The sequence below is a fragment of the Sus scrofa genome, chromosome X (assembly GCF_000003025.6).
Source record: "Sus scrofa isolate TJ Tabasco breed Duroc chromosome X, Sscrofa11.1, whole genome shotgun sequence".
NCBI lineage: Eukaryota > Metazoa > Chordata > Mammalia > Artiodactyla > Suidae > Sus > Sus scrofa.
In genome coordinates, this window is record NC_010461.5 from 88128822 (window position 1) to 88271847 (window position 143026).

The 143026-nt window shown below is 49.3% G+C and overlaps 1 protein-coding gene, 1 long non-coding RNA gene and 1 pseudogene across 6 annotated transcripts; 2 read left to right on the forward strand and 1 right to left on the reverse strand.

Annotated features, from left to right (window-relative positions):
* On the forward strand, positions 3224 to 35141 carry LOC106508240. Of its 2 annotated transcripts, XR_002340688.1 has the most exons (4): positions 3224 to 3917; positions 33250 to 33418; positions 34435 to 34526; positions 34650 to 35141. It is a non-coding gene; the product is annotated as an uncharacterized LOC106508240 (long non-coding RNA). The 2 variants fall into 2 exon arrangements; XR_001304958.2 differs by having other exon boundaries at positions 3225 to 3917; positions 34435 to 35141.
* TSC22D3 (TSC22 domain family member 3) lies at positions 42504 to 104762 on the reverse strand. Of its 4 annotated transcripts, none has more exons than XR_002340888.1 (4): positions 103761 to 104186; positions 45195 to 45246; positions 44258 to 44483; positions 42504 to 44048 (listed from the first exon to the last, which is right to left on the reverse strand). XR_002340888.1 is itself a non-coding variant. In XM_021080824.1 (4 exons), exons 2-4 carry the CDS (start codon positions 104078 to 104080, stop codon positions 43818 to 43820), a joined length of 603 nt encoding a protein of 200 aa, XP_020936483.1. In that variant the 5' UTR covers positions 104081 to 104186; positions 104451 to 104762; the 3' UTR covers positions 42504 to 43817. The 4 variants fall into 4 exon arrangements, 3 of the variants coding, with proteins under 3 accessions (XP_020936483.1, XP_020936485.1, XP_020936484.1); XM_021080824.1 differs by lacking the exon at positions 44258 to 44483 and adding an exon at positions 104451 to 104762; XM_021080826.1 differs by lacking the exons at positions 44258 to 44483; positions 103761 to 104186 and adding an exon at positions 50681 to 51076.
* LOC102161152 lies at positions 129112 to 130388 on the forward strand (annotated as a pseudogene).

The following is a 143026-nucleotide window of genomic DNA, read 5'->3' on the forward strand; positions in this document are numbered from 1 at the left end:
CTGGGAAAGGCGGTGACAGCCAGTCCCCAAAGAGTGCTGCCTTGCATCCCCCGTAGGCAGTTGCTGGGTGGCTCAGCAAAAAGGTGGCTTCAAAAAGGCATGGGGTGGGAATCGAAGAACCGGCAGTAGAGAGCAGGTGACAGTGCTGGCCTTCTACCCTGGGATGCCTTTAGGGAAGGGGAAGGGGAAGGGGGCGGGTCCATCTCCGAGTCTCCAGGGGCCAGCTGTACAGTAACAGCCTCTGTTTCGATTCCTCCCCTCTTGGTGTCTAAGCTTGTTTTTGTGGCTGGAGAGGAAAGGCATGGGCGGAGCTCCGCTGCACAGCACCGAGAACCACAAACCCGCCCCCGGAGTGAGGGTACAGAATGTACCCAGACTGCAAACCACACCCTTGTGGCTTGGGGAGGCCCCTGGGGCAGGCTGGGGAGCTGTCACACTACATTGTTTGAGCGCCCTGTGCCTAGCAACCGGCCTGGGATTCCACAGCATTCAGACAATGGGATGTCCCAAAGGGGGCCAGGACTGAGTTAAAGGACCTCCCCCCTCCCAAAGGGTCTCCCATTACCTACCGAGGAGCCATCTTATCTAAAGAGAAGTCCACAGACCCCTGGCATCCTCCTGGGGCCAAGTTAGGTCTGGAGCTGGCTTAGGAGAGCTTGCAGCCTAAGGCCACCATGAGGAGACATTCTTAGCCACGGCCAGACCCTCCTCCCCAAACCCCTTTAGGGCAAGAGATTCTATCTCCCTCCACCTGTGTGCACTGGCCCGAGGAAGCCACACTAGGGCTCCCAGAGCAGGGAAAGGAGGGAGACAGATGGGACATTTGGGGAGGGTGGAGACAGTTTCGCAGAGCCTGAAGTGACTTGAAAATGAAAGAAGATTGGGAGGAGGCCAAACCCAAAGGGGATGAGGGAAGGACTTCCTGTCGGATGAGCTGGAGAAAGAAGGTCCTTGGAAACCAGCATGTAATTCAGTGGGGACAAGTGCAAGGGGCTCGTTAGTGACAAAACCTAACAACATAATTTGGCTCAACACAAATAAACAAGAAAAACACCAAGTGAAAAAGGGAGTTGACCACAAGCTGAATATGAATCAGCCTCAAAATAGAGCATGGCTCACTTATGTTGGCCGCATTTTCCAAACCAAAGATCAGGACGCATATTTGACAAGGATGAATGTGCTTAGGGGAAACAAGCTTCAGTGTTTGAAACCGAGACTCTCTCCAGCAAACCTAGGTCCCAGGCTCGCTGCGCCCATGCTCTGTGACAGTCTAGTCTTCATCAAAGAGCAATGTCCAGAGGCTGGGAGAAATGGAGAAGGTTTAGAAGAAGAAGGAGATGAACGATGGGACCTCTGGGCAAAGATTGGCAAAGCGGAGGCAGCGTGATGCAGTGGAAAGATCCCAGGCACCAACGTCCAAGAGCTGGACGCAGAGCCACTGTGCAACATCAGAAAAGTTTCTTAACCTCTCTGAGCTCCAGTTTCCTTGTCTTTAAAAGCGGAAGAAGGATATCTGCCATAAAGATGTGAAGATTTAAGTGATTCAAGAGATGTGAAGCACTGCACACCTAGTACGTCCTCAAATGCACAGCTGTAGGTTCAGAGAAGGGAAAAAGTGGATGCGAGAGGATTTTATGAGGAGGCTGCAAAGTGGTTTTTCCCCCACATCCACGGAAACGGAAACAAGGAGAAATGGACAATGGCTGGAGTAGGGAGGTGGTGGGTGTGGGCACGAACCTGGTGACCATCTGAAGTTGCATACTGGCAGCTAACAGGCTGAATCCAGCCCTCAGGCATGTTTTGTTTGGCTAGAACTGTGTTTTCCAAAAATTTGAATCAGTTGCCAACCTTTTATTTTTTTATTTTTTAATGATTTTTGTTTCCATTATAGCTGGTTCACAGCGTTCTGTCAGTTTTTTACTGTACAGCAAGGTGACCCAGTCACACATACATATATACATTCAGTTGCCAACCTTTTAAAAAGTGGAAGATTTCATAGAAAAATCTGCATTTCTGGCTTCTCTTGAAAAAGCAGAAAATCTAGCAACTCTGGACCCACATGTCTGCATGACAATGATCGTGGGAGGGGAGCAAGGGCTGCTTCTAGAAGGTCTCTCACACCAGTGTTTCTCAAACTGCAGAATTCTCAAATTCCGCAGAGTAAATCACCTGGGAATTCTGTTACAATGCACGTGCAAATATCCAGAATAGGCACATCCATAGCGACAGGAAGTCTAACAGTGGTTGCCCGAGGTTGGAGGGAGGAAGGAATGGAGGGGTGATTGCTAATGAGTAATGGATTTCTTTGGGAGGGGTGATGAAAATTCAACCAGATAAGAAGTGGAGATTGCACAAAATCGTGAATCTAGTACTAAAACCTACACAGTCGTACTCTTTGAAAGGGTCAGTTTTGTGGTGTGTGAATTATATCTCAATAGACCGGTTACTTTAAAAATGCAGATGCTGATTCAGTAAGACCAAGGTGGGGCTGGAGATTCTGCAGTTCAAACAAACTCCCGGGGCGTGGTCATCAGCACTGCTGGTCTGGGGACCAGCTCTGCACAGCAGCTTTTTACACCGCGGGGTTTCAACCCCGCTGTACATTGGAACCGCCTGGGGAGTTTTAAAAACTACCCACGTCCGACTCCCACTCTCAGGGATTCTAATGACTTTGGTCTGGGGTGAACGGGCATCGGGATTTTTTTTTTTTTTTTCAGCTCCCCAGGTGATTCTACTTGGCAGCCAACTTTGAAAACCACCGTCTTACCTCCCGGCCGCCTTCCGCTTTCCCATTTCCTTGCACGGCGCGCCCTGGGGCCATTTGACCCCTGATCTGTTCCAAGCCCCGAAGGCCAGTGCCAGGCTAGCCTGGCCCTTCCCACTGCCCCCATCTCACCCTAGTCCTGGGGTCCTGAAGCCAAGCATTTCCTCCCTCCCACTCCTCCCAAGTCCCTTGTTAGTGTAGGTCGTTTGGTTTTCATGGGCAGCTCTGGGCGAGGACGTTTGTCAGAGGCTTCTGGAAAATCGAAAGTACTCCGATCCTCCCAGGTGCCTCCCGTAAGTAAGCCGCGACTCTCGGAGACCAAGGGCGGGGCTCCGAGGCCGCCCCGCCTCCCGGCCCCGGCCCCGCCTCCCGGCCCCGCCCTCGCCTGGCGGCCGCCGGGCCCACGCGCCCTCCCGCATCCCGGCGGCGGCCGCCTGGGAAGCCATGTGCTCGCTGGGGAGGGTGAGCCAGAGGCAGAGGATGCTGATTTGCCTTGGATGCCGCCTAAGAGCCAACCACAGCGACTCTTCCAGTGGGACGATGACAGGAGGAGGGGAAGAGAGAGGGCGGGGGCGGGGGAGGAGCCCTTCCACCGAGGCTTACTGGGTAATTCCCGATTGCGTGAGAGCGTCTTAGAGCCGCAGCCCTGAGCAAGGTCCAGACATGGGCAAGTCATTCCAAGTGAAAAAAGGTTATAACCACAAAAAGACAGAACATTTCGTTCTGAGTGGGAGGAAGACAGCTGGGCAAGGCCAATGGAAAGGCCCCCCCCCCCCAGCCAGCCTTGCTTTTAAAGGACTGATACCATTTCCCAAATGTTTTAAGCATAACATCTTTTTCCCCCCACCGACTGCTCATTTTCTCGCGGCCATCGGCTTGAATGCAGCTATTTGTGTCCTCTTTTTCTCAGGTGCTTGTCTCTTTTCCTGGAGATTGGCAAGGACTTAATTAGATTGTACCTAGAAGGTGCAGTAAAAGCTGGGAAGAAGCTGGTGTGACAGCACAAGTTAGATTGCTAAAGGCGACCCTAATTGTTTTGCCAACCAGGGACATTTTCGCACTTGCTCTTGATAACTCCTGGGAGGTGCAGGGACAAGCGGGTGCCTTTGGAGGCCTGGTGTACGGTTTGGGGAGCCAACAAACGCCTGCGGTGGTGAGTCACTGCCTGGCCCTCCAGGACCCCCTCTCTTTTCAAGACTAGCTTTGTCCCTGGGTTTTTTCGCTGTGTGGTGTGAATTGGAGCACATGGGTGCCGCTAGGAGAGCACTGAAGAATGACAGCTAAGGAGCTGCGGGGGGAGAGGGGAAGGTGTATACAGGAGGTGATCTTTTGAGCTCTTTGGGTCCCTTGTTCCTTCCACCTAAGAGAACTTGATCCTCATGCTGTACAGCACGGGGTCGGGGGGGGGGGAAAGCGGGGGGGGGGGGGGAGGCTGCTGGGGGGAGGGAGCTCCCCCTCCCCCCACCTGGGCCTCCACAGGAGCAGAGCTGCTTTGGACAAGAGCTGGTTTGGGCATTCTCAGAAAGCTCAGTCCCTTGGTCACAGCCACCTCCCTGCACTGAAAAAGTGCTGACAGGACAGGCTCAGCATCTCCTCAGCCCCAACAGGCGTGGCCTGCTTGCTCTCTGCCCTTGCCCTTTGCCCTCTGTTTCTGGCTGCTTCTCCAACAATGGCACAAGAGAGAAAAGGCAAAAGGCGGCGTTATAGAGGCGAGTGGCTCTGAATTAGGATGAGAGGCCCCAGGAGGACCACCATCTGTGGGGCCAGGACTGAGTCCCTCAGAGAAGGGTCCTTGAGGAGAGCTCTGTGGCTGGGCAATGGCAGCCTGACGGGGACGGTTCTGAGCTGTGACCCTGGAAAACACATCTGACCAAGCGAGAGGGGCATAAAATCAAATGGGAATGATTTATACTACTTCCCATTTATGGAGTGCTTCCTAAGTGCCAGGCACAGGGCGAAATGCTTTACATGGATCATCTGATTTAATCTTCTCAGTTGCCTTCATTGCCACCATTGTACACATGGGTAGTAGAAATTCGAGTTCAGAGAGCTCGAGTAACTTTTCCAAGGCCCCACAGCTTGTAAGGGGAGAGTGAGGCCTAGATCACAGCTCCATCTGCGTTTAGAGCCCCGGCCCTTAACTAGCCAGCCTCTCTACTCGAGGCCACGTTGGCCTCAGGGGTTACCGGGAAGGGGCTGGCAATCGCACCACTGGGTCCCACAGATCCTGTGCAGAGACAGGCGGGGCTAGTGAGAAAAATCTTACCCCTCCCTTCTGGCCGGCTTTGCAGCCTGTGCGGAGCCCTTCTCTGCTGTCAGCTGCTGTCAGCCTCATGTCCCTGCCCCAAGCGGGTGTAGATCCACGTGCGGCCACGAGGATCATGGGGTAGGGGAGGGCCAGGAGTTCGGCGCAAGTGTCTGGGCTGGTGCAGAACAAATCAACACTCGGAAGCAGGCTCTGCCTTCTTGGCGCTCACATCCCCAGGGAGTTGTGCTAAGGTTGACCTAGGAGAGCCTTCTAGATGTTCCCGGCCAGCGAGGCTAAGGTGGGGCATCTCTTTCATCAGCTGTGCTAAGGATCGTCCCAGAAAAGGCCAGCACTGTTTAGACACCTGTTGTTTTGCCCGGTGTGAAACTTTCTGGAAGGATACACACGTTCTTCGGGTTGCCGGGTCCTTGTCCCAGCAGGCAGACCCTTCTGACCAGGGAAAGTGATTCACCCAGACCAGGATTTGTGCATCTGCTTGGGAGAACACTGTGTGCTCTGGACTGGCGCCGGAGCCCGAGGGGAAAGGGAAGTGTGTAGGACTGACCGGCCAGAGGAAAGACTGGGAGGGCTTTCTGCTCTGGCAGTGGTTCAGCCCCCCCCCCCCCCGTTAGTGTCACCAACCCCCACCCCCCGGTAGCAGGAGGTGGTGGGAAGAATCACGTGAAGCCCCCCACTCAGGAAGAACCTGGAACAGTAACATGAGGTGTTCGTATGGTGGATGATGTGGAGCTGTTCAACAGCTTTTTTTTCCCCCAGCTTTTTGGATATGTAATTAACATATAGCATTGTGTTATATGGCCCCATGTAAATTTAAGCTGTACACAATGATTTCATAGCATTTCTTTTTTTTTTTGTCTTTTCTAGGGCCGCACCCACAGCATATGGAGGTTCCCAGGCTAGGGGTCTAATTGGAGCTGTAGCCACCAGCCTACACCAGAGTCACAGCAACGCAGGATCTGAGCCGAGTCTCTGACCTACACCACAGCTCACGGCAACGCTGGATCCTTAACCCACTGAGCAAGGCCAGGGATCAAACCCTCAACCTCATGGTTCCTAGTCGGATTCGTTAACTGCTGAGCCACGACGGGAACTCCTTCATATGCATTTCTATTGCGAAATGATTACCAAGGGAAAGTTAGCTAATGCGACCATCACCTAAGCAATCATTTCATTCAAGGGTTTTAATGGAGCAGTCCTCTCTTATCAAGAGAGGCGATCAAAGTCCAACACAAAAGACCACGTATGGCGCGATTCCATTTCTATGAAATGCCCAGAAATGGCAAAGATTTAGATATAGAAAAATTAGTGATTGAGGCTGGGGGCAGGAACACAATATATCCCACTCATGGGCATGAGGGACCTTTTTGGGGTGATGGAAAGATTCCAAAATTGGATCGCAGTGATGGTTACACAACTCCGAATATACAAAAAAATCACTGAATTGTACCCTTAAAACAGGTGGATTGGGTGGTATGTAAACTATACCTCAAAAAATCTGTTTCAAAATAAGAGACCATCATTCTGGCCATAGTGTGGGAAACAGACGGCAGCGAGGCAAGCCTGGATGGGGCGAAAGCACGGAAGAAACTTCTGCAGAGGTCCTAAAGGTAGTAGCAGGGGGAATGCAGAAGGAGGGTTGGAGTCAACAGACATTTAGGAGGTGGAATCGAAGAGGTTTGGTAAACGGATTGCTGGACGGGATGAATAAGCAAGATAGAAGGGTCCAGGATGACATGCTGGCTTTAATGGTTTCTGGCAGGTGGTGGCACCATCAAACCTCACAGCGCTTCGTACAGTGCCTGGCCCTCAGCACATGTCTGTGGAATGAATACATGATTGGATGAATGAATGAACTGCCTTCGTGTCATCTCCTACTTTACCACTCCCTCTCAGCCATGGGCGAGGCCTTTGGATCCCAGTGCATTTGTTTCCATCACTGCCTTTTCGGAGGCGCGGAGCAGCCTGGAGGTTTCACTCTTCCCTGTTCACATCTAGGAAACCGGCATCTTATTTCTTCCTTTCTGTCCCAGAAACCACCTGAGCACACAAGACATCTCTGGCCTGGGATGGGGGACACTTGGGAATGGGTGGCCGCTGAAGCCCTGAGGACTCTTACACCCTTAACCGCCACCCTCACTCGGAATCTGTCACTTGCTCACATCCTCACTCCCTCCCCCATCAGGCAGTGATGGGTCTCAAGTGCTCAGGAAGTGCTGCGGTCCTAGGCTTCCACTTCAGTTCCCACTCAAATCAGTCACCGCCAGACCAATGGACCCATGTTCCTCTAAGTGTTTTCTTTGGACCAACGGCCTCAGAATGATGTGTGTGTGTGTGTGTGTGTGTGTGTGTGTGTGTGTGTGTGTGTGTGTGTTTGGGGGGGGGTGTTTATTAAACATGCAGTTAGGAGTTTCCCGATGTGGCTCAGTGGTTAACAACCCCGACTAGGATCCATGAGAATCTGGGTTCGATCCCTGGCCTCGCTCAGTGGGTTAAGGATCCAGCATTGCTGTGCGCTGTGATGGAGGTTGCAGATGTGACTCGGATCCCACGTTCCTGTGGCTCTGGCGGAGGCCGGCAGCTGTAGCTCCGATTGGACCCTTAGTCTGGGAACTTCCACATGCCGCAGGTGCAGCCCTAAAAAACAAAACAAACAAACAAAAACAAAACAAAACAAAAAAAATCCCCAAACGAACCAAAAAAAAAAAAAAAAAAAAACTCCACATCTGACCCATTTGATCAGAGTTTGCAGGGCTGGATGGGAGGAAGGAATGGGTTCTGCATGTTTCAGAAGTCCCCTGGGGTGGGGGGTGAGTGTAGATTCTGGGCCCTTGTGGTCTTGCCGCCCCAGCACACAGCCCCTGGTGATCACCGGGCGGACAGAAGTTCCTCCGCACAAGGCTCCCCCCGCCCCTGCCAGTTGGGCGTCTTTCCCTGCTGCTCCTTTTCATCAGGAAAAGCAGTCCTGCCCCACTGCTGATCGGCTTCTGCCCCTCCTCCTCCCCCCACTAAATTTCCACAGGGCAAGTGGTGCTCATTTTCTTTCCTCCATACTCTGGGTACTCAGCACAGGCAGCCACGCATGCGAATTGGTTGTTTACGTGTGAGCTCTTGAAAAGCCCGGTCCAAGTCTCGGAAGACTAATACCTTTAGACCAGTGGCATGGAGGATGAGGATGGGTGCGGGGCATACAGTAGGTGCCTGATAGATACTTGGGAGGACTGAATCACTAAGGAAAGGAGCAAGAGGCCTGAATGACATAAACCAAAGAGGTTCCCAGGCTAAGGGTCGAATCGGAGCTGCAGCCGCCGGCCTACGCCACAGCCACAGCAATGCAGGATCCAAGCCGCATCTGCAACCTACACCACAGCTCACCGCAATGCCGGATCCTTAACCCACTGAGTGAGGCCAGGGATGGAACCCACAACCCACAACCTCATGGTTCCTAGTTGGATTTATTTCCGCTGCACCAAGACAGGAACTCCTTTTTTTTTTTTCCATTGAACCAGTTTTTAGTGAGCTCCTCCTTTGTTCCAGGCACTGTGCAAGGTGCCAAGGATCAAACAGGGACAAGGCTCCTGCCCTCCCAGGGCTTACAGTTTAGTGGGCAAGATAGCCATTAAATAATTGTGGAAAGGATTATAGTTGTGAAAGGCCTATGAAGGCAAAAAGCATTGTGCAATGAAAGCACATATGACGGGAGGACTTGAATTAGCCTGTCGGAAGTGGAGGGGGGACGCTGTTCCAGGCAGGTTTACCCAAGGAGGTGACCGTGAGCCAAGATCATAAGCATGACCAGGAGGTTGATAAGCAAAAAAACTGGGGAAGGGCGTCTCAGGCAGAGGGTACAGCCATGTGAGAACCTGAGGCACTTGCAAGCTTGGTGTTGTTTGTGGAGCGTGCAGGGAGGCTGGTGTGGCTGGAACCGAGGGCATGAGGAGGTGGGGGCAGGAGATGAGACCAGGCAGCAAGGCAAGGACCAGATCACGTGGGGCCGTATGGCTCAAGGCAAAGACTTTGTGTTTTACTTAAAACAGGATGGGAAGCTTTCGAGTTGGGGAGAGGTACCATCTAATTTGTCGTTTATTATTATTTTTTTTCTTTTTTTTTTCTTTTGAGGGCCGCACCTGCGACATATGGAAGTTCCCAGCCTAGGGGCTGAATCGGAGCTACAGCTACCAGTCTATGCCACAGCCACAGTAAGGCGGGATCCAAGCCACATCTGAGACCTACTCCACAGCTTGTGGCAACGATGGATCCTTAACCCACTGAGCGAGGCCAGGGATGGAACCTACCTCCTCATGGATACTAGTTGGGTTCGTAACCTGATGAGCCACAACAGAAACTCCTAATTTGTAGTTTTATGAGGGTCCCCTGTCTACAGTGCTGGCAGAGAGTTGCAGGGAGATGGGAGTGGAAGCAGAGAGACAAACCAGGAGGTTATAATGGTAACCTGGCCGAGGACGGTGGCTATGGAGACCTCGGTGAAGGAGTTCAGCCCACACATTTTACAGATGAGAAAACTGAGGCCCAGAGAAGGGGAAAGACTCACCCACAATCACCCTGTCCCTGGTCCTATTCTCCTCCAAGAAGGAGGTTAACAGAGAGCCGAGCAGAGAAGGCTAAAGTGGATTCTGGTAGGATGAATTCGTGGATGCCTCATGGCACATCTGGGGTTCTGGAAGCCAAGCCAGATATTGGGATTGGGAAGGAAATGAAGTGACGCTGGTATCCATTATTTGGGGCGTTCTGTAGTTCCAGTGCCTGGGGGTGCAGTGAAGCCAGCACGAGCCCTCAGCTGCATATCCCAACTCTGTTTAGTCTGGCCGCTGCCCAGCCAGGAGCTAAGTACTTATTGGCCAGTTCCTTCCTACTTCCATAGTATAACGAAGTGCTGAGCTGGGCAGAACTCCCAGTGCTCCTGGATCTCAGAGCAAGCAAGCAGCAACCTCATGCAGGGCCACGTGAGGTCAGGGGGGAGGGGCCCGTATGCCTGAGCTTGCAGGGAATTGGCTGTTCATTGACACACCACTTCTGAGGCCAGCCAATCAGAAGAACCCATAACATCCTCACTCTTTTTTTTTTTTTTTTCCCCCCTCCTTCTGCACTTGGCCTTGTAAAAGCCACAGAACTTCCCGCCTCAAAGTGAGCTGGGGAGAGAAGACCCAAACGGCCTCGGGGAGAGGCGCCCTGCTCACAGCTCAAGGAGAATGAGTGCTTTGCTTCCCAAAGCGAGGCGTTTGGTCTTTGGGGAGAATTCCATTGAGGACCAATGAGGGGGGAATGACACCAAATGGATGGCTCACCAAGGTTTTGCAGAAAATGTCTTGGGTGCAGAGAATCATGAAAATAATCCTAGAAAGGAAAGTTCTCACAAGGCCTCACTTGCTGGTCAGCACTGGTGCCCACATGCACTGCACCAGCCAAAGTGGCATTTGCTATGTCCCCTACCAGAGCTCTGGCAGCTCAGGCCTCTCCTTACCATCTATCCTGTCTGCTTTGGGAGTGCCCTTCCTTGGGCAAGAGAGGCATTGGAAAGTTGGATTGAAAAGGGTCAGGGAATCTTCTTTTTTTTTTTTTTAAAGTAGAGTTGAACTTAGAATATTGCATACATTTCAGGTGCACACCATAGTGATTCACTATTTTTATAGATTATACTCCCTTTAAACTAATAATAAAATATTGGTTATATCCCATGCACTGTGCAATATATCCTTGTAGCTTCTTTATTTAATTTATTTATCTATTTTGCTTTTCTTAGGGCCGTACCCACGGCATATGGAGGTCCCCAGGCTAGGGGTCGAATTGGAGCTCCAGCTGCCGGCCTACACCACAGCCACAGCAATGCCAGATCCGAGCCTCGTCTGCAACCTACACCACAGCTCACGGCAACACCGGATCCTGAACCCACTGAGCAAGGCCAGGGATCTAACCCGCCACCTCATGGTTCCTAGTCAGATTCGTTTCTGCTGCACCACAATGAGAACTCCTAGCTTCTTTATTTTATGCATAGTAGCTGGTACCTCTAACTCCTCTCTCCCATGTTGCCCCTCCCCTCCCCCTCTTCCCTCTCCCCACTGTTAACCTCTAGCTTGTTGTCTATATCTGGGAGTCTGTTTCTGTTTAATTCTGGTTCTTTCACTAACACACTGGATAGCCTTTCCCTACATCCACTTTCCCATGTAGAAAATGAGAGGTCCAAGTAATTGCTCTTCAGGTTTCCTTCCAATGGGGACATGTTAGGAGTCTAAATGGTGCTGGGCACCAGATCCCAAGCCAGGCATTTTATATTCCTCATCTCATTTAATTCCCACAACAACTCCTGTGATGTAGATACTATTATGCCCCCACCTCCCCACAATTCCCCCCCCAAAAAACCAAATCAAAACCTCAGAGAAGTTAAGTGACTTACCCAAGAGCACACAGCTAGCAAAGGGCAGAGCCAGCATCTGAGTTCACACGCGTCTGACCCCACATCCCACACTCATCACTGCTTCCTGAAGCAGTGACTTTGCAAGCTCTACACCGCCCTAATTGTCCTTGAAGTCCTGACAAGCTGGGAAGGCCCAAGAAAGAAAATGATCCTGCCTCCTCAGTTTACGTTTTGTGTGCCAGCCTGAAGTGTTGGGGGAAGCAGGTGGGCACGTTGCTGCTGTGAGCTGAGGGGTTGAGAGAAGGCCTCCTTCCATTAGTTCCTGGCAATGATGCGATGGTGGGGGGTGGGGTCCTGGATGCCCTGGGGAAAGAGGGAGGGCGCTGTGGACCCGGACCCGGGAAGCTGGCAGGAGAAATGCCTCAGGAGGGCATCACCCGCATTATAGCTTGGGATCCCTCCCTTGGGTTCTGGGATGTCTGACAAATACCGGACAGGTTCTCAGGTCTATACCCTAATGATATTAATGAGGGCAAGGGAGCCTAGTGAAAATTTAATAGACAGGTATAAAAAGTTTCACAGACTCTGTCTGCAGAAGTTCTTTTGAAGGTCTGCACGAAGCCGCAAGGGCTGCTTGGAGCTCTTCGTCCAGGGAAATTATGAACTTTCCTCATTTTTGGAGAACGATGCAATTTGTTTATTAAATGCCTAAATTAAAGGGAGAGGATACAGTGCAGTTGGGGCTTTTCCATCATAATTCATCTGAGGCTCTCAGTCAGGGAAATTTGAGCCTGGGGCTGATGGGGCTTCCTGACCACTTCCTGCTCCCAGGCTCCCTCCAACCCCATGCCTCTAATAAGTTCAGGTTGTTCGGAGTTGAGCTCTTGTTAACCCTTTGAGGCCTGGGTACATAAATCACAATTAAAGTCCATGAACCCCTTAATGTACATCAAAGATTGGCCAAGGAAGCAATTGTTTCAGCCTGGATGCTTCTATTGTAAGGATCAAATGAGAGAATGTGTGTGTGTGTGTGTGTGTGTGTGTGTGTGTGTGTGTGTGTGTGTGTCTGAAAGCACTTTGTGATCCTTGAAGCACAGTAATTTACTTTTATTATTATTTTTCTCAATAGGCTGCTTTATTTATTTACAAGATACATGTCTGTCCTCATTAGGTGCCTTTGAACAAACCAAAGTGGTACTTGTCGAGCTTGGAAAAGTACCACACTTTCCTTGTACTTCCTCCTGTGTTTCTCAAGCTAAATGACACTTGGGTAAGAACCTACTGCCTTTGGAATGGATAAGCAATGAGATCCTGCCGTATCGCACTGGAACTATAGCTAGTTACTTATGATGGAGCCTGATAATGTGAGAAAAAGAATGTATATATGTATGTGTGACTGAGTCACCTTGCTGTACAGTAGAAAATTGACAGAATGCTATAAACCAGCTATCATGGACAAAATAAAAATCATTATTAAAAAAAAGAAGAACCTTCTGATAGGCGTGTAGCCCATGAAGCCAGTGTAATTTACTGACTGCTTCTCCTCCACAAAGAATGGGAAGAGCAGAAGATATGGGAGCACAGCCAGCAATGCAGGGCGTGGGTTTGTCCACTGCTCCACCCAGGATGAGAATTCTCAAAGGGCAGGATTTTTTTTTTGGTCTTTTTAGGTCTGCCATCGTGGCATGTGAAGGTTGCCAGGCTAGGGGTCGAATCGGAGCTGTAGCTGCTGGCCTATGCCACAGCCATGGCAACGCCAGATCCGAGCCTTGTCTGTGACCTACACCACAGCTCACGGCAATGCTGGATCCTTAACCCACCGAGCCATGCCAGGGATCAAAGCTGAGTCCTCATGGATCCTAGTTCAGATTCATTTCTGCTGAGCCATGACGGGAACTCCTCAAAGGGTAGGATTGTGTGTCCGGTGGCTGAGCAGCCTTAGTGTATGTTGGGATGGACCAGACATAAAGACAGGTCAGCTAGGAAACGGAGCTTATGTCCTGAGAAAACCCTCTTCCAAAAATGCTTTAGGCAGAGTTCCCATTGTGGCTCAGTGGTAATGAACCCAGCTAGTATCCATGAGGAAGTGGGTTCGATCCCTGGCCTCATTCAGTGGGTTACTGATCCAGCGTTGCTGTGAGCTGTGGCACAGGCTGGCAGCTGTAGCTCAGATTCAACCCCTAGCCTGGGAACTTCCATATGCCGAGGATGCAGTCCCAAAAAGCCAAAAAGCCAAAAAGCCAAAAAAGAAAAAAGAAAAAGAAAAAAAGAAAAAGGGTCTTGCCCTAAAGAGACCAAAACCAAAAAAAAAAAAAAAAAAAAAAAAAAGTGCCTGAGGTGACTCTCATACACTATTTGTGGAAAAGAAAATGGACACAACCCTTTGGAGGGGAATTTGACAATCTCTCAGAAAATTATATATGCATTTGCCTTCTGACTCACCAATCTCATTCCAGGGATTTAGCTGACAGTACACTTCACTTCCAACAATCTGAAAATGCATATGCATGAGGTTATTCATACTGTGTTGTTTCTAACTGCAAAATATTGGAAATTACCTAAGTGTCCATACATAGGAGAGCAGTTGCATAGACTTTGGTCCAGCCTCAGGATGGAGTACCACAACTGCTGTAAAAAAGGCAGGATGATGCTAATGGACTGGTAGGGAGTGATTTCCAGGATATGTTGGTTAGTGAAAAAAGCAAAATGCAAAATGAGTGTACCTGTAGTATGCTTCCTCTTGCATAAAAAAGAAGAGGAAGTAAGAATATACAGGTACATCTGTTCCCTTGTATAGAAAGAAACTCAAGGAGAATAAGCCAGAAATAGAATTTGTTAACTATGAAGTAGGTAGAAACAGCACATAGTAGGTGCTTCATAGGCATTTCCTGATAGTGACAGGTACTATAGAGGACACAGTGGAGAGAGTAGTAGATTCTACCCGGAATATTGGGAAAGGTTTCTGCTGCTGAATTTTGTTTTGTTTTGTTTTGTTTTGTTTGTTTGTTTGCCTTTTCTAGGGCCACAGCCATGGCATGTGGAGGTTCCCAGGCTAGGGGTCTCATCGAAGCTATAGCTGTAGCCGCCAGCCTACGTCAGAGCCCCAGCAACTCGGGATCCGAGCTGCGTCTGCAACATACACCACAGCTCACGGCAGCGCTGGATCCCTAACCCACTGCGCAAGGCCAGAGATTGAACCCAAAACTTCATGGTTCCTAGTTGGATACGTTAACCACTGAGCCACGACGGGAACTCCCTCTGTTGCTGTCTTGAAACATGAATGGTGGCCACCTTGTTGGCTGGCCATTGCGGGAGATTGTTCCAGGCAGAGGGAAGAGTTAGGAGCAAAGATCCAGAAAGGGGAGATAGCCTGATATGTGAAGTGGCTGGAGCACTGGATGGGAGGCGGGGAGTGGGGGAGACTGTTGTGAGAAAGTCTGGATAGGGCAGGTGGGAACCAGAATGTGGACTTTCTTTTATGCAGTGGTAATGAGTTTGAGTATATTCTAAGGAAGAGGAGAAGCCACTGGCATATTTGAGCAGAGGAGTGATGTGGGTCCGTTTATGCTGCATCCATCCCTCTGGCTATAATGTGGGGTGAGGACTGATGGGGGAGAGAGGAGAAGCAGGGGGGCCAGCTCGGAGGCTACTGTCACCATCCAGATGAGAAAAGACGATGACTTGGACCAGGAAGATAGTAGTAGAACTGGAAAGATGCGGTTCTGTTTTGGATGTATTTTGCAGGTGTAGCTGGCGAGACAAATTGATGGGATTTGGTGTGGGGGAGAATGAGGGAGAAAGAGGGGTCTGGGATAATTCCCAGATATCTGGCTTTGGTGATTGGTTGTCTGATGGAGCTTTTTGGCAAGATGGGGAACAGAGGAGAAGAAGCAGGATTTGTGGGGAAAGGTGAGGAGTCATTTTGGATGTGTCAAGTGTGAGGTGTCAGTGGGACGCCCACCAGTTGGATGAATGGGTCTGGGGCTCAGCGGGGAGGTCCAGGCTAGGGCCATAGATGTGAGACCATATAGATGGGGTTTGCAAGGACGAGGCCAAAATGGGAGAGTGTGTGCATTACAGTGAGAAGAGGTCTGAGGGCAGAGTCCCAGGGAACACTGATGGGAAAGAGGGGCAGAAGACCTCCTAAGGTGGCTAAAAAGGAATCCTAATGGAAACAGCAGGAGGACTCAGAGAGACAAAGACCACGAGGCCCCAGAGAAGGGACTACCAGGGAAGGCAGGCAATGGGAGTGCTAAGACAGGAACTGCAAGGGTCCATTGAGTCAGGCTATCACTTCTTCTTCTTTGTCTTTTTAGGGCCACACCTGCAGCATATGGAGGTTCCCAGGCTAGGAGTCAAATCAGAGCTGTAGCCGCTGGCCTACACCACAGCCACAGCAACGCCAGATCTGAGCCGTGCCTGCGACCTACACCACAGCTCACAACAACGCTGGATCCTTAACCCACTGAGAGAGGCCAGGGATTGAAACTGCTTCCTCATGGATGCTAGTTGGATTCATTTCTGCTGAGCCACAATGGGAACTCCTTTTTTTTTTTTTTTTAAATCTTTTTAGGCCCATACCTGCAGCATATGGAGGTTCCCAGGCTAGGGGTCGAATCGGAGCCATAGCTGCCAGCCTACATCAGAGCCACAGCAGCGCCAGATCTGAGCCATGTCTGTGACCTACACCACAGATCACGACAACGCCGGATCCTTTAACCCATGGATCGAGGCAGGGATAGAACCTGCAACCTCATGGTTCCTAGTCAGATTCATTTCCACTGCGCCACAACGGGAACTCCTTGTTTGTTTGTTTGTTTTGTTTTTTGATTGGTTACTTCCGATCATTGAGCAGATGGAGATGGTGGCAGGTGGGAGCAAACTACATAGCAGAAGTGAGAAAGTGCTCAGTAAGGAGGCTTTTTTTTTTTTTTTTTAATAATGCCTGCACCCACGACCTATGGGCCAGGGATTGAATCCAACCTACACTGCAGCTGTAGCAGTTTTGCATCCTGTAACCCACAGCGTTGGGCTGCGGCTTGAACCTGTGCCTCCACAGTGACCCACACGGCTGCAGTCGGATTCTTAACACACTGCGCCACAGTGGAAACTCTGAGAGGGCTCTTCTTCAAGGACCTTTGACCATGAGAGAAGGAGTGAGGTGGAATGGCAGCTGGGGGAGGAGAGGGTGAAGGGTTGCAGGAGGATCATGCTTATAAGGAACAAACAAAAGGAGCCCATTTTATGTGAGTTCCTGCTGTGGTGCAATGGGTTACGATTCCAGTTGCAAGGGTTCAGGTTGCTGTGGAGGCTCAGGTTTGATCCCTGGCCCGGCACAATGGGTTAAAAGGATCTGGCATTGCCATAGCAGTGGTGTAGGTTGCAGCTGCAGCTCAGATTCAATCCCTGGCCCGGGAACTTCCATATGCACAAAAAAGGAATCTATTTTACATTTTGCTGTACACCCAAAATTAACACAATCTTGTAAATTAAACTATATGCCAATAATTTTTTTTTTAAAAGAAGCCCACTTTGGCGTTCCCGTTGTGGTGCAGTGGAAACAAATCCAACTAGTACCCAGGAGAGATGCGGGTTTGATTCCTGGCCTCGCTCAGTGGGTTAAGGATCCGGCGTTAGCATGAGCTGTGGTGTAGGTCACAGACGTGACTCAGATCCCGAGTGGCTGTGGCTGTGAATGTGGCGTAGGCTGGCACCTCCAGCTCTGATTCAGCCCCTGGCCTGGGAACTTCCATACGCCAAGGATGTGGTCCCAAAAAGCAGAGAAAAAGAAAAGAAAGAGAAAGAGAAAGAAAAAAAAGCAGCCCATTTTTAGCTCCAGATTTAGTAGAACACCAGACTGAAAACCAGAAGAGGGCGAAATTCACCAGTGGGGTGGGGGTGGGGGTGGGGGATGGGTTGGGGGCCTAGATGGCCCGGAGAGCCCAGAGATAGGGGTTGGGGTTGAGTGGGAAGAGGCAGACCTCTCTCTGAAGGGTTACTTCTTGTGAAATCATTTTCAACTCAAAGGAAGCCACGAAGATCAAATTATCCACGCATGAATTAGGGCTCTTTGCAAACTGGGAGAGTGAAGGCGTAGTCCTGTGTTAGTTCCAATAGGATCGCGGCCCTTGCCCAGCAGCATCTGGAGAGGATGGTGCCGACAGGGGCCGTGCACTCAGATAGATGGTGCACGCTTCAGGTGCCCCAGACGCAAACACAGCTTAACGCTTGCATGGGAGCCGAGGATATTAATCAAGGTAAAAGGTCTCCCTCTGAACAAATTATGAGACTTTACAATGAATAAATAAGCCCTAATGAATAGGCTTGCCAGTTGTTCTTTCCTGCTCTGGACTTTGGCCAGGAGCTGGCGGGCTGAGAACAGCACGGGGAGAAAGGCCCCAGGCTCCCGGCCCGGCTCTCACCGCTAAGGGCGCCTATAACCCCGAAGGTGCAGCAACGCCTGAGGTAGAAGTGAGCCGGGTGTGGCGCTGATCTTTGGCGAAGCAGTGCGTTTGCTGTTCAAAGGCGAAGGCCTAGGCCTAAGACATTCTGTCCCTTTGTAGACCATGGAGCCAAAAAGCTATTTTGAAGGGGCTCACGCAATTCACTGTCAGACGGAAAGAAACAATGGGCTGCCCCGTGCCCCGTGGCATGCTGTATGTTGGAGAGAGAAGCAGAACATTTGTTATTGGCCAGAGTCTGATACGAGCTTGCTGTGTGACTTTAGGCAGGTACCTTCTGCTCTCTGGGCCTCAGCTGCGGCACCTGCCAAATCAGCAGAGGGGACAGATGATCTGTAAGGGACCTGCTATGTCCCCCTTCTATGGTTTCTTTGCTTTTTTTTATTTATTTTATTGTTATTTCCCTAATGCAATTTTTTTTCCTACTGTCTAGCATGGTGACCCCGTTACACATACATGTATACATTCTTCTGTCTCACATGATCAGGCTCCATCATAAGTGACCAGACATAGTTCCCAGGGCTACACAGCAGGATCTCATTGCTAATCCATTCCAAAGGCAATAATCTGCTTTTTTATTTTTGATTTGATTTTATTTTTTTAAGGGCCGCACCTGTGGCATAGGGAAGTTCCCAGACCACTGATCAAACCCAAGCCACAGCAGTGACAACGCCAGATCCTTTAAATCACTGTGCAGGGCTGGGGATCAAACCTATACCTCCAGAGGGCCACGAGGGAAATCCTAGGCTTTCTTTTTTAGAACAGTTTTTTTTTTTTAATTTTTTGTCTTTTTAGAGCTGCATCCACGGCATATGGAGGTTCCCAGGCTAGAGGTCGAATCGGAGCTACAGTTGCAGGTCTACACCACAGCCACAGCAACGCCAGATCCTTAACCCACTGAGTGAAGCCAGGGATTGAACCTGCGTCCTCATGGATGCTAGTTGGCTTTGTCAACCACTGAGCCATGATGGGAACTCCATTTCTGAGAGCAGCTTGAGAGTCACAGCACAACTGAGCAGAAAATACAGGGAGTTCCCTTAAAACCCTTGTCCCTCCTACCCCGGGTGAGCAGCTTCCCCCACTTCGGTCATCCCCCTCCGGGCTGGTATATTTGTCACACTGTTAAACCTACCCTGACATGTAATTATCACTCACATGTATGTCAGTGTCAAAAATATGTCACTGGTGTTGCACATTTTATACGTTTTGACAAGTGAATCCACCGTCATAGAATAGTTTTGCTGCCCCCCAAATCCTATGTACTCCAGGCGGTTCCTGTCGTGGCGCAGTGGTTAACGAATCCGACTAGGAACCATGAGGTTGCGGGTTCAATCCCTGGCCTTGCTCAGTGGGTTAAGGATCTGGTGTTGCCGTGAGCTGTGGTGCAGGTGGAAGATGTGGCTTGGATCCCGTGTTGCTGTGGCCCTGGCGTAGGCCAGTGGCTGTAGCTCCGATTCGACCTCTAGCCTGGGAACCTCCATATGCTGCAGGAGCGGCCCAAGAAATGGCAAAAAGACAAAAAAAAAAATCCTATGTACTCCAACAATTTACCCCTCCCTCCCCTCACCCCTAGCAACCACTGCATTTTTCCTGACTCCATGAAAATCATATAAATAAATATCATATGATTGAAATCGTACAGTATGTAACTGTTTCGGATTGGTTTCTTTCACTTAGTAAGAAGCAGTTAAGATTCTTCCATGTCTTTTCCTGCCTTAATAGCTCCTTTACTTGCAGTCCTGAATACTATTCCATTGTCTGGATGTACCCCAGTTTATTAATCCAGTCACCAACTGAAGGACTTCTTGGTTGCTTCCAAGTTTTGAGAATTATGAATAAAGCTGCTATACACATCCATGTGCAGATTTTTGTGTGGACATAAGTTTTCAACTCATTTGGGTAAATACTAAGGAGTATGATTGATGGACCCCGTGAAAGTGTATGTTTCAATTTATAAGAAAAGGGCAATCTAGGAGTTCCCATCGTGGCACAGTGGTTAACGAATCCGACTAGGAACCATGAGGTTGCGGGTTCGGTCCCTGCCCCTTGCTCAGTGGGTTAAGGATCTGGCGTTGCCCTCAGCTGTGGTGTAGGTTGCAGATGTGGCTCGGATCCTGTGTTGCTGTGGCTCTGGCGTAGGCCAGTGGCTGCAGCTCCGATTCAACCCCTAGCCTGGGAACCTCCATATGCCGCGGGAGCAGCCCAAAGAAATAGCAAAAAGACCAAAAAAAAAAAAAAAAAAGAAAGAAAGAAAGAAAGAAAAGAAAAGGGCAATATGTCTTTTGAAGTGCCTGTCCCATTTCCAATTTCTACCAGCGAGGAAGGAGAGTTCCGCACATCCGCTTCAGCATTTGATGTTGTCATTGTTTTGGATATTGGCTATTCTAAGAGGTATGGAGTGGTATCTCATCGCCATTTTAATTTGCATTTCCCTGATGACATATGATGTGGGACCTTTTTTCATATGGTGACCTGCCGTGTGTATAGTGTCTATTCAAGTGAGATGTACCTTCAGGTCTTTTGTCCATTTTTTTTGGCCTTTTGTCTTCTTTTTTAGGGCTGCACCTGCGGCATATGGAGGTTCCCAGGTTAGGGGTCTAATCAGAGCTGTAGCTGCCGGCCTACGCCAGAGCCACAGCAACACCTGATCCAAGGCATGTCTCTGACCTGCACCACAGCTCACAGCAACGCCAGATCCTTAACCCACTGAGCAAGGCCAGGGATCGAATCCGAAACCTCACGGTTCCTAGTCGGATTCGTTAACCACTGCACCACAACAGGAACTCTCTTTTGCTCATTTTTAAATGGGGTTGTTGGAGTTCCCCGACGGCACAGTGAGTTAAGGATTTGGCGTTGTCACTGTTGGGGCTCTGGTTACAACTGTGGCCCAGGTTTGATCCCTGGCCCAGGAAATTTCACATGCCTCAGGCACAGCCAAAAACAAAACCACCCCCCAAAATGGGCCGTTAGTTTTCTTATATTAAGTTTTTAAGAGTTCTTTGTCTATTTTGGGTAACATTCCTTTATCAGATGTGTCTTTTGCCAATATTTTCTCTCAGTCTGTGGATTGTCTTCTCATTCTCTTGCCAGTGTCTTTTACAGAGCAGAAGATTTAATTTTAATAAAGTCCAGCTTATCAATTATTTCTTTCATGGATTGTGCCTTTGGTGTTGCATCTAAAAAGTCATTGCTAATGTATACATCTAAGGATGACCTGACCCCCTTGCTGTACAGTGGGAAAATACTTAAAAAAAAATAAATAAATAAATAAAAGCACAATAATAAAGGGGGAAACTGGTAAACAGGATGGCATCAAAATTAGGAGTTTCTATTAACCTCTATTAAAGAGTAACAAAAGCAAAAAAAAAAAAAAAAGTCATTGCTAAACTCAAGGTCATCTAGGTTTTTTCCTGTGCTAGCTTCTAGAACTCAATATTGTTATGGTTCCACATTTTACATCTGCCTGTAAAGTCAGAGGACTGACACTCCTGACTTTAAGACTTAACTATAGGGAGTTCCCGTCGTGGCACAGTGGTTGATGAATCCCACTAGGAACCATGAGGTTGTGGGTTTGATCCCTGGCCTTGCTCAGTGGGTTGTAGATCCGGCGTTGCCGTGAGCTGTGGTGTAGGTCGCAGACGCAGCTCGGATCCCAAGTTGCTGTGGCTCTGGCACAGGCCAGCGGCTACAGCTCCAATTGGACCCCTAGCCTGGGAACCGCCATATGCCGTGGATGAGGCCCTAGAAAAGGCAAAAAGACAAAAAGACAAAAAAAAAAAAAGACTTAACTCTAAAGCTACGGTAATTAAGATCTGTGTTTAGATTCATTTTCTTTTGTACATGGATGTACAGTTGTTCTTTTTTTTGTTGTTGTTGTCCTTTCGTCTTTTCTAGGGCCACACCCACAGCATATGGAGGTTCCCAGGCTAGGGGTCCAATCGGAGCTGTAGCCACCGGCCTACGCCAGAGACACAGCAACGCGGGATCCGAGCCGCATCTGCAACCTACACCACAGCTCACGGCAACGCTGGATCCTTAACCCACTGAACGAGGCCAGGGATCAAACCTGCAACCTCATGGTTCCTAGTCGGATTCCTTAACCACTGAGCCACGACGGGAACTCCTGTCCAGCTGTTCTTTGTTTTGTTTGGTTTTGTCTTTTGGCCATGCCCATGGCATGCAGGTGTTCTTGGGTGAGGGATTGAACCATGCCACAGTTGTAACCCAAGCCACAGCAGCGATGCCAAATTCTTAACCCGCTAAGCCACCAGGGATCTTCTATAGATTTATTTTCTTTTGAATGTGGATGCCCAGTTGTTTGGATATCACTGGTTGAAGAGACTACCTTTGCTCTGCTCTCTTACCTTTGTTCCTTTGTCAAAGATCAGCTAAGCATATCTCTTCAGGTCTATTTTTAGGGCTCTCTTTTCTGTCACGCTGATCTCTTTGTGTGTTCTTTCACCAATACCATACTGCCTTGATTACTTTAGCTTTAGAATAAGTCTTAAAGTCAGATAATCCTCTGACTTTGTTCTTCTTCAGCATTGAGTTACCCTGGACTTTGCAAATATACATCTGCAAGTAATCCAAGGCGACTTTCAAATAATACTGTACCAGTCCACGGGCAGTGCAAGTACCTTATAATAACAAAATATCCTGGGAGTTCCCATTATGGTGCTGCGGAAATGAATCTGACCAGGAACCATGAAGTTGCGGGTTCGATCCCTGGACTTGCTCAGTGGGTTAGGGATCTGGCGTTGCTGTGAGCTGTGGTGTAGGTAGGTCACAGACGCGGCTTGCATCCCGTGTTTCTGTGGCTGTGGTGTAGGCTGGCAGCTGTAGCTCTGAGTAGACCCCTCACCTGGGAACTTCCATATGCTGTGGGTGTGACCCTAAAAAAAAGCAAAAAAAAAAAATCCTGATCCTCTCCCTTGTATTATTACTGCCATTCATTTCACTTATATATCAACTATGTTATTACATAATCACATGTAATATGATGTAATCATAATTACATAATCAACTACATTATTTGGGAAAAACTGTTCCCAAATTGGAAAAATTGGGAAGAAGAAAGAAAGTTTTTATTTTACCTTAATTTATTCATTCTCTAATGCTTTTCCTTTTTTCATGTAGATCTGGGTTTTTGATCTGTATTATTTCCCTTGTCACTGGAGAACTTTTTTTTGCAACATAGATCTATTGGCAACAAATTCCCTCAATTTTTGTTTGTCTGAGAAAGTCTTTATTTCTCCTTTTTTTTTACATTTTTATTGCTGTACAGTTGACTTATCTCCTCCACTTTTCAAGGGTAATTTTACAAAGCATGGAATTCTATGCTGGTGCCATTTTTACCCTCAATACTTTAAATATTTTACCCCATTCTCTTGCATGCATGATTTCTGAGGAGAAGTCAGAGGTAATCCTTATCTCTGCTCCTGTAAGGTGTTTTTTCCTCTGGCTTTTTTCAAGATTTTTTTTCTTTATCTTTCATTTTCTGAAGTTTGTTATTATTATTTTTTTTAATATGCACTGTTTTGGCCACACTTGTGGTGTGCGGAAGTTCCCAGGTCACGGATTGAACCTAAGCCACAGCAGTGACAATGCTGAATCCTTAACTGCTAGGCCATCAGGGAATTCCTAAAGTTTGAATCCTTAACTGCTAAGCCCTGGTATAGTTTCTTTAGGGTTTATCCACTGAGTGTTCTCTGAGCTTTCTGGTTCTATAATTTGGTGTCTGATATTAATTTAGCAAATCATTATTTCTTCAAACATTTCTTCTTTTCTCTCTTTGTTTTTCTTGTGATAGTACCACTACAGATATGTCTCATCTCTTGTAATTGTCCCACAGTTCTTGGATATTCTGTTGTTGTTGTTTTTTTCTTCACTCTTTTTTCTCTTTGCTTTTCAATTTTGGAAGTTTCTTTTTTTCTTTTCAGGGCTGCACCTGCAGCATATGGAAGTTCACAGGTGTGCATCTGAGACCTGCACCACAGCCACTCCAGACCCATGCCACATCTGCGACCTACTCCGCAGCTTGAGGGAATGCTGGATCCTGAACCCACTGAGTAAGGTCAGGGATCGAATCTACATCCTCATGGATGCTAGTCAGGGTCATTACCACTGAGCCACAAAGGGAACTCCAGTTTTGGAAGTTTCTATTGTCATATCCTCAAGTTCAGGGATTCCTTCTTCAGCTGTGTCTAGTCTGCTAATGAGCTCATCAAAGGCATTTTTCATTTTTGTTACAGTGTAGTTGATCTCTAGTGTTTCTTTTTGATTCTTCCTTAGACTTGCTATCCCTCTGTTTACATCATCCATCTGTTCTCAAATGTTGTCTACTTTATCCACTAAAACCCTTCACATACTATTCATAGTTTTAAAAAAACTTCCTGCCATGATAATTCCAACATTCTTGCCATATCTGAGTCTAATTCTGATGCTTATTCGGTCTCTTCAAACTGTGGTTTTTTGCCTTTCAATATGCTTTGTTAATTTTTTTGTTGAAAGGAGGACATGATGAACCAGGTAAAAAGAACCAGGGTAAATAGTCCTTTAGTGACGTGGTGGTAGGGTGTGGGGTAGCCAAAGCATCCCGCAGTGCTATGATTAGGTCTCCGTCCTTCATGATGCTGCGCCCCTGGACTGTGGGACAGGATGGCTAGAGTCAGCTGGAGATGGGTATTTCATTCTTCCAGGGAAGTTAGGCTCTGATAAAACTCCAAAAGATTAGGCACTGGTTAAATGGCTTCTCCCAAAGGCAGATTCTTCTCCTCTTCCTCCTCCCCCTCCCTCTCCCCTTCTCCTCCCCCTTGTCATCTTCCTACCCCCTTCCTCTTCTTCTTTTTTGGATGTGGCATGTAGCAGTTTGATATGGGATCTCAGTTCCCACACCAGGGATTGAACCTGGGCCACAGCAGTGAACGTGCTGAATCCTAACCACTAGACCACCAGGGAACTCCCTCTTGTTTGGTTCTTCTTCTTCTTCTTCTTTTTTTTTTTTTTTTTTTTTTTTGCTTTTTAGGGCCAAACCACAGCATATGGAGGTTCCCAGGCTAGGGGTCGAATTGAACCTACGGCTGTGGGCCTATGCCGTGGCCACAGCAACATCAGATCCGAGCTGCATCTGCCACCTACACCACAGCTCACAGCAACACCTGATCCTTAACCCACTGAGCAAGGCCAGGGATCGAACCGGAAACCTCATGGTTCCTAGTCGGATTCATTTCCACTGCGCCACGACGGGAACTCCTTGTTTGGTTCTTGATTGTCTGCCTCCCTCCATTAGAATGTAAGCTCCACAAGATCAGGAGCCTCATCTGTCAGGGCGCCTGGCACACAATAAGTTCTCTATTAATATTTATCGAATGAACAAATGGATGACTGAATGACTGAATCTACAAAAGGAGGGGCTTGGCCTTGGTAATTTGATGGCAGAGATTTCTGGGAACTTTCCCTTTCCCATACCCTAATGGTGGGCCTGTCTGGGCTCGTTTTATATGCTGCTAAGAGAGCTTAATGCCTCGCCAGGAGAGGAATGGAAATAGGTCATATGGGTTAAGATGATCAGAAGCGTATGGAAAAACAACTTGCCAAAATTTGGAACTCAGCAGCTTCCCTTCGTGTCACCCAGGAGAACGCAGGCTGTGCTTCGAAATGTGTGTCCGACAACAATTTCAAGCTTGACGTTGAGCCCTTCTAAACCACAGGGACGTAGATCATGTGACCCGATTCCTTGGTTTTGCAAGGAAAGGGGTGTGCAACTGGGAGAAGAGAATGCGCTTATTTACCACTTTCTTCCTAAGGGCGAAAAAACAGAATGTTCAGCATTCGTGGGAGGGGCAGGAGTTATGTTCTGCCTGAGGAATTCTTGCTCACTGGATGGGCAGGGTCAGGTGACAAACTTCCATATCTTGGCCTGGCACCAGTATGGGCTCTGCCTGGAGGCAGGAAAAATGTTTGCTTTAAGTCCTAGTTTTCTCCAGCAGCCCCAACCACTCTCTTGTGTCCCGCTTGCCTGACTCGCTGGGGGAAATTGAAAGTAATTAAGCGGGGGGACCTTCAAAGGACATTCTTGTAGAAGAATTCCGTTGGGAGCCCTGCGGATCAAAGTTCCAAAGCGCCCCTTGCTTCTTGCTAAAAGCAAAACAAACCCATTCCTTGACCCTCTGCAAGGCAGAAGCTGCCGAGATGATCTGGGCACCTTTGGAATGAGAAGGAGAAGGGAACTTCGGGAGCAGCCTGTCTGTCCTTCACGGATGCTCAGTTTTCTATGTCATTTGCCAGAAGGTTGGCAACTGCTCTTCGGCAAGTCTGAAGGCTGTCGAAACAGACCTTGTATTCCTAGGTTTGGGGAACTAGGTGTGACTGGGTAATTTTTACCCACAAAAATCTCTTAGCTCGGCAAAAAGCCACATTCCCGTGGAAAGTAATCCCCTCAAATGAATGACTTCTCTGCGTAGCCTGACTGCTCTGAGTGTGGGGTTGGAGGGTGGAAGACAGTGGTGAGTGGCGGGATGAGGCCGGACTGGGTGACTGGTTTTTGTTTCTTTTCTTTTTCCTTTTTAGGGCTGCACCTGTAGCACATGGAAGTTCCCAGGCTAGAGGTTGAATCAGAGCTCCAGCTGCCAGCCTACACCACAGTCACAGCAATGCAGGATCCAAGCCGTGTCTGTGACTGACACTACAGCTCGATGCAACGCCAGATCCTTAACCCACTGAGCGAGGCCAGGAATCGAACCCGCAACCTCATGGATCCTATTCAGATTCATTTCTGCTGTGCCACCATGGGAACTCCCTGGACTGGGTGACTTGCAAGGCCTCTCGCGACCCCAAGATCTGGAGATTCTGTGTTGATATTCCTTTTACATTTGCCCCCAACTAAGAGATTTTCTTCTCTGGAATTCTGACTTAGGATACTGGAGCCTCAGATTTTGACCTCGGGCTGCCTAATTTAGGGGTTACCATTCTGTTTGCCTCCACCGACACTTTTAAGAGGACGGTCTGGGCCTCCAGTTTCTGGAATCTCTCTGATAAGAAGCCTCTCGGATCACCTCCTAGGGCCCCTTGGCTGGAACATTCTGGTAAAACTGTTCTGCGGCAGCAGAGAAGCCCCCTCCCAAAGGTTACTCTGCTTGCCCTGTTCCCAGGGAGTACCTGCCAGCACACCCATTGCGGAAGTCAATGGGCACAGGCCCTTTTATGAAGCATTTTCTGCGCTTTCTTCCTCTTTTCGTCTTCTCCCTCCTTCTCATCTCTTAGCATGTCCAAACACCCGCAGAAGAAGCTGTGGGTTGTTTACTCCAATATCCACTCCTCTCTTCCTTAAAAATAGAAATTTATTACCAGGGGGGAGGGGGAGGGGGAGGGGCACTCTAGGGGGAGGAGATTAAGAGATACAGACTGAAACTACTCGGTTTAAAAGAGATAAGCCACAAGGATATATTGTGCGGCACAGGGAAAATAGCCATTGTTTTATAATAAATTTCACTTTTTTAAAAAAAAAAGTATCGTTGATTTATCATGTTGTGCTAATTTCTATTGCACAGCAACATGGCTTAGTTATACATATATGTTCATTCTTTTAAAAAATATTCCTGGAGTTCCTGCTGTGGCACATCGGAAACGAACCCGACTAGGATCTATAATGATGCGGGTTCGATCCCTGGCCTCTCTCAGTGGGTTTTGGATCCGGCATTGCCGTGGGCTGTGGTGTAGGTCACAGATGCAGATTGGATCTGGCGTTGCTGTGACTGTGGTGTAGACTGGCAGCGGTAGCTCTGATTCCACCCCTAGGCTGGGAACCTCCATATGCCACGGGTGCGGCCCTAAAAAGCCAAAAAAAAATTTTTTTTTAAATATATTCCTATCCGTTATAGTCTATCCCAGGAGATTAGATATAGCTCCCAGTGTTATACAGCAGGACCTCATGGCTTATTCAGACTACATGTAATAGTTTACATCTACCAACCCCAAACTCCCGGTCCAGCCCACTCCCTCCCCCTCCCCCACTGGCAACTACAAGTCTGTTCTCCATGTCTGTGAGTCTGCTTCTGTTTGGTAGACAGGTTCATTTGTGCCATATTTTAGATTCCACATATATGTGATATCATATGGTATTTGTCCTTCTCTTTCTGACTTACTTCACTTTGTATGATAACCGCTAGTTGCATCCATGTTGCCCCAAATGGCATTATTTCATTCTTTTTGATGGCTGGGAGTATTTCCATTGTGGATATGTACAACCTCTTCTTAACCCATTCATCTGTCCATGGACATTTAGGTTGTTTCCAAGTCTAGGCTATTGTAAATAGCGCTGCAATGAATGCTGGGGTGTTTGTATTCCTTTGAATCATTGTTTGGTCTGGGTATATGCCCAGGAGTGGAATTGCTGAATCATAGGGTAATTCTATTTTTAGTTTTCTGAGGAACCTCCATACTGTTCTCCACAGTGGTTGCAATAACTTACCTTCTCACCAACAGTGTAGAAGGGTTTTGTAATGACTTTAAATGGAATATAATCTAGAAAAATTTTAAATTACTATGTTTTACACCTGAAACTAATAACATTGTAACTCACCTATAATTCAATTTTATTTTATTTTATTTTATTTTATTTTGTTTTTAGGGCCACATCTGTGACATATAGAAGTTCCCAGGCTAGGGGTCGAATCGGAGCTACAGCTACTGGCCTACACCACAGCCACAGCAACACAGGATCTGAGCCGTACCTATGAACTACACCCCAGCTCACAGCAATGCCAGGTTCTTAGCCCACTGAGCAAGTCCAAGGACTGAACCTGCCTCCTCATAGATACTAGTCAGATTTGTTTCCGCTGTGCCACAATGGGAACTCCCTATACTTCAATTAAAAAAAAACACACAAACACCACCATACTGAAACTTAAATTTCTTTGGAGATGGCCATGTATGCAGTTAAAGAGAGCCTCCCTTAGAAGGAGTGGCCGGGCTAACTTCTGGCCAATGAGATGTAAGCAGAAGTGTTGCACAGTATTTCTGGGAAGCTTCCTCTAAAAGAAGGAGTGACTTCTCTTTCCCGTCCTCCTTTCTGTTGTCTGGATTGTGGATATAATGGCTGGAGCTTGAGCAGCCTTTATCGACAATGAGGCAGCAGAGTAACTTGGAAGAAATTGGGGTCTCTGGTGACCTTATTTATTTTATTTTATTTATTTTTTGTGTTTTTGCCATTTCTTGGGCCACTCCCATGGCATATGGAGGTTCCCAGGCTAGGGGTCCAATCGGAGCTGTAGCCGCTGGCCTACACCAGAGCCAGAGCAACTTGGGATCCAAGCCACATCTTCGACCTGCACCACAGCTCACGGCAACACCGGATCCTTAACCCACTGAGCAAGGCCAGGGATCAAACCCGCAACCTCATGGTTCCTAGTCGGATTCGTTAACCACTGAGCCATGATGAGAACTCCTCTGGTGACTTTATAGAGTCACCCTATTAACCCTGGACTGCCTACCTTCAGTCTTCTCTTATGGGAGAGATAAAGAAATGTCTATCCTTTTAAATCAGCTATTATTTTTTTTCCTGTTATTGCAACCAGAGCTAATCCTGACTAATACATACCCTCTCCCCAAAATGAGGGTGTAGCTTGACAAGTAGCTCCAGGTAATGGGGTGAAGTCTTATAGGTTAAACTGTAGATGTGGAGGACTTCCCACTGTGGCCTGGCACAAGGGAATCGGGAATGGCTTGGGAGCCCTGGGATGCAGGTTCGATCCCCAGCCTGGCACTGTGGGTTAAAGATCCAGCATCGCCACAGCTGTGGCTTAGGTGGCAACTGTGGCTCATATCTGATTCCTGGCCTGGGAACTCTGTATGCCACAGGGCAGCCAAAAAGGAAAAAAAATGTGGATGTGGAGAAAAATGAGCATTTAAACTATCTTAAGGGATAACAGAGGGGATTTCCCTAGACAAGAACTATGGAAATACCACTAGGCTCTATGCAGATTCCCTTCACAGTAGCCCCATGAGAACCCACAGCACGCTCTCAGAACTGTCAAAGTATCCCCCGTGCCTAGCCCAGTGCCTACCTAATGCATAGGACAGGCTCCATTAAAAATTGTTGAAAAAAATAAAAAGAAGTTCCCGTCGTGGCGCAGTGGTTAATGAATCCGACTAGGAGCCATGAGGTTGCGGGTTTGATCCCTGGCCTTGCTCAGTGGGTTAAGGATCTGGCATTGCTGTGAGCTGTGGTGTAGGAAGCAGATGTGGCTCGGATCCCACGTTGCTGTGGCTATGGTATAGGCTGGAAGCTACAGCTCTGATTCAACTCCTAGCCTGGGAACCTCCATATGCCACAGGTGCGGCCCTAAAAAGACAAAAAGACAAAAAAGACCAAAAAAAAAATTGTTGAGGAGTTCCCCTCATGGCTCAGCGGTAACAAACTCAACTAGTAACCATGAGGACAAGGGTTTGAACCCTGGTCTCGTTCAGGAGGTTAAGGATCCGGTGTTGCCATGAACTGTGGTGTAGGTCACAGACATGGCTTGGATCTGGCATTGCTGTGGCTGTGGTGGAGGCCAGCAGCTGTAGCTCTAATTCAACCCCTAGCCTGGGAACTTCCATATACCGCACGTGCGGCCCTAAAAAAAAAAAAAAAAAAAAAAAAAAAAAAAGGCAATAAAATAAAATAAAAAATAAAAACTGATCCAGTGCTGTCACTGCTGCAGCATGGGTTTGATCCCTAGCCTGGCAACTTCCTCGTGCCATGGGTGTGACCAAAAAAAAAATTATTGAAAGAATACACAGTTTGTTCCTTTAATTGATATAATCAACAGACCAACTACTTGTGTGATTTGAAAAACTTTGGGAACGCTCCTCCCTTGTCCCCATCCAAAATCTCTTCACTAACCTGCCTCTCCTGCTACAACATCTGAAACTCCCATAAACGTTTTTAATGCTCAGCCTGTGTCAGGTCCTGTGTTCAGCTCTGAGGAGTTAGTGGTGAGCAAAATAGGCATGGGGGAGTTCCTGTCCCAGCTTAGTGGTAACGAACCCGACTAGCATCCATGAGGACACAGGTTTGATCCCTGGCCTTGCTCAGTGGGTTAAGGATCCAGCATTGCTATGAGCTGCAGTGTAGGTCTCAGACATGGGTCTGATGCCGTGTTGCCGTGGCTGTGGCATAGGCTGGTGGCTACAGCTCTGATTCGACCCCTAGTCTGGGAACTTCCATATGCCGCAGGTGCAGCCCTAAAAAGACTCCCTCCCCCCCAAAAAATAGGTATGGAGCCTGCCCTCAGGGATCTTCCAGAGCAGTGAGGCAGATACAACAAAGACAAATATGTCGAGTGGTTGGTACAATTTGGGATAAGGGCAGTGAAAGAACCCATAACAGGGGAAACTTCTTTAGACAAGGTTAGGGGTGCAAAGCTGTCAGAAGGCAGACAGCCGAAGGAAAGGAACAAGCAGCCACGCTAAGAGGCCGGTGGCCGCGGTGGGTTGCAGGGAGCATTCTGGACGGGGGAATACCACGCGCACATATGCTCCGAGGTGTGTTTAAGAAATGAAAGGTACTTAGGGATTGGAGCTTGGTAAGAGCTGAGGAGTGACAGGAGCAAAGGCTGGAGAGGTCAGCGGAGGCCAGATCACGCAGGCCCTTGTAGGCCAGGCAAAGGAGTTTGGATTATTCTAAGTGCAGAGATAAGCCGCTGATAAGCTCAAAGCAAAGGAACACCAGGATCTTGTTTTGCATTAAGAAAAGTCACTTATGGTCTCCGGAGGAGACAGTTTGCGGGGTGGGGGGGATGTGCTTGGGTCGCGGGATGGAAATCCTGTGAAATTGCATTGTGATGATCATTATATGACTACAGATGTGATTTTTAAAAAAAAGGAAAAAGAAAAAATAAATTAAAAAAAAAAGAGGAGTTCCCGTCGTGGCGCAGTGGTTAACGAATCCGACTAGGAACCATGAGGTTGCGGGTTCGATCCCTGGTCTTGCTCAGTGGGTTAAGGATCCGGCGTTGCCGTGAGCTGTGGTGTAGGTCGCAGATGCGGCTTGGATCCCGCGTTGCTGTGGCTCTGGCGTAGGCTGGTGTCACAGCTCCGATTAGACCCCTAGCCTGGGAACCTCCATATGCCGCAGGAGCGGCCCAACAAATGGCAAAAGACAAAAAAAAAGAAACGTCACTCTGGCTGCCCTGTGGAATTGGACAGGGGTCAGTGTGCCAGCAGGGAGGCCAATGTGTAAAGGCTTTGCCTCCCCGTGACAGATGAGGGTGGCTGAGGCCAGGTAGTAGTCGTGGGAATGGAAAAGAAGTAGAAGGATGCGGGGTGTGATTCGGAGGGGGAATGGACCACTCTGGGCCATGGATTTCGATGTGGGAGCTGAGGGGGAGGGCAGGTTCAGAGGTCTGGTTGCAGCAGCTCTGTATCTGGGGCTGCCTTACACGGAGGCCGGATACACTGGCAGAGGTGGGAGTCAAGTGTTGGATTTTGATCACGTAGATATGGATGCACTTGTTCAACATACATATGGAGCTGTCAGGGAGACAGCTGAATATTTGAGTCTGGAGCTCAGGGGACTGCTTAGGGCTGGCGATTTAAATTTGGGAATAGGGAGTTCCCGACGCAGCTCAGCGGGAAATGAAAACTAGTATCTATGAGGCTTCAGGTTCCATCCCTGGTCTCGCTCAGGGGGTTAAGGATCCAGCGTTGCCGTGAGCTGTGGGGTAGGTCGTAGATGGGGCTTGGATCTGGCGTTGCTGTGGCTGGGGTTTAGGACAGACGCTGCAGCTCCGATTCCACCCCCAGCCAGGGAACCTCCATATGCTGTGGGTGCGGCCCTCAAAAGACAAAAAAAAATTAAAAAATTAAAAAAAAATAAATTTGGGAGTCATCAGCCCGGGGAATATTACTTAGGATCGTCGGCATAGATGGAACCCACCAGAGGGAGAGAGCAGGGTAGAGCCGAGCCCAGAGGCACTCCAGCAGTTAGAGGAGAAGCCTGCAAAGCTGGCTGAGAAGGGGCTGCGGGGTTGTTTGTATCCTGCCCATCATCCCCAGCAAAATGTTGCAGAGTTTGAGCAGGCTGATAAATCGCACCTCTTTTCTTCTGCCTGAAATCAGAATCAATCAAGAAAGACACACATGTGAGTCAGACAGGAGATAAGAATATCACCTTTATGAATCGTCAAGCTGCCTGGAGAAAGCAGAGTTGCCTGGGAACAGGCCCACCAGTACGAGCGGCCTGTCTGATCTGCTTCTCCGAATGGAGACAGGAAATGAGCACCCAGATCACAGGGTCCGAGTCTGACCTGGCCCAGGCCTTGCAGAGGGCCCGGCACCCTGGAGGTGCCAAGGTGTGTTGCACAAATCAATGGCGAAATGGGCACAATCCTAACCCATCTTCCAGGACTCACCTGGGGAGCTTGCAAAGGCCTGTGCCCAGCTTCCAAACCCTCACCCCCTTGATCCACGTGGCCAGTTGAGCCCGACGTGCGGCCAAGGTTAAGAACCATTGCTCTGGAGTTCTCGCCGTGGTTCAACAGGAGCAGCAGTGTCTCCGGAGCACCAAGACGCAGGTTCGATCCCCGGCCCGGCACAGTGGGTTAAGGATCTGGTGTGGCTACAACTGCAGGGTAGGTCTCCCCTGCCACTTGGATCTGATCCTTGACCCAGGAAGTCCATATGCGGCAGGGTGGCCAGAAAAAAAAAAAGAGAGAGAGAGAGAAAGAAAAAGAAACTATTTCTCTGGCCCAGTTCCTCGTTTTACCAATGGGGGCACTGAGCCCAGAGCAAGAGGGCCAACCTTAACTGTGGGATCAAGCTGGCCCTGCTGCCCACTGTGTGAATAGCTGGGACAGGGCTGTTTCTTGGGGCGTCAGTGTCCTTCCTCCTCTGGGAAAAGGGGAGGTTGGGGCAGTTTATCTCTAGAGCCCAAGCCAGCCCTGCCAGTGTATTCCTCTATTCTTTAAAACAATTTTTTTATTAAAGTATAGTTGATTGACAGTGTTCCTTCAATTTCTGCTGTACAGCGAGGTGACCCAGCCATGTGTATGTGTGTGTGTGTGTGTGTGTGTGTGTGCACATGCATGAGTGTGTGTATACACACAACACATTCTTTTTTCAATTTTTTGTAAGATTTTTATTGTTTCTATTATAGTCGATTTACAGTGTTCTGCCAATTTTCTACTGTACAGCAAAGTGACCCAGTCACTCACTCACTCACACACACACACACACACACACACACACACATTCTTCTTTTAATTAAAAAAATTTTTTGGGGGGTTTATTTTTTTTAATTGTATTCAATCACATTATCTTCCATCATGTTCCATCACCAGTTTGAATATAGTTCCCTGTGCTAGCCAGCAGGATCTCATTGCTTATCCACTCCAAAAGCAATAGTTTGCATCTATTAACCCCAGACTCCCAGTCCCTCCCACTACCCCCCCCTTGGCAACCACAAGTCTGTTCTCCAAGTTCATGAGCTTGTTTCTTTTCGGTACAAATGTTCCTTTGTGGCATTTATTAGATTCCAGATATAAGTGATATCATATGCTATGTGTCTTTCTCTTTCTTGTTTTTCATGCAGTCTTCCATCGTCTTCCTCTATTCCGACCCCAGGTGTGGCTTCATGTGCTGGAACATCGCTCCTGTCTGGAAGTGCTCCTGCACGTTGGTGAGGTTAGTTTTGCACCTGCAATGTCTGGGTTGAGGAGTGCAAAAGACAGCAAAGGAAGACGCGTGGGACAGTGCGGGACCCACGGGGTCAGTCCTTAGTGGAGAATTTGTCCTCTTTGTTCTTAGATGGTGGCAGCAGGACGTTCACCAGTAGAACAGCAGCAACACAGCAGCAGAGCCCAGCGGAGGAAGGTCTTCTGGGCTGGGGCTGCCCGCTTTGCCCACATGCCTCCTCTGCTAGTTCCTGTCTTGCCCTGCCCACCCTCTCCGGGCCATCTCTTTTTCATTCATTTCCTGCCTCCTCTATTTATCTGCATCAGTCACACGTGTTTCGAAGGGGAGCCCATTCCCTCTGCCTACCCAAGCTGTCTTCCCAGCAGCCCACCCCCTTCCTTCCCAAGTGACTTTGGTGACCCGGAGTTTGTAAGCGCATTGTCCCAATACAGGCAACCGGAAGTGATTTGCGTCACAAGGAAGGCTGGGCAATAAGGCTGTAGGTGATTCCTTACTCTACACAATGACAGGGAGTGTCATGGCTCTGAGTGGCTGTTTCTTGGGAGTTCCCTGGTGGTCTAGTGGTTAGGATTCGATGCTTTCACCATGGTGGCCCAGGTTCCATCCCTGGTCTGCAAACTGAGATCCCACATCAAGCTGCTGCATGCAGAGACCGAAATTAATTAATTAATTAATTAATTAATTAATTAAATGAAAGTGGAAACAATAACTTGATTAAGAACTCCATATGAGGATGGAGAGAATCTAGGGGCTGGGAGGGAAACTGAGGCCTAAGGCAAGGAGGTAGCTGAACAAATCTCATGGCTAGAGGGCTCTCCTGGACCCAGTACTTACTAAGCCACCTGGCTTAGAAACGATCCTGGCTAACCGCTTTGTTGTGTAGATTGGGAAACTCAGGTCTGGCGATGCCAGTGACTTGTCCAAGGTCATAAGACTTGTTAGCCAAAGACTAGGACCACAGCCCAGGACTCCTGACTCCTCTCCCTAGAATATCTCAGCTGTCTCATTCCATCCCCAAATGACCTTTAGGGATGAGTTTCATTTCATAAGCTGGGGGTTGGTGGGGCTTGCGGTAAGGACTCTGAAGAGGAAATGTCAGAAAGAATGACAAAAAGATAAACATGGAGAGCAGATCACAAACCTCAGTTCTACCCCAAGGCTTTTCTTGTCTCTTTCTCTGACACCTCCCAGCTGGCCCTTCCTCCTCCTCCCTCGCCCGGCCTCAGTGTGGGCAGCCTCGGAAGCATGGCTCTGGGCTTTCTGCTCAGCCTCCACTGCACCCACTTCCTGGGGCGCATGTCCACTCAGCATCACTCCAGCTCGTGTGACACGAAGACACACTCACATCTGGTGCTCTAGCCCTGGACTGCACGTGTCTTTCCACAGCTGGTTCGGGGGTATTTCCATATGTAAATGTGCTTAGCTCAGCGAGAAATCAAAATTGGAATTCATCTGCCCTCTGAAAACCTGCCACCTTTTCCTCCACGCCGTCTCCTTCGGTGCTTCCATAGTCTCTCAATCCTCCACGAATAGCTTTCAGGCCACCTGTGGCTTGGGGGGGCGGAGGTCAGGAGGGGGAGTCGGTGTTTAATGGGTCCAGAGTTGCAGTGTGGGAGGAGGAAAAAGTCCTGGAGATGGATGGTGGGGACGGTGGCCCAACAATGAGAATTGCACTCAATGCCACTGGACTGCCGACTGAAAAATGGTTGCAGTGGTACACCTTAGGTTCTAAATATATTTTACCACAATCCAAAAGAGGAGAAAACACAAAACTTTCAAGTCATCCTTGACCTGTGGCTACCTTACTTTCTCTTCCCCAACTTACTTTGTTACCAGGTCATGCTGATTTTTCACTGCAAGGAGGTTCCTCAAATGTTTACATCCTCCAAGCCCCACTCGCCTCTTAAGTCTGGGGGTAGGGCCCTCTGTTGGGGCCACACCCAAGGCATGCAGAAGTTCCTGAGCCTGGGATTGAACCTGGGCCATGGCCGTGACAACACCAGGTCCTTAACCACTAGGCCACCAGGGAACTCCTGTGTATTACACCAACTTCCTGACAAGCCTGATAGGAGTGGACTGAGACCACCCTTGGAGAAACACTGCCCTCAGTGCCTTTTGCCTTTGTCCCTGTGTCTCTTTTCCAGGACTCCCTTCCGGCCCTCGGCTGGCCTTCATCACCTCACACCTGGATGACCGCAACAGCTGGCCTGCCTTGGGCTAGCCTTTCTCTGCTCCAGCCTCTCCAGCTGCCAGGACCCATCTTCTGCAAATACCTTTGGCATCACATCACTTCCCTGCTCAGACCTATTAGATCCTAGCTCCATTCATCTGGCTGGGAGCCAGCCAATTGGCCTCCCATTCTTCCTCTTCCCTCCTTTCAAGTTCACTCCCATCCAGCCAGCCTCATAGGTTGCTTTAAATCTTCTGTTAGCCCCTCTGCTAGTTTGGGTGGTCTCCTTTCCACCTCCTCCCGCCCTCCCTCCAGAATACTTCTGGTGACTTTGGGGGAGTCATGCAAACTGTCGAGCTTCTCCAGCCTCTTTCTCAATGCATTTGCCTCCCCTGCCCGCATCGCGGCTCCACCATTCACCTGCTAGAGGCCTTCAGGCAAGTTGCTTCACCTCTCGGTGCCTCAGTGTTCTCATTTTTTTCATCCATAAAATGGGGATCTTAATGGTACATCCTCATCAGTTCGTGGAGAAGATTAAAAGAGGTGATAGTGGAGTTCCCATTGTGGCGCAGTGGAAACATATCTGACTAGTCTCCATGAGGACGCAGGTTCGATTCCCTGGCCTCGCTCAGTGGGCTAAGGATCTGGCATTGCTGTGAGCTGTGGTGTAGGTCACAGACGCGACTCGGATCCCCCGTTACTGTGGCTGTGACGTAGGCCGGTGGCTACAGCTCCAATTTGACCCCTCACCTGGGAACTTCCATATGCTGCAGGTGTGGCCCTGAAAAGACAAAAAAAAAAAAAAAGGAGATAGCTGTAAAAGGACCTAGAACAATATTCGGCACAAAGTAACTGCCATGGACACATCAGCTATTATTACTTTTTTTTTTTTGTCTTTTGTCTTTTTAGGGCTGTACCCATGGCATATGGAAGTTCCCAGGCTAGGGGTCTAATCGGAGCTGTAGCCTACACTAGAGTCACAGCAACGCCAGATCTGAGCCGCGTCTGTGACCTACACCAGAGCTCACCACCATGCCGGATCCTTAACCCACTGAGTGAGCCCAGGGATCGGACCCGCAACCTCATGGTTCCTAGTTGGATTCATTAACCACTGAGCCACAATGGGTACTCCAGCTATTATTACTTAACCATTGTTATTATGGCGCCTTCTAGCCAGCTCTTCCCTGGACACCACTTCCACTTGGAAGAGCTAACTGGTGGAGCTGTCTGTCAAAAAAAAAAAAAAAAATGAGTCCAGGAAAAACAAATTTCATAAATAGATTCTGCTAAATCTAAGACTGTTGAAGTCTTCCAATTGGTGAATATTATTTTATTCACCAAGAGTGCGGAGCTGGTTCATTGTTAAGTATCTGAGACAACTTGAGGAACTGGGCTGTCTACAAAGCACTACTTACATCCATTAATTTCTAACCAACCAGGAGGAGGGCATGTGAGATTTAAAATCAGGATTTTTCCGGGATGAATAGGATGGTGTGGGGACAACGTCAAAACACCCTAAGGGACCAATGCGTTGTGCATGTTATTTCCCATGGTCTTTCTAGAATCCTTCTCACTATGCCCTAAGTCCCAATGGCCCTGCTTCCACATCTGCTCACTCCCTGTGTTCCTCCTTGGAGCCTAATTGGAATTGCTTTTCTCTCTGGGAGTTCCCAGCCTGAGAGCCCTGCACCTTGCACCTCTACCATCATTGCTGTAAATAATCTACCATCTTCATCTTTGTTCTTCTTTTCAAATCCACCTCTATGGTTTTGTGGCGAATACAACGCATTCCTTTAAAATCGCTGGTGAATTCACAGTCACTGTTTATCATTGTATGTTCTCTTGCTCTCGCTCAATGAATTCGGTCCTACCTCAGAGATACCAGGTTCGGTGCCAGACCATGGCCATAAAGTGAACATCTCAACAAAACAAGTCACGTGACTTTTTTTGGGGCTTCCCAGTGCCTACCAAAGTTATGCTTACCTTATACTGTAGCCTATTAGGTGTGCAATAGCATTATGCCTGAAAAAACAATGTACAGACCTTATTTAGAAAATACTTGGAATTCCGTCGTGGCTCAGCAGAAACGAATCTCCCTAGCATCCACGAGGACGCAGGTTTGATCCCTGGCCTCGCTCAGTGGGTTAAGGATCTGGCATTGCCATGAGCTGTGGTGTAGGTTGCAGACAGGGCTTGGATCCCTAGTTGCTGTGACTGTGGTGTAGGATGGCAGCTTTAACTCTGATTTGACTCCTAGTCTGGGAACCTCCATGTGCCGAGAGTATGACCCTTAAAAAAGACCCGAAAAAGAAAAAGAAAATACTCGGAGTTCCCATCGTGGCTCAGTGGTTAACGAATCCGACTAGGAACCATGAGGTTGTGGGTTCTATCCCTGGCTTTGCTCAGTGGGTTAAGGATCCGGCGTTGCCATGAGCTGTGGTGTGGGTCGCAGACGCGGCTTGGATCCCGTGTTGCTGTGGCTCTGGCATAGGCCGACGGCTACAGCTCTGGACCCCTAGCCTGGGAACCTCCATATGCTGCAGGAGCAGCCCAAGAAATGGCAAAAAGACAAAAAAAAAAAAAAAAAAGAAGAAGAAGAAGAAAATACTCGATTGTGAAAAAATTCTAGCCTTCATCAAGTTATAACATCAAAGATGACTGATCACAGGTCACCGTAACAAATATAACAAATGAAGAAATTTAAAATATTGAAAGAAAAACCACCATGTGACACGGAGACACGAAGTGAGCAAATGCTGTTGGGAAAATGACACTGATAGGTTTGTTCGATGCAGAGGTAGCCAGAAAACTTTAATTTGAAAACAAAAAGCACGGAGTATCCATGAAGCGCAATAAAGCGAGGTATATCTGTACTAAAAGTTCAACTACTCTGGGGTTGGGGGAGATCTGAGAATAGTTTTGGCATTTGAAAGTGGCGCTTGGGGAGTTCCTGTTGTGGTGCAACAGTAACGAATCCAACTAGTATTCAGGAGGATGCAGGTTCGACCCAATTCAACCCCTAGCCTGGGAACTTCCATATGCCCCGGGTGCAGCCCTAAAAAGACAAATCATAAAAATAAAAAATAAAAAAAAAATAAAAGGGATGTTCTTGCACAAAGACTGGGATCCAGTACCCCACGGGATCAGTGGCAGCCGTGGGCGTGGTACCAAGCTCCCTGGCTCTCAATTTTCTTGGCCATGACATGGAGTTAAATCGTGTAAGCGACTTTTTCCTTCTTTTTTTTTGGTTTTGTCCATGGCATGAGGAAGTTCCTGGGCCGGGGATCGAAACCGCCCCCCCCCGCCACAGCAGTGATCAGAGCCACTGCAGTAACAATGCCAGGTCCTTAACCCACTGTGCCACAAGGGAACTCTGTAAGTGCCTCTTTTCCTAAGGGCAGGAAACATGGATTTCGGGGAGGGCTGGCTGCAAAGGGTTGGATGAGATGACAGATAGGAGGGTCCTGGGAGAGGGGGCATGTCCAGGCAGGGGAGCATTGGCTGCGCCCAGAAGCCCAAAGCCTGCGAAGGTCTTTCCAGGAGCAGTGCATTCTTTTGCCTTGCCCCACCCTTTCTTGGTTTTCTGTGGAACAACAATAACAAGAGCTGCTCCTCTATGTGACTAACAAACAGCCACAAAGTTCCTCTTATCTAGTCTAGCAACCGCTGTGGCCTCAGAAGTTGCAGTGTTTGTCTCTGTTTAGTCACGGTTGCCTAGGCAACCGAGTGGTTCTCTCTTTCCCACTGTGTGACTGTGGGTATGTTTTTTCCCCTTTCTCGTAGGGAAGGGCTGGATGACCAGAGAGGGCTGTGTGCTTGCTGGGCCAGCTTCTGGGTTTCCTTTTTTTTCCTCTGTTGGTTCTTGTTTGGCTGGAAATCAGGGCGTGGGAAGTCTGTAGATGAGCCGAAAAGTCCCTCAGCTCTTCTTGAGGCAGGGAGGGGATGGGAGTGAGTGGGAACTGGGGAGATCCCTGTTGGGTTGGGGCCAGAGGTGGGGGAAGCTGGGCAAGTAGCTGCCTGATCCAAAGTCTAGATATCCATTTCAGCAGCTGTGGAATCTGTACAGCCACGAGATCGATCGAGTGGGCAGGTATAGACAATGAACTTGGCATCATGAGTAGAGAGGTGAGGAGCAAGGGTGGGAAATTGGGATTGGAGAGGCCAGCAAGCAGGAGTTTGTCACGTTCCAAAGCAGAGTTTTAGTGACTGGAAACGAACGGGCCAACCCAACGTAACTGACACTTACAGCGAAGGAAGGCTGACCTTTTAAATATATTTAGAAATTGATGGGTGCAAGGAAGGGGGCTGAGACCTCTGGGTCCTTGAGGTTTATGACTCAGCAACATCAAGGAGTTCTTTTAAATTTCAAGTGACAAAGGGAAACCAGGGGGCTGAGAACACAGCTCAGGGGCCACGGTGGCTCCAGGTGAGGGCACGGTGGAGGAGACAACGAATGCCCATTGACAGAGTATCAGAGAAATGGCAGCACTCCAAATGCCAGAGACAGGGGGCCGGCGAAAGGGTGAGGATGATGGGTGAGGATGACCCCCAAAGACAGGAAGAGTAGGGAATGGGGCGTCCGGGTCCTTAGACTTGGCCCTGCTCATGAGGCCGGTGGGTCTTGTAAGCATACTTTCAGCAGCGACAAGTGGAGCAGTGGGGCTTGAGAGCCTCTTTCCTCGGGGGAGAGGGATGGGGTTCGGGCCGCTGCATACATTCTGCATCCTTTTCTCACTAAGGCCCTCTTAGCGCCTTTTCTGACATCAGGGCTCCCCTGCGGATGGGTATTAAGGACAATGCACCAAGTGGTGGGATGATGTTTTCTGAGGAGGGAAGGGGCCCACTTGTGTTTATCTGGTTCCTCTCTTCTTGCTCCCTCACATGTATCCCACTTTTTCTTTTCTTCTTCTTCTTTTTTTTTTTTTGTCTTTTTTTAGGGCTGCACCTGCAGCATATGGAGGTTCCCAGGTCAGGGGTTGAATCGGAGCTACAGCTGCCGGCCTACGCCACAGCCACGGCCACGCCAGATCTGAACCTGGTCTGCAACCTACCCCACAGCTCACAGCAACGTCGGATCCTTAGCCTACTGAGCGAAGCCAGGGATCAAACCTGCATCCTCTTGGATGCTAGTCAGATTCTCAGATTCGTTTCTGCTGAGCCATGACGGGAACTCTTACTTTTTTTTTTCTTTGCTTTTGAATTAAAGTATGGTTGATTTATAATGTTGTGCCAATTTCTGCTGTTCGGCAAAGTGACTCAGCAGTGTGTGTGTGTGTGTGTGTGTGTGTTCCTTTTCCTATATTATCCTCCATCATGGTCCATCTCAAGACCAGATATAGTTCCCTGTGCTGTAGGACTTCAGTGCCCATACACTCTTAATGCAATAGTTTGCATCTACAAACTCCAAGTTCCCAGTCCAACCCATTCCCTCCCCTCTCCCACCCTGCCCTTTTCTTTAGGGCTTTCTTGGGATATCCACCCCCCCCAATCACTTCCTTGAGCTGAAGTTGTGTCCGTTGCCACCTCGCCACTCACTCCAAAGCTGTACTATGAAAGCTGGAGCGAGAGAGGATTGGGTCCCAGTTCGCCATAATAGCTGAGTGACTTTGGGCAAGTCACTTAAACTGGCTGAGTCTCAGCCTCCTCACCTGTACATGGGGTATGGTGATGGTTCCACGAGATCGTGGCTGTAGGGGTGCCAGTGAAGCAACAGTGAGTCAGAAAAACAGCATCCCCCGACCATAGGCGGGGGCCTCTACCCCCCCATTGCATTTTAAACTCAGTCAGACACCAGCTTTATTTTTAGAAAAAAAAAGAGCAAAGTTTATTGAAATTTCAAGCTACATTTGAAAAATCAAAATCCAAATCCTGGAGACATAACATCAGGATAAGGTGTCGGAAAGTGGAAAGTGTTCACGGCCACAGAACTCCCTAGAGACAAGCTCCCTGAGCACATTACCCAGGCACTGTCGGGTCAAAGCCATTCCCTTGTCCACCCCTTATCCGCAAGAGGACACCTGCAAGCTAGTTGTTCTGCTCACTTGAAAGTTTTCCACAAACATAAAAAAAAAAAAAAAAAAGTTTTCGAATGACGATGTGAAGTCCCAGCTGATCTTCTCTCAACCCCATTCTATGTAGTCAGCACCAGTGAATGGTGGGTTTGGCGTTCAAAAGAGGACCTCACACGCCTTCAGGGGACAGACGGGGCAAGGGGTGCAGCAGCAAGGCATTCGGAGGCTGGCCCCCCTCCCTGCCTTTACTCTTTTAGTTTTACTTAACCTAAAGGACAAAATGGATCAACGTGGTGAATGAACACAGTCAAAAGAATTAGCCTTACGAGATAAGGGACCAGTCAGTACTCCCAAAGCTGGTTAGGCCCTTCAACACGTGGGTGTAGGTGTCTTATGTATACGTCGCTACACTAAGATACAGATCTAGCCCTATGGGTATGTATACGCATGTATGGCTATATAGAAAAACGATGCCAACACTAACCAAACAGAACTTTGTAAGCGGTCATCCCAAAGCCGTAATCCCACACTGGGCTGTGCCCAAAGCCATGCATTACACCATGTTAACCAACAGAAGGCTGACTTGGCTCAAACTCTCCCAACCGTGGTCCTGCCTTGGCGAGGCAGGGGAGGAGAGAGAGGTTGCCTCTGCTTAAAACACAAGTGGCTGCTTCATCGGAACAGTCGTTGTCAGATGAAGCTGTTGAAGATGTCCATGGAAATGGATAAACAGACCCCTTATACTTTCTGGAGCAAACTGGCAGCCCGTCTCAAACTACCTTTCCCCTTTGCCAGCTGCAGCTAAGTTGCCCAGGCCCTGGGAGCACCCCCCCCTCCCCCGGGCGCGGTGGCGTTAGAGGCTCACTGGCTTGGGGTGAGGAGGCCCCATGCAACTCAGCCTCCAGAGACCTGCGCTTTGTCAGGGGTCTGTCACTGGAGTGGACCCAGGTGGCCATGTCCTTGGGACATCTCTTGGCACCAGCTATGCTAGGTGTAAAAGTTCTCCACGTGAGATGACGCTTGGGGAGCCAAAAACAAACCAGAAAGAACTAGGTAGAACAAATTTCGTGGCTCTGCCCACCCTGAGGACAGAGCCACTTACACCGCAGAACCACCAGGGGCCTCGGGCGCTTCTGGGGTTTCGGGAGCTGGCTCCTCAGGGCTCAGCCGGGACTGGAACTTCTCCAGCTGCTCTGGGCTCGCCAGGGTCTTCAAGAGAGTGTTCTCACGCTCCAGCTGGGAGTTCTTCTCCACCAGCTCCCGGATCTGCTCCTTCAGGATCTCCACCTCCTCTCTCACAGCATACATCAGATGGTTCTTCACCAGATCCTGCCCCGGAGGAGATCACGACACAGCCATCCGTCAGCCCCGGGGGGCCCCTCCGCAGCACCTGCCCCCACGCTGTCCCTCAAGCCACCGTCCTCCAGCCTTCCCTCAGCAGCCCCTCAGCACACCGGCCCCGCGGACCCGGTCCTCCTGCCCCTTCCTCTGAAGCACCTAGACCCTCGCTCGCGAAAGCTGCATGACTGGGGCCACACCTGAGGTGGGAGTCCAGTTTTCAAGTTCAGAGGATTCCCCCCGGCCCGACCCCGCCGCAAGTTTCTAATGACTTTCCAAGCTGGTCACTTGGGAGCCTTCTGGGTGAGACTTGTTCTGTTTGGTGGAGGTCTGCGGTATCCCCACTTCCACATAAGGTCCCGCCGCTGGCCCAGATCCCAGAGAACACCTGCAGTGCATCCCACGCTCTTTGTCTGCTTGACACATCTTCACCAAGAGAATAAAATGGGCTACTTTGGCGTCTCCTCCTCGCCACATGACCCAGCATACTGAACTGCAGCTGTCCTGTAGCCTGGCTCCACAGGACACCGGCCCCGGGATGGCTGCCTCCTCTCTGAATTCGGAAGACTGCACTGGGGACAGGGACCTGTGTCATTAGGCTCCAGGGCACAAGAAAGTGGTTGCTAACTGCTGGATGCCCCAAGCCCCTGCAGCCATTCCTGCGGCTTGGTGGAGGAGTATGACCTCTACCTGGTAAGGAGAGGGAGAAGGGGTGGGGTGCTTTGCTTCCTGTTTCCTCCCAACTCCTGACCCCAGCCCAGGCTCTGCAGAGGCACTGCAGTGCAGTTGCATCCAATGAGCTCTGGCCCCTGCCAACTGCGGGATGCAGACAGATGCAAGTATCTGGGCTCCCGGCCCTGCCACGGGCCCAGGACGGAGCCAGAGGCTGCTGCAAAACCCTGGGGTGAGAGAAGGAGGAGGCAAGGAGAGAGTCCAGCAAGGATGGACTGGAAATGCCCGAAAAGGTGCCCCTCTGATGGGATTCTACTTAAGGCCTCCAAGGGGGGTAGGAGGCAGGCTGGCAGCTTCCTCAGGCTCTTGGCTAAGGGCTTCTGTACCCACCCCCTCACTCCTACACTGAGTTACATAAGCAGCAGCCGGGTCTGGGGATGGGAATGACGCAGTGATGCCACTCACCATGGCCTGCTCGATCTTGTTGTCTATGGCCACCACGCTGGCTCCAGAGGCACTGCCAAGACACAAAGCATAGCAACCCTGTTACCCACTTGGTTCCAGTCTCAGGACCCGGCAGCTGTGGCCAAAGTCCTCCATCTGCCCCAGCTCTTCCTCTCTCCCGCCCCCCTGACCCAGAGTTCGGGGCACTTTGTCCCCAGGTCCCTCTCTGGCCCCTGCAGGAAGCTTCGCCTCCCCACCCAGGCTGGCTCCCCGCCGCCGCCACCCAGAGCTCCGCATGGAGCAGCGCGCGGGTCCCCGGGGCGCACGGGCCAGCGTGGCCTGCGCGGCGACATGCAAACAATGGGGGCGCGCGGCCCAGGGAGGCCCCCCGCCGCCGGCTCATTCCAGCGCCGGCCCAGAAGGGCCCGGGCAAACCTACCGGGCTCCGAAGCTAGCTCGGAATTCCTTCTCGGCTCGGAAGCTTCCGGCCTGCTCCCCAGCGGCGCACGGCGCGCGGCCAGCCCGCTGCCCAGCCCTGCCCAGCCCGGCCCTGCCGCCCCTCTGCCTCCGGCTGCACCAGCTGGTTCTTACGGCGCCGCGGCCGCAGGGACGCTCGGGCGGCGGATCCCAGCGCGGCGGTGACCCCCCCTCCCTCCCTGCGTCCCCTCCCCCCGCCCCTTCCCAGGATGCTGCACCGCGGGGAACCGGGACCGGCGGCGCAAGGCTCGCTCGGAGATCCCCGCTTGCAGCCCAGCCCTCGCCGGCGCCCGGGCTCGCGAGCTGTGGCCGGTGGTTACCTGTTATCCAGCTTAACGGAAACCACATCCCCTCCAAGCAGGGAAGAGAAGAAGGAGATGTTGAAATTGTGCAGCTGATAGACCGCCACCTCCATGGGGGTCTGATACATTTCGGTGTTCATGGCTCGGGCTGCCGGGGAGCTCTGGCCGGGCTGCGGGCTGGGTTGGGCGGGCTGGGCGGCCGGCGACGGCTGGCGCGCTGCACGGGGCTGGGCTCTGCGCGTCCGGCCCTGGGGCTAGGAGGGGGGCGAAGGCTGCCGAGCGGACCAAAAGCCGGGCGGGCGTTCCAGAGTTGAAGGGAAGTGACTGGAGGGGTGTCACCTAGTGTGTCACAAACTCCACGGCCGCCAGTCCAACCCAGAGTCGGAGATATTTCGGCTCCTTCTTCTTTATATAGGAGGAGCCGGCTGCGTCACATGGCGTCAGGGGCCATGCAAATGAGTCCTGTACCGGCTTTGTGGCCCAGTTAAACCACATCCCCTCCCTGAACCTTAGGCGGGGACTGTAAACAGTTCAGCACTTTCTGGTGCCAACTGGCGTCTCCAAAGAGGGCCCTGGAGATCGGTAAAAACCAAACTGGAACTGATTTCTTAGAGAAATGAGAAAGTACAAATGCCATAACAGGAGGTAGGAAGCGTTCGGTAGAGGGCGGCGCCGGTTTTAAAAGCTCTTCTTCCGTTGTCGGCCAGCACGCTCCCCGTGCCTTTGCAATGCTCTCTGCATGCGGCCCATCCCGGACGCTGGCCTCCCCATCAGGGGCCTCACTCCCTCCTGCCGCCTGCCTTCTCGGCCTCTCTCCTGCACATGGACTTTGTCATCTGCAGGTCCCCTCACCCAGCCAGCCTGCCCCCATCCTCAGCACCTATCCACTCACCTACTACTACGGATGTACACCTGTCCGTGTACTGACACATGCACAGTTGTGTAACATGCCAATCTGTATATGCCAGCGTGCGTGTATGGAGGAGAGAGTGTGCAGGAACTCAGACAAGTGGGGGGACACGTACAAGGCAGCAGCTGGCGGCCAGGTGGGTGGCAGAGGAGGTGGGGAGGAGACAGTAGGAGGAGTGGGCACTGCAGCGACCACAAGATGCTAGCCCTTTCCTCTTTGGTCTCAATACCCGATTCCACAAAGAAAATACATTCGACATCATCCAGGATCTCATGTCCCTATTTTTAAAAAGCAAGATTTTGTTACTTTCCTGTAAACAGCAAATGACAAAAGGATAAACCAAGGCTAAATTTAAACCATCCCAGGAGAGCACCTGTCCAGCCTTACAGAGGGTTACAGGATACTTCACAAACAGATTCCAAGTCACAAGGGAAATGAGGTGTTTGTTGCCTACTAAGGGTTACATATGTTTCCATCAAAATATTTTTTTCATTCTTTTTAACCTCAAGCTTAAAAAACAACAACAACAACAAAAAGCATCAGAGGCTCGAGGTCCTTTTATCCTGCTCTTTCCTAAGTGAGGCCACCTGGTGGACAGAAGCAGAATTGCAGCCAGATGGAGCAACCTAGACAGAACAAGGGACAGACAGGTGATGCAACTTTGAGTATTATTTACACCAACTCAGGGCCATAAGGAGAACATTGGGTTCCACCACACATACAATAGTTTGGATTAAGTTAGAGCCAGTACCCATGAATCAGTTTGTGATTCAGGCTCCGTTCCAAAGAAATACCCTAGAGCAATCACGCTATTGGAAAAGTACTGGGGCCTCTTATCAGCAAAGAAGGTAATTATTATTTGCTTCAGGATATTTCACCTAACCAGGTGCCTGGCACCGACACCCTGGCCAAGGCCCCAGTTAATCCCAGTCTGAAGGCCTTAATTTTCTCCAGGCTGCCGGTGCAGCTATGCCACCAAACTGCCAACATTTTTCACTATGATATGGGGCTCCCATTGGATTCTACTGGTGGTGATACGTGTGCGAGGGCCATTCTATGTGCAAAGCGCTGACAAGGAGATCTACCCAAGCAAACCTACTGTACTAGTCCAGGATGGTGATTTTCTTCATTCAGTTTAGCTGGGAGACAGTCCCCATCGCAGGATATCAGGTTATCTTCAGGTCACAAACTCTGAACAAGGTGTTTGCACTACGCTGCGTGTAGCAGACGGAACAAAGTGCAGACTATATTTATAGGTCATCAAGAACATTAGCCAAGCCAAAAAAAAAAAAAAAAACCACCAAACAATATCTTAAATCGGGAGCTGAATTGATATTGAAATTCCCTGATATATTAATCTGCCCTCTGTGTCACATAGAGCTTTCTTGGTCCGGGAAGTGTCTGAGTTGACCTTTTATTGGCTTGTAAATCTTTCCTAAACTCACCGTTGCTACCTACCCCCAAGATGCCAAGGGAGATGATGAAAAGAAAAAGTGAGAGATAAATAAGCTGAGTTGGCAGGGAAAAAACACCACCAGGAAAACAGGGCATAGGACAGAAGAAAAACCGGCTCCTTCAATGGGGATTCGCTTATATGGAGACAGAGGCATAGAAATCCAGGTAGTTTGGGGAGGGCAAAGAAAAGAGGTGAAGTTTGCTAGCAAGGCTGTGTTTGAATTGTCCCTTAATTATACTTCAGTTAGAAATAAGCTCAGTTTGAGACCCACTGACAGAAACTACCATTAACTGAGCATAGGCTATGGGCCAGGCATTGTGTTGGCTGAGTCACAAACCCTGTAGTGTAGGCACTGTCACGCATCATTTTACAGATGAAGAAACCGAAGGTCTGAGAGGCTACCTTGCCCACAGCTAGTACATTAGAGGGCTGGCACTCCAGTCCAGGTCTTCCTGACCTAGAGACCAAGTTTGTTCTTACTACACTTACTGCTGGGGCAGGGTGGAGGTTTGTTGAAGGAGTCAAGGCGGTTGAGGGATGGGTTGGAGGTGCCAGGAAAAGTGGTGAGGAGGAAGAAAGGGTGAGGGCCAGGGGAAGTGCTCCTAGGACGCCAGCGGCATGGGGGACCGGAAGACTATCCCAAGAGTCCAAATGAGCTTTCTAAGAGGGCTTTGCTCAGCTGCATTATTTCAAAAGGCAGCCAAGGAGTCCTCAAAGAAAGCCCTCTCTGTCTAGGAAAGAGGAACTGTGAATCCAACCGGGTGGCTCCCAGAATGGACTACACAGTCCCGGGTGTACAGCAGCCCAGATTAGGTGTGGAGTCTCGGAATAGTAATCACGGCCCAGACAGAGTTCCAGTTGCCAGGGCCCCACTCACTGACACCCTTAATGAACTGCCCCCTCCGCATTCCTGCTGTGCTCAGCTTTTAGGAGAATGAAACCAACAACAAGAAAGCAAGCTCAGATCAGGGATTTAGTTTAAAAAACAAAACAAAACAACTTCAAAATGATGTCCCAGTTTCAGCCCATACTCAGCCAGTTTCCTGTCGCTGCCACATCTTTAGTCCATCAGCCAGGAGTGAGAAGAGCTCACCCCGGAGGTCCCTGATTCCCTGTTTGCAGATAACAACGGCTGGATCCCAGGACCCCAGGGTTTGCTAAAGGAAGACCACTGACCTAAATGTCCCTGTAGAGAGATTTTCAAAGTGCGGGGGTAGGGGAGATAGGGGTGGAGAGTAGTGGGGAGAGGGAGAAATCAGAGGAACCTGAAAGGCTTTCTGCTTAACCGTCGGCACATGGGAAAATTCCTCTGCCCAGAATGGCTGCGCCAGACCTTGCACTGAGCGGAAGCTTGTGCTGTATAAGATGGCCATGATCCCGTCTACCTTTTCAGAATAAACTGCTGCTCCATGAGGCTCTCAGCATCCTTGGGTCCTGGGGAGGCGGCCCCGGGCAGGAAACAGGGGCCTAGGGATTCAGCCCCAACAAGAGCAAACGTTTCCAAACTCCCTTTCTTCCATCCCGGGACTTACCCAGGAGGCTGGACCCAGAGCCATGGCGGCCACAGCGCCCAGCTGATGAGCTGGGTCTTTTGCGCGCTCTCGGTTCTAGCCCTACAGCCAAAGGATTCTGTGGTTAAACAGACACGGCCGACCCTCCTGTCTCAGGGGTGACCTTCCAGATGGAGGGTGGCATGAGGAGGACGGGGCCAAACTCTCGCCATTTCCAGTGGCCCTGAAAACCAACTTGTTCCTTTTGAGCTGGAAGAAGTGTCCTGGCATTGCCATCGGTCTGTTCCACTTCAAAAGCCAGACTCTCTAGGACAAGCACCCTTCCTATTTCGGGTTCCCACGACACAGGGAGACGGAGACTGGGCGGTCTGGGCCGCAGAACCTGTGGGCAGGATCTCAGCCCCCAGTGGCGGCAGCGGCGGTGGCAGTGGCTTGGTGGTGGGGGAAGCAGACTCAGAGTGGGTGCGGTAGGCTGGGGGTGGCCAAGACGGAGGGGGGGACATCTCACTTCCCTTTTTGTCACACTCGAAGCATTGTGTACCACGCCGCCCAAAGGAAACTATTTATAGGCAAGTCTTCCTTATTTTCGACAGGGAATGTTCCACCCCAAGATTCGGCAATGTTGCCGGCAAAACCCAGGGTCTTGTGTCAGGAGAAGCAGAAAAAGACACGCTGTGAGAGGTGCGGGACAAGCTGCAAAGCAAATACAGAGTGAGGGGCTGGACAAGGAAGTCACAAAGGATTCTGAGGGCAGGAGCATTAGACAGGACAGCTCCTCGACAGGCCTCCCCCCTTACGTCTCCAGCTCGGCCCCTTTCCGCCTGAAGCTCTGTCTCCTCCTAATTACTTACTTGTCCCTTTTCCTGAAGAGGCTCGGGGAATAGGGCGGCTGAAATGCCATCACGGAATCTGTCCCGGCTCCACTCTTCTCTCTTCCCTTGTGGGTTCCACTCCTGTCTATGGTCTCTTACATCCTTACTTTGGCCTCATGGGAAATCCCCAAGGTCCAGAAGGAGGGAAGCGAGAAGGAAAGACGGTGACAGACAAAGTGCCTTGTCCTCTGTGGGTCACGTGAACTGCCCCGAATGGCCAGAGCCCAGAACCCCGACGACTTCGGGGGGCAGAAAAACAGAGAGGAGGATGCAGATGCAGATGCAGATGCAGAAGGCGGTGGTGGGCTGGGGCGGCGGGGGGGGTGTCCCCCCCCCCGGGAGAATCGTGTCGGAGAGGGCCCCTCTCTTGGAAAAGCAGCTCTAGCAGCCGATTTGGGCCAGACCCTGGCACCGAATGATGCTAGGAGCAATGAATTGTGCCTTTCAGCTCCCTACCCGACAGGGTCCCATGTGAGCCTCACAAACAATCTCCCAGTGACACTAGGGATGACAGGCAGAACCAAACCCCGTTTGGACAACGCATTCCACCCCACTCACGCCGCGCTCAGAGAAGTCAAAGAGGGCTCTTGTCAAATCACCCTGGGCATCCCAACTTCGATGGCTAGCAACGGGGGCGGCGGGGGGGGAAAGACCGTTTGTTCTGGCGTCTCAGCAAGACTGGATGTATTGGCGATGTTATCCAGGAATGCAGTTTAGCTCAGTGGATCTTGAATTTCATGAACCTTGTGTCAATATTTATGCTTGTCTCCCTTCTCCTTTATGCCCTGCAGCTGGGAACATTTACATCCATAATTTTTCTAAGCTCTCTTCTCCTTGTCCACCATCCCCCATTACCTATCTACAAGTACGAAGTAGATATTCCTGACGAGAAGGTCAAATTAACCTCAGGAAATGGAATCCCCTCCTCTCCCCTCCTCTGCACACTCGCCATTATCGTTCAATTCAATCCAATGTTGACTGACCGCCTATTCAAAGTGCAAGGCACATTTCAGGGAAATTAAAAACAAACAAACAAATTCATAATACAGGTCACCGACTGTGCTTCCTTCCAGAATATCCTGGGCCTGTAGCAAACTCAGGTATCTTCCTACGGGTGAGATCTCACTGAACTGTTTACTTCAGGAAAAAGCCTAGGGCTTGGTGGGGGGGGTGTGCTTGGGAAGGCAGCCTAGGGTTTGGGAGGGGACCACACCAACCTCCATCACCCCAGGGCATCGCTTCATTCCTCAGAATTGGGGGTGGTTTTGTTTTCACACCCACCCCCCGTGCTTTGGTGCGTGCACATCTAGGTGGAAGTAACACAGCAGTCATGGAGCCTGGAGGTTCTGCAGGACCAAAGGCTCCTCTGACATGGTGGCCAACAGTGGTCCCTCACTCTGAGTTGCCAATCCCCTCCTTTTAGGGGGGCAGTCGGTGTTCAGCACAGCTAGGGTGGGGTCACCTCTACCTGCCTAATTCTTGGCTTTCCTTCTTTGGCCAGCTCCTTGCCGTCTTCTCCTTGCTCTATATTGCCCTCAGATAGGCAAATACCCCTCCTCTTCAAGGCCCACCTTCTGTGAATCCTGGCCCATGACAGCCTTCTGGGGGGAGGTGCAGGGGCAGGAAAGGAAGCAGCAAAACACATGGCCGTGTTTGTTGATCTGCACCAGCGCTCCATCAGCTTCTTCAGGTCAGGGAGACACTGGTAGGGCCTCTCCCCAGGGCTTCTGCCCTATGGCGCAGTCTCAAGAGCTGAAATTCCAAGCTATTTTTTTTTTTCCCTAGCAGTTGCCGGGGTTACTTGGAGTGGTATGTGAAGGACTTGAGACGATTGGCAATGCTTAGAAGACGAGAAGCAGGAGGATCTTGTTGGGGATGCGAAGCCAGCAGACAAGGGGCCTGTGAAGAGGCCAGGGCCCTGAGGTGGAGCACCTGGCTCCCGTGTGGGCCCCCCGCTATAGAATGAGTGACCTTTGAAGTGGTCCGGGTTCCCTGGGGAACAAAATGACCGTAATAATACTGGCCTCTTCAGGCGCGCAGGGGCTCCTGGGCCAGGATGGGTAAGCATTATGAGCCTCCTGGGCCTTTCACATTGTGTGCCCAAGGCCACTGCTTACCTCACAGCGGAGCTATTCACCATGGGCTCACTTGAGGTGGCTCCTTGATCCTCTGTTATGGGACTCTGCGACTTGCCAGGAGGGCCTCTGCGATTGCAAAGGGGCCCGTGCATGGGCTCTCCAGCCACCTCCCCCCCAGCCCCCCGAGGGTTTCCAGGATGGAAAGAAGGCAGCCCGGCTGGGGTGGGAGCGCTAGCAGGACGGGGCAGGGAACACGCTGCTCCCCGAACAGAAAGAGAGGAGAGAAACAAGTCAAGTTCCCCCCTGGGCACCCCCCCGCCCCACCCCCGGCCAGGGGAACAGAGCCAAAGAGCTCAAAGGAGCGCTGGGAGGGGTTAAGGAAGGCCTCCTGCCCGCTTGGAGAACTGCTGACAAGGAAGACACACACCTTATCAGGAAGAACGAGAAGCAGAGAAACACACACGTATTTATGCAAACACCCTTTCAGCCTCTGACAAAGTCTAATTCACCAAGCCAGGCAGGCAGAGGGCATCATTTCATCTCCACCTCTGTCTCCGTCTCTCTCAGCTGAGGACAGCGTCCCCATGACCCCAAACGGGTAGTAAGGCAACAGGACGGAGCAGGATGGCAGCTCTAGACCCGGCCAGAGTGTCACAAGCCACGGCCTCTGTTCTCCCTGACATCCAGAGCTGGCTGTGTGCTGCGCAGGGGCCATAGGTGACAGGGTCTTGGGGGCAGCTCGGAGTGGCAGTCAGGTGGATACAGGGGAACCAGCGTACTGCTTCACACCCTATACCGGGCACGGGCAGTGCCCATGCTGCCAGGTCGACAGTTTTCAAAGCTGTCAATCACACGCTCAAGTGAAAGTGAAATAAAAACAAGCACCATTTGTGCACAATCACGCGAATGCCTAAGAAATGATTGCCACAGCCTCCTCACGCGGACAGTTCTGAGGAGATGCTATTTGCGACCGATGACCTGAGAAGTATGATTTGAAGGGCACCGAGGAAAAATTCCTCCCAGGGCAAGCTGTTTGCCTGACTGGACGACTGCAGTGTCTACCAACGTCATCCTCCGAGTCACACCTTTGGGACCTAATGGAATTCTTTACACTTGGAGGAATTAGGGAAGTTTTTTTCTGCCAATGCTAAAGGCCCGGGGAAAGTGTCGCATTCTGCCACTCTCAGTGGTAAACGCTTAAATAAGGGTGAACTGAATTTTCGCATGACTTTCAACAGAGTCATCAGTGGCCGATCAGCATCGGCAGGTGACTAAACACACAGCAGGTTGACCTCACCGATGGGCTGCGGAGGGAAAGGAATGGGCCCGGATGAGGAGAATACCGCTGTCCTGGGCCCCAGCCCTAGAAAACCTAGTGGAATAAGTCTATGGGTTGGGAAGGGTGCGTTCGGGAGATGTGGATGCAACTCTTGTGGGCCTAGTCTGTGGCACTGCTTCTGGGAACCACTGGCCTATAGGTGACAGCCAAGACAGGGTCTACATGAAGCGCGCCCATCGCGCCAAGGTCACCCCCCCCCCCACTTTGTAGGACTCGCCATGACAGGGTTTGGCATATCCCGGACCCGATGTCTGTTGAGCCATCTCTTGTGCACTCAGGCTCAGCTAGCTCTGTGCCACTCACGCCTGAAAACTGGAGCAGAACTTGAACGAGAGCTGCCATGGGAAGGATAACCGAAACCTGCTCGGATGTATAAATCAACCTTTGGCAAATGTGGCTTCTCAGTTAAGAGGAACAGATTGCTTCTGAGACACTTCACAGCTGTCGCTGGGAACTCGTGGCCTGGGAGGTTGGAGGCGTGGGGGGCGGGCATCAGAGGGCAGGAAAACAGAAGAACCGAGGGGGTGGGGAGGGAACGGGGAGGGGCTGATTTTTCTCCAAGGGCAGAGTCTGTTCAATTAACCAGCCCTACCTCCCGTCTACAAAAGCCAGCTCTCCTCCAGCCCTGTGGCTGTCACCGGTCAGACATGGATCCCTTCCGAGGTTGGCTGGAGGGCTGTGACTCATTCCCCCTCAGGAGCTTTGCTGGGGCTGACGACAAAGATTTGCCGGGACCTCTGCAAACGGTGGCCATGCCCTGGCCCCGCCATCCTCACTCCTTCCCATGGCTTGTGAGCGTCTCCTGGGCAAAGAGGTGGCCCCTGCAGCTCACTGGTTCCCTTCTCCCAAGGGAGGGCCAAAGGGGAATTTGCTGCTCTCTCTGGTACGCATCCGGCCTGTGTTTTGCTATTTTCTTTTCTTTTTATGTTTAATTTACATGGCCTGCTAGGTTTGGGGCTTAAATAAACAAAGGTTATGCTTCCCCCAAGGCCTGGACTTCCTGGTTGCCTGTCAGCAGCAGAGTGACCCTTTTAACCTCGTCTCTTGCTCCTTGGGACAGGCAGGGATCGGGGTGGGGGGGGGGAGGAAAGGTACTTGGGGTCAAAAGCCTGGGAATTCTCAGGGCCAGCCTCAAATACCAGCCCCTCGCCCTTCTCCACACGAATGTGAAGTCCTGAAGCTGCTTTACCAAGCACGGACTTCTTTTAAAGTCTACTGCAAGTCTCTAAGGGTAAAGAGACAGAAAACTCAAGGTATTTGCATCGACTGTTTGAAAAAAATCTACTTACAAATGTCTTTGTACCACCACGCAAAGACAGAAGAGCCCAGGTCTGGGCGGGCAGAGCCTTGACAGTGAGCGGCCTTCAAGGCCTATAGACTGAGCCGAGCGCAGTGGGCCTGCTCGGGAAAGGCTTCCTGCCAAAGCTCATACACCTTAAAAAATAAGAGGAACACTGGTCCCTGTGTCCTGGGATAGAGCTCTCACAGCAGAGTAACGAATCCTGGTCAACAGTTGTGACATCCTGTTATTTGCTAAAACTAATAATGCCATGGAGTTTGTTGACAGAGTTGCAGAAAAGCTAAAGTAAATATGGAAACTGAGGAATGGCCAAGCATAGACAGTTACAAGCTCAGCAGTTGAAAAGAGAAGTCTCAAAGTCTGGCATTTCTGACTCCCCGTCCAGTTCCAATTTGTTGTGTCCAGACTTTCACAAGTCATCAATACAGCCTATGGGGACCGGGTCATTTGAGGGATTGCTGTTCAAATGGAATCAGCATTAAACTTTTTTTTTTTTTTTTTTTTTTTGCTTTTTTAGGGCCACACCCTTGCACTTGCAGAAACTCCTTGCACGTCTTGGGGCGGCGGGGCCTGAGCACAGTCAGGAGACCATCCAGAGGCATCTGTCGTGTCACCGGCTGCTTTCTCTCCAACAATAGGCTGCTGCATTGCTGGGCTTGGCCCATGGACCCAAGTCCTCAGACAGAGAGGAATGACAAGAAGAATTGAGAGGGACTCCTCTAGTGCGTATGCCAGGAGAGGTGCTCCCTGAGAAACGCAGCTCTAACACCTGTCCTAAATGAACTTAGTCAAGTGGGAGGGAAGCAAAGAGGGCTGGAGGCCAGGGTTCCTTTTCCACCTTAGCCGCCAGCCCCCCGGGGCTGCTTAGAAGGCTTCGAAACCCCCTTATGAGGCCGGCTCCTCATTCATGAGATGGGAATGATGCACCCCCTTCCCAACATGTATAACACACAAGCTGTCTACGTTTATGGACACCCCAAAGTCTGGAAATGGAGATAATGTTGTATTTTTTTGCAGACTGATGTCCTCGCCAGTACATGTATTCGCCTGTGTTTCTGGACGTGGTGGATATCCTGTAGGTGGCATAGCTGAGTTCTTCCAGAAATAAGAAGGACCACGTGAATGTGCTCTGTTGCATGAGGAAGGGCTGTGGTCCCCAAACACCGTTGGCAAAGTGGCTTGCCAAACGAGCCACCCTATCAATGCCATCTCAAAGTCTAGCATTTCTAACTTCCTGTCCAGTTCCAATTTGTTGTGTCCAGACTTTCACAAGTCTTCGATATTGCCTATGGGAACCAGGTAGTTTGAGGAATTGCTGTTCAAATGGAATCAGCATTTAATTTTTTTTTTTTTTTTTTGCTTTTTTAGGGCCACACCCGCAGCCTATGGAAGTTCCCAGGCTAGGGGTCGAATCGGAGCTGGAGCTGCCGGCATACCCCACAGCCACAGCAACGCCAGATCCTTAACCAGCTGAAGGAGGCCAGGGATTGAACCCTCATCCTCATGACTCCTGGTCAGGTTTGTTAACCACTAAGCCACGAAGGGAGCTCCCGGCATTTAAAATTTAGTCTCTGGGAGTTCCGTGATGGCCGAGCGGTTAAGGACTCAGTGTTGTCACTGCTGTGGTTGGGGTTCGATCCCTGGTCTGGGGAACTTCTGTATGCCGTGGGCACAGCCAAAAGAAAAAAAAAATTACTCTCTTAAAGACCTTAGAAATCCTCCCTTGCACGGAGGACTTGTAATGTGCATAAACATTTGGCCTCGAGAGCTTCTCCGGTGGCACAAAGAGTCAGTAATCAGCAGGACCTCTAGTCTTTCAAGCACATGGTCTCAAGTAAGCATTGACTGGTTTCCTAGACTGGAGTACAAGCTCTTCAAGGGCAGGGGCATATTTCATTCATCACTGTACCCCCAGAGTCTGGATCAGTGCCGGGGGGACAGTCTCAATGCCATAACCATGTATTTAGTAAGTAAACAGAAGGTTTAGTTGCACATTAGAACTTTGCTAACGGCCCCGTAGGAGAAGAACTATGGGTGAATTCATGAATTTGCCTCCCGTTAACACTTTCATTTGAGGACAATCATTGTTGGAGAGCAACTCTGCAGTTAAAAACACGGAAGACCGGTGAAAATCAAACATACTTGGGAAACCCAACCCAAACAAATTTAATTGAGTAAGTGGCCACTAATGACCTGGAACCAAGGCCCGACCTCTTCAATAAAAGGGATAATTCACCCGTGTGTACATTCCTGGTCCTGCACTAGCACTGGGACTTTGGTCTGTTTCCATCGTTCGCTGGAGGGGCTGGGTCAGTTGGGAACAGGGCACCCACAGGGAGCAGTGGAGGGTGATGAAGCCCGGGAGGAGGGCAGCCAAGTCCCAGCTGGCAGTAACATCAAAGAGGGATTTCAGGCTAGCAAGCCTGATTCTGAGCGAGTGACAGCCATATAACTGGAACGATGCGGGGGGTGGGGTGCAGATAAAAAAACCCATCCCGTCTAAAAATACCCTGATGCCCGCCAACATAAAGGAAATTCTCACCATTAATGTCACTCTTGGGTTTGAAGTCTTGAGGATCCCTATTAAAATAAAGTCTTGGAGTTCCCGTCGTGGCGCAGTGGTTAACGAATCCGACTAGGAACCATGAGGTTGCGGGTTCGGTCCCTGGCCTTGCTCAGTGGGTTAACGATCCGGCGTTGCCGTGAGCTGTGGAGTAGGTTGCAGATGCGGCTCGGATCCCACGTTGCTGTGGCTCTGGCGTAGGCCAGTAGCTACAGCTCCGATTAGACCCCTAGCCTGGGAACCTCCATATGCCGCGGGAGCAGCCCAAAGAAATAGCAAAAAGACAAAAAAATAATAATAATAATAATAAAGTCTTCCTCAGAAGGAGAACTGTGTAGTTTTTCTCAGGGGAGGAACACGATGACCTGCTCAGCGTGGTCCGAAGAGTGGGGGGCTTCTGGGAGAAAGGACTCAGGCTAAGTCAGTACAGGCTGGGAGGCGGTACTGCCTGGGGTGGGGCCTCACAGTGGGTCCTGGCTAATTGGTGGCCTTGGGCTTTTAAGGGCCAGGCAGATGCACCCGAATATGCCAGGACTCGCTGTCAAGCAACCCAACTGCCCGAGTGGGCAGCTCTAAGCAGAGCAGAGTTGATGACAAAAGGAGATTGTGTGCTCCTGCTCTTCTTGGTCAACACAAGCGAGCTGTTCTGCAGATGCCATCAGGACATTTATCCACAGTGCTCCGGGTCCAGGGGATCGCGGTCGCATGCTCATCAAAGCAGCCTCCCCGGAAACACCCTCCTCAAGTCCTACTGACTCGCTGGTCAGTTGGTGTAGGTGAGAAGTTGACCCCCAGGGAGGCTCCGTGACCGATAAGGAGGTGGATGGGTTCTCCCTCCCCAGGGTGATTTCTTTCTACCAAGAGCCTCCTGTTAACCCAAAGGAATGAATCCAGTGGGGCAAATGCCAGGCAGGAGGTCAGGTTGCCGGGGGAGCTTTCTTTGGCCATTTTCCGCCACTGTCTGTTGGCAGCTGCCTTTTCTGCCCGTGTACCAGGCGGCCCTGGCGGCAGACACAATACTCACACCCGAGCTGCCCGGGGCTTGCCCCTCAGCACCTCTCCTTCTTGTCCTTGTTAAAACTGGCAAAACCTCAGCCCCGGATGCCCACACTAGCTTGACCAAGGGACGGCCGACTGCCTGATACCAGGCAGAACTGGGCCGATGGAGGGAGGTAGGGGACTAGGGCTGGGCAGCCTTTCCCCCCCCCCCAACCCCCATGGCTCTGTTGTGAGGTGCTGACAGCTGGAAGAGGATCTGAAACCAGTTAGCCTGGGGCTCCCAGCCAGCAGTGTATTTTCATCTTGTTTTGACTGGGATTGTCCTCCTCTGTGTAAACATGTCCATGTCAAGGGGAAGAAAATGTAGAGCGGCTTAAAATAGGTGGGCAGAATGCATCCCACCCATGAATCACCAGCTCAGGGCATGCCCTGCAGGTGGGCCTTGCTTTAAGCGAACCGGACAGAGGAAAACCTCAGCGCGACAAGCGGGCAGGGATGCACAGCTGTGAGGTCCCGACCTATCCCTGGGAGCTCTCAAAGCCACATCTGGTCCAAATAATCATACCAGTAGCTGCCACGTACTGATCGCTTAGTGGGCACTGTCCTCGGAGCATTACATCCATTAGCCTTTTGAACCTTGTCAACAGTTATGGATCGTTGACAGTAGGAACTGGGCATTGGATTATCATTAGGCCCAGTCTCTGGATGAGGAAACTGAGGCTCAGAGAGGTTTGGTGCCTGGCCTAGGGTACCCCAGCTAGTAGTGGCAGAGGAGAGGTGCGAAGCCCTGGCGTGCGATTCTAGAGCTCGGGGCTGTCTCTAGCTGGGCCTCTTGCTTTGTGTTGAGATTTCTAGGCAGGGCTGCATGCTTGGCACGAATGGCCATTCACACTGAACCCCCTTCATCCCAGCTGCAGGGGAACTGGAAACGGGCCTTTATCAAGGTCAGGAAGGGGAAGCCCCCAGGTGGGAGCCGGTTCCTTCCACTGACAAAAGGATTCCCATTGCAATTCCCTGGACCAGGAGAGCCCCCTAGCATGTCAGGGGGGAATGGATCTGCATTTCGTTTCAGGCCTGGCGCACTGTTTAAAGGCAACTGCTTGATCAGACACAGGGAAGGCCCCTCCTAATTGCAAACAAATACCAACTACGCAGACACCAGGCTGGGGAAGGGACAAAAGACTCAGTATAATCCAGTATAAGGAAAGACGAAATGTAAACACGCAATCTGAAACAAAATGTCACCAATCATGGTGTTGGTGTCGGTGCAGGGCTGGCCCCCAGCCTAAACCGTGAAGTAGGAGTCTGTCTTCAGAACCTTCCTGCTTCCTTTTCAGGTACCTTCCTCCTGCCTGTCCCCGCGGGCGCCTGTGCCCTCCTGCTGCCCAGGGTTCCGTGGGTCCCCTCACTACTGTTTAGAGGCACCTTGCCCTTGCTAGCAATGCCCCTTTTATTTTTATTTTACTACTTTTTTTTTTAGGGCCGCACCTGTGGCATAGGAAGTTTCCCAGGCTAGGGGTTGAATCAGAGCTGTAACCACTGGCCTATGCCAGAGACAGAGCAATGCCAGATCTGAGCCGTGTCTGCGACCTACACCAAAGCTCACGGCAATGCCGGATCCTTAACCCACTGAGCAAGGCCCGGGATTGAACCTGCGTCCTCCTGGATGCCAGTCAGATTCATTTCCACTGAACCGCAACGGGAACTCCAGCAATGCCCCTTTTAAAGGGGACTCTTAGTCTCTTTCTCCTGCAAATCATAAGTACCCGGCCTTATGGGCCCATCCTAAAAAACAAATCGGGGAAATGTGTTGGTATACATGGCAGGTAATGTCTTAACGGGCTCTGCATAGATCACGAGGCTTTAGCTTTCAGTGGTATAATTCGAGGCATGGGTAGGGGCATGACGGTGGGGAGGGAACAAGCTGGGGGGGGGCAATGGTGAGAGGGGGGAGATTGCTCATAAGAGATCTTCCAATCTTGCCAAGTAGGCCATGCACTGCTCTGACTATAGGTTAAGTCTGGCTCTGCACAGAGGAATAAATGCTCTGCCCTTACACTCGTGCTGTGTTCTTTCCAGAGCATGGTGGAAAGGGCACTGGGAAACTGGGATACTGGGATAGTAGTCAGGACACCGGGTCTGGCCTGGTTTTGACCCTGGCCACCAGAACAACCTTGAAAAAGCCTCATAACCACCCTGTGCCCCAGTTGCCCCTACATGTAAAATGACGGGACGGAGGCTACGAATTTCTATGTATTTGATGAATGATATCCCTATTTAGACCGAGAGCTCCATGACACCATACAGCGAGGGCCTGTAACGGTGTCTGGCACATAGTAAGTGCTCAGCAAAAGGAGTAATTGCATGAAGGGAGGAAGGAATAGTAAAAGTGACTTCCAAGGTTGCTGCCAGTTCTAAAAGTCCCAGCCTTGAGGTCTTCAGATATAGCTCTTTACGGCTGTGCCCCTGAGTGTAGACGCCCAGGCCAAGGGCGGAGCGAGGGCTTCAGGCGCCCTTGCCCTTGGGACCAGAGGGTACAGGGGCAACCTGCACCATGGAGGCACAGCCTCTGGGACCAAAGGCAGCAGGCAAGAGCTTCCAGGAGGCCCAGGAGGCTTGCAGGATGCTGGATGGGGGATGGCGAGGAATGTAGGAAGGGCAGGGTCGGTCAGAAGGAGTCAGGAGAGCAACGTTTACACAGTTTTCTGTAAAACGGGAAGCTGAGATAACAGACTTGATGGGTGTCTGGACTGAGGTAGGAAAAGTGCCGAGTTGCATGGTGACTCAAGGTCAGGAGCTGGAATGGGGCCCAGAGTTCTCAAGCCTCTGCTCACCCCCTTGGGACTGGCCCCTGGCCCCAGGCCAGCTCCCTGAATAGCTCCCCCACCCCCACCCACTCGTCCACAATTCCAGCTTCTTAGGCTAACCTGCTTCCCTGTTCAGCCCTGCTGGCTGCCCCCCTAACCTCTCCCCCGCCCCCACGGCGACATGAAGTCCTCCCTCAAGGACTCCGGGGCAGTCATCCATTAGAATTCTCGGAGGCCAGGCAGACTTGCCCCCCTCCTCAGCATCGCCCGCATTCTCACTCTGACGCAACTCCTCCCTTTCTTACGCAAAAGGGGTAGGTTTGCCAGTGCTGCCTCCCCTCCTAATATGCCCCCTGCCCTCTCCTCCCCCTCCCCACTCCATGGCCCGGCTTTTCCTTAGGAACACTCCCAGGCATTATTCTCAGGCGCTGAGATAGTCCCCATGTCCCCTACTCTTTCTTCCAGCACCCTTTCACTTTTTTTTTTTTTTTGTCTTTTAGGGCTGCATCCTATGGAGGTTCCCAGGCTAGGGATCGAATTGGAGCTGCAGCCGTGCCAGATCCGAGCTGCGTCTGCGACCTACACCCCGGCTCATGGCAATGCCGATCTTTGACCCACTGAGCGAGGCCAGTGATTGAACCCATATCCTCATGGATGCTAGTCGGGGTCCCTAACCCCTGAGCCACAATGGGAACTCCCCCTTTAGCATTTTAACGGGGGCCACAGTTTCAAACCAGGAGAATGCATCTTTAAGAATGAAATTTAAGGAGTTCCCACTGTGGCGCAGCGGAAACGAATCCAACTAGGAACCATGAGGTTCCGGGTTTGATCCCTGGCCTCACTCAGTGGGTTAAGGATCTGGTGTTGCCGTGAGCTGTGGTGTAGGTTGCAGACGCGGCTCGGATCCCGCGTTGCTGTGGCTCTGGCGTAGGCTGGTGGCTACAGCTCCGATTGGACCCCTAGCCTGGGAACCTCCATATGCTGCTGGTGTGGCCCTAAAAGGACAAAAAGACCAAAAAAAAAAAAAAAAGAATGAAATTTCATATATTAGCAGAGAGAGAGATTTACGGGCCTGGGTTTTTTGGCCCAGAATTCCTGAGATACCGCTGTGGAGGTGATTACCTCCATACTTTGGATGCTCATTAGGCCAGTTCTGTTTTTCGCTGCCCCAGGAGTCGGGAGACCAAAGTGCGGGTCCCTTCTCTGCCATGAAAACTGTCTGTGTAACCTCGGGCAAGTCACTTAATCTCGCCGAGTCTCGGTTTCTTCATCTGTCAAATGGAAGCAATTACCCCTGCCCTACCTACCTTGACAGGGATGCTATGAAAATTAAAGGAGACCTTGTGTGTGTGTGTGTGTGTGTGTGTGTGAGAGAGAGAGAGAGAGAGAGGGAGAGAGAGAGAGACAGACAGACAGACAGACAGAGACAGAGACATAGACAGAGACAGAATGACAGAGAGAGAGTGTATTTTCTAAATGGCAAGGCCTGGGACAAAGAGCAGGTATCTTGGCTCCCCGCTGCTGTGCTTGAAGGTAACTTGGGTACCTGGCAGAGCCCTCTTTACAGAATGTCAGTGTGTCTCTGGCCTGCCCCGTTCCTCTGTTTCTCCTCCAGGGCTTGGGTGTTGGCCCAATTTGGTCTCCTGTGCACCTCCACCCTGCTTCAAGAACATCTCCCGCTCGCCCCCAGGCCTGTCGCCCTCAGGCCTTCCTCCACCATCCAAGGGCCTCTTGCCACACTCTCTCCTTCTTGGCCGCTCAGGGCCCAGGGCCATCTGTGCGCCGAATGACCCTGCCCTCGCAGCCCTGACCTCAGCCCATCCTCATCAAAGCTTTGAAGAGGAAGGACTCTGGGGCAGGGGTAATGACTGAACTTGACAATTTGCTACAGAGGCTGAGCACAGCGCGGAACACCCAGCATGTGTGTTCCCGAAACACATCCTTGTTGGCTTGCGTGTGCTGGGGGAGACTGCGGGGTGGAGTCTGCTTTGGGGCCCCTGACATCTTGCCAGATAGGCAACCGCTCCACCTCTAGATCCACCAGGCCCTGCCTGCCTGCTCTTCCAACCCACCTTGCCCTTGGCCTCTCAAACCCGGAGAATGGGCTGGGCTCTTTCATCTCCAGGACTCGCACGCTAGTATGTGATTTCAGGCCTCCCTGGCCTAGTGCCACTAAGTTTCTCTGGCGACCCCACCTTTCCCACAGGGATGAGAGGCTGGGAGCAGTTTGGGGCACCCTCTGAATTTCTCAGCATAAGCAATCAGCTTCCCTCTGAAGGCCACACCCAAGAGTCTTCTCACCCGAGGAAACCTGGGCTTCCGTCCCTGGAATGAGGGGCTCCTGGGCTTTGCCCAGGGGCTGGAGAATGACGCCTGCCCCAGTTCAGCACGGCTCTAATAGCTCTGCTCATGTCCTAGGCAATGGCACTCCCCTGGGCTGGGATGTCTCTTGGTCTGGCAAATGCCAGAGAGGGTTTCTCTCCAACTGTGAGGGCAAAGCCCTTGCTTTTATCCGAATGCTCCCTTGGGGCTTCATTTCAACCCTCCTCTCCCCAAAGGAGGAAATTAGAAGCAAAAGGTGACCTTGCTAGGCCTTGCCAGGAAACTGGTGACAGGGTGGCAATGTATGGCCTCATGCTGCTGGGGCCCCATGTCGGCAAAGCAGAGTGGGAGGAGGTGGGACTCTCTGGGGAGCCTCCCTCCACCCCCGGGGAAAAGCTGGTCGCATAACGGAGGTGACAAAGGAGATCTTGGAGGTCCAAGGCTTGAAAACTGAAATGGTAGCAGTTTCAGAGGCCAGTGAGGGGAGAAGGAAGCTGACAGTGCAGAGCCTAGGTCTTTGGTGGGGTTGGGAGACTGGTAGGCAAGATCATGACTCTTGTGTTTGTTAAACCAGTGATGCTAAGAGTAATGACAATAATAACAGCCGCTACTCGCTGAAAGTTTATTATTTGCAGACACTGTGCCAAGTGCTTCTCATGCATTATTTCATTTACTGCTCACAATAACCCCATATAAAAATTATTATTATTATTTTTGTCTTTTTTTTTTTTTGTCTTTTCTAGGGCCACTCCGACGGCATATGGAGGTTCCCAGGCTAGGAGTCGAATCGGAGCTGTAGCCACCAGCCTACGCCAGAGCCACAGCAACGCCAGATCCGAGCCGCGTCTGCAACCTACACCACAGCTCACAGCAACGCTGGACCCTTAACCCACTGAGAAAGGCGAGGGATCGAACTTGCAACCTCACGGTTCCTAGTCGGATTCGTTAACCAGTGCGCCACAACGGGAACTCCAAAAATTATTATTATTATTTTTTTTACGGATGACAAATAAGGAAATAGAAGCTCGGGGAGCTGCTATTTGAGGACCTGGTTGACTCTGGAACCCACCCTCTTCATCCCTACTGAGATCTCACTGCCCCTGCCCCAAGCATGGGCCCTGTAGCCAAAGGGTTCACCGGGCACCCTCCAGCGTGGCTCAACCTCTCAATGCCCTGACAGTCTCTGTCACCTGGAACTGGTTTTTCTTCACTCCATTTCCCCCACCCCCCAAGAGGCTAACAATTCCAATGAGGGATTCGTTTAAGAGCATCCACTGTATGGAGCAGGGGTCGCACAAGAGTACTGGGCTCTGAATCCAGAGAAGGACCACGTTTTGCTCCTGGCCCTGCCCGGATGTTGTCGTGTGACCCCAAGCTGATTGAATCCCCTCTCAGGCCCTCAGTCTTCCCACCCACCCAGACTCTATCTTTGGTCCCGGGCAGGGATCAGTGCTGTCTAAAATCCCAAAGTGTCAAATACGTAGTGATGGGCCCCTGAACCCTCTGTCCTCCAGGGAAGAAATCCTGCCAATTGAAAGTGTTTCTGTTCCCCATCCTTCACGCAGATCTGACCCTTTGGTGAGTCTGCTGTAGCACTCACCACCCTCACTATCTGGTTCGGGACCCACAGAGGACCTCTGTGCCAGGCGGTGGCTCCTTCACCAGCGTGCCATCCAACCCAGCCCCTTCTCACTGAACATGCATCCATGCCCCTTCCAGTTACTCCTTTGAGATGACCTGGCCCTGCCTCCTCCTTCCCCTTCTCCCTGCCCTCCTTCCGCCCGGCTCACTATTGCTCCAGGAACACTATTCTTCTTTTCTCCTGGCAAACATGTCTGACCCGCACTGGCTGGCTTCCTCCTTAAACACGAAATTCTCCCCTGTGGCCGGCTTGGCATCTCCTGGCCTCTTTTTGTTGTGTTTTGCTTCCCCACATATTCAGAGAGATGGACGGAACTCTGAGGATCAACTAGTTCCAACCCTTCCTTTTATGGAGGAAGAAACTGAAATCTGAGGAGAGCAAATGACATGCCCAAGGTGACAGAGCCAGGCAGGGGCAAAGCCCGTACTCCATGCAGGTCTATCTGATGCTGTGGCCGCTGCTCCTTTGACTCTGCTCCCTTGCCCTTTCGCCCTGCAGCTGCCACCCTGCCCTCTCCTCCACCTGCACCTATTGTCCATGTCACGCCATGGAGCACTGGTTCTAGTCCCTAATCGCTTTCCATGTGTATATCTAGGTTTCCCACCAAGAGAATGGTCTAGGGAGAGGGAGCTAACTCATTCCTCCCATTCGAATGAGGTACAAAAAGGGGAAGTGACCCAACTAAGATCACGCAGCTTTTTAGTGGTAGAATTGGGAACCGGATCTAAGGCCTCTGAGTCTCCACTCGTGGCCTCTTCCCATCATACCACAATGCAGTGCACCTCTCTTTCTGTCCCATTTTCTTCCTTCTGTACTGTACTGGGATGCTTCGTTCTTGTTTCTTCTTTATATTCTTCCTTTCCTTCCTAACGTCTGCATTTTTTGCAAACCTATTTTTTTTTTCTTGGCTTTTTAGGGCCACACCCGAAGCATATGGAGGTTCCCAGGCTAGGGGTCTCATCGGAACTGCAGCTGCTGGCCTACACCACAGCCACAGCAACACGGGATCCGAGCCACGTCTGTGACCTGCACCACAGCTCATGGCAACGCCGGATCCTTAACCCACTGAGCAAAGCCAGGGATCAATCCTGCATCCTCATGGATCCTACTCGGGTTTGTAAACTGCTGAGCCACAAAGGGAACTCCCACAAGCCTTCTGGATTTTAGAGCTGGGAATGACCTCAGGGATCATTTAGTTCCACCTATCCCTGCACAGATGAGAAAACTGAGCTCAGGAGAGGGGAAGTCATTTGCTTGAAACCAGACAGTTAATTAGTGGCCCCGCTGGGACCCAAGTCCAAGTCATCAACTCCTAGTTCAGTGCTCTTTCAACCACTCTCTTCCTGTCTGAGCTTTTTGTCGAGAGGCCTTCTTGCTTGAAAATCCCCCCTCCCCGACTGTGCAGGTCCGGCAAGATCTGAGAGTGCTCGGGCCCGGGGTCACAGAGCGTCCCTGGGGAAAGGTAGAAGGAGCAGAGGCCTGGAATTGCTGGGATCCTCCCACCTCCCACCCCAGGAGGCCCCAGCCTGGCCTTGCCGAGAGTGGTGACTATCAAATATGTGTTGAGATAAAGCCGTAGCCTCTCGGATTCTCGGTTCATGGCCTAGACAGTGGCGTCAAAGCCCGAGCCGGCTGCAAAACGAGGTCAGTTCACTGTCCTCCCAATGGAAAAATCTTGTAAAATCAATAGCACTTATAACGTCAACAGACCCGGAGACCTTTCCTCTGTTTGTTTTTTCCTTCTGGGTTGCTCTTTCTCACCCACCCTGCTGTGAAGGCATAGACAACACAGGAATCTGGCAAGCAAAGCTGCAAAGGCCAGACCACAGCTCCCAGCGCCTCTGAACCCAATGGGGAGTAATGGGGCCCGGTGGGGGTATGAGGGACTCGGGAAGACCCCAGCCAAAGCCCTCGTGGCTCCCCCGGGCAATGCTAGTTGGATCCGAGGCCCTCTCTGGTATGGGGTACCTGGATGGGCATAGTCAGAAGCTGTCCACAGCTCCAGCAGTGATCCTGGAACCTCAAACCGACCTACCTACCCCATTTTGCCACACTGGGCCCTCGGTGAGGAAGAGAATAACTAGAAAGCCGATTAGACCACACCACGGGGCCTTCCTGCACTGGGAAGTGTCTGAGGCCCTCAGACTGGAGTGGGTGTTGGCCCTTTTCCCAGACATCCCCCCCTTCCCGTCCCCCGTGGCGGCGGCAGCGGCGGGTGTATTCTACCTTCCCTCCACGCACACAGAGGGTGGTTGCCCTCATGCTGTGATTTGCATGGTGACAAACAGGCTTCTTCCTCTTGCCTCCAAACTGGTGCTACCGCAGAGCCTGAAATTTCTACTGTTAAATGCTGCCCTTCATATGTGAATGTATTGTGAATTCATTCCAGCCTGGATTCACTTGACAAATATTTACTGAGCACCTCCCCTGTGTCAGACTCAGGTAGCTTCTAGCAACTGTGTTTTGTGCACTTGAAGTCTACTGTATCTCGTGAGTTGCCCTCGAGCATGCAGGGTCAGATGAAATAGCAGATTATTGCTACCAGGCAGAGGAAGCTGGGGGCTAAGCTCTGAGGGCAGGTCCCGAGCGTAAGTGTGTACCTCAGTGTGGGGACACTGAGGTATGGGCACCTGGCAGGGGGGGGGGGCTGGGAGATGCCACCTCCATACAGACTCTGAGGACCAGGGACAAAACCTTGCACTCCAGAGAACTTGTCCCGCAAGCGGCAGAAGTGAGGACAATTGCAGGGCCTTCCACAGCTAAGGGACAACTGTGTCCTCTGTCCTCAGTCCTGGCCTGTCGGCCTTCCAAGCAAGGCAAAGGCAGGACTTTTTGGACATTTGGAAGAAGTGGTACTTTCCTTTCTGATATGTCCCCTGGGCACTTGAGTTTGGTTCCTTTGCTGGTCAAGAGGTGCCCCAGGCATTTACAGGCAGCTAGGGAGCTCTTCAGTGGAAAGCGTTCCTTGCCCAGCTCCCAAATGCATGAACTAGATTTTGCAGCTCATCTCCTCCTAGGCAAGGTTTTGGCCCTGGGCCTGGTCCCCCAAGCCTGCCCTCTGGGTGATCTTGCTCAAAGACGCCCAGGGAGTTGGTGGCCGGGGCTGGGAGCGGAGCCCAGGTTTCTTGGGGCCTGACCTGGCACTCTTGCCACCAGACTCCACCCACCACCTCTCCCTCTCCTCTCTTGCCCTTTGTGCTCTGTCTGCACCCTCTGGAGGCATGTGCCCTGCACCCCACTGGCTTTCACTGGGCGAGATGTTTCTGTCTAACACCAATCAGTGGGTTCAGCCATATGGGGCATAGGGAGTCTGGCCCTCTGTGGCTCAGGCGGCGGGGGGCGGGGGAAAGGCCACTTCACCGGTCTGGGATTGGCAGAGCTGGGTCCCTAATGCAGTCATTTTTTTTTCTTTTCCTTTTTTTTTTTTTTTTTTGCCAGGGGCCCTAAGCATAGCCCCTGAGCCTGGCATCCCAGGGCTAGGGCCAGGTCACCATGTGGCCCCCACTCCCAGGCTTGTTGCTATGATACATGGTTCTACAAGTGCTGAGCAGCATTGTCGGGGCCGGATGCAAACGGCACGCAGCAGGGTCTAGCTGTGAGCCAGTTGGCCAGCTGACATTTCAGGGTCCAAAGAGCTTGTGTGTACTGGACAAGCTGTTTATTGTGGTCTTGGCACTGCCCGGCCCTTCAGACAGCAACAAATGCTCCCAAACTGGGAAAGGAGAGGAAATAAGGAATCAGCCGTGGCCAAAGAAGACCTGGAATCTCTTTCCTCACACCATTTGCTCCCTGCAGCTGACGTGCTGCTGGTGCCAACCATCGGAAATGCCCCTGCGAGGGAAGCGGAGGGGGCGAGCCCCACAGACCTCCATTCGCAAAGACCCAGCTCGCAAATCGTGTACATGCCCACGTCAGCAGGCTTCTGACTGCCTGGCTCGCAGAGACTGCTGCTGAGGGAAGGCTGAGCAGTCAGAAAATACTCCCAGCAAGACATCGTGATGTCACAGAGTGTAAACACGCAGAAGACATGGGACCCCAAGGCTGCAGGGTCTAGAAACGCCCCCCCCACACACACACACGCCATCTTCAGGGAGATGGTTAGCAACAGGCCATGGGAGAAATGGTCATTTCAAGTCCCGGCCTGGTGTTTTCAGATGCTCTCAGGGTTGACGATATGCTTGGAAAAGGTGGCAATGGCACAGACTGAGACCAAGGAGACTCCAAATGAGGGAAGCTGAGAAGCCAGAGGCCAGAGGAGTTGTGGGAAAGGTGGAGTTTCCCACAAGGCATTTGGCCCTATCCATGCCAAGGAGTCTAGTCGGCCAATGGCCTGAGGAGAAGCCCTATACAGGAGGGAGGGAATTGGGGAGAAGGAGCTGAACTCTGCCTCAGGCTCTCGACCTCCATACTTGGTTTCACCCAAGACTGTGGCTGCCAGGGTTGGACAAACGGAACTGCCAGAATGCTTTCTGAGTGTCTTGGTCAGAGCCTCCAGCTTGTCTGTGGTTTAGCATCTAGTCAGTCCTATCAGCCCAACTGTGCATGACAGATGCCTTCAATGCACGCGCACATGCACACGCACACACACACACAGCAGCAGTAATGAACACCAGCAGTTAACACTCATTGACTGCCTACAGGGACGTCTACTCAATATACTGTGATAACCTATATGAGAATGGATGTGTGTATATGTGTAACTGAATCACTTTGCTGTATGGCAGAAATTAATACAACCTTGTAAACCAACCATGCTTCAATAAAATTTAAAAAATTTCACTGAGTGCTTACTTTGCACCAAACACAGTTCAGGCCCCCCCCCACTTTTTTGTCTTTTTTTTTGCCTTTTCTAGGGCCACTCCCGCGGCATATGGAGGTTCCCAGGCTAGGGGTCGAATCGGAGCTGTAGCTGCCGGCCTACGCCAGAGCCACAGCAACGCGGGATCCGAGCCGCATCTGCGACCTACACCACAGCTCACAGCAATGCTGGATCCTTCACCCAAGGAGCAAGGCCAGGGATCGAACTCGAAACCTCATGGTTCTTAGTAGGATTCGTTATCCACTGAGCCACGACAGGAACTCCCAGGGCACTTCGTATGTATTTTATCTCAGTCGACCCTCCCCCATTGACAGAGGGGGAAACTGAGGTCCAGAGAGGCAAATAACTTCATCAAGGTCCCACCAGGTAGAGTGGCTGAACAGGGATTCAAATCGAGTTCTGTCTGGCTGCAAAGCCGGTGCTCATTAAACCATAGGGCCCTTGTGACTAAGCTTAAGAACGTGCCCATTTATACAAAAAGCCTCAGGGAAGGAAGGAAGAGAGGGGTAAGAGGGACGATCCAAACTCGGTGGTGGAGGAGATGGTGGGCCATGCTGTGAAAGGGGCAAGACGGGCAGCAGAATGGTCACCAGATACCAGGAGCTAAGATTGATTACGTTTGCAGCCTCAAACTGCAACCCCCCAGCGCTGCCCCCCACCCCAGCACGGTGCCCGCCTCACACCAGTACTCACTCGGTAAAACTGCTAAAGAGCAAATAATATGGCAACCTTGGGGAATGCACACGGGACAAGTTGCCGCCTCCCTTTGTACGACCCCGGCTTTAAAGTGGTTTCCTCAGAGGCCAGGTCACCAGACATTACTTAAGCCCACAGCGTGTGGCAGGCGTTGGGGGGATAGAGACAAACCCAGCAGGGACCCTGCCCTTGAGACGTGGCCAGGCTGGCAGGGGAGAAGTTAGACTGGCCTTGAGCCATCCCCAGGGGTTAACTGGGGCGAAGGGCACAGGCCGTGCACAGTCAGGGAATGGAGCCCCTGGGCCTCCCCAGAGACAGGGCTGCCACCTTTAGCTCCACTCACAGAGCTCGGCAGTCCGGCTGGCAGCATTCCCCACTGGGCTGCTTCTACAAATGCAGCTCCGAGCAGCCTTTCAAGGCTGTGCCGGCTCCTTTAGCAGACACACTGGGAGCCCAACATGGGTGCGGGCTGGGAGAGGGGGTGAAGCCACAGGAGGTGACCCTTGCCCAGTCTCTCCTTAGTGGCTGCCAGTGGGCCTCCCAACCGCAGGAAGGGGAGATGACTCTTCTGCAGAGCTCTCCCCCACCAGCCCATCATCTCCTCCCTCCCTGGGAAGCCCAAGGCTTAGAGAACTGGATCCAAGTAATTAACTAATTAATGAATATGGATGGCAAAGTTGCTGAGGTTGCTGGAAAACACCCTGTTGCCGCCAACACACACAGCCTGGCCAGGCACCCGCCTCCCACCGTGGGTGAAAAGGAAGCTCGGAGGGACTGGACGACACGACTGTGTCCCTCCAAGGCTCAAGCTGCAGCAGGAGCGCCTGCCACCAGCAGCCCCTTGTCCCATGCCAGGAGACCTGCTTCTGGACAGCACATCCATTGCCAGGACAGCCGCCACCACCACCTTCCCCCCCCCCCGCGCGCCCCCAGTAGGGGCTGTGATCTGCTCAGTTACTCCGCATCAAGGCTACTCTCTGGTCCAAGGAAGTCCATCTGTGGGCTCTCCCAATGCAACGTACAAGGCTGCAGGAGATGGATGGATGGAGATAGGAGAAGGAGAGAGAAAAGGAGAAGGAGCGACCAAGAGGCACACACAGCTGGCAGGAGCCCATCTCCAGCTGTTGGGCGGGCTGTTTCCTTTGATAAAGCACTTGGCAGTACTCCCAGTTCTGCAGTTTCTGGCCTGCGAAAGCACACCCGGAGCACGAGCCTGCCTGTGGGAGGACTTCAGCTTTGCTTTGTTTTCTTTCTTTCTTTCTTTCTTTCTTTCTTTCTTTCTTTTTTGTTCTTTCGGGCTTTACAAAATGCCCCTCCCCTTCCAAGGAACCTTGCCCCTCCCCCTACACCTGGGCAAAGTGAAGTTGTACCAGCAGATGATGTGGGCTGGGCCCCCAGCTTTGTCTTCGCAGAAAGTTAGGGCCACAGCGGCACATGGGTGTGCAGTGAGGCCTCGGCATGTGTGTGTGTGTGTGTGTGTGTGTGTGAGAGAGAGAGAGAGAGAGAGAGACTATGTTTGTGTTTGTCTGAGAGGCTGTGCTTGTTTGTTGCGGCTGACACAGTCTTCTGTGTGGCACATCATCCCTCCTCTCCCCGCCTAGGCTCCTTCCAGCTCAACCAATGTTTCTCTGGAAAGCAATGGAAAATAGGGGAGTCCTCGGGTCACATGATCACAGTGAACACCACGCCCTCCCTCAACCCCTGGTCCTGTGGCTTCCTAGAAGCCTGCCTCCTCTCTCCCGGGTGAAATGAAGAGCCAGGCTTGAAGGCCTCCAAGGTCCCTTGGGGGAAGCAGAGCATGCGGTGTGGCAGAGCCCTTGTCCCCTCCTCTCCCCCAGGCTCATCTACAGCCGTAGGACACTCACGCCCCAGGCCCAGGCTGTGACCAGCCCCCACAGGGCCTCCCTCAGCCCCCCTTTCCCACATGCCTGGGGGGAACTTGATCAGGCCCAGGCGCCCGCGCAGGCTCTTCACATGGTCCCCAGAAGTCCCCGCTCCTTGAGGGTCCCGAGCACAGGGCCCACTCCCACACCCAGCCAGCCCCAGGCGCCCAAGGCCTCTGAGGGGACCTCTCCAGGGCAGTTGGCCAGGCGGCCTCTGAGAGGAGGGGGCCCAGCGTAGCCCAGAGGAGATGGGGCTCCAGCAGGAGAGACTGCACTTCCTCCACAGCCAGAGGGGGTGGCTCAGGGTGGCCCTGAACCACTGACCTGTCACCCCATTGAGCTCACGGCCCACATGGAGTGGCTGTCGGCCCTTAGCGATGGGAGAAGCCAGTTGGGAAGAAGCAAACATGACACCAAAACAAACATAACCTGGGAACTTTGGACCAGCTTCCAAACTGAAAGTCCTCCAATATCCCCTGGTCCCCCCCTCACAGAAAAAAAGCATTTCCTTCATGAAAAAAATGAAGGACATGTAGGCTCCAGGATGGCGGAGCCAGAAGCACCGCAGAGATCATGTGGTCCAACCAGTTCATCTTACGTCTGGGGAAACTGAGGCCAGAGTGAGGCAGAGATTTCTGCTAGTTGGCAGAAGAGCTGGCATCAGAAGTCAGGGCACTAGCCCAAAGACTTCTGGGCCTGGTCATGTCTGGAAGAAGATACACCAACCTGAGACCCAAGCAAGAATCTGGGGATCCAGAAGCTCTGAGTTGATGTGGGCAGTGTCGCCTGGTGAACTGAATGTGGCCATGAGGGTAGTGCGGGCTTGGGAGCCCTCTGGACTCCTTTCACCTGTCAATGGACATGCCTGTTGACAATCCTGTGCCAGGTGGGCATCACATCTGGGGCTCGATGTCAAGCCACAGCTGAGCTGGGGACCCCTGATCTTCCCTGCCTCTTTCTAAACTATTTTTCCTACCAACTCTACCAAGGGCTCAAGCTCGGGAAGGGGGGAAAAATCTCAATCCTAGTTTTCCCACTGGCTGGGGAGGGCAGTGTGGGGGCACACCTAGGTATTTGGCCTTTGCCACTCCTTTGGGATTCAGAGCCCACCTTGCTCCTTCACAGTCCAGGTATAATTAATATTCCACTTGTGAATAGGGAAGAGGTGGGTAAGTGGGAGTGCCTACTAGTTTCGAGAAGGTAACAAGCTCTGGATAGCTTTCTTTTGTCTGTTTGGTTTGTTTTTTGTCTTTTCAGGGCTGCACTCATGGCATATGGAGGTTCCCAGGCTAGGGGTCTAATAGGAGCTGTAGCCGCTGGCCTACACCACAGCCACAGCAACGCAGGGATCCAAGCCGCATCTGCGACCTACACCACAGCTCACGGCAAGGCTGGATCCTTAACCCACTGAGCGAGGCCAGGGATCGAACCTGCGTCCTCATGGATACTAGTCGGTCTTGTTATCGCTGAGCCACAATGGGAACTTCCTGGATATCCTTCTTAACTTTGAGCAAGCTCTAGGGCCAGATTGTAGGCAGATGGCAAGGCCCACAGGGCTGACCCTGGTACGCTCAAGCCAAAATTAAATTGACTGGGTCTGTCCTCAAGCCGTGGGCTGGGGCTGAAGGTGAATCGACCCCACCTTCTCCGACATAGCCACACGCACCCCCCCCCCCCCCCGCAAACTAGATGCTGCTAACCCTTCGCTACGGCCAGTGTAGAAACAGCATATGCTGTTTTCTGAGACAGGGTGACCTGGACATATTAAAATCAAGAGCTTAGCATGGAAGACAATCCTGTCCCAAACTTTCAGTACTCCACCACATGCTTTAGAACACACGCTTCTAACCACTTCCATCCCCCTTGTTCTTGCTGAGGGCTGTGGTGTACAGGCGACAGTTACAACAAGGTCCTTCTTGACCTTCCACTCGTGAAGTTCTGCACCAAGATTCCAGACAGTTGCATGTGCCGCTTGGTTCCACCTGACATTTTACAGAGACCCTCCTTTTATAGGACATTTGGTTATGCGTTATTTTGCATCTGGGGCCACCTCTAAAATTGTTCCGGGGTGAGTTCTCTGCCTGTCGTCCATCTCTCCAACTTGGGAGATTTCTAGCTGCTCAGCCAAACTGCTTGGACGGTGGGGAAGCAGGCGTTTGGTGGCTTTTTCTCCCCTTCTCCCTCTCCCCGTGGCACTCAGGACGGTGGTGTGGCCAAGGGGATGGTCTCAATAGCGCTTGTTCAACTCAGTAGCAACAACTGGGGAGGCCAGCATAATTTCTGAATTCATCGGCAAGTGCATCCAGTGATGACGGAAATCTGCAGCTGGATGTATCCGCTGCAGCCAAGAAAGAGCTATTCTTGAAGGGAGGGTCACCCCAACCCAGCATGTCAGTTGACTTAACCACCCCCTCCCTGCCCCATCTTGATGAAATAACAAATAAGCAGTTGGGACAAGGGTGGGGAGCCTCACATCCAGCGGCCATGACACTGAGGAGCTGGGTGTTCCATTTCCCAGCATCCTCTGCTCTGTTACCTCCATCTCTTTGGCAACAGGGTGTTAGACTGCTTTCTAGGTTCGCTTTCAGAAGTGGCGGTCTCCCTGAATCTAGCTGCGGGACTACACTGGACCCAGAGTGAGTTATTGATAGGAAATTATTTGACATGAGAGATCCTGTTTGTTCATGAATGGTTCTTAACATATTCCTTGTTTATGGGTTTACCTAGGAGAAGACATGGGGGGTTGGCTTTGATGGTAGACACACATTTATGGTTGGGGACCTTGAGTATTTAGGAATACTTTTCCTAAAACACTCATTCCCATCAGAACCGTCTCGAGGTTTTCCTTCCCTCCTGTTTCACAAGGGGTCTCACGGACTATGTAGCTAGAAATCTTTCATTTCTCACGGGAAGAATAGAAAGGTAGCCTGGAGACCTGCGTTATAGCTGAGACTGAGAATTTAGCTAATGTCGCCAAAGAGTGAGCTACTTACTTTTAACCAAGTCATTAATTAGGGTCATGTTTGCACTTCAATTGTCAGCCCCAAACATCTGTTTGTTTAAACCGAGGTCACTTTAGTTTATTACAGTTATAGCCACTGGTGAGATAATCTGCTTAGATTTCACAAGTATGTGTGAATTGCCTACCTCAGCCCTTATTTTCACAGAATAAGAGTTCTCTTGAAGGCACAGGATCAGACTAAAGATAATAAATGATTTTCCTTCTCAATAGAACTAAAAACAAGGCTTTAATTAATTCACCCAAATTCTCGGATTGAATATCTATATTACATTTCTTAATGATGTTAATCTGTCCAAGGGTGACCCACAAGATTCCCATGGATCCAAGAACAATCTTTAGGCAGACATTTCATTGGCTCGGAGATTGTTTCCCAATCATTGAGTACTGCCCTTCTCAATGGTGGAGTCACCCCCACTTTGTTGGCAGAGCCTGCAGGTGGCCTGGGAGAGGAGGCAGCGGGCAGGGATGATAGAGATCAGGACACAGAGAAACAGGGGGAAGGCATGGTAGAAAATAGCCCCCTAAGGAAGAAGAAGCAGCGGCAGAGAACCTGAAGGACCTGGAAGTGGAGAAAAGGGTATAGGGGCTGAGATGGTTCTTCCAGGCAAGCCTAAGACTTTAGGATACTCCAAACATATACACCCTCACAAATACTTACCACGCGGGCACACGAGCCCCCCCCGCCCCACACACACAGCCCTCTTTTCCATATACCTTGCTCACCCTGGCTCTCAAGTCCCAAATACAGGAACAGACTCAGATGGAGTTACACATATAAGTCGCACATGCAAGAACACCAACCCTCCCAAATGCCATCCTTCCAGCTGTCCCTCCCCTTCCACACATACATATATTTACCGTATTATCTTCCATCCCCTTTTTTGCATATGAATTGAGCATATTTTTACGTACATCCACGTTACTACGCCAACTCCCTCCACATAACCAAGTCCTTGATGTGCACACAGCGACATACACACACACACGCACTCATCCACATCCTCTTCCCAACAAACACAAAACGAAGTCAGGGCTCGATACATTCCAGTGCTTTCTTCCTTGGTGGCTGGGATTTGAAGGAATGACTGGATCGTTAGGTGAACGGGAGAAGTACTTTTCCTAATGGTTCTTGGCATGGTGGCAAAGTCCATCAAGGACGTTTGAAATCCCTCGCAGAGTTCACTCCCTTGGCCTATAGACAAGACACCAGCGGTAACCTTTAGCGGCTGCCAAAAGCGTCTAAGACTCTCTTAGTCCTGCTATGCTAGCTGACCTTTGCAAGGAATCCTGGGTATTCTGAACCAAGAACATTTAGTATGAGAAACAAAACAAAACAAAACAAAACAAAAACAAAAATCTTTCCCTGACATTTAAGAGCAGTAGTAAAGTGTCCGTCTAAATTCACCTGGCAGGCTCGGCCTGGGTGGTGGGGAGACGGCAAAGAAAGAAAATTGATATTAAAGCACCCCCCCACCACCGGCCCTGGGTGTCCTCCTCTTCCGGGCTGCTCCCTCCCACCTCCCCACACCTGCTCTGGAACCTCACTGTCCCCCACCAGGCTGTCTCTGTTCCGGCCAAAGAAGACTTCGACCTGGGAAGAGGCTTGCGGCTAAGCCTAAAAGGAAGTCATGGGCAAGCCGAGAGGGCAGTCTCTTAGACCTAAGATCCAAGTGGTGGGCACGATGATCTAGGCGGTGCCATCTGCATAGGAAGGCTATGGTCCAGTTCGGTTTTTTGCCAAGTCCCCACCAGCCTGCCCATGAAAAAGTTCAAATGTGGCTCGGCTGAAAAGCAATCAGATCTGTTATTGACACTGTTTCGTTCTGAATAGCACAGAGGACTAAAGGCTTTCTTTACTTAGTTCATTAGTTAGCTAACAAGCATTTTCCAAGCACCTACTGTGCATGGAGCACTGTCCCAGACACTCGGCTCTGGCTGTTGCCGCTTCTGCTATTTAATTTCTGAATACAGGCTGTTGCCAGACATCCAATTTTCTGAGTGCTTGCTCTGACAGGGAACAATGACTAATGAACCAAACATCAGGGAGGGCCCTCTGATCTCCAGCACAGAACATGCCCATAAAGGCAGAGTCTAATTTGTTCAGCAAGCAGCTGCCAATTCTTCTGGGATCTTAATTACCTGGAGCAGTTTATATGGGTGAATCCCCTTGGGAGAGAAACCCTGAACTCTGCCTTTCTCACACCCTATCCTACGCCAGGCCCTACAAATGACTTTAACCCCCAGCCACTGCACATGGGTACAAAATTCAGACAGGCATTCAGGCACTGCACACAACCTGCCTTCACACCCCTACACACACACCCCCCTACACACACACGGAGGCAGCAGTGGGTTATAGCAGAAAGGACTCTGGACTGCAAGTCAGGAGATCTTGGTATCAACCCAGCTCTGCCTCTGCTTCTCTGTGTGACCTTGGGCAAGACTTTTTCTGTCTCTGCGCTTCTGTGTCCTTTGCTATAATGTGAGGGGGTGGGACGACATGATCTCTGTGGGCCTTTTCGGTCCCAAGGCTTGACATTCTGCTTCCTGAGCCCCCAAGAGAGCTGTGTGATCGGGTCAGGTTCGTAAAATGGGGATGAGTCGAGATGGGGGCGGCGGCTGGCTCGAGCAGTCACCAACATGGACAAGGGGAAACCTCTGCCTCTTGGGGTCGGCCCCGTCCCAAAGTTCCATGCTATTGCTGCAAAGTTTCACAAACCCGGCTGGGAGATCCGGCAGCGCTGGGGGCGCTGCTGTTCCCGTCGGCCTCATCTCCCTCCCTCATCCTTCCCTTTATAACCCTTGTTCCAACTCTCATTCCTTTTAACCAGCCCTTCAGCTCATACTGACTAGTTCCCTTTAGCAAGCTCTTCAGAGAGACCAGTGATTAAATGGTCTCGAGAGTCTCCTGAGTCTGTAAAATGTAAATAACAGCCCCTGCCCTGGCGGCCTTCACAGACTTTCCAGAGGATCAAATAAGATAAAGTCTGTGAAAGTGCTTTGGAAATTGTCAAGTGCCATGCAAATGCGAGGCATTATTATTATTAATGATGGGCGGGGAGGCAGCCACGGGATGCGAAGGTGAGCAGAGTGCCAACCTGCCTGCTCTCCTCACTGGCTTCGCTGGCATTGCCAGCCAGCCCGTGGCCAGTGGACACCTTGGTGGGGTGGTTCTTTGGTGAGCATCGCCCTCCCCCTCCACATTGTCCCCTAGCAGAGTTCAGAGCCAGAGGGAAAGAGGACAAGGAACAGGTAGGTTAATTTGGGCATGGAGAGAAGGCCTAGGCTGGTGATGTTCTTGCAAAAGCGAACCTTTTCCTTCAGAGTCTCACATGGAGAGGCCAGTTTAGGAACCAGATGAAAGCAGAGCTCCTCTCCGTTGAAGCTGGGAAGAGGCCCATGGAGTCTCACTGGCTGGGCTCTCCATTTGCCCTTGACCTCACTGTGGTGGGTCGCCAGGGTTCCAAAAGAACACACTGGAAAACTGGGAGTGTATGGCAGGAGCTCTTGCCTGGCAGCCAGTGCTCCAGACATCTACGGGACACTGGAGTGATGGGGGTGCTGGGCACAGGGAGGAGGGGTGACAATGCTACAGAAAGGCAGACGAGTTGGGGGGCCACACGTTTTGTTTACCTAGCTGTGTCTAGGGTCCCACACCTGCATGCCCAGGTGACAGGAGAATGGGGCTGTGGTTTTGTGAATCAGGTTCTGGAAGGCCTGTGGAAAACATGGGTCTAGAAATGGGAGAAGCAAAGGACGGGGCTAAATGAGGGTGAGCAGGGCTCCTGCTTTCTCACTTAGCTTTTGCTTTTTTTTTTTTTTTTTTTTTTTTTTTTTTTTTTTTGCCTTTTCTAGGGCTGCACCCGTGGCATATGGAGGTTCCCAGGCTAGGGGTCTAATTGGAGCTGTAGCCACCGGCCTACACCACGGCCACAGCAACGCAGGGATCCAAGCCGCATCTGCGACCTACACCACAGCTAACGGCAACACCAGATCCTTAACCCATTGAGCAAGGACAGGGATCGAACCCGCAACCTCATGGTTCCTAGTCGGATTCGTTAACCACTGTGCCACGATGGGAACTCCTCTCATTTAGCTTTGAGGGGGGAAGAAGGTGTGCCCCAGGGTGAGTCGGCTGAAGTAGCTCCTTCCAGCCCGTGAGCATCCCTGGCATGGGAGCAGGAAAAGGCCAGAAGGAACCGGCCAGACATCTTGAGGTGGGCTCAGTGGCCAGGCAGACAGATATGGCACCAGCCCGGGGGCTGGGCAAGGGGACAAGAGGTGGAAATGTGGGCGAGCACAACTGGGGACCTGGCATTCCGAGCAGGGGGTGCAGGCCCGGCCAGGACTGGCGTCAGAAGCCTGAGACATAGAACAAGGAGAGAGAGCTGGGGAGTTGCAGGGCTGGAGCGAGGAGCAACTGTAAGCTCCCTCCTGAAGCGCCTGCTCCATTTTCCCACCCTCTCCACCCAAACAGGCTCAGAGACAGGGCACAGCTGACTGACTAGACATAAACCGAGCAGATACTGCAGGTCCAAGCTGAGGGTTCCAGGCCAGACAGGGGCATGTGTGTCCAAGACTTTCACCAAGACAACCAGCACATGGCTGGTTGCTGAATCCCTAAGGCAGATGGAACCGTGTTGGGGATTTCACTAGAGTCCGTGTACCTGGAAGGATATAATAATAATTAAAAAAATAATTAAAATAATTATTATAAAAATAATTAAAAAATCAATGATGCTGGCATCCGCGAAACATCCGCGGCTGGTTTATCTATATTATTCAGGCCCTTTGCAAAAGCCCAGCATCTTTCTCTAGGAGATTCGTATTCCACATGTGTCTTCCCCTGATTCCTTTTCCACATGTGGTGGCCTAGAGCTCCTTCTCAAATTACCCTGAGGTAGCTGCTACAGAGACACATTTGCTGTGCCAGGGCTGAGCAGGAAATGGGTAACCCAGAGCAGAGGATCAGCGGCAAAAGCCATTTGCGCTCGAAGGAAACGAGAGCATGTGGAATTCCGGTGTGTTTGGGCGGAGGGGAAGAGGTCGTTCCACCGGCCCAGACGGTCTTTGTCCCTGCTCTTCTGGAAAGGAGCAGTGGGACCATCTCGGAAAATGTGCTGGATGAGAGAATCACTTGGCTAGGGGTTACTTCCCCTGCATAAGCCTGTGTGAGCACAGACACCGGGAAGGAGGTGGAGAGGGGGGCTCCTGAGGGGCCTGGGGAGGAACAGAACGCGAGGACGAAAGACGAGCAAATGAGCCAAAAATAGCTTTGCAGCAGACCCCTCGGAAGGACTGTAACCCTTGCTCTTGTAAGTGGTTAGAGCCCCTCCCTTCCAATGAGAATGGTTTTGCTATTACAAGTAATTGCCGCACTCTTACTTTCTCAGATATTTAAAAATCAACTGAGTCAGGTATACACACACTCACACACACACACGAGGGAGGGGTTTCCAGTTTCTTTCCAGCATCTTCCAAAAGTGCCTGCCTGGCTGGTGGGGTGGGGGCGGGGAGGGCACAGAGGCTGAGGCTGAATTTAGGCTAATCTGAAGACCTCCCCTGTGTCTGGGCATCTATAAGAGTGGGGGCAGGGCACAGGCAGGACCCTCCCAGTCCCCTCTGCGAAAGTCAACCACATCCCCAGCGACAGCCTTGTACGTAGTCGGAGAGGGTGGCTGCCTTCTTGGTATGATTTGAGGGGGCTAAGGGTAGTGGAACCTTTCCCCAAAGAGTCTGCTCCACCAGCCCCCAGCTGAGCCTGCAGTTCTCACTTTGCTTCTTCCTATCAGAGGTCCGGGTCTAAAGAGAATTGCGACTTGGGCGGGGGAAGCACATTCAGTTACTGCCAGCTGTTTACACTCTGACTGGATGCACTGTATCACACCGGCAGTAGCAGAAAGCAAGCCACCACTCCTCCTGCCCAGGAGGATGGTTAAGAGGTGGGGAGATCAGGAAAAGTTCTGGAACTCGAGCTATCTGTCACTCTGGAGCTGAGAGCCCTGAGCAGGTGGGGGTAGTGTGAGGGAGCTTGTGCTGGAAGGGAGAACTGGGGAGGCAAGAGGGTCATAACCAAATTCTACCCAGTTCTCTGTTTTCAGAGGGACGGGCCTGCTTCCTCTATCCAGGCTAAGGACGCTTGGTGATCAGGGTTACAACAAGGGAGATGAAATCTCCTCCCCAGACTGAGGCATTCCCCCAGAATTCAGGCTCATCTCCTGCCCCTTAACACAGGGACCACGTGCTGGTGAGGAGGGACAAGGTCTGGAGCCGGGGGGTTATTCACCTTCCCTCCGTGGCTTCGAGGCTTGGCATGGCCCACCCTTTGCTTCTGGAGAAGAAGAGCATGACAAGAGTCATGACGAGTGCTTTGTCATGGTGGGGAATCTGCTCCCGTGGCCAAGTCCCTGCCCAGGAGATGAAGAACAGGAAAGGAGGGCACGGAAGAGCTGCACCTGGAGGCCGCCGGCGCCGGGCACAGACCTGAGCACAGAGGGTGCTCCCAAAGGCAGCTGGCTTGGACTTTGCAGCTGGGGTCCCTTGGCATTGGAGAGGCTAGAAGCCATCTGGACAGCTAGAGCCCAAAAGATGGAGCCCTCCCCGCAGCATATAGTCTCCGGAGACATGGCGGGAATCTAATAACGCTGTCAAGGGACCAGTTCTGGCAGCCTCGACGGGGTCTCGGGTGCAGCAGAGGCCCCATGGCCAAAATGCAGGCAAAAAATGCAAAACTCAATTCACAAAGATGGCAAAGAATGAAGTCTAGATAGAGCCAGACTGAGTGAGCCCCCGCCCTGGCTTCTGTGGGCTGTCGGGCCCAGGAGGCTACCACTGTGCCGGTCGTGGCATCACCTGCAAGATGCTGTGGTTGGCTCAAGGGTCTGGGGCCTGTCCCCTTGGCCTCTAACTGCCAGGCTTTTAAAAAGCAGCAACCAGCCCCTGCTCTCCTTCCTTCACCTAAGGCTTGGCCCCTGGCAAGGTGCACCTGGCCAGCTCCGCTCTGTTTTCTCAAGTGTGTGAGGAGCCAGAGAGGAGCGAGGAGGGGAGGGAGGGAGGAAGGAAGGGAGGAGGGAGGATGGACTCGAGGCAGGGAGGCAGGGCCAGGATGCTGGCCTCCTGAGGTAGCCCGGATTCCACAGGAATATGCTACTGACTGTGAAAGGTAGCAGCGCTGCCTCTTCCAATTCTAGCACTTCTGGGAGTCATTTCTCAGCTCACACTTCCCTCCTGTGACAGATACATAAATCCTTGCCTGAAGAGGCTGCCGTGCCCCTTCCTGTCTCAGACGTGATTCTCCTCAGATGAATTGCCCCACCTCCTTCAGACGTGCGTAGGTCAGGTGACCAGACAAGGCACAGTGAAACAGGCATCAGGCCATGGCAAAGAGGGAGAAAGGAACTATGATTTCCTGTCAACTCCCTGGCCCTGTGTCTCCTCAGTCAAATGAGGTGCTGTTCGACAGACCTTCCTGGACAAATCCATGGCAAGAACAACTATAGGACATGCTCCCAAGACACGCAGGGGAGACTCTTGAAAGCCGATCCCCGAGTACTTCTGGGTGGCTTTCCCACTTTGTGAAACGGCTGTAGCAACACTTGGTCTCAGCTTAGCGTCCCTCTAAGCCCAGGTTCTCCTTCTAGTTTCTGTATACGCCGGGATGCAAGCTCATTTTCATATCGGCCCAAATAATTAGGAAGGCCAAACTACTGAGAAATAAATTAGATCCACTGTGCAATTTCAAAGCGAGCTATACATGACTTTTTGCGGGGGGGGGGGGGGCGGTTTATAACTTTTATTTTGGGCTATCCGTGCCGCACGTCAGGTGTTACCCCGGCCATGTGAAATTCGACCGATTGTGTTTGGATTCTATAGGTGAGTGGATAATTTATTTATGCAAGAATCTTTTTTATTTACGCTTGACTTGGGCTGGTGTCAAGGTGACCCTGCATGCCTGAGTATTCAGAGAGCAGCTCGAAGGGGGGTGAGTGGCAACCTGGGATTCCGTGACTGCTATGGAGGCTCCCCAGTGCGGATAATGAAGACAGGAATAATCAAAATGTGACAGATACAGGAATGGGGCTATGTGGGGAGGGCAGCAAAAGACAGAGGCTGCAATGAATTGTAAGCACACAGTTTAGTATCATTAAGGAACAAGCATGATCCTGGATGCTCTAAATAGGAAAGAAGCACGTAGGAGCTCTGAAGTCATCTTCCTTCTCTATTCCATGGCCATCGGCCACTAATGAAACCCTACACTTTGCCAGTCTCCTGTGGGACAGCTAGATCAGGGGGTTAGGGCAGGTGATTGGGTCTTCCAAGGTCTGGTTAATTTTTGCTCCTTTCCTAACCTGCTGTCTTGCAAATGTGTGTCACTGGTCAGGGGAAAGACCAGGGTGACTGGCTGAAGGTAGAGACATGCCTGCTAAACTCAGCTGTTTCAGAGGACAGAATGAAGTTTCTGGTGGAGAATCTGGAGACAGTCTAAGGGATGGAGAAATATAAGATGGTTCAAAGTCATTTTTTAAAAATAGATTTTGCTGGAGTTCCTGTCGTGGCGCAGCGGAAACAAATCCCACTAGGAACCATGAGGCGGCGGGTTCGATCCCTGGCCTTGATCGGTGGGTTAAGGATCCGGCGTTGCCGTGAGCTGTGGGGTAGATCACAGACGTGGCTTGGATCTGTGGTGTAGGCCAGCAGCTACAGCTCCAATTAGACTCCTAGCCTGGGAATGTCCATATGCTGCGGATGCAGCCCTAGGAAAAGACAAAGAAAAAAAAAAGATTTTGCTAACTTGGAAAAGAGAGCCAACAAAGGACATAATAACTACCATTTAAGCATATTAAGAGGTGTATCAGAAAGCAGGAAGACAGGGTTCGGGAGGAAGCGTCTCAGAGAGCAGAGGTTGTTTAACACTGGATATAGAACCAAAGGACATCGAGGGATTTCCTTTCTTAGAGGTGCTGGACGCTCAGCTGTCTCTGAGCCTTTTGCTAAATGCGCTTCCAGGGACAACATAGGAGAGACACGCAAGGCTTCTGAAGTACAGTCCAGGTGAAAGGCAGGAGAGACCAGAGCCAAAACATTTATCACCTTTCCACTTCCTCCCAGGGCTCACCTCACAATCCGCAAGGTGGACTCATTAATCGTGTTCCCTAGCTCAGGGCAATGGAAGGCGGAAGGGGCCCAGGCTTCTTTACCCAGAGCCCATGGCCAATTCCCAGCAGAACTGGGAACCCTCTTGTACAGTTTGATTTCATACAAATTTCCCACCGAATCTTGCCTGAATCTGTCCGGAAATCGGCACCAGTCCATGTGAAAAGTGCTGCAGTGACATATTTCCTGTCCTAACTGTGGGCTTTGTGCATTCAGAGCAAGACTGGAGCCTCTTTGACCTGCTTCCCGGAAATACTCCTTAGGCTGGGGAACAATGCTGAGAAGGAGTCAGTGGAAGCTGTTGGGGACAGCCGCATCACCTTCCCAGTGGCTCTGTGCGGGAGCGTGGCAGAGAGACTGCCTTGGAGCCAGGGAAAGGCCTGCCACTGATCTAGGGTGTTGAGTGTCCCAGGGCAGAGCAGGACACCGGGGATATAAAAATAGCAGGGTGTTCTTTCCCTTGGAATCAGGCTGTCAGACGGGGCCTTCGAGCTAGGTGTACGTGGACAAGACCATCTCAGATCATACTGTATGGCCCTGTAACCCACCTCTGCTAACACAGCGTGGGAGGGAAGGCTCCATCTCCAATGATTTGCCTACCACTCTCAAGCTTTGAGCCAGATTTGAGCACCAGCAGAATTGTTATTTAATAGTTTCTCTAAAATAAAGCAGGTTCACTTTTTAAAAACGCCTCCACCTCAGATTTTTTTTTTTCTTTTTTTACTATTTAGGGCCATACCCACAGCATATGGAGGTTCCCAGGCTAGGGGTCGAATCGGAGCAACAGCTGCCGGCCGACACCACAGCCACAGCCACAGCCATGCCAGACCCGAGCTGTGTCTGTGACGTACACCACAGCTCACGGCAACACTGGATCCTTAACCCACTGAGCGGGGCCAGGGAGCGAACCCTCAACTTCATGGTTCCTAGTTGGATTCGTTTCCACTGCGCCACGATGGGAACTCCTACCTCAGAAATATTTTTGAAAGCATACAGTCTGCGTGTTAGACACACTCCCCCCACCCCCAACATGTGAAATAAATAAAATAGCTATAAGAATGGAAAAACAAAGTTGGTCCACATACCACCTAAAATCATCTTGCACACCACCAGCGTATGTTTACCACACTTGGGGGAGCAGTGCTCTCTGTATAGTGCACGCAGATGGTCCCCACAGCCAACAAGCACGGCTTTATTTCCTCCTACAACGTAAAGCCAGCAGGGCTTTAGACGGCCGAATGGCCGGGATGCCACCCTGAGCCCGCCTCCCTCACGCTTTCCTCTCGGGGTGGGAGCTAGAGCCCTGGCCCTTAGGATTTTCCTCCTTTCAGGTGCCAGCCTCTGCCACTGCCGGAGTTTGCCACCGAACACAGGGCCCTTCTTCTCAGTCAAGTGCTCCTTCCCTCGAGCTATTTCCCCTGCTGAGAATTCCTCACTAGACCTCACTTAACTCAGACAGTGCCCTTGGTGGAGTGGACTTCCTCAGCCTTGGCCCTAGGGGCTGCTTCAACTGGAGTGCCCCAAGCCCACATCAGTAGCCTGCCTGTCCAGCCCGGCCCTCACGCGGGCCCCAGCAACCTCTGGCTGGGAAGCTCTCAGAGCACGTGATGCCCCTAGCTGGGAACACCGGCTTTCCTGGGATGCCAGCAACGCCCCCCCCTTCTTCCCCCCCCCCCCCCCCCCCCCCGCTGCCACCGGCTGCCACCCTCTCAGCCAGCTCCCTGGGGGGTGAGGAGACAAAGAGGCCTGCAGCAAGGACAAGACAGGAGGGGCCAGAGCATTCAGCAGGGAGAAAGATTGAGCCAATAGCAGCGAAATACAAGGACTGTCTAACAATCGGGGCTGATGAGTGAGGGAGCCGGCCTGTGGGCAGATGCCTTCAAGCTGAAACAGTGGTGTCCACCCCCTGGCAATGCTTTACAGGAGAATCCTGTTTCTGCTGGAGAACTAAGGCCCTAGGGTGGTTTACCACTCTTTTGTTGTTGTTGTTGTTGTGTTAAACAGATAACCATCCCCTTTCCCTGCCCTCCCCAAATCTAACGTGGATGCTTTCGGGGTCTCTGGATACAGGGTCCTCAGAGGGGCAGAACTGCTCTGAGGGGGGCGGGGCTGAGGCAGAGCTCCACCCACTCAACTCCCCAGGCTCCAGGAGCCCCCTAACTTCTACCACCCGCCGGGGGATGCCTGGTGAGGAAAAATAAGCCAGGTGAGGACTCAGACCCGGCTGACTTTTAAAAGACACATGCAGATTCTCACTGGTGACTTTGTGTGTGAATCAACCTCCCCTCTTTCCTTCTATCCTCCTCTAAACTCTCCCCTGCCCCCTTTTTCCCTCAAATTCACCTCCTCCCTGGCCTCTCCTTACCTCCCCCCACCTCTCTCCTCCCTTTCTCCCTTTTTTCTCCTTTCGACAGGCCCTAAGGCACCAAGGAGGACCACAGGGGTCTATGATAGTGCAGCACTACAACGTCTCCTGCAACCATAGGAACCTATGGCCGATTAACTGAGTGGCAAGGAATGCTTGTTGAACGAACTGAACCAAGGAAAAGGGGGGCTAGCAGCGAGGAAGCCGAGTGTGTGGCTGAGGGTCAGGGCGCCAGGGCAGTGGGCGGGTTCTGTACAGGTAGGGGGCGGTTCCTTTTCTACATGCTCTCCCCCCTGCAGTTTCCCCAGCAGTGGAGAGGCTGATGGCACACAATTGGCAGAGGACACTGGGGATGATCTGCCGGTGGGGATCCCCACGCTCTCATGCCTGGCCCAGCAAGGAGCTCTCTGGTTCGTGAAATGTCACCTACTGTGGCTACGGACCCCTCACCATTATACACCCAGGGAGAAACGACCGACTTCGAAGGAATCTGAATGCAGTGAAATGTACCAAACACCAACACTCACCAAGCAGGTTGACTGCTGGTAGCTCATCTGTGGATTAGTGGGGGGAGTGCAGCTATATATAGCGGCCGTCAAATTCTCAAAGAGCCCTTCATTCAGTCATGCAGCGGTGGGTCTGGTGAAAGTGGGGGTTTACCAAGAAACCAGGTTTCTAAGACAGGGGGTCAGTCTAGTCTTTCTTCTCAGGCAATCGTTTAGATCTGGATGTGAACATCCAAGACCTGAAAATCCCCCTGATTCAAATGAGAGTTTCCGCAAAGATACACATGAAGAACTCATTCTAGGTCGAGGGCTTGAGCTTTGGGGCTGAAAGGGCCACGGGGAGACATTTGGTGGAGGACTCGTTAGCACACCCCCCCAAACGCCCTGGTTCTCCTTACTAACTCATTCCCAGCTGAGCATCCTTGAGTTTGCAAAATTGCCCCTACTGTTCTGTTCAGCCTCGACCCTCTCTTGGGATCATGACACTTTATACATTTGCCACCTTCTCCTTCTCTTTTCTTGCTCATGTAAACCCTGAAGCAATCTAAAAGTCGGGGGTTCAGCGACATGTCCAAGTGCCCGAGCATCCCATCAAGATGTGAGAGGTCTAGCCTTCCAGACTATCTCAATTGGAAGGGACCGTAGCAACCATCATGTCTCTCCCTCCCCCGTTGTGTAAGTAGGGAAAACAGCCCGCAGAAGGCAGGGAGTTACTTACTCAAGCTCAAGCATCAGATTGGTGGCAAAGTCAGGACTCGAACCCAGATCTTCTGGATCCAAATCCGACCCACTTTCCACCACCTCGAGCTGCAGCTCCTCCAGGAACTGTGCCTCCTCCATGAGTTCAGGGTCCTCCCCGAGCTGGGGCTCCTCCAGCCTTTCCCCCTTCATCTCACTGCTGCCCAGGGAAACTTTGATTGCCTGGCTGGGGTTGGCTCCTCTCTCTCTCTCTCTCTACCTCCCTCTAGCTCTCTAGCGCTCGCGCTCTCTCTCTCTCTCTCTCTCTCTCTCTCTGTAGCTGCCGGGCTAGGGCGGGAGCAACTGGAAACTCTTTCCCAGGCTCAGAAGAAAAAGTGCTCAGGGAGCCTCGGGGCCAGCCTGGGCTGGCTCAGCTGTGGAGGCGGGAGGAAGTTCCCGGCCCTGAGCGCCTTCGGGGGCTCCCAGGCTCTGAGGGAAGGCTGGAGCTCCTGGGGCAAGCGTTGCCCTCCGGATCTTCTGCCGAGGCCGGGCCAGCTTCCTAAACTAACTCTCAGACTGGAGGGGAGGGCCGGATCCTCTGGGGGAGCCCAGACGGCGGCTCTGCCAGCCAGCCCCTGTGGTTGGAACTTTCAAAAAGACCAATGTTTCAGCAACTGATTTCTTTTCCAACCCGAACAGCAGGCCTTTCTGTCCCCCTTGCATGACTGTGGCTGTGGCATGCAGCCCCAGCCCAAGCAGAAGCAGGATTCCAGGGCTGGGACTCCATAACACCCAAACCACTGGTCAATTCCATTAAATAAAATCAAATAAAAAAACACCGTTTTTGGCATCAGGAGGACCCAAAGCTGGTCTCCTGGCATGGGGATGTTGTGTACCTACTGGGATGGGATGTGCACAGCCATCTAGAGAGGAGAAGTCATAAGGCCATTGGATGGGAGAATCAGGAGACACAGTTTCTCTTTTCGGCTGGTCGCTAATTGGCTGTTCGGTTTGGGGGAGGTACCCACCCACCCCGGCGCCTCAGTTTCCTCATCTGTATGGGGTGCGGGTCAGACCGAATGGCTGCGGAAACCCTACCCGTCCTGAGCCTCTGTATCTCCAGCTAAGATGCACGTGGAGGCCAAAGGTGCCAGCCACCAACCCTGGGTGGGGAGACGCTCCGGGTCTGGAAGAGGCAATCCCCAGCTCCAATGCCCTCTGAAATCCTTCTTCATTTGCCAGCAAAGCCAGTAGGTTGCCCTTGTGCTTCTGTAGGTTTGGATCTGTGGTAAAAATGTCAGAGGTCCCCGCAGCTCGTCCCCCTGCCCCCCAGCAGGAGGAAAACCAGAAGACGTCTCAGTCATGTATACCTGAGTGTGAACGAAGAAGGTTCAGAGAGCAAGCCTTGACAGGGACAAAGCTTGACAGGCTGGGCCGCAGGTGTTAGCTGGCGTTGGGCAGGACGGGGTGTGTGATTGACAGAGCAAAGGGAGGGAGGGTGAGGAGACTGGCGAGAGAGGAAGGTGTGGCAAGACCTCAAGGGTTTTCTTCCGGTTCTGGTTCTCCGTGGGACGTGTCCCGTGATAACGAAGGCTTCCCTTTTCTGAGTGCTTCCTGGGAGCATCCTCTCGACACCTCCCAACCACGCCCCCACCATTCTCTAGATGAGGAGACTGACGCCCAGAGATGTCCCCTTGTCAAGGTCACAGAGTCTCTCGGTGGCAGTCCTCTCAGATGCTTCAGGAGCACAGCACAAAGACTGAATGGCCGTCTCTGCTCCTGCGTGGGATGCTGCAGAAGCCCGCCCCAGCTCTCCCTGTGAGGGCCGGCACCTCCCACTCCCCTGGGAGAGGAGCCCGGAAAAGCAGAGTGGGGTCCTGCCTCTCTAGCATCCGGGCTCCCCAGGACTCCACAACCTTGGGCACACCTGGCAGCTAATACTAGAATAGATTCGCAAAGCCTCCCACATTTGAATAAGAGACTGAAGACACAGCATTTCGGAGACATGGTCATTGGCGCTCCAGGTGGGGGGGTGGGGGGGCACATATGAATATCATTTTCAGCACGTTGGTTCTTTACTCTCTTCCCTGACCTTCACCCTGTTCATCCGCAGGGGATGAGCTCTCCAAAGTCCTCCTATACTGATTTTTCAGTGGACAGGCCATTCCGGCCCTTAGAGAATCACTCTGCCTAAACCATGACTGCTTGGTCTCGGCAATGGGAAAATTTCCTTGGGGGTTTGCTCCCATCTGAGGGCCCTGGTGAGCCAGAGGAACTTCCAAATCCGTATCGTAGGGTATTAGCACTGACTGGGTTCATTTTAACTCGTGACTGATTTGGGGCAAGAATCAATCCCTCACAGAGGGGCCTAGGCAGTGTCCAAGGTTTTAACCAGGGGACTTCACTTTTTATGGAGTTTCTAATTCTGGGGGAAGGCCCCTTAGCCTGTGTTCTCATGGCTCCCTGCACCTTGCCTTCATTATGATCAATTGTAATGATACGGTTATTTGTGTAATTATTATTTGATGTCTGTCTCCACCCCTAGATTGTAAATTTCCTGCCGCGGGGATCCCGCCTGGCTTGTTGGCTGCCACGGTATCCTCCGTGTCTGATTTTCATTGTGTGTGTGGAAGGAGAAATCGTCCTCCTCCCCAGGCTCTGGGGTGGGTGGTCGTATTCCAGTGCCCCTGGCACTGAGGTACTCCCCAGAATTGTTAAGACTGGAGGAAGGGTGTTCCAGGGAAGCCAACTTGAGCAGGAGATAAGAAGGCTGAAGGATGCAGAGGGGACCTAAAACAGCTCCTTGATCTATTGACTGACCTCCAGTGGAAATTTCATACGCATTTCTATTACGAAAGCCTTTTCCTAAAAACACTTGCCTCTCTCACACAGGCACTTTCCTTTTCCTTATAAGCACCTGCCTCTGACTCCTTTGCTCTCCTCACCTGTCTGTCCCCTTCTGTCCATGGTCCTTAGAACCAGTCCTCTCACGCTTTTATCTAGTGCTTTATTGCTACTGTCACCCCCTTCCCCCTACTTGTAATAGAACATCCTTTGGTAATTTCGTCTAGTTCTCTGAATGCTTGTCGTCAGGAAGTTCTTTCTGCTATCTAATCGCAATTCTTCATGCTACAGTAGAGGCCTATTTCCTCTTGTTCTGTTCCTAGCGTGGTTTGGAAACAGCTAGTCACCATCTCTGAGTTGTGACTTTTCTTGTATTTGAAGAGCAACCTCTCTTCTTTCTCTCAACCAGCCGCTGGCCCACCCTTAACACGCCTCTCTGATCAATCATCTTAGTTCCTTTAGCCTGGCCCCACAGCTCCCTAAAGTCCCAGGCTTACCTCCTGCTGGCCAAACAGGCCTCTCTTCCCTTCTGCTTTCAGGCTGTTTTTCAGCCTGGACAAATTATCTGACATTTGCAGCCCAGAAAATTTACACCCCGGGCCCCAGAAAGGAGTGCAGCCTGAAGCTCTGTGCCCCAGTGCCTCTGTACAATGAGAAGCATTCATAACTCAGAAGGAGGCCTGCAAAGGGCAAAGAAAACCCAGACGACCCTCCCCTTTCTTTTTTTTTCTTTACAGTAAATAATTTACAAAAACAAATTTTCCTCCCCATAGGCTATAGCCACTTTATCACCAGTCCCCAGGGCCAGCCTTTACGCATTTCCATACTGTCATGGACTATTTTTAGCGAAGAGTGACATTAAGTACTAGCTGCCCCGTGGGCTTCAAATTCATCTCTTCCTCTTGTCAGAATGTTGCCAGACCTCCCCTTCTGGACCTACTGGCCGCTCACGGCCTGGAAATATTTCCAAGAGTGTGAGCAGCTACCTAATGGTATGACTTCAGGGGCTCCTGAGACAGCCCCCTGTCTAAACCTTTCTCCTTTGGCCGGGAGAAATCATCTCATCTGATGATCAGAATTTCAGCAATAGAGATTCATTCCTTTAGCTGAATATCACTTCCGCAGGAAGCCTTGTCTTATCCTTTGTTAGACGCTCTGACAGAAGTTTATTCCTTTTCCCTCTTGGCACTTCTTTTCTAATTATACATTCATTAGTGTGACGATTTGGTTAATGTCCATCTCCCCCACTCGACTGACTATTGCATGATGGCTGTGACCATGCCTTTTGTGAGTTTCCCATTCTATCTCGGTGCCTAGCAGCGAGCCTGGTACATGGAAGGCATACAGCAATTTTTGTGGTTGACTGAATCTGTTCCCGAACTGAAATGTGAATTCGCCAGAGCACTGGTGGGCACGGATGCCCAGGACACTAGCTGGGGGAGAAGGGCCCAGAAAGCATCGTGCTTATGGACATAAGCAGCATCCTCCTTCCCCAGGTGCCCTGAGGCTGGTCCCTTTTATGACTTCTGCTCCCTCTCCTTTCCGGTCAGCTTGAGGCTTCCCTCCTTCCTCAGCCCGACCCCCAGGCCTTCATTTATAGAGCATCTGGGAAAGAAGGGTGTGACCAAGGGACACACAAGGCTAAGATGAACAAACACCCCGTGGGGCCACCAGCAACTTTTTTTCCAGGGAGATTTGGGCGAATGGTACATATATATAGTCTCAGGACAGCACCTCGACACACCCGTGGTTCTCTTACCCCCGGGATGGGGCCTGGTGGAGACTGAGGCCAGAGGTGCACAGATGTGAAGCTGCACCCAACGGCTCCTCCGGTGGCAACGCTCAGCTGCACTTCAAGCTCAACCCTCCTGACTCCAATGAACTTTCCGCAAGCATTGAGGAAAGGTGCCTTCCTGCTCCCGGGCCCCAAAGGCCCCCTTGCCTTCTCAAGACTGGCTAAGTCTCCGAGGGGAGGCTACTAGGGGCCAGCTCGCCCTGAGTCACAGAAGGGCCATAAGAGAAGGGCCAGGGGAAGCCTCTCATTCCTGAAGCTGGCTGACTCTGGGTTCCAGCCCAGGAAGAAGAGGAAACGTTCTCCCTGTCCCCACCCCAGGCCAGCTCCTTCTGACCCTTGAGTCCCACTGGACTGGCAAGGTTCCCCTCCCCGCTCCCAACAAGAGAGCCCCCACAGCCGCTTCCCACCAGCCAGAGCCAACCCATTCTTTGAGGCCCTGCTGGAAGCCGCCGCCATAAAGAGACTCTCCCTTCCTAGTTGGCTTTGGCACCGCCTAAGCTCCGGACTCGCAGATCCAGGGAGCAGCAAGCTTGAGGCCTCTCCGTTAAGAAGCAGAAGGCCTAACACGACCTGCTGTTGCTCAGATGGAAGTGCTTTATTCCCCGCCGGCCTTGGGGTGCAGCTGCATCATTCTCGGCTGCCCCCACCACCACCACCCCCAGCTCGGGCCCTCGACTCTGCCGCCTCTCCTGTCCTCTACGGTGCTTAGTGAGGGAGACGGTCAATAAATCCGCAGGAGGCACTGGATAAATAGCAGGCCTGTGGTCGATAAATGATGCATTGATTAACTGGAGGGCTTGGTCACTCAGTACAAGGCCGAACGAGGTACTGCTGTCATTCATCTCCCTGCGTGCCTGGCGAGGCAGAGTATATTGCCTTAAAACTGAGCAGGGTTCTTCTTATTCCTTGTTGTTTCTGGTTGCTTTGTTTTGTTTTTACCTGCGATTGGCTATGAACCGAAAGGATTGAGGAATAGGGAGAAGTGAGAGGCTGGAGGCCCCAGAGGGGATCTCAAGAAAGGAAAATTCTGCACCTCCACCTCAGCCCCCGCCCCCCGTTTTCACTGGGTTCTGGCAGAGATTCAGAGAAGTTGGGGTGCCCAGCTCTCTGGAGCGCCAAGATAGAGGTCTTGAGCTTGTCTGAGGATCCGTGAGACTGAGCTTCAGATACAAATCATGTCGGCTGGTAATTCCCAGGCCGCCTTTTTGACTTTATCTCCCTGTGTCTTCCTCTTTTTCTCAGACAGGAGGGCAGTGTCTTCAACTACCCTCAGCCTGTGAGCCGTTTACCCGCTGGTGACACAGTGGGAAAGGCTGGGCAAAGACAAGGAAAGAGAAGAAGAGGACCTGGGTGGGTTTAGTCACAACGTTTGAGCCAACGGGCTGTTAGATGGATGAGACTCTCCTGTGTTGTAGAGAGTCGAATGAGCTTCTTAGAGAAATATGTCGTGGAATTCGGCAAGCCCCACTTCACTGGGGGCTCAGCTGCACCAAGCCAGTAATGCAATTTTCTCAACAGGCCAGGCGGAGAGCTAAGTATCACTGTGAATGCAAGCCAGCCTGGGAACTTTGAGACTACATGGAGAATGGATTGGGAATTGGCTCTTTTAGGCCTTCTTCTATTTATTTATTTATTTATTTATTTATTTATCTTTTTAGGGCCACACTTGCGGCATATGGAGGTTCCCAGGTTAGGGGTCGAATCAGAGCTGTAGCTATGTCAGAGCCACGGCAACGCGGGATCTGATCCATGTCTGCAACCTACACCACAGCTCATGGCAATGCTGGATCCTTGACCCACTGATCGGGCCAGGGATTGAACTGGCAACCTCATGGTTCCCAGTCGGATTCGTTAACCACTGAGCCACGATGGAAACTCCTAGGCCTTCTTTTAAAAAGCTCCTCCTGGAGTTTCCCTTGTGGTGCAGCAGAAACGGATGAGGCCCTAAAAAGCAAAAACAACCAACCAACCAACCAACAAACAAAAAGAGCTCCTCCAGCATCTGGCAACCTTTTCTATAAGGTCTCCAGAACAGTACCTGAACCAACAAGCAGATACAAAAGTGAGAAGAACTTCTGACACCTTTTCTGGGACCCTTCCAGATGCCCCAGGCTGTCTCTTTAGCACTGTACAATCAGGTGATGGCAGGAGCCCCACCCCTACCCCTCAAAAAATACCCCCAACCACACTAAGCCCATAGCAGCACACCTGCCTGCTTACATTTGCTGCCGAGCGTGGGAGTTCTGGGGGGAATCGCCTTCACAGCCTGGCACTTACCTCTGAGCAGCCTGCTGGCCTGACACTAGGGAGAGTGGCCTTGTCCTTTGGAAGTGTGGCGAGCTCTACTTAGACCCCCAGCGGGCTTCTGAATGCCTGGCCCCGGGGAAGCCTGCCACTGAGCAAGCAGAGGTTTGATGCCTCAGTAACCTGGCTCTGTTACATAAGGCACTACGCGAGATATGAGTCAGGGACCTCAGGCTGGCCCAGGCCCAGCCTAGTCTGGGAGTGAGGCTGAAAGGGAGGTGTGTGTGTGTGTGTGTGGGGGGTGTGTAAGCCAGGAAGGAGCCGTTGGAACTGCTTCCCTTCCTCTCACTTCTCACCCCTTTCTTCCTCAGGGATAGCTGGAGCCAATCACCAGCCTAGAAAGCTCGGAGCCGGACTCCTGGCCAGACCCCTAAGCTGTGAGCAGCTGCTCTCCATCTCCCCTGAAAAGGAGACAAGAGGAAGTAGGTTGCATACCCAGGGTTGTTTCGTGAGTAAATTCTTCCTTCGAGGAAGGATGGGGAAGGTCCCTGTGGGGCTTGGTCCACAGGCAGGGGCCTGATTTCAGGCTCGGTCTATTTGAGGAAAGTGGCTCCCAGGGGAGGAAGGCTGATAGCGTGCCTGAGGCCTCGCTGACCAGGCGTGCTTCTGGCTCTTGTTTCCCTTTGGGCCAGTGTCTGCACAATGGGAAGCTTCCCAATCAGTCTCTGTGCTGGCTGGGATCTCGCACCCCTTAAACTGGTTCCAGAAGAGCAGTCGCTCCTTTGGGGCAGGGCTTTCCAGCTAGAAGGTACCAGGGACTTGGCCTTGCCCCTCCTGCCTGGATTAGCATCCGAAAAAAGCTCGTTCTCTATTCTCACAGACCTCGTCTTATCCCCAACTCTGACTCCTTAGCTAAACTGGATTTTGGCGTGGTACACGGTGGCTTCCGTGATCCCTTTCCCTGCCCTGACTCCTCATCATTCGAGGCTGGGATCTAGCCTTCTGGCCCTCCCGGAGATCCCATTAGCCCACAGGGTTCAAAGGAGGGCCTGCTCTGCCAAAGCTGGGGCCCCACAGCAAAGCCCTAACCCTTGTCCCATTATTGCAGGCATTGGGACAGCACAACACGTCCAGGCCATTATTGCCCTCTTCATCTAAAAGGGAAATTTCGTCTTTTTTTGACCCCTGTGGTCAAGGAATGCTCTCCCTTGAGTGCACTGAGCACACAGAGTGCCCCACCAAGTGAGCCCAAGCCTCAGGCCCACTCAGCACGTTGGCTTTTCCAGAGGCCATTGCATGACGCCAACCAATTTGTTATGTAAACCCAGCCAGCTATGGCCGATTGTGGCTGTGTAGTTATCTTGAGAGATGCCTTACATAAGAGGAGAAAGTTCAGGTAGGAGCAGAATCGTGATGAGCAAACACAGCACCATGGCCACCACGTGCAGTCAACCCTCTTCCTCTCAGCCACTCCCAAGCGCTCTGCTGGGCTCCCTCACTCAGGGGACCCAGAGACCTTGGTGGCCTTGGCCAGACACATCCATCTCCATTTACCCAGACTTCCTGGCCTTCAGGACCTGTTATGGAAAGGATCCAATGCTCTACCTGGAATTGAGAGCTGGTCAGTTTATCTGGAAGTGCACATATAAGCAGCATTGTTAACCTTCTCCTCAGGCAGGGAGGGAAAGTAAGGTCACCCTGGAAAGAGGTATTTTCTGAGGTGTGGGCTCCCATGGGTCCATTCCTGGCAAACTGGAGGAGGAAAAGGAGGAGGTGAAATACATGTTCAGTTCTCGCCACCTTTCTCGAAGAGCCTGAACCTCCCATCCAGACCTCTGGAGCTCTCAGGCTGCCCAGAGCCCTGCAGCGAGCCTTTCAAGGACTCCGGCCCCGTCTCTCTGCTTCTTTTCTCCAAACTTGGTTTTTCCATGTTCCATTCCCATAGAACCCTACTCCCAGTGAGCTGTCACCCCGAAGGAAGCTCCGATAAACCAATACACACAAAGTGGTCCATGACGAGTAAAGCCGTCGCATGTAAAGAGGAAACGCTGAGTGGGAAACTCGGGTAGACCCTGGCCATTCATGAAAAAGACACTCAAACTTCTGCCAGTCCCTAATTCCGGAGCATCCCGAAAGCATATCATTTCCCCCGTAAAGCTTCTATTTCTGTCATTTGGTTAAACGTCGTAGCTTTCTTTTCATTGTAATCACTCGAACAAGCAGGAGACTTGGGGAGGGGCATTTTCCCCAAAGAAACAGACGTTCGCCCATTTCATGGGCATTACTACGCTTGTATGGATTGACTATGAGTAGAGGACCACAAAACTGGGTTGAAAAGTAGGTGCCGGGCAACGCCATTCCTAGGTAGAGACCCAAAAGAATGAACTCAAAGAGATACCTGTACACCAATGTCCGTAACAGCGTTCTTTCCCAGAACAAACAGGTAGAAACAACCCCAGGGTCCATGGGCAGATGAATGGGTTAAACAAAATGCGGTATATTCATCCTGTGGAACATTACTCAGGCATAGAAAGGAATGAAGTACTGATACATGGATGGCCCTTGGAAACAAGATGCTAAGTGAATGAAGTCAGGCACAAAAGGCCACATATTGCAAGATTCCACTCACAGGAAATAATCCAGAATAGGTGAATTCATAGAGACAGAATGTGGAATAGAGGTTACCAAGGGGCTGGGGGAAGGGGAGAATAGGAAGTTATTATTTAATAGGTACTGAGTTTCTGGTTGGGATGATTTCAAAGCTCTGGAAATGGATAATGGTGATGACTGCACAACCCTGTGAAGATCCCTAATGCCACTGAATTGTACCCTTAAAACGGTTAAAATGTCAAATTTTGCGTTACATACATTTTGCTGCTATACATGTATATATCTAATATCTAATATATTTTATATGCATATAGAAAATACACATTATATATGTAATATATGTAATAGGTGCTGGTAGAGCAATAGGAGCACTCACCGCCTAAAGCCTCTTAGCACGTGGATTCACATCTATGCCTCAGCACCAAGATAATTTCTTACATATCAAGGTTCCCATGATGTATGCAAACCATGAACGTGAAGTTTGCAAATGCATTTGTGTTTTCAACAGAGCATGCGCCTTAAGCCAAGAGGGCCTATTCGTTGTCAGACCACCAGGCACTCAGGAGGTAGTTATTTTAAATTACCTCGGGCTAGCCAAGGACTTTGAAAGCTTGATACCAAAAGCAAAAATCACAAAGGCAAAGAATGACAGACTTAGCCACCCAGAAACCCAAAACCTCTCTACAGCAAAGAACTCCATCCTCAAAAGCAAATGGCAAATTAGTTGACAAAAGGTTGCAATCTCTAATTCAAGATTTCTCACGGTGTGGCCCACATACCCCTGTGCGATGGGCTAGGAATTTTAGATGGGACAAGGACAGAGAACTGATCTTGAGTATGAATTGAGGCACTACAGCAGGCAGGGTGGGAGAGCTTTGTCCCTCAAGTCACACCATGTAGGTGGTTATGTCCTCAGAAATCAGGTTCAGGAATATACATTTATGAAATCATTAGTCAGAAGACTCAGAGAAGCGCAAATAATTTTAATGCAAATTTTTCTTTCTTTCTTTCTTTCTTTCTTTCTTTCTTTCTTTCTTTCTTTCTTTCTTTCTTTCTTCCTTTTTTGTCTTCTTTTGCCTTTTCTAGGGCCACTTCCGTGGCATATGGAGGTTCCCAGGCTAGGGGTCGAATCAGAGCTGTAGCCACTGGCCTACGCCAGAGCCACAGCAATGCAGGATCCGAGCCGTGTCTGCGACCTACACCACAGCTCACGGCAACGCCGGATCCTTAACCCACTGAGTGAGGCCAGGGATCAAACCCGCAACCTCATGGTCCCTAGTTGGATTCGTTAACCACTGAGCCACACGGGAACTCCGAAGCCTGATTTCTGAATCTATCTTTCCCCTTACTACTATAGATCACATCAATAGGGAACATTAAGTGAATTAACACAGACCGAATAATTGGAAATCATTGCTATTACCATTTCCTAAGCATCTAAATGTGGGGAACCATTGTCGTCAGCTCAGAAACGTAAAGGTGGACTCCCAAGGCTTTCGGAGCTGGAAGGGAACGCAGATTCAGAGGAGCTGAGATCACACCGGGCCGGTGTGCTCGGGGCCGAAAGCAGAATAGAGCTGACCACGTAGTCTGGGATAAAATCTTAGCAATAAATTTGAAGGTACAACAACAACAAAAACAGAATGTGGCAAAAGCTCCCACTCCAGCTTGCTACACCTTACTGATCAGAGAATTAAGGCTCCTCGAATTTCAGCTTTCCAAGTTTTGTAATAGGCTCTGTTTCAATTGGAAATGTTAACTATTTGCCTGGCATATTCTGCCTCTGAGAGAGTGACCAACCATCCCAGGTTCTCTGGGACTGTCCCAGTTTGAATATTGAAAGTCCTATGTCCTCGAATGGGCTGCTTGGTCACCTGACCGAATAAGGACATTTTAACCATTTGGTTAGCTTCTGGGCTAATATTTACCGCTGCTCAACCATTCTTTGCTTTAGTGTCTGACTGACTCTTAGGTGGAGTCTTGGCTCTGCCCTTCACTGTAAAGCATCAGGCAAGTTCTTTAATTTTGTCCACCCTCAATTTCCTTCATTAAAAAAATGAAAAATGGTGATAACAGTGTGCATTTTGTTGGGTTGTTGTTCCCAGGCCAGGGGTCGAATTGGAGCTGTAGCCACCGGCCTACGCCAGAGCCACAGCAACGCGGGATCCGAGCCGTGTCTGCAACCTACACCACAGCTCACGGCAATGCCGGATCCTTAACCCTCTGAGCAAGGCCAGGGATCGAACTTGCAACCTCATGGTTCCTAGTCGGATTCGTTTCTGCTGCGCCACAAGGGGAACTCCAGAGTTGTAAAATCTTTACATAGGACCATACCTACAAAGAAGCCGCCATCTAGCCAAAAAACCTTTATTGAGTCCTGACTGAATAACTAGAAGTCAAGTGAAAGCCAAGTGAGTATAAAACATGCCCTACCCTCAAATTGCTTACACTCCTGCGCTCCAAGGAAACCAAGAACTAAGCTGGGAGCCAAGGACAGGTCAAAGCAGACAAACCAGATAGAGATCGAGAATGTGCCCCGCCCTTCCTTGCAAGAATATAGGAGCCCTTGCAGCAGAGGAGTGGGCTGCAGGAGCAGGGGTGGGCAGAAGCGCTTTTCCAGAAGAGATGGCCTTGAAGGGAGACAAGTGAGAGAAACAAGACGCCCAGGCAAGAATTTGAAATATCAAATCGGTAAATGGAACCGAAGTAAAAATGATGGCATTTGCACGATCCAATCGTTAAGTGGAACAGGAGGAGACATGACGGTTGAGGGATGAAGATAGAAAATCAGGGAATCGATAAAGTAAGAAGAGGAAATTTTCACTCAGAGGAAGACCGTTCAGCTCAGATTTTTTTGTGTGTGTGTGTGTGTGTTTTTGCTATTTCTTTGGGCTGCTCCCGTGGCACATGGAGGTTCCCAGGCTAGGGGTCGAATCGGAGCTGTAGCCACTGGCCTACGCCAGAGCCACAGCAATGCAGGATCCGAGCCGTGTCTGCAACCTACACCACAGCTCACGGCAACGCCGGATCGTTAACCCCCTGAGCAAGGGCAGGGACCGAACCCGCAACCTCATGGTTGCTAGTCGGATTCGTTAACCACTGCGCCACGACGGGAACTCCCCAGCTCAGATTTTGAGACACCCCACGACCAGCCAAAAAGGGTCTCCTACTTTGCTAGGGAGCAAGTCCGTCTAGGCAAAACCGCAAACAAATTCGGGATCCCCGGATCTCCAAGGTCCCAGTTGTCACCGCAAATGAGACAATGCTTGGTCCTGCCGGAACCACAGGGCCCTGTCGCTCCCTGGCCTCACTGAAGCCTGAGGGCCTGCTGCTTAGCTGCTTAGCTGTTTGGGACGCTGATCTCAGGAGGACAGGGTGCTCAGAGACGACTTCCCAACGATGCGCCCTGCTCCCTCCACCAGCGGCCTCAGCCCCTCACCCAGCCTGGTAGCACTTCCAGGCTTTGCTAAGAACCTAGCTTCCACAGACAGGTGTCCGTGGAGGAGGTGACAAAGGTCTTGCCATTTAAGAAACCCAGACCACCGGAAAGCCTCGCAAGATGTGACACACACACGAACACTTTGATCTCGGGCCCTCAGCTTCACGCCTCAGTTGGCTAAGTCCGACCTTCCTAGGCCTCTAACCCAGGAACCAGAGCTGAGGAAGCGTCCCCTCGTATGCGCCATTGGGCCATTTCAGAGCAGTTTCTTTCCCAGCTGAAAGAGGGCAGGTGCTCTGGGCGCCCTTCCCAGGTGTGGCGGCCACCCCTCCCCCGTCGCCTAAAAGCCTCAGCGGGATTCTCAGGAGCCTGGAAGGGCTTCCCTATCGGCAGGGCTGCATCGGGCCGTGGTCTGAATACACTTGCAGTCATCTTTTACCAGAAATGAAGATTCCCTTGAAACCTGTTCCATTCACGGCCTGGTCTCTTGGAGACAATGAGATAAACTGATGCCTAAAGTGAAATAATAGCTGAGAAAGGGCTTTGATGGCGTGCAAAATGCTGGAAAACACTACTTGTTATGATAATGCTAACAAAGTGGGCAGTCCTGCTTGTCCCCTTCCTGGAACCTCTGGGGCTGGGGAGGTAAACCTGGAGGAAGGTAGCTCCTGCCTAGCTTGATAACTTTTAAAACGTCCTCTTGGTGTCTCACTGAAAACCCATCCAATTCTTCAAATATTCTATGGGAGCTCAAAATTTCTTCTATCCTAGTCTGAGCATATCACCTGCCCACGATCTGGAATCTCAGACCCAGAAGGAAACTTTTAGAGACCAGAGAGGTCAAGCGATTTACTCAGGCTCACACAGGGAAGTAGAGCCCTACAACCCAGATCTCCCACAGTGGGTGTCTCTTTCTCTTACATAACCTGAGATGTTGAGAAAGAATAAAACCCACCCACACGCGGGCACAAATACACACATATACACACACACACACCAGCGCCGTCTCTGTGGCTCTAAGAACATCCAACTCAAGACTAGGTTTCCCGAGGTTGCCTCCCCTGCCTCAAAATTGCCTCCATTGTTCCCCCTGCCCTCGGGGTCTGGTAAGACCGGCCCTCACCAGAGTGTCTCAGACTGGAGGACAGCAGACGCATTGGGTCTTCCCATTGTGTTTCTCCCCTCCCTTCCCTTCCTCGTCCTTCAGCCCGATTTCTAGAAAGTCTGACCCGCACTCCAACCCACGCCTGCAACCCACACGGATTCATTCGCCCTCAGGTCCTAGAATGCTCTTCGGGGCTGCTTTTAGCCCTCGCTGGCTCGAAAGTGAAGGCTGGGACCCATGGAGGAGGCGAGGGTCCCACCACCTAGAGTTTCGAGAAATTCTCACAGGTCTCTAATTTTTTCTTATTCCCCACTCTGCCCCACACCACCAGCAGCTTAATTTGTCTGGACATTCTGCTTGCCCTCACCGGAGGCAGTTGGGGCCACTCAGGAAATTTAAAAACCCTTGCAGTTTCCATCCGAGTTTGCATATTTAGAAAAAGGCTTTTGAGAAGGGGGGAACTCGGGATCCCAAGGGCATCCACCTCGGAATCTGCAAAGTGGCTGTAGAAATGTGGGCACTGGGGGGAGAAAGTGCTGCCAGCTCCCCCCAAACCGTCTCGGGCTCTGTCCACCTTCTGGGCGCCAGCATCTCCCTAGGAGGGCTTCTTGCAGGCACCTTTCAAAAACAGCATCCGCCAGGCCTCCCCTCAGGGGCACAGGAATCCAGGTGGCCAGCCTCGGGGTCGGGTCGGCCACCGCAGCCCGGGTGAACCTGACCTCCCCAGCCCACCCCCCCCGGACTTCGTGGTGGCCCCTTTTGTGCGAGCGGAGGATCCAGCAGAGGCCGGTGCGAGCCGGGACCGTGTGCCGCCGCCGCCCCCCCCCACGCCGTGTGCCCCGCCACCCACCTGTGGAAGAAGAGCAGGATGGAGAGCATGGTCTGGTCGATGTTGCGGTTGCAGATGCCCTCGTTGATCAGGTAGCAGGGGTCCCGCAGCACGGGCTCTAGCGAATCCTGCCGCATTATGCTGTTGAGCTTGTCGGTGTTGAGGTTCTCGAAAATCAGCTTCTCCTGCAGCTGCCGAAAGTTGCTCACGGTGGGGCTGCCCGGGTTGTTGTTGTCCCCGCTGCTGTCGCGCTGGAGCCCGCTCCGGTGGGCCAGGTCCAGGCAGCAGTTGCAGCAGTCGAGGCCGACAGGTGAGCGGCAGTCGGTCTTGGGCTGGGCCATCTTCTCCGCCTCAGGGGCCGCCTGGCCCGCGCGGTCAGGGGCGGCCGGCAGGTGCGCGCCCGCCGGGCCGGCCTGAGGGGACTCCAGGGTGTCTGGGAAAGACAAGCTGTGAGGAGAAGAGTTGTCAATTAGCGCCGAAAGCCGGCCACCCTCGGCTCGGCCCCCTTCTGGCTGCGCCGGCCGCTCGGGGTGCGAATAGAAACAGCTGGACAAACAGCTCTGAGCGGATCCTTCGGGCTCACTTCCTCCTCTTCCTCCTCCTCTCCCCCCTCCTCCTCCTCCCGAGGCCGGGGCCGCCCCCCCTGAGGTGCCACACGCGGCCCCTGCGCCGTCCCAAGTTTCCCAAGTGTGAGCGGGGCCCGGGGCGGACCTGTGGCAGCAGGAAGGGCGGGCGGCGGGGCAGAGGGAGAGCCGGGGCGCGCCCTCGCTCCCTCCCTCCCGGGCTCCCTCCCTCCCTCCCTCCCTCGCCGCCGGTTCGCTGGCTCGCCCGCTCTCGGGCTCCCCGGGGCTGCGCCGGCGGAGCGGTGGCAGGAGCCGAGCGCGACTGACTGAGCGAGCGAGCGAGCGAGCCGCGCGCCCGGGAGTCGGCGCGGGGCTTGTGACAGCATGCAAATGACCCCCGGTGGGCCGGCGGACCACGCGGGTCCGCCGCTTCCCCGGCGCGCGCCCCGGAGCCGGCGCGGTCCTGCCCCCACGCCGCCCCGCCCCCGCCCTCCGCTCCCGCACGGCCGCTCGCACCCTCGCCCGCGCGCCCGGGAGCCCCGCTCGGCTCCCCCTCCCTGCGCGCGCCGCGCAGCTCCCCGGCTCGGGCTCTCGCGCCGCGGCGGGCGCATCCTCGGCCAGAGATTCCCCGGGAGCCGGGAGCCGGGAGCCGGGAGCCGCGCCACCGGGGGGTTCGAGCTCGGCGGGCGGGCCGAGTTGCCTCGTCCCGCCGCGGCCGGGGCCCTCTGCCGCAGAGACGCCGCCTTCTTCGAGAAGCGGGGTCGGGGGCGGGTGGGGTGCCGAGAGAGCGGCGGCCTCGGCCCGGAGCCTGAGGGCGTCCGGCACGCGTCGGCAGGTCCCCAGACGGGCCTGAGACGAAAGTCACAGAAGCCGGCTCAACCGCTCCCCGGTTTTTGTCCCTGCCTCCTCCCTTCACTCATCTCCCCCTTTCCGCCCCCTTTGCTCGCTCTTCTCTTCCCCGAACCCCATCCGAGACATCAACGTCCCGGCTTCCGGCAGTGCCAGCCCCTTAGCAGGCTTCTGCCGCCCGCTGCCCCCCGCCCCCGCTCCCTCTCTTATCTCCATTTTCGCCCCCCGCTCCCCCCATCTTCCTTCTTTTTGCCCTTCTCCATTCTTCCTCTCATTTATTTTCCTTGTCTCCTCTTTCTTGACTCATTTCTGGTCTTGCCTTTCTTTCTCGCCCCCGTCTTATTATTTTTTTTCTCCTTTTCTCTATGTCCTCGTTCACCCTACCCCCAAGTCCTCTTACCCCCCTCGGTTTCTTTCTTCCCCCTTCCTTTCCCGCATGTGATTGCCCCTCTCGCTGACGCACCCCTCTTTCGCCTCAGTTTTGTCCCTTCCTCCCCACTTCACTCAGCTTCCCCCATCTTTCCAAACTTGCGCTCCCCTCTCTTTTCTGATCCCCCACCCGCCTTAGGTGATCTCTGTCCTTACCCTTTCCAGAGGTGGGGTGATTGGATGTTTTGGGGCACTGGGGGGGATGTCCTGACGCTCTTGGCTCTGAGGAGAAGGTGAGTCTGAAGCGGAGCTGAGGTGAAAGGGCAGGTTTGTGGAGAGCACGGCAGGTTGCTGCTGTGGGTCAAACCCCAGCTTTGTGAGAGCTGGGGATGTGCGGGGTTGATAAGTGGTAGGGTTCCCGCATGTCTCAGGACTTGGAGACTTAGAATACTTTGAATGCGTAGAATTCAGTAATTACTGCCTCCTGAAAAAAATTCAAAATATTCATGGTGTTCAGCTTTCACTGAAAACTCAGACGGATTTCAGTTGCAGCCAATACTCCCCACCCCCCCATCAGCTCGCTTCTTTCACCCGCCCAGGGCGCTGGCAATAGAGCAGTATATACTGCCATCTTGTGGTCAAAACGTGGAACGTTTCCTGCCGGAGTCAGATCTTGCAGAGACGCCTTCGGTGCCCCCTAGTGGAATTGACCCCGCACTGGTCCCGAGAGTAGGAGGAAAGAGGAGGCAGAGGGTCCACACCAAAAGGGCTCCTTGGCCAAGCAGTGCGCCTGGACCCCAGTCAGGGCAGAGCCACCCTTTCTAGTGGAGCTCCACCTGCCTGAGTCCCTACCGATCTGGCTTTCCTAGATTTGGCACACGCTCCCTCCGTGTTCCACAAGCATCACCTCCGTGATTAGGAGCAAAGGGCAGCCAACAATTTCTTGTTTCCAAGGCTCTGTGGCTCTTACGTGGGGCCCGGCCATTTCCCGAAAAGGACAGAGGGCCGTATACTCTCTGCTGTAGGCCCCGGAAAACTAAAAACAAGCTGTATCCCTGGCCCCTGACAGGAAACCAAGATCAGACGTGAAAGAGGCGTTGGAAGGTCACTGACCAGACCAGCAAAGCTGAGAGTATGGTCCCTGTGTTCTCACCGACTGCAGAAGATTCTGCTGGTTCTCTTAAACCCCGGTCCCTTAGATGCGTTATTTTCCCCTTTTCTTCTTCATTGTCTTTTTTTTTTTTTTTTAATGTTCTTGGGTAAAAGCCAGAGGAGGTAGTAGAATATGAAATTTAATATGCATTGTGTAGACTTATAGCCTGCTGAATTGTTTTTTAATTACAGTGTTGATGATTTTCCCTCTTGTTTATAATTATTTTATGTTAAACATTATAACAAAATATATTAGCTCCATAAATGTTTATTTAAGTTGTGTTTTGAGAACTGCTGGGGCCTTTTGCTTCTACACTTGCCCCGAATCCTCTTATCTCTGTGCATAACCTTGGGAGGAAGCCCTGGTGGAAGGATTTCCTTCTTGGCATGTGGCACCTTTAAACTCCAGATTTTGTTCCCTCCACCTTTCCCTTGTTGGAGTCCTTGCTCACAAGCAGCATTGTTAATAATTCAGTGCAGCTCTGCATACTATCTCCAAGCTGATCAAGAGCAAATATAACTTAGAGAGGGACAATCTAGATAGTTCAGAGACGGAGTTCAGAAAGCTGTTGTGTGTTTGCATTTACAAGTCCTGCTTGTATTGACTTCTACCTCCCGAGGAAGGCGGACTGGGCAGGGCCTCCTTGGCTCCTCTCTGTGAAGCTTTGCTCCCATGTATTGTGTTGGATGGAGAGACTCCAAGTAGCACAAAGTTCTTGTATAAACCCAGGGAGTAGAGGGGGGCCCCACTTCCAGACAGAGCTGGTGGCTTTCTGGGTGGAGGAGAAAGGGGAAAAAGGGGGATACCGCTTTCTCAGATGGAATCATCGACAGTCAGGCACTCGCCACTTGCCCTGTGCCAAGTGCAAGGGTTAGTGGAGATTCAGAGGTAAATCAGCACAAGCCCCCAAAGAACTCATGGTCTATTTGGCAACACAGATATGTAAACAGACAAAAGCAACAGAAACAGGAAGTGATGATGGAGGCCCAGGGGGGTGTTTGGGTGGGGGAGCACTGCTGGGTGAGTGTGAAGGGGCGGTCAGCTCCAGAAGGAGGGAAGAGCAATCTACTCCTCGAAGAGAGGAAAGAACAGAGGCCTGGAGGTGAGAACAGTGTGTATGCTGGGGCCTAAGCATTGATTACAAAGCAGGTCAGTGTTACTGGAGAATAAGATGTGAGAGAGGGGAGTTCCTGCCGTGGCTCAGGGGTTAACGAACCCGACTAGCATCCATGAGGTTGCAGGTTCAATCCCTGGCCTCGCTCAGTGAGCGAAGGATCCGGCGTCGCCGTGAGCTGTGGTGTAGATCGCAGACACAGCTCAGATCCTGCGTTGCTGTGGCTCTGGCGTAGGCCGGCAACTACAGCTCTGATTCGACCCCTAGCCTGGGAACCTCCATATGCCGCCAGTGAGGCCCTAAAAGACAAAAAAATAAAAAAAAAATAAAAATATGAGCGAGGGAACAGTGAGAGTCAAGCTTGGAAAGGCATTTGGGACCAGGTCTCTGGGGATCTCGTGTGAAACATTAAGGAAATCCTCCCACTTCACGAGTTTGCTACACATTTAGCAATTATTAAGAAAAAGAATAAATACCATTTATTGAGGTCATGCAGTATGCTGGGCACTTTACACATATCATCTCACTGAATCCTCACGACAATCCTATAAAGTAGGCACTATGCGTCCACTGAAGAGATGGGTTTGGGAAAGTTAACCAAGCTCTCATGTCACAGTAGAAGTAAGTAATAGCATTTGGATTTGAACTCACCACTTTCCAATTTCAAAGCTTGTGCCTTTAACCATTAGGTGACTTTTTTAGTGATGGTTTTATCAAACATTTACAAAGCATACCATCTGTTTTAAGAAGATTATATACTCCAAAAAAATACAGTGATTTACTAATACATATAACAAACTAATTTATTACATATATATATATATATATATATATATATGAAGACCACAATCTTTTTTTTAATTTTTAAAATTTTCATGCAATTTTAAAAGGTTACTTTCCACTTGCAGTTATCACAGGATATTGGCTATATTCCTCTATGTTGTACAATAACATCCTTGAGCCTATCTTACACCCAAGAATTTGTACCTCCCCCTCCTCCCCTCGTTTGTTCTCTGTGTCTATGAGTCTGCTTCTTTTTTGTTATATTCACTAGTTTGTTGTACTTTTTAAATTCTACGAGTAAGGGATATCATAGAGTATTTGTCATTCTTGGTCTGATGCATTTCACTTAGCATAATGCCCTCCCAAGTCCATCCATGTTGCTGCAAATGGCAAAGTTTCACTCTTTTTATGGCTGAGTAGTATTCCATTGTAAATACATACCATATCTTTATCCATTCATCTGTTGATGGACAGTTAGGTTGCTTCCAGATCTTGGCTGTTGTAAGCAATGCTGCTATGAACATTAGGGTGCATGTATCTTTTTGAATTAGTGTTTTTGCTTTCTTTGGATACATACCCAGGAGTGGAATTGCTGAATCGTGTGGTAGTTATGTGTTTTTAGGGTTTTTTTTTTTTAGAAATCTCTACTATTTTCCAACGTAGCTGTACCAATTTACATTCCCATCAAGAGTATAGGAGGATTCCCTTGTCTCCACATTCTCGCCAACCTCTGTTATTTCTGTTCTTTTTGATGAGAGCCATTCTGACAGGTGTGAGGTGATCTCTCATTGTGGTTTTGATTTTCATTTCCCTGACAATAGTGATGCTTAGCATCTTTTCATGTGCCTATTGGCCATCTGCATATCCTCTTTGAAAAAAATGTCTATTCAAGTCTTCTGCCCTGAGCAATGTATGTAAAGACTTTTATATGTACTATGGAGAGCCAGGAAGGAAAATGATAAATCTGGTATAATAATTAATATTATAATAGCTGAATTTTTGATTATTTGCCATATGCCAGGCACTGTGCCAAGTCCTTTACAAGGCATTATCTAATTTAATTATCGTGACAAACCTTTCAAATACTGTCTTCATCGCCATTTAAGGGATGAAGAAACCAAGGCACTGAGAGATTATATAGCATATCTAGAGAATAGGGAGCTGCCTTCTAAGCATTTACAATCTAATTAGGTTCAAGTTAGGCATACAAGTTATTTTTAGGCAAGCCTATTTCCCTACCATCAGCATTCAATTTTATTACACTTTCTTTGACTTTTTTTTTAGGGCCACACCCGCGGCATGTGGAGGTTCCCAAGCTAGGGGTCAAAGCTATAGCTGCTGGCCTACACCACAGCCACAACAACACAAGATCTGAGCCGTGTCTGCGACCTACGCCACAGCTCATAGCAATGCCAGATCCTTAATCCACTAAGCAAGGCCAGGGATCAAACCCAGGTCCTCATGGATGCCAGTCCATTTCTTACCACTGAGCCACAACATGAACTCCTATTAAACTCTCCTGGTGAAAGAAGATTATCTTTCCTGAAACTTTTCACAGTTGTTCACAGAGTAGTAGACAGCTCTAGCAGGTAAGGGTTAAAACCTTCTAGATCAGGGGATCTTAGCCTTTTTTATGCCGAGGAGCTCTTTATATAATAAAGCCTATGGACCCCTTCTCGGAACAGCGTTTTTTGATACAGAGGATAAAATAGGTAGGATTACAAAAGGAAATAAATTATACTGAAATGGACTTATCAACATAGTAAAAACAGAAAATCGTCATACAGTTAGGTAGGTGCTTGTTATTAATATTGTGCATAACAAGATCTGGATGCAGCTCTGATAACCATGGTAACTTCAGAGTTATGGTAAAAGTAAAAATATTTAAAGACAATGTTTTTTACACATTACTGTAAAAACAATAATGTGATGTGAAACTGGGATGTCTTCTGGTGTCAAAGTCACAGGTACCGCGAATACTCCTGGGATGTGTTCTCTGCATTGATAATATTAGGAAGGAAATCTACATTTCAGTTAGAGATTGGCGAAAATACAGATGTGACCTTTTTCCCCTGAAGTTCATTTATCCCCTGATTTTTTTAAGCGTTCCTGTTCTGGACCAACCACCTTATACTATTAATAACAACAGCGAACATCAATGAGTCTTTACTATATGCAAGGCACTGTGCTAAGGGCTTTACAACAATTTTCCATTTAGTCCTCATAGCAAGCCCATGAGGTAGCCTTGCTGTACAGCTCTCAGAGAGATGGAATTAATTTTCCAAGGTTACACAGCTGGCAAGTGGAAGAGAACAACAGAATTTTATTTTCAAACAGTTTTAGAAACCAAAGTTCTAAAATCAAGGTGTTGCTAGGGTTGTTGTCTTCTGAGACCTCTCTCCTTACCTTGTAGATGGTTGTCTTCTCCATGTGTCTTCCATGGTTGTCCCTCTACGTGTCTATGTCCAATGACCTCCTTTAATAAGGACACCAGTCCTACTGGATTAGGACTCACCATAGTGACCTTGTTTTAACTGAATTACCTCTTTAAAGGTCTCATCTGCAATATAGTCACATTCTGAGAAATAAGGGGTTGGGATTTCAACATATGGATTTTTTTTTTTTTGTCTTTTTGTCTTTTTTAGAACCACACCTATGGCATATGGAGGTTCCCAGGCTAGGGGGTCCAATCGGAGCTGTAGCTGCCGGCCTATACCGTAGTCACAGTACCTTGGGGTCCGAGGCACATCTGCAACCTACACCACAGCTCACAGCAATGCCAGATTCTTAACCCACTGTGCAAGGCCAGGGATCAAACCCGCATCCTCATGAATATGAATCGGGTTTGTTAACCACTGAGCCACAATAGGAACTCCAACATGTGGATCTTGAGGGGGAACATAATATCACCCATAACAGATCCGAACTATAAGGATTCAGATTCAGTAGGTCTTGGGTGGGGACCAGGGATCTATAATTTAAAAAGGTTCCCTGGTGATTCTTACTGACAGCCAGATTTGGGTTCCCAGTCACAAACTTTCTTAGCACAGTGCTTGCACATGGTAGATGCTCAATAAATATTTGTAGATTGACCAAGAGAAAATAAAATATGGAGGAGTTCCCATCGGAGCACAGCAGAAACAAATCCAACTAGGAACCATGAGGTTGTGGATTCGATCCCTGGCCTTGCTCAGTGGTTTAAGGATCTGGCGTTGCTGTGGCTGTGGTGCCCACCGGCAGCTACAGCTTAGATTAGACCCCTAGACTGGGAACCTCCATATGCCATGGGTGTGGCCCTAAAAAGACCAAAAAAATATGGAGATGGGCAACTGAGTGAGACTTTAAAGTACCCTTAGGGATCATCGAGTAGAAATTAGTTAGAGGTCTCAAATAATATGGATCTCGGTTTGCAGATAGGGAGCTGGACCGGATGATCTCAATGTCCACCCCTTCTTGCTTTCAGGTTTTATATGCCAAATAACAATGCAAAATTTTATATTCAAGTGTTAAGAGAACATTAACTAAGATCTGATTTCAATGGGATAGTGAGATTCTATATAGGGAGGATATTTGAGTCTTGGTGATGGTGACTATATTTCTATATGGAGCTTTGCCTGTGTGTGGATATTGTGTGTGGGGTGGGTGGCGGATATTTGAATATGGTTGTGTATGAGTGACAGGGATTTGTGTAGAAGGAGGTAGGAATGAACCCTTGTATCTGGTTTCTTAATCTCTTCTAAGAGCTCAGTAAATGGTTTCCATTATAATATAAAAATAGGTGTTCCCGTCGTGGCGCAGTGGTTAACGTATCCGACTAAGAACCATGCGGTTGCGGGTTCGGTCCCTGCCCTTGTTCAGTGGGTTAACGATCCGGCGTTGCCGTGAGCTGTGGTGTAGGTCGCAGACGCGGCTCGGATCCCGCGAGCCAGCTTCGATTTGACCCCTAGCCTGGGAAACTCCATATGCTGCAGGAGCGGCCCAAGAAATGGCAAAAAGACAAAAAAATAAAAAAATAATTAAAAAACAAAAATAGTAGCAACAGTAGTAATAGAGTTGTTTGAGGCTCTAGTATTCGAGAGTCTCTGTTTTTTCTAGATATTTATTTTTTAATTAATTAACTTATTTATTTTTTGCTTTTTAGGGCTGCTCCTGGGGCTTATGGAGGTTCCCAAGCTAAGAGTCTAACTGGAGCTGTAAGCCGCCAGCTTACACCACAGCCACAGCAACGCCAGATCTGAGCCATGTCTGCGACCTACACCACAGCTCACGGCAATTTTGGATCCTTAACCCACTGATTGAGGCCAGGGATTGAACCCACAACCTCATGGTTCCTAGTCAGATTCGTTTCTGCTGTGCCACAGTGGGAACTCCTAATTTATTTTATGTTTTATGGCTGCACCCATGGCATGCAGAAGTTCCCCAGTCAGTAGTAACCTGAGCCACAGCAGTAACAATGCTAACTCCTTTAACTGCTAGGCCACCAGGGAACTCCTAGATTTTCTTTAAATACTGATTTATTTTACAATAGTTTGGTTCTCCATCCTTATACTACAACCAGGATTTACTCTATTCAGAACTGATACACTTTTCTCTTGCTTCAATTAAAGTAGGACTCCCAATGAATTGTTGACAGTCGTTAGCTCTAAGGAGGATGTGAGATTAGGTGTGAGGGGAAAGGAATGAAGGAGAGAGACTTTCTAGTTTTATCAATTGCCAAAAAATTAGTATGTTTTACTTATATAAATTCAAGATTTTTTAAAATTATAAAAGTGATACAAGAGGAGTTCCCTTGTGGCACAGCAGGTTAAGAATCCAGCGTCATCGTGGCAGCCTGGGTTGCTGCTGTGGTGCAGGTTTTGTCCCTGGCCCGGGAGCTTCCACATGCCATAGGTGTGGCCAAGAAAAGTGATACAAGATTATTTCAAAAAATTGCTAGTGCAGAATGGTATGTAGAAGCCTCAAAATTCACCCACAATCCTGCCAGCAAAGAGCACCTTTTATCTCAACCTCTCTCTTTATAGAACTGTTTAATATTGGTCATGTATTATTGCAACCTAATATCTACAGTGTTTTCTTCTGGAGCTCATAGACTGGTATTTGAGTGTGCTGTGTATTATGAGTAAATGCTGTGATACAAAGAAGCACAGGGTAGTGATGGAAGGAATGCCAAGTGCCTGTGTCTAACCCAGATTGGGAAGGTCAAGAAAGGCTTCCTGGAAGAGGTGATACCTGAACTGAGCCTTGAAGGATGAATTGGGAAGGCTAAACCCACTTTCTAGTGCCTAGTGAGGACAGTAGGTATAAAATACTTACTGCCTAGCACATAGTAAGAGCTGACTAAATATCAGATATCATTATTTTACTTGACCTTTGCAGACAAACTTGAATGACAACTTGCGTTTGCTTTGAGGCATAAATGAGACAATGCGTGTAAAGTACTTAAGATCGTGCCTGGTACTCGATACGTGCACAGCAAAAGGTGGCAGCGGATAGTGTCGGTGGTGGTTTTATTATTTCGAAGTTCTACCGGACTGAGATGGAATCTTCTGCCTCTGATCTTCTGGGTTGTCTGACTCTGCAGTTTGTCCTGTTACATTATTTCAGATATGATGTCTCCAAGCCTGCTTATGTTTGGAGATTTTCGTTATAACAATCGCTGGCCCAGCCACCACTACCACCATCACCGCACATGCAGTGTGCTCATGTTATAGTCTCCAAGAGCATTTAGAAAATAGAGATGCTCAGGAGTTCCCGTTGTGGCTCAGGGGTAATGAACCCGACCAGTGTCCATGAAGATGCGGGTTCAATCCCTGGCTCTGCTCAGTGGGTTAAGGATCTGGTGTTGCTGTGTGGTGTAAGTCGAAGACGCGGCTTGGATCCCGAGTTGCTGTGGCTGTGGCTGTGGCTGTGGCGTAGGCCGGCGGCTGCAGCTCCGATTGGACCCCTAGCCTGGGAACTGCCTCAGGTGCAGCCCTAAAAAGACAAAAGAAAAAAAAGAAAAAGAAAAAGAGGAGCTGATAATGTAAAAAGTGGTGCAGAACCCGAGTTACCTTGGGAGACATTTTTGTGTCGTAAAGGGATAGTCTCTGGTCTTCTGATCAATACGGCCCATGAAGACAGCTAGTAGAAGTGAATCGAAATCTTTCCCCCTCTTTCTTGGGCACTTTCACTGTCTGGATCAGAGGGTAGAGTGTTTAGAGGCCACACGTATGGCCCTCAGCCCAACCCCATCTCCCCACAAGAGCCAGCTGTTCCTTCCCCACTAGCAGTTGGCGATCCGTTTTCCCCTAGTTTCCCTGGCTAGCGCAACTCTGTTTTTGCACAGCTTAGATATTGCAACGGGCATTTGTAAATGGTGGGTGTCAGGCATTGCTAGCTTGCTGCCCTATTAACCCAGAGTTTCCCTGGATACAACCCATCTTCTTGCTAAAGACTTCAGGGAGAAGGCACAAAAGTCCTTTGCTTTTTCCATGGTCCTTTGTTACTGGCTTTCCACCTCTCTCCATCCTGGGGATACTGCTTTCACGAGGCATCTCATTTTACCCAACACAGGAGTCTTCTCCTTTTTTGTCAGGACAAACTGTGTTGTACTTTCCTGCAGCTTTGATCTCTTCTTGGAAGAAGGAGGTTAAGGGCAGAAGGAAGCCAACTGAACTCGGGAGATTGGTCTCAGGGGGTGGGGGTCTAAAGGCTGGGGGCCAGGATGCTGCTTTCTGTCTTCTTCTCTGAACTGAGAATCCAGGCAAATTATAGAGAGCAAGGCAGGAGGAGGGCAACCATCCTGCCGAGATAGCGTGTAAGGCCTCTGTATTGTTTGTAGATCTCAAGCTACTGATTAGGGGCCCCTGACCCAATATAGTAGAAAAATGGTTTGTGTTGTTGCTGCTGTTGGTGTTTTTTTGTTAATATCCTTCACGAGGTGTATCTCCCTGTATTACTTTCTAAATCTTGATACTGTGCACTCAGATTGATCTATTCGACCTACTTTCCACTCTTTGGAGCATTCTCCTTTACCTTTCAGCCACCTCTGGAATTCTGGACTCGGTTTATCTAGCCCTCTGTCACCACTCCATATGTTGACCTCCAGGCAGCCTCCAACTTGTACACAGGCTGAGATCTCAAAGTTCACTCCGAAGTCAATTGTTTGGAAGGTGACATGCATTTTTCCATAGGAGAAAAAAAATTGTTATAAATGGTAGTTACAGTTCCAGGCCAGCCCGCAGAAGATTTTTTTTTTTAAGCTTTAATGTACTAGAACTGTGGGCCATTTGCAGTGAAAAAGTAGAAAATCTGACTAATTCAGCAAAAACAGAAAGACAGTCCAAGAGAATAAGAAATGTTTTCGCTTGACTGCTGGCCGGTGCTGGAATCAAGGAGGTTGACGTGGATGAGTTGATGGGGCTTTCATGGAGGCTCTCAGGGGAATTTTGGAAGACTACCCTGGTTCTTTGTTCTTTCTAACTTCACTTTGAAACTGATCAGGACCATTATTTTTCGGTATTTTTTTTAATTTTTATTATGGGTGATTTACATTGTCGTGTCAATTTCTGCTGTACCACAAAGTGACCCAATCATACAAATATATATACATACTTTTTCTCACATGATCTTCAGGACTATTATATACTGAGCATCCACTGTGTGTCAGGCCCTGTGCCAGACAGTTTGCATACTTTTTCTTCATTTCATCCTCAAAACAACACTGTGAGGCAAATATTATCAGGACCTTTATTTTGCAGATGAGACTGAAGCTCAGAAAGATACATAAGCTTGATGATGGGTTTTCACCCAGTAGAATGGGAAACCAAGTCAGTGGCTTCTCACTCCTCAAACTCAGGCTTTAATTTTCACCTGGCCACCCTTTTCTCTTCCTTATCTGAACATATCACGAGCTCTGCTCCTAGAGCTATTAGCCATAATGAGAGTCATTTGTTAGTGTAAACCAGAATGGGAGAAATCAAGAGAGGTGGAGGGAGGGAGAAAAGGAAGAAGGAAGGGAGAGAGTTTTTCTAGGCACAAGTTCAACTAAGAAACCAGGTATAGCTGTGCATACAATTCACCCAACACTTGTAAAAATGCCCATTATTATTCAGCAGGTCTGGGGAGGGGCCTGAGTTCCTGCGTTCTTTTTTTAAAATTCTTATTTGTGTTTTTCTTTTTTCTTTTTTTTTCATTTATTTATATATATATATTTTTCTACTGTACAGCATGGTGACCCAGTGACACATACGTGTATACATTCTTTTTCCTCACATTACGTGCTCCATCATAAGTGCCTAGACAGAGTGCCCAGTGCTACACAGCAGGATGCCATTGCTGATCCATCCCAAAGGCAACATTCTGTATCTATTTACCCCAAGCTCCCAGTCCCTCCCCCTTTTCCCCTTCCCCCTTGGCAACCACAAGTCTATTCTCCAAGTCCATGATTTTCTTTTCTGTGGTATATATATCTGTATATATATATTCTGTGGTATATATATCTGTGCTATATATTATATTCCAGACATAGGTGATATCATATGGTATTTGCCTTTCTCTTTCTGACTTACTTCACTAGGGATGAGAGTCTCTAGTTCCATCCATGTTGCTGCACATGGCATTATTTTTTCTTTTTTTATGGCTGAATAGTATTCCATCGTGTATATATACCACATTTCCGAATCCAGTCATCTATCAGTGGACATTTGGGTTGATTCCATGTCTTGGCTCTTGTGAATAGAGCTGCAATGAACATGCGGGTGCATGTGTCTCTTTTAAGTAGAGTTTTGTCTGGATATATGCCCAAGAGTGGGATTGCTCGATCACATGGTAGTTCTGTGTATGGTTTTCTAAGATACCTCCATACTGTTCTCCATAGTGGTTGTACCAGCTTACATTCGCGCCAACAGTGCAGGAGGGTTCCCTTTTCTCCATACCCCCTCCAGCATTTGTTATTTGTGGACTTACTCATGATGGCCATTCTGACTGGTGTGAGGTGGTATCTCATTAAATATAAGACAAGACAGGGAGTTTCCGGCGTGGCACAGTGGTTAACGAATCTGAGAACCATGAGGTTGTGGGTTCAATCCCTAGCCTTGCTTAGTGGGTTAAGATTCAGCATTGCCGTGGTATAGGTCACAGACATGGCTTGGATCCCGTGTAGCTGTGGCTCTGGCATAGGCTCGTGGCTATAGCTCTGATTGGACTCCTAGCCTGGGAACCTCCATACTCCGTGGGAAACGGCCGTAGAAAAGGCAAAAAGTCAAAAAAAAAAAAAAAAAAAAAGACAAGACACCATCAAACTCCTGGAAGAGAACACAGGCAAAACATTCTCTGACATATCAACCTTACAAATGTTTTCTCAGGTCGTCTCCCAAAGCAACAGAAATAAAAGCAAAAATAAACCAATGGGACCTAATCAAACTGACAAGTGTTTGCACAGCAAAGGAAACCAAAAAGAAAACAAAAAGAACTTAAGAATTGGAGAAAATAGTTTCAAATGATACAACTGACAAGGGCCTAATCTCTAAAATATACAAACAACTTATACAACTCAACAGCAAAAAAAAAGCCAACAACCCAATTGAAAGATGGGCAAAGGACCTGAATAGACATTTCTCCAAGGAAGATAGACAGATGGCCAACAAGCACATGCAACAATGCTCAACATCCCTGATTATTAGAGAAATGCAAATCAAAACTACCTGCATTCTTAACAAGCTCCCAGGTGATGGGGCTCCTGTTGGTACAGGAGCAACACTTTTGTTTTTATTTTTTTGTCTTTTTGTCTTTTCCAGGGCTGCACCTGCGGCATATGAGGTTCCCACGCTAGTGGTCTAATTGGAGCTGTTGCCACCAGCCTACCCCACAGCCACAGCAATGTGGGATCCGAGCCGCGTCTTCGACCTACACCACCGGATCCTTAAGTCACTGAGCGAGGCCAGGGATCGAACCCACAACCTCATGGTTCCTAGTTGGATTCCTTAACCACTGAGTCATGACGGGAACTCCAGGAGCAACACTTTAAATTGCAAGGGCCTATAGCATAAACGATAAACAAACAAAAAATTAAGCAGCATGAATTCTTGCTCCTAATTTAATCGAGAGCAGCTTCTATACTAAAGAGTCACTTATTTATTCTCTTTTCTCCTGTAGGCTGCCCTAGGCCATTGTCTCAGCTTGTCTGTTTCAACTTATGCTCGATTGCTTTTAAAAAAACAGGAGTTGGTGTGCCCTGGTGGCCTAGCAAGTTAAGGATCTGCCATTTGTCACTGCAGCGGCTTGGGTCATTGGTGTGATGTGGGTTTGATCTCTGACCCTGGAACTTCTATATGCCACTGGCGCAGCCAAAAAAAAAAAAAAAAAAAAAAAAAACAAACAAACAAAAAAAAACAATGCAGGTGTTAAAACTAAAACCAAATGAGTCCTGCTGTGTAGCACAGGGAACTATATCTAGTCACTTGTGATGGACCATGATGGAGGATTATGTGAGAAAAAGAATGTATAAAGGTGAGGGGAGAGAGAGAGAGACTGGGTCACTTTGCTGGACAGTAGACAATTGACAGAACACTGAAACCAACTATAATGGAAGACAAAAAAAATCATTAAAAAAAAAAAAGAAAACAAATGAGCATCTTCTACCACTCTGAGCCCTAAGCAGCCTTAATCAAGCATTAGTTTCTCTTGGCGCAAGCTAGATCTCTGGCCATGGGGTCCAGGCCTCAACAGCTGCTCTCAGCTTTCTCTATACGACTAGGAACAGTCTTATAAAGGTGAGGCATGTAACACTGCTATCCCTGCTCTTTCTCGTTTCCTGTCTCAGAGCTACTGCCTTCATCCTTCATACTGTTCCAGGAAACAGCCTGGCCTTTTAAAGAGTCCAAATCTTTATTTCTTCCGCATCGTTGAAATAATACCGAGCGTGAGTTTAAGGCAGCCTCTGAAAAGATTCTTCACAGAGTCCTCTTGCTAATTCCAGAAGGCCAGTAAAATTTGTTTCCTGGAAGGTTATTTGCTTTATTTGCCACCTTCTCTCCTCCCTCCCCTTAGGATTTTGATGGTGATCATTTTGAGCCATTCTTCAAGTTTTTCTTCTATTTTTAGATGCTCTGACTCATTCTTCCCCAATAGCGAGAGTCTGGGAGGGCTTTCTATTCTAGCCAAGCTCTACTTTATAAAGTAGGAAATAGCCTCTCACAATGTCCACAAATCAACTTGATGATCTGTGGCTCGCAATGACTCCATTTCTTTTCCATCTTCTCTAACCGTGGCCTTTCTAACTCTCTGTGCAGGTAGGTGTTCATCCAGCCACCACTTGAATATCCTAGGTAAGTTCACATTTCATCATTGGATAAATGAAAAACTGTGCAGAAAAAGATTCGCAATCTTCTTCTTGTAACTTCTATCCATTTATCTTACTTTTACCTTATGGAGCAGAAATAACCCTTCAGATGTATCACAATGCCTGTCATATGCTCCTTTAAAGGTTAACCATGTCTTTGCTAGACTAAACATGCCCAACTCCTAATCAACCCATTATAGTTTGTATGTGTTCACTTTAAAATAAGGCGCCTAGGATTTCCTGTCATGGCGGAAGTGGAAACCAATCTGACTAGGAACCATGAGGTTGCAGGTTCAATCCCTGGCCTCGCTCAGTGGGTTCAGGATCCGGCGTTGTTGTGAGCTGTGGTGTATGTCACAGACGCAGCTTGAATCCTGCGTTGCTGTGACTGTGGTGTAGGCTGGCAGCCATAGCTCTGATCGGACCCCTAGCCTGCGAACCTCCACATGCCACAGGTGTGGCCCTCAAAAGCAAAATAAAATAAAATAAGGTGCCTAGAAATGGACGCACTGCTCTCTGTGTGGAGTGACCAACGCTGAGTCCAATAGGACTGTTCCTTCTTATGATCTTCTATGCAATTTTACTATCATGTTGGCTTAAAAGAGTCACTTCTTCCATTTATTGAGCACCTCCTTTGGCTCAGATACTTGACATCTACTCAGCAACCTCACCAAAGTTTCAATGCAAGAGGCTCTTTGTTCTCTTTTATCCCCTGGGGCCAAGAGGTAGTATAGCTAAGCTCTTCCAGTCTTACTCTCTATTGTCCTCCAGGTCTCTCACTTACTGTGGGCTTGGGCACCTCACTTATAGTCTCCCCAGCTCTGGCCCCCATGCTGAGGGACTTTAATATCCTTATCAATGACCCACCTACAAGTTTTATCCCTTCAATCATTTTCTTTTAATTTTATTATTATTATTATTTTTTCCTACAGTCCAGCATGATGACCCAGTTACATATACATGTATACATTCTTTTTTCTCCCATTATCATACTCCATCATAAGTGACTAGCCATGCACAAAAACAAACTCAAAATGGCTTAAAGACTTAAATATAAGACAAGACACTATCCAACTCCTGGAAGAGAACACAGGCAAAACATTCTCTGACATCAGTACAAATGTGTTCTCAGGTCAGTCTCCCAAAGCAACAGAAATAAAAGTAAAAATAAATCAGTGGGACCTAATCAAATTGACAAGTTTTGCACAGCAAAGGAAACCAAAAAGAAAACAAAAAGACAATTTACAGAATGGGAAAAAATAGCTTCAAATGATACAACTGACAAGGGCTTCAGCTCTGAAATATACAAACAACTTATACAACTCAACAGCAAAAAAGCCAACAACCCAATGGAAAAATGGGCAAAAGACCTGAATAGACATTTCTCCAAGGAAGATGTACAGATGGCCAACAGGCACATGAAACAATGCTCAACATCCCTGATAATTAGAGAAATGCAAATCAAAACTGCCATGAGATACCACCTCACACCAGTCATAATGGCCATCATTAATAAGTCCACAAATAACAGGTGCTAGAGAGGGTGTGGAGAAAAGGGAACCCTCAATCATTTTCACCTCCAGTCCACCTCAGCAGCCTATTCCGATGATCCACTTTATTCTCATCAGATGGCCTCACTTTTTATTCCATTATGCAAATCTAGACCATCAGATGCTAACTTTCAATTTCCTGCCCTCACCCTACTCTGCCACAGAGCTTGTTCCTGCACAGCCTAACTTCCTTTCTTCTTGTCTTGTAGGGACTACTTATGCTTTGGAAGCCATTCTCCTCCACCTCTTGGGGGACCTAACTTCATCAGTGATACCCTCTCTTCTCTGTATCTTCAACCATTCTTTCTCTTTTTGCCAGCTGCTTCTCATCAGTGTTTAGAGAAACTCATTTTTATCCTATTAAAAAATGAAACAAACATCAACCTAGGGATTCTCATCCTAAGGGAAGTAAGTCAGACAAAGACAAATATCATATGATATCACTTATATGTGGAGTTTTTTAAAAATGATACAAATGAACTTATTAACAAAACAGAAACAGACTCAAAGGTTTCACCATGCTGGACAGTAGAAAATTGACAGAACACTGTAAACCAGCTATAATGGAAAAAAAATTGTTATATATTAAAAAAAGGTTTCAAAACCATACTTATGGTTACCAAAGTGGAAAGAGGGGAAGAGAGAAGGAAATGAGTTTGGGATTAGCAGCTACATACTATTATATATAAAGTAGGTAAGCAACAAGGACCTACTGCATAGCACAGGGAACTTTACTCAATATTTTGTAATAACCTATAATGGGAAAAAATCTGAAAAAGAATATATATATATATATATAATTGTAAATCAATTATACTTCAAAAAAAGACAAAACTCTCTTTCAACTCTGTACCTAACTGGTACTCACCCTATTTCTTTGCTTCTACTATCACAGATTTTCTTTTTCTTTTTTTTTTCATTTCATATGTCTTCAAACTTTGATTATGTGTCTTTTGTCACCATATTTTTTATTATAGTTGATTTACAATGTTCAGCCAATTTCTGCCATACAGCAAAGTGACCCAGTTATACACACACACACACACACACACACACACATATGTATTCTTTTTCTCACATTATCCTTCACCCTGATCTGAAGATTTTCAAAAGAGTAGTCTAAATTCGTTGTTTCCATTTCCTCACCCCCATTCAAAACCTAGCCCCACCACCCTCCATCCCCAAGTGTGGCTTTTCTGATCTCAGAACACCACTGTTCCTGCTCTTGCTAAGGAAACCGATGACGTCCTGATCACCAAATCCAATGAACGATGTGAAGCCTTTGTTTCACTGGACTTTTGCTTTACTGAATGTCTCTCTGCTGCATTTAACATCTCCCTCGCACTGCACTTCTGTCTTTGTGCCTCTCTTGAAAGGGCCTATCCTTGGCTCCCGTGCTGCTGCTCCTCCCCTCATTTTCCTCATTCCTCTTTAGTGACTCTTTCTTATGCTCCTTGGTGGACTCTTCCTCTGCCACCCCTTCCATGCTGGTCTTTCCCAGGATTTTTCTCATTCTATCCTTTTCCCTAAATCATCTCATCCATTCCATAGTTTTACCTGCCGTGCTATTGACTGACTAATCTATACTATAGCCCCAGACCTCCCTTGTAAGCTCCAGGCCTGAATAGTCAATTGCAACTGAACACGTGGGACACATATCTCCCGCGTACCTCAAAACCAAACTCAGTGTGTCACAGGTTCCTCTTCCTTTTCAGATCTGATCCTCCTCCTCTTCCCACCCCATAACCACCATTTTAGCGATTCAGAACTCTATCCACAGTTGTCCAGGCCTGAATCTTGGGTGTCATCTTCTTTCACCTTTGCTCAAGTTTATCTTCTACGCAACTATCCGGTATGCCTTTTCTTTATGTTACTACATTATTAGTTCAGAGTCTCCATCCTCTCTCTCTCTCTCTCTCTCTTTTTGTCTTGTTGTCTTTTTAGGGACACACCCGTGGCATATGGAGGTTCCCAGGCTAGGGGTTGAACCGGAGCTATAGCTGCTGGCCTATCCCACAGCCACAGGAATGCCAGATCCAAGCTGCATCTGCAACCTACACCAGAGCTCCACTGTCCAGCCATCATCTCTTTTTAAAAGCTACTTCTTTTAACTACTTTTTAAACAACCTTCAAGCCACTGTTTTACCTTTTCAAATGGTCTCCCTGCCTCTTGGCTTACTCCCCTGTAACTTGTTCTCCACATTGGTGCTAGAATGAGTTTTCTGTAACACAAATCAGATCCCATGACTCCTCTGCTTCAGGCCTTTGCCTGGCTCCCCAGTGCTGACTGGTAGAGTCCAAACTGCTCCACATGCCTTACAAAGCCTTTCACAACCTGGCCCTGGCTGCCCTTCTAGTTTTATCATCTATACTCCTTTCCTTACCTTCTTGCCCAAATAACCTCAGACTGAATACCCCACCATGCCTCCATGCCTTTGTACACGCTGTTGTCTCTGCCTAGAATGACCCCTTGTTTGCCACCCAAACTTTATTCAGCTTTCCGAATTGGACTTGGTGTCTGTCTGGATAGATACATGGGGAACCAACGACAGTGATTTGCCTCCACAGAGAACTAGGCGGCTGGGGCACGAAGGTGGAAGGCAGACTTATTTTGCCCATCGTTTTGTGTATTTTATTTATTTATTTATTTATTTATTTATTTTGCTTTTTAGGGCCACACTCATGGCATATGGAGGTTCCCAGACTAGGGGTCGAATTGGAGCTACAGCGGCTGGCCTATGCCACCGCCACAGCAATGCCAGATCCAAGCCGAGTCTGCGACCTACACCACAGCTCACAGCAACACCAGATCCTTAACCCACTGAGCGAGGCCAGGGATGGAACCCACAACCTCATGCTTCCTAGTCGGATTCGTTTCCACTGTGCCATGACAGGAACTCCAATTTTGTGTACTTTATATTCAAATCCGAATTGGTTATTCGAAACATAAATATAATGTGATCATTTTTTAAAAAGACTCAGGGATCATGTCCTCTAGAAATTTCCGCTTCCTCATATTCCCCATCTGTAGTTTTCTCTCCCTTCTCTGTGGTACCTCTGGGCCTAGTATGTGCTCCTGTAGGTAGAATAATCACAATGTGTAGTAATTTATCTTGTCGGTTTTGTCTCCCCACGTTGTGAGAACCTTGAGGGTGGGGGCTGCATCTCATTTCTTTTTTTTTTCTTTCTTTCTTTCTTTCTTTTTCTTTTTTTTTTTTTTCCTTTTAGGGTCACACCTGCAGGATATGGAAGTTGCAAGCCTTGGGGTAGAATTAGAGCTGAAGCTGCCAGCCTGCACCACAGCCACAGCAACACTAGAGCCAAGCCACATCTGCAGCTCACGGCAACGCCGGATCCTTAACCCACTGAATGAGACCAGAGATCAAACCTGCATCCTCATGGATACTAGTTGGGTTCTTAACCCACTAAGCCACAATGGGAACTCCCACATCTCATTTCATATTTCCTTAGAATGTAGCACTGTGCTCCTTAAATGTTTATTGAATAAATTAAGGAATGAGTGAATAAATGAATAAACCATGGATGCCCCAGTTATAAAACAGGGCTCTCAAGCCTGTGCTCTTTCCAGATCTCCCTCACTCTGTCCTTTGGCCATGTGTTGAATCTAAAAGTAATACTTCACATTTATTCCTAAGTATTACCCATCACCTTGTCAATCTCGGTTCAGCCTCATCCAAGACTGCCCGGATCTGTTCAAAGTCCCTCCCACCTCTGTGTCATCGGCAGATTTGATGTGTATTTATATGTCCTATTCTGAGTCACTGAATCACAAGATTAGAATAATTTGTCTCGTATCTGCTGGTTTTTGAACACCTACAGTGTGTTAAGCACTGAGCTGGGTGTTTTTACCTATGACATTGTCAGAGCATTTGCTGCAAGGTAGGTATCTTGATGCCCAGTTTACAGATGAAGAAATTAAATCAGTATGGTTACTGTGCCCAGGATCTCCCTCCTAGTAAATGGTAAAATTGAGATTTGAACTGAGGTCTTTTGACTTCAAAATTTAGGCTTGATTCCTAACACTACACTGGTTAAAAGGAGCCTCTCCACTGCCTGACTACCGGGCCAGGGGTTCTCCAAGTTTGGCTTGAATTCCTCAGTGCCTAGTGTTCATTGCTCCCCAAGGCAGCCCATCCTATCTTTGGACTGCTCTGACCATTTTCAAAGCTCTTGTTTGTAGTAAGCCAAAATTATAAATGAGCTGAATAAGACAGAGCCAAGAATAGAGTTTTTTGGCTCACTCCTAGAACTTCCCTGCTCGTCTGACACCAAATCGTTCATTTGTTCAACTAGTTACAGATTCATCTCAACAAACAGTTGGAGCATCCAGCCTATATTTTGCCATCTCCTCTACAAGGAAATTATGGGAGATGTTGTCCAATGCCTGGATAAAATGAAATCCAGTATAGCTATCACGCTCTCCAATCTGCCAGTCTAGTAACCAGATCAAAAAAAAAAAAAAAAAGAAAGAAAGAAAGAAAGAGGAAATGAAGTCTGGGAGGGATATTTGTTTTTTAACAGGGCAATTTGTCAATGACTCATAGTAATGACTTTCCAGCAGCAGGCTTTCAAATATTACTGACAGGCTGTCAGGAAGATGATTTTTGGGCAGTGGGCTTCCTACTGTTCTTCAAATGACATCTAAATATGCAGGGCTCCCCATTTTCATTGCTTTAAATGGTATAGCACAGCTGTTTGCACCTGGTTTTATTTAGGCTTCCATTTCAATTTTTCTATACTTTTATTTTCCTTTGTCTTCTTCTCTTGCACATGTTTTCTCTGTCTGTGGCTCATTCTCCAAATTTCCACATCCTCCTCACTCACACACACACACACACACACACACACACACACACACACACACACACACACATTCTTGTCATTTGAGAATCAGTGCATGCAGCCCTGGACGCCTTCTCTGGAGCCTCCAAGCTGAGTAACTCTTTCTCCTCCTATATGATGTAGTGGAAAATGCATGCAATGTCCATCACAAAGTAGATGCCCAATAAATGTTAGTTCCCTTCTCCCTTTCCGCATGTGTATCACTAAAATAGTATTGCACACACCATATCATTTTTTCTCGTTTATTTGTGTGGCTACATCATTCAATTCTGAACTCATGAGTCCTTTCATTCAACAGATTTTTATTATATGTTTACCATGGGTGCGAGTCATTGCTTATGTTAGGTGCTGGGGATACAATAATTTCCGAAAATCGCACTTGTATCAGTCTTTTTCATTTTTGCATTCACAGCACTTAGCATAGTACCTGGCAAATAAAGAGTGCTCATTAAATTTTTGTTAAGAGTATGCATTTCCTCAGCAGAGTGTCTCCAAGTGTGGTCCTTGGACCACTTGCATCAGGATCACTGAAGAGTGCAGTTTATTTTTTATTTTTGTCTTTTTGCCATTTCCTGGGCCCCTTCCGAGGCATGTGGAGGTTCCCAGGCTAAGGGTCGAATAGGAGCTGCAGCTGCTGGCCTACACCAGAGCCACAGCAACATGGGATCCGAGCCACGTCTGCGACCTACACCACAGCTCACGGCAACACCAGCTCCTCAACCCACTGAGCAAGGCCAGGAATGGAACCCACAACCTCATGGTTCCTAGTCGGATTCGTTAACCACTGAGCCACGACGGGAACTCCGAAGGGTGCAGTTTAAATGTTCAATGTCGGTTCCTAGATCTTGCCTCAATCTACTGAGCCAGAATCTCTTAGGGGTAGGCCTCAAGAATCTGCATTTCACTGAGAGTTTTTGCATCTATATTCATCACAGATAATTGGCCTGTAATTTTCTTTTTTCATAGTATCTTTGTCTGGTCTTGGTTTCAGGGTGATGGTGGCTTCACAGCATGTCTTTGGGAGTATTCCCTCTTCTTCAGTATTTTGGAAGAGTTTGAAAAGAATTGCTATAAGTTCTTTGTATGTTTGGTAGAATTCGTCTGTGAAGCCATCTGGTCCTGGACTTTTGTTTGTAGGGAGTTTTTTTTTTTTTTAGTTACAAATTTTATTTCACTTAAAGTGATCGGTCTGTTCAAATTAAATTTTTTTTTCTTGATTCAATTTCAGTAGGCTCTGTGTTTCTAGAAAGATCTAGCAATCCCATTCCTGGGCATATACCCATACAAAACAATGATTCATAGAGATACAGGAACCCAAGTTTCACTGCAGCACTGTTCATAATAGCCAAGATATGGAAACAACCTAAATGTCCACCAGCAGATGACTGGATTAAGAAGATGTGATACATATATAAAATGGAATACTACTCAGCCATATAAAAGGACAAAATAATGCCATTTGCAGCAACATGGATGTAACTAGAGATTATTGTACTAAGTGAAGTAAATCAGAAAAAGAAAGACATATACCATATGATGTCACTTATATGTAAAATATAAACTATGGCAAAAATAAACCTACCTACAAAACAGAAACAGACCCATGGACAAGATGAACAGACTTGTGGTTGCCAAGAAGGAGGGGGAAGGGAAAGGGATGAACTTGAGAATTTGGGGGTAAGTAGGCGCAAACTTTTGCATTTAGAATAGATAGACAGTGAGGTCCTGCTATATTGCACAGGGAACTATAGCCATGGATAGATCATGATGGAAAAGAATATTATAAAAAAGAATTTATATGTGTGTATAAATAAACCATTTTGCTATACAACAGAAATCAGCACAACATTGTAAATCAACTATATTTTAACTAAAAAATCAAAAATACCCCCCCCAAGAATCTACATTTCAATGTAGTTCTGAAGGTATTTCTTTCACACTAAAATTTGGGAACCATTGCAAAAATAGAGGGAGGTCCAGAGAACTAATGCATATTTTTGAAAAGTGTAGGTAAAACCAGTTGATCATTTTCAATGCCTTTTTTTTTTTTTTTTTGTCTTTTTGTCTTTGCGAGGGCCACACACGCGGCATATGGAGGTTCCCAGGCTAGGGGTCTAATAGGAGCTGTAGCCGCCAGCTGCACCACAGCCACAGAAACGCCAGATCCTAAACCCACTGAGCGAGGCCAGGGATTGAACCCGCAATCTCATGGTTCCTAGTCGGATAAGTTAACCACTGAGCCACGACAGGAACTCCCATTTTCAATGCCTTTGACTGGAGTGGGAAAATTTAGTAAAGGGGGAAAAGATAATTCATTAAAATTATCTGGGCCCAAGTGGTTTGGGATTTTCCTGAGTCACCATTTTCTCTTATTTCTTCCTTCCTGGGTACACTTAAGTGTGGTGTGAGACACTTGGGCTTTAAAAAAAAAAAGGTTTTTAAAATAGACTTGGAATATTCAAATAATTAAATAAAAGCCATTCTAAAGTTTAAGAGGAAAAGTGGAATTATTTCTAATAACATCTCATCTTAATTTAGGTCCGATTTATGATGCCAGGGAGTTTTCATTTTTATTCTTTTTTTTTTTTTTTTTTTTGTGGGGGCGCACACCCACAGGATATGGAAGTTCCCAGGCTAGGGGTCAAATCAGAGCTGAAGCTACCAGCCTCGGCCACAGCCATGCGGGATCCGATCCCAGTCTGCTACCTACACCACAGCTCATGGCAACGCTGGATCCTTTAACCCCCTGAGCGACGCCAGGGATCGAATGCACGTTCCCATGGACACTAGTCAGGTTCCTTACTGCTGAGCCGCAACGGAACTCCTCATTTTTATTCTTCAGTACTTGATGGTATAAGGGGGCTCTTTGCCTGATCTAACAATCCAATATATTACTTTCCATATTATAGAGTTGAATTAAAATGGATTATTTTAAATTACGAGAGAGTAAGTGACAACTGTATTTGTGCTTTGACCCTGATTATGTCTGTGATTTATCTGATGCCTAGCCCTCAATCAGACACCATAGTAGTGCTCGTTATCCATGAAAATTCAATCCATTTGGCTGTTTTATGCTGTATTTTTCCAGAGGATACTGTTAGGAAATGTGTTCCTTGGTAACAGATGAGATGTGTAAGATCTGAGTCAACCAAAGGCAGCCTGACTTTCCTTTCAGGAAGACTTGCACAATTGGACGTTGTGACCATGTTCCTGGGGCTTGGAACTTGCCATTTGGGGTTTGCCTTGATGCGATCTTCATGATCAAGAGCTGAGGTGTCTGTGCACAATCCTCTTAGATATACACTTAGGTTTGCATTTCTGTTTCCCTCCTCATAACTTTACTTTTTTAAAATTCACTTTAGGCTTTGATTGTTTTTTTTGTTGTTGTTGGTGGTGTTACTGCTTCTGACCTGGATCCGGAACTGCGGCCTTCACGGCACCCACGGGGCACTATGTCCAATGACCTGACAATTCAGCGCAGCAACTCCTGCCCGGAGCTGAGCGAGTACCAGGACCAGCAGTTTCGTGGCGACAACGAAGAGCATGAAAAATTACTGATGGAAAGCTCCACACTGTATGTGGAGAATCTTTCCATTTATACAACTGAAGAGCAAATATTTGAGCTCTTTAGTAGGTGTGGTGATGTCAAGAATGTCTTTATGGGCCTGGATAATATAAAGAAAACAGCATGTGGTTTCTGTTTTGTAGAATACCATCTCAGAGCCGATGCTGAAAATGCCATGAGATTCCTAAATGGGACCCTCCTAGATGACCGTATTATCCACACAAAATGGGATATAGGTTTTAAAGAGGGCAGACAGTATGCCCATGGCAGGTGTGGGGGCCAGGTAAGAGATGAATTTCGTGAAGACGCCAATGTTGGTGGAGGAGGCTTTGGAAGTCAGGCTTAGACCCATGGTAGGAGAAAAATCCACTAGAGAAAAACCTTACAGCTCCAACCCCTCAAAAATTCTATTAAAGAAAAACAACACGTCAGCAAATAGCCCATTTTACAACAAATTTAAATCACTTTATTGGCTGGGTGGAAACCCTTTTGATGTATTTGTCTCTCAGAAACATTATTAAATGGCATGAAAATATTCTCTTGTTCTTGTGTTAATTTTGAGGCTGGTTTTCAGATTACTAGTTTGACCATCAGATGGTCAAATGTGAAGTGTTGTTCAGGAATAAATTAGGGTGTGAGAGATGTGAGTCAACCAAAACACAACTTCCTTTTCAGAAGATTTCAGCTGGTTTTTTTTTTTTTTTTTTTTTTTGTCTTTTGTCTTTTAGGGCCACACCCAGGGCATATGGAGGTTCCCAGGCTAGGAGTCGAATCAGAACTGTAGCCACCGGCCTACACCACAGCCACAGCAATGCGGGATCCATGCCACGTCTGTGACCTATACCACAGCTCATGCAACGCTGGATCCTTAACCCACTGAGCAAGGCCATGGATCGAACCCACGTCCTCATGGATACTAGTTGGATTTGCTAACCACTGAGCCATGACAGGAACTCCTCACCTGGATTTTATGACCATGTTCCCAGGACCTGAAATGATTGGATTTTAGTCAAATAAAATAAAGTCAAATAATTAGAAATTTTTAAAAATCACTAAAGGAATACAAACGCATTTAGTTAAAATATTAAAAATCTGAAAGAGGGAGTTCCTGTCGTGGTGCAACGGAAACGAATTCAACTAGGAGCCATGAGGTTGCAGGTTCAATCCCTGGCCTTGCTCAGTGGGTTAAGGATCTGGTGTTGCCATGAGCTGTGGTGTAGGTCGAAGACGCGGCTTGGATCTGGCGTTGCTGTGGCTGTGGTGTAGGCCAGCAGCTCAGCTTCTATTAGACCCCTAGCCTGGGAACCTCCATATGCCGCGGGTGCGGCCCTAAAAAAATTAAAAAAAAAATAATATCTGAAAGAATGTATAATAAAAATAAAAATCTCCCTGCCCTACCTCTTCCAACCCCAAGCCCACTCCCTGGGTAATAACTTTCAATTATTTTAGCAGGGTTTTTGTTTGTTTGTTTCCTGGTAGTTTCATCCATATTTCTGAATAACACGACTGCTTATACTGTTTCTTTTCTTGTTTTTCTTTTTTGTTTTTTTGGCCAAGCCCACGGCCTGTGGAAGTTCCAGGCCAGGGGCTGAACTTGTGCCAGAGCAGTAACCAGAGCCACAGAGATGATGCTGCTGGCTCCTTAACTGGCTGAGCCACCAGGGAACTTCTATTTTCATTTTAAACGTCGTTTACTGACTCCCTGCTTTCATAGATGAAGAGTTAGTTCATTTACACCCCAACTGGCACTTCTCTCCACACTCTCAATATAGTTGACAGCATGTTGCTTACATTTTCTGTTGTTCCATAACATAGGTTAGGTTATGCTGCAGTAACAAACAACCCCCAAAGCCTTAGTGCCCTGAAATCACTGAAGTCCATTCCTCACACTACGTTTCCATGGCCGATTGCCTGGGGGCTCTGCTGCATGCCTAGATCATCCTCATTTTGGGACCCAGAAGGCTTAGCCACTGTCATTACTGTCAATCATTTATTTAATTCCCTCTTCTTGCTGGTGATTGGTTTAGGATTCCAGGTCTAAGACAACCAGAGGTTAACAATTCCATGATGATAGCTATTAATAAGGTCAGAGGTGGACAATGAACAAGGGGGATCCCCGTTAGACTCCACGAAGGATTTTCAGTTTGTGCTTGAAGGAGAGGTTGTCTCTCTCCTTCCCACTGGATGTAAGTAAGTATGTGTACAGCCTTTGCTACAAGCAGCCTTCTTATGACCATAGGAGAAACAAGCCCTAGGATGAATTGTTTTCTTTCTCTCTTTCAATGATTTTTTTGGTTGCTCCCACGACATGCGGAAGTGCCCAGGCTGGGCTTCAAACCTGAGCCATAGCAGGGACAAGGCCAGATCCTTGATCACTAGGTCACTAGGGAACTCCTGAATGGGATTCTTTTTTTTTTTTTTGTCTTTTTTTGCCATTTCTTGGGGTGCTCCCATGGCATATGGAGGTTCCCAGGCTAGGGCTCGAATGGGAGCTGTAGCCGCTGGCCTACACCAGAGCCACAGCAACGCAGGATCCGAGCCGCGTCTGCAACCTACACCACAGGTCATGGCAACGCCGGATCGTTAACCCACTGAACAAGGGCAGGGACCGAGCCCGCGACCTCACGGTTCCTAGTCAGATTCGTTAACCACTGCGCCACGATGGGAACTCCTGAATGGGATTCTTTAAATGGTAATAAGAAGGACCAAAGAGACTGTGTCCTTCATGAAGTTGTCCAGCTACTGAGTCAACTAATCTTGTAGCACACACTAGGTCCGGATGTCCTATTATGTGAGATAATACATTGTGTTATGCTGTAAGCCAGCTGTTAACACGCAGCTGAAAGTACTTTGGTATCAAATGCTTTTTCCTTAATTTCATTTTTTGTGTAAAGGATTTAAATTGCTCCTTCATGAGACCAAGCATACATCTCCAGGTCTCATGACCTTTCATCTGGAAAGTGAGATATAATCACATTCTTACTCCTGACTCCTTCACCCAGTGACCTAAGGTTATCCTCTCGGATCAGTAACATTCTTTCCTGAATAGGGGAGGGAAGGGAACGTCAATTTTTATGGAGTGATTATTATATGCTGGTCAATTTGCTAGAGGCTTTCAAACACAGTTTCATTTACTCTTAACTGTGCCCACCCACTGCATAGATGGGAAGACTGAAGATCCGAGAAGTAAAGGCACCATTTATTAAGTGACAGAGCTGGGATCCAAACAAAAAAGTCCACGTCAAAGGTGGTGCCCTTAATCAGGGTGCTCTGTTATCTCTTTCCCTTATCTTCAGTCAGACCAAGAAGTCCAAACCTCTCTTTGAGGTTCCTCTTTCTTGGGAAATTATCCCACTGACTGCATCGTATCTGAGATCTCTCTCCCTCCAGCAAGTTTTTCAAGTGCGATCTCCTTTCTGCCTTGACATCCAGGATCACTCAGGCTCCACATCTCATGCCACCCAGCCATATTTATCTTTTCTCTCTGGGAGGAAGAGGAGCACCTGACACACATTTCTGGCCAATTTAGCTTACTCTGCATACAACCTTGGAGTCTCCTAATTTTAACATCCCCTCTTTGCAACTTCTCTAAAATGGAAAAAGAGATTTTTCAAGTCATGGGATGAAAACGTTGTTTTTATCACAGGATGTTTCTGGCGGAGTACTTTGGCATATCTCCCAACCACGCCTTCTAATGGCTACCTACTTAGCCTGCTCACAAGGATGCCTTTAAGCCTTTAACAATGTCTTAGGAAGCGCACTTTTGGTTAAGTAAAGGAACTTTCATACCGTATGGCTAGAAGACTCCTCCAGTCGTTCTTACAATGTAGAATGTTCTTCAACATCATGCTGAATAAATCAATAGAATAAAGGATACAAATCACATGATCATCACAATAGATTCAGAAAAGAACATTTGCAAAACACTCAATATCCTTTTCATGACAAAAATGCTCAACAGAATAGTAATAGAACAAGACTTCCTCATTCTGATAAAGGGCATCTAAGAAAACCCCACAGCTAACATACTCAGTGTGAGAGACTGAAATGGTGAGGGACTGAAAGCTTTCCCCCTAAGATCAGGAACAATAGGCTTTTATTTGATATTGTGCTGGAGGTTGTAAGTTAGGATAATCAGGCAAGAAAATGAAATAAAAGGCATACTTATTGAAAAGGAAAAAGTAAAATATCTCTATGCAGGTCATATGATCTGGTATAGAGAAAATTCTAAGGCGTCCACAAAAAAAAAAAGAAAGCTGGTAGAGCTAATAGTTCAGCAAAGTTTCAGGACATAAAATCAATATTCGAAAATCAGTTGTGTTTCTATGAACTAGCAATAAAAATATCCAAAATGAAATTAAGAAAGAAATCCCATTGGAGTTCCCTGGTTGCCTAATGGTTAAGGACTCAGTGTTATCACTGCGGTAGCTTGGGTTACTGCTGTGGCTTATGTTCAATCTCTGGCCGGGGAACTTCCACATGCCATGGGAGTGACCAAAAAAGAGAAAGCAATCCCATTAAAAATAGCAACAAAAAGAATAAAATACTTAAGAAAAAAATGTAACACAAAAAGTGCCAAATTTACTCTCTGAAAACTATAAAATATTATTGAAAGAAAATGAAGAAGACTTAAATATATGGAAAAATATCTCATGTTCATGGATTAGAAGACTCATTAATATTGTTAAGAGGACAGTAAATTGATCAATAGCTTCAGTGCAATTTCTATCAAAATCCCAGCTGGCTTTTTATTTTTCTTTTTAGAAATTTACAGGCTGATCTAAGAATTCATATGGAAATGTAATAGAATAGTCAAAATAATCTTGAAAAAGAAGAACCAAATTGGAAGACTCATACTTTCTGATTCCAAAACTTACTACAAAGCTACAGTAAACATGATAGTGTTGTAGTGGCATAAGAATACACATATAGATCAATGGAATAGAATTGAGAGTCCAGAAATAAACTCTCATATTTTACAGTCAAATTATTTTAGACAAGGATACTAAGACAATTCAATGGGGGAAAGAATATCCCTTAAAACAAATGGTACTGGGACAATTTTAAATAAATATCTATGCAAAAGAATAAATTTGATACCTACCACACACCATATACAAAATTAATTAAAAATGGATTAAAGAACTAAAGAGCTAAAAATATAAAACTCTTAGAAAAAAAACAGGGACATAAATCTTCAAGACCTTAGGATAGGCAATGGTTTCTTAGTTATGACACCAAAAGCACAAAGAACCAAAGAAAAAATAGATGATTGGGTATCATCAAAAATTTTAAACTTTTGTGCTTCAGAGGTCACCACCAAGAAAGTAGAAAGACAATCCACAAAATGGGAGACACACCTGTAAATTATATATCTGATAAGGACGTTGTGTCTAGAATATATAAATATTCCAAAAAATTCTTAAAATTCAAAAATCAAAAGACAACCCTGAGATGCTACTGTATAGCCCTGGGAACTATTTCTAGTCACTTATGATGGAGCATGATAACATGAGAAAAAGGAATGTATATGTGTATGTGTGACTGGGTCACCTTGCTGTATGGTAGAAAATTGACAGAACACTGCAAACCAGCTATAATGGAAAAAAATTTAAAATCATTAAATGAAAAAAAAGACAACCCAATTTAAAAATGAGCAAAAGATCTTATTTGACATTTCCTCAAAGAAGAAATGCCCATGATCAATAAGCACATGAAAAGATACTCAGCATCTTTAGAAATCAGGGAAATTCAAATCCAAACCACAATGATCTAGTACTTCACAAATAGTAGGATAGCTATACTATCCTACTACTGACTACAAGAAGTCAGTTTCTCTCTCTCTCTCTCTCTCTTTTTTTTTTTTTTTGGCCTTTTAGGGCCGTACCCATGGCATGTGAAGGTTCCCAGGCTAGGGGTCAAATCGGAGCTGTAGCTGCTGGCCTACCCCACAGCCACAGCAACTCAGGATCCGAGCCACGTCTGCAACCTACACCGCAGCTCTCGGCAACACTGGATCCTTAAGCCACTGAGCAAGGCCAGGGATCAAACCTGCAACCTCATGATTCCTAGTTGGATTCATTTCCGCTGTGCTATGATGGGAACTCCCAAAAAGTCAGTTTCTAATAACAAGCATTTGTGGGGATGTAGAGAAATTGGAACCCTCATACATTGCTGATGGGAGTATAATGTGATATGGCTGCTTTGAAAATAGTTTGGCAGTTCCTTGAAATGTTAAAGGGTTGTCAAATGACCCATCAATTCTTCTGGGAGAAGAAGAAATGAAAATGTGTCCACACAAAAATTTGTACGTGAATGTTCATAGCATTATAATTCATAAGAGCCCAAAAGTGGAAACAACTCACATGTCTATCTACTAATGAATGGATAAGGAAAATTTGGGACGTCCATAGAATAAAGTATTATCTGGCTATGAAAAGGAATGAAGGAAGATACCTGCTATAATATGGATGAACTTTGAAAACATAATGCTAAGTGAGAGACACCAATCAAAAAGGAGAACTCATTGGATGAGCCCACCTATATGAAATGTCCACAGCAGGTAAATTCATAGAGGCAGAAAGTAGATTAATAGTTGCCAGGATCCAGGGAGGTGGGGGAGAGTGATCGTTATTGGGTATGAGATTTCATTTTGGAGCAGTGAAAATGATCTAAATTGATTGTAGTGATGGTTGCACAACCCCGTGACTATACTTTAAATGGATGAATTGTATGTATGTGACATATCTCAATAAAGCTGTTTTAAAAAGTCACACTAGGAGTTCCCGTCGTGGCGCAGTGGTTAATGAACCCGACTAGGAACCATGAGGTTGCGGGTTCGGTCCCTGCCCTTGCTCAGTGGGTTAACGATCCGGCGTTGCCGTGAGCTGTGGTGTAGGTTGCAGACGCGGCTCGGATCTCGCGTTGCTGTGGCTCTGGTGTAGGCCAGTGGCTATAGCTCCGATTGGACCCCTAGCCTGGGAACCTCCATATGCTGCGGGAGCGGCCCAAGAAATAGCAAAAAGACAAAAAAAAAAAAAAAAAAAAGTCACACTGAATAAAAATTTTGTTGATGGTGGGCAGAGGTGGGGAGACAGGCTTTTTATGTTTGTATCTCCTGGGAAGATTAAAGGCTTATTCCATTAAAAAGTTCCTACATAGGGTGTTTCCCGTTGTGGAAACAAATCTGACTAGTATCCATGAGGATGTAAGTTCGATCCCATGCCTTGCTCAGTGGGTCGGGGATCCGTCATTGCCGTGAGCTGTGGTATAAGTCGTAGACTCGGCTCGGATCCTGCGTTGCTGCAGCTGTGTCATGGGCTGGCGGCTGCAGCTCCATTTCAACCCCTAGCCTGGGAACTTCCATATGCCACAAGTGCGGCCCTAAAAAAAGCCAAAAATAAAAAACAAAAAAACCCAACTTACATAAGACATGCCTTCCCTACAACCCTACTTTTACCTCCAATCCACTTTCTTTCAATATATGTTCTTTGATTTTTTTTTTTAAATGGTGCTAGCACCTCCAACAATTTCCTTTGTGGGGAGGATGGGTGTATATCTAGTCAAATATTTGAATTCTTTGCTGTTTTCTGTCCTAGCGGAGCTGTCTCTTAGTCAAGGTAAGGATGGGGCAGGGGACCAATTTCTGAGCTCAATCCAAGGATAACTGGAAAGGATATATAATGCTACCTAGAAATCACCTCTTCCCGGAAAGATATTTTCTCTGTCCTGTTGATGCTCCTGATTTTTTTTTTTTTTTTTTTGCACTAGCCAATGAAAGTTTCATCTTCACCAATTTTCTAGCCTATACATATATATATCACCTTAGAATTTAACTAGCTGTCCCAAGGGGTGTAAATTGGACACAAGGTACAAAAATAAAGAGCTGAAAATAGTCTTATATCTCACCTCATAGGATTTCGAGTCTCATCTCATAGGATTCCCCCAAGGCTCTCTTGTTGAGATAGTCCATGCTTTCCTCTAATAAAGCTCATTGTTTTATTATACATATTCATTTGCTGCTGGGCGAATAAGACCTGCAGATAACTTGTTCAAGCCTTACCGAGAAATCAGGGAAATGAAAAGGAGGGAAAACTAATGAGTTAAAATGCCTTAATATGGAGTTCCTGTTGTGGCTCAGTAGGTTAAGATCTTGACTAGTATCCATGAGGATGTGGGTTCAATCTCTGGCCTTGCTCAGTGGGTTAAGGATCCAGTATTGCCACAAGCTGTGGCGTAGGTCTCAGATGCTCCTTGGATCCAGTGTTGCTGTGGCTGTGGTGCTGGCCTGCAGCTACAGCTCCGATTCAACCCTTCGCTTGGGAACTTCCATATGCCGCAGGTGCAGCCCTAAAAAGAAAACAAATGGTTTAATATGCTTATAGTAGATATCTAAGTACTTTGAAATAATGTCATTTCACTATATTCTTTTCATTTCATTATTCCTGAACTCATATTCATTAAATAAATAATTCTTGAATGCCGACTATATGCCAGTCACTTTGTAGGTTCTGGGAATATAGCAATGAACAAAACGGACAAAAATTCCTGCCTTTCTGACTCTTGTATTTTAGAAGGAGGAGACAGACAATAAATACGTATGTGTATATGTGTTGGATGGTGAGAAGTTCTGCAGTGTTAAAATAATTCACTATTTAGGGAATGGGAAGGATGGGATTGCAATTTAATATAGAGAGGTTGGGAAAGGCCTCCCTGAGAAAGTGTCACTTGAGCAAAAATCTTTTTTGTTTTTTGTGTTTTTTTTGGTCTTTTTTGCCTTTTCTAGGACAGCTCCTATGGCATATGGAGGTTCCCAGGCTAGGGGTCGAATCAGAGCTGTAGCCGCCAGCCTGCGCCACAGCCACAGCAACACGGGATCTGAGCTGCATCTGCAACCTACACCAGAGCTCACGGCAATGCCAGATCCTTAACCCATCGAGCGAGGCCAGGGATCGAACCCGCAACCTCATGGTTCCTAGTCGGATTCGTTAACCACTGAGCCACGACGGGAACTCTGAGCAAAAAATCTTTAAGAGGTGAAGGAGTGAGCCATTTAGATATTTGGTGGTGGTGGTAGATAGTATGACTGTGATAATCCCTCCCATGCCACATGCCTTTTTGCAATGTGACTTTGCTTCTCCTTCCCTCTTCTTGAAGCTGGGCTGGTCATGTGACTTGCCTTGACTAATACAGTGGGGTGGGAATGATTTAAACTGTCAGTGCTAGGCCTTAAGAGATTTTGCATCTTCCATTTTCACCAACTTAGATGGCACCTGCTCTGCTGGAGACACAGACCATGAGGAGAATTCAGGTTGCCCCAGGTGACAGCAAGTACCAGGGCTCCAATCTTGGGAGTGGGGCCATATTGGATCTTTCAGACCTTGTCAAGCTTTCCCATCCAACACCATGTGAAGCAGAGATGAGCCACCCCTACTGAACTCTGCCCAAAGAGGAGACAGACAAAAAAGTAAATCAATAAAATAATTACAAATTACAGTAAGTTCTACAAAGGAAACAAACAAGAGGCTATGAAGGAGGATAACAAAAAGGACCTATTTTATTTAGAAGTATTGGCCAGGGGAAGGCTTATCCAAGGAATTGGCATTTGAGTTCAGACTTAAAGGATATAAAGGAATGGTGATAAGAATATATACTAGGCAGAGGGAAGAGCAAGCACAAAGACCATGTCTCAAAAGAGGGCCTAGTGTGTCTGAAGCACTTTTTAAAAGAAGACTAGGGGGGAGTTCCCGTTGTGGCGCAGTGGTTAACCAATCCGACTAGGAACCATGAGGTTGCGAGTTCGATCCCTGCCCTTGCTCAGTGGGTTAAGGATCCAGCGTTGCCGTGAGTTGTGGTGTAGGTCGCAGATGCGGCTCGGATCCCACGTTGCTGTGGCTGTGGCCGTAGGCTGGCAGCTACAGCTCCGATTTGACCCCTAGCCTGGGAACCTCCATATGCTGTGGGAGTGGCCCCAGAAATGGCAAAAAGATAAATAAATAAATAAATAAAAGAAGATTAGGGGGCAGGGAGATGATTCCAGGAAAATAGCATTTAGATTATACAATGTCTAGTCAGTTGGTAAAGAATGTGAATGTTTTTTGGAGTTCCTGTCATGCTTAGGTGTTTAACAAATTCGACTAGGAACCATGAGGTTGTGGGTTTGATCCCTGGCCTGGCTCCGTGGGTTAAGGATCCGGTGTGGCTATGAGCTATGGTTTAGGTCTCGGATGCAGCTAGGATCCCAAGTCGCTGCGGCTGTGGCATAGGTCAGCAGCTATAGCTCCGATTCGACCCCTAGCCTGGGAACCTCCATATGCAGCGGGTGCAGCCCTAGAAAAGGCAAAAAGACACACACACACAAAGAATTTGAATGTTTTTTTCCCAGATGCACTGAAGGGCTCTAAGCAGTGTAGTGATAGGATATTTTATTTTATTTTATTTTATTTTTGACTTTTTAGGGCCACACCCATGGCATATGGAAGTGCCCAGGGTAGGAGTCAAATCAGAGCTACAGCCGCCGGCCTACACCACAGCAATGTGGGATCTGAGCCACATCTGTGACCTATGCCACAGCTTGAAGCAACGCTGGATCCTTAACTCACTGCACAAGGGCAGGGATCGAACCCCTGCCCTCAAGGATACTAGTTGGGTTCATTACCGCGGAGCCACGACAGGAAGTCCTGATCTTTCATTTTAAAAGGGTCATTTTTGCTGCTGGGGGAGAATGGATTCAAGGGAGCAAGAATGCCAGTGGAGAAACTGGGTCATATGCACAATCCAGGCTTGAGCTGGAAGTAGCCAGGTTAGAATGATAACAATGAAGATGGAGAAACGTGGCTAGCTTGAGGATCTGTTTTGGAAGATACAGCCTGCTGAGGAGGGAGAGCTGGAGGACAGACTAAGAGAAAAGGAAGGATCAAAGATGACACATCGATTTATGGCTCAGGCAATAGGCTCACTACTGAAAGTAAGATGATTACGGTAATCCAGACTTCAGTTTTGAATATATAAAGTGTGATATAGGAGTTCCCATCGTGGCACAGTGGTTAACGAATCCGACTAGGAACCATGAGGTTGCGGGTTCGATTCCTGGCCTTGCTCAGTGGGTTAAGGATCTGGCGTTGCCGTCAGCTGTGGTGTAGGTTGCAGATGCGGCTCAGATCCTGCGTTGCTGTGGGTCTGGCAAAGGCTGGCACCTACAGCTCGGATTAGACCCCTAGCCTGGGAACCTCCACATGCCGTGGGAGTGGCCCTAAAAAGACAAAAAGACAAAAAAAAAAGTGTGACATATTTGTGAGATATCTCTATATAGGTGTCAAGTGCACAACCAGAACTTAGAGGAGAAATTTAGTTGGGAGATTTAAATTTGGGGGTTATCAAAATTAAAAATGATATTTAAACATCTATGGGAATGGCTGAGATCACTCATTGAAAGAATACAGAGTAAAAGAAGAGCGTTTAGGACAGATGACTGAAGAACATCAAATATTTAAAAATTAGCTAAGGGGGAGTTCCCGTCGTGGCGCAGTGGTTAACGAATCCGACTAGGAACCATGAGGTTGCGGGTTCGGTCCCTGCCCTTGCTCAGTGGGTTAACGATCCGGCGTTGCCGTGAGCTGTGGTGTAGGTCGCAGACGCGGCTCGGATCCCGCATTGCTGTGGCTCTGGCGTAGGCCGGTGGCTACAGCTCCGATTCAACCCCTGGCCTGGGAACCTCCATATGCCGCAGGAGCGGCCCAAGAAATAGCAACAACAACAACAACAAAAAGACAAAAAATTAAAAAAAAAATTAGCTAAGGGAGGGGCAGATAACAAGGCAGAATGAGCAGTGGCTAAGCTGTCAGGAGGAAAACCACAGGAGTATAGTGTCAAGAAAGGCAGGAGAGATGTGGTATTTCAAACTGGAAGGAGTGGTCAACAGGGATGAATGCTGCTGAGAGCATGAATAAACCGAGAATAGATAAGAGCTTATTAGATGTAGCAACATCTAGGTCACTGGTGACAAGAGCTGTTTGGTGGCATGGTTGGGCGGGGTCTGGTTGCAATGGAGTGCGGATTGATTGACGGAGAGGACTAGAAGGGGAGAGAGCATGTGTTGAGAGCTTTATATGTGAATAGCTGGCTCTAAAGGGACAAATGAGATGGAAGTTGGCAGTAAATCCGTGGACAAGGGAGAGTTTCTATTTTTTAAGGTCAGCAGCACTAGAGTATGCTTGAGCTCTGATTGAAATGATCCAAAGGAGAGGGAGCGATTGCTGTTTCAGAAGAGGGAGGAGATAACTGAAGGAGAAGATTCCTTGAAAAAAGAAAAGGGCACAATGGAGGGACTGAATACCCTCTCGAGGTTTAAGTTCATAAACTTAAAGTGGAACTCATCAGCTTGACTGTAGGATACTCTCCTGCAGTCTTCAGCTGCTTGGGTGTAGGCTCCAGGAAGGTAGATGGCAGAGTTTATTTGGGTTGGAGTTTTGCAATAGAGTCAGCAGAAATGGCCAAGGGAGTTTCCACTGTGGTGCAACGGATCAGTGGCATCTCTGGAGCACTGGGAAGTAGGTTCGATCCCTGGCCCAGCACAGTGGGTTATGGATCCAGCGTTGCCACAGCTGCAGTGTAGGTCACCACTGTGGCTTGGATCTGATCCCTGGCCCAGTCAAAAAAGAAAAAGAAACAAACAAACAGAAATGACCTAGGGAATTGAGTGTATTTTCAAGGATGACACACAGATTCAGGACTGGTTAAGAAATGAAGTCAGGAGGGAGGCTGATGGATAATGAGAAGAGTGATGACCAATTGATTGGAGGTCTTGGTGATGCTACGTATGTGAATGTGTGTGTGTGTGTGTGTGTGTGAGAGAGAGAGAGAGAGAGACCTGGCAGTGAGAATGGGTGGTGGAGAAGTGGGATGTTTCAATAAAAATGGCAGAGGTGATAGAATTTTGGTGATGATAAGGTCCAGGGTGTAACCATGGGAATAGATGACCAGATTGGGGTGGAGGAAAAGATCATGGGAAATGAATACATCAAGGAACTGAGAACCCGGTGGTCCATCCGTGTGAACACTGATGCACCAACTTTGTGGAGTAGGAGGCAAAGTCACCCATGGGGTGTAAGTCAATCAGTGTGTTTGCTCCTTTGCAAAGACGCTAGTTTTTTAAAAACA

What these genes read in the sequence shown, in the direction of transcription:
- TSC22D3 (XM_021080824.1), bottom strand. Translation starts at nt 104,080, where the DNA reads ATGGCCCAGCCCAAGACCGACTGCCGCTCACCTGTCGGCCTCGACTGC. An exon ending in ATCCTGCTCTTCTTCCACAG is followed by an intron (nt 45,247 to 103,760) that starts GTGGGTGGCGGG and finishes GTGTCTTGGCAG; the next exon opens with TGCCTCTGGAGCCAGCGTGG. An exon ending in ACAAGATCGAGCAGGCCATG is followed by an intron (nt 44,049 to 45,194) that starts GTGAGTGGCATC and finishes CCTCCGGGGCAG; the next exon opens with GATCTGGTGAAGAACCATCT.